Source organism: Acomys minous (assembly GCF_964271855.1).
Source record: "Acomys minous genome assembly, chromosome: 15".
NCBI lineage: Eukaryota > Metazoa > Chordata > Mammalia > Rodentia > Muridae > Acomys > Acomys minous.
The window spans coordinates 18,056,279-18,184,902 of record NC_140497.1 but is presented as its reverse complement, the minus strand read 5'-3'; the positions used below and the strand labels follow the sequence as shown (position 1 = coordinate 18,184,902).

Below are 128,624 nucleotides of genomic sequence, written 5' to 3'. Positions count from 1 at the left end.
GCATTATGGGGGACGGTTCGATGTGCTCTGGCTCGTACCGGACAACATAGAAGGGATCTGTGGCGCCTCCATCCTCCTACAGATCTACGTGGCCAATTGTGGGCCCATTGGGGTTGCTTCTTTTTTTTTTTTTTTTTTTTTAAGGACACTTGTTTTATCATGCTGTAGAAGTTTTGTCGTGATGCTCAAGCGAAGTCTCCATCAAATATTAGCAAACAGGCCACAGGCGAAGAGGACCAGCTCAGTCCTGATACGACTTGATGGGCTGAATTGGATGGGAAATGGGGTTCCCCTTTTCTGAGGAATAGGGGAGAAGGAGGCAGAATGGGACTGGGAGGTGAGGAGGGATGGGGCTATGACCAGGATGTAGAGTGAATTAATTAATTAACATTTTGTGAATTGCATTGTAAGAAAGAAGGGTAAAATTGATTTCAGGCAGGGCCCAGAGGAAACTCATCTGAGTGTCTTCATGCTCGACTGTTCTTTAATGCTTGAAAATACTTCATACTTTCTGACCCAGCTTCCTAGAAATTACCTAGCAGTTATCAAAGGACTCCATACTAAACAAGCTAGCAATACACCTTTAAAAAGGCATGTACCATGTTTGGGGGCGGGGGCAGGAAACAACAACATTTATTCAGAATAAGAGAAGAAAACACGGACTGAAAATACATCTGTAAAGGAGCATGAGATAAATTGCTAAATACATATTTAAGGTTAATTTTTAGAATGCTCAACCCGAGACCCATCCCATGGAAGAAAGCCAACCCCCGACACTATTGATGACACTCTGCTGTGCTTGAGAGGCTCCATCCAGCAGCACCTTGAAACAGATGCTGAGACTCACAGCCAAACATTGGGCGATGATTCATAGGGCATCTTGTGGAAAAGTGGGTGGAAGGAATAAAGGACCTGGAGGTGACAAGGGCTTCACAAGAAGACCAACAGAGCCAACTATCCAGGGCCCAGAGGGACCTGTTGGACACTGAAGCACCTGCCAAGGACCTAGCATGGGCTGGACCTCGGCCCCTACAAAGATATAGCCTATGGGCAGCTCAGGAGTCATGTGGGTCCCCTTACTAGGGGACCTGATGATCCTGCGTGGATGAGAAGGAGGGCTCCCCTTTTCCTAGGAATGGGGGAGTGGGAGGGAGGGTGGGACTGGGAGGAATGGGGCTACAACTAGGATGTAAATTGAATAGATAAATTAGTTTTTAAAAAAGAATATTCCTTGGTTACTATCCACCTTATTCATTGAGGCAGTCAAATCCAAAGTTCACTGACATGGCTGGTTTACTACCAACTTGTTTCAGGGATACCCTGTCTCAGCTTCCTAAGGCTGGAATTGCAGGCAAGCTGCCATACCCATCTGGCATTAACCTGTGTTCCAGGGACGCAAACCCCAGTCCCCCTGCCTGTAGTAAGTGCTTCAACTACTGCAGCACCTCCCTAGCTAATCAGTTTCACACAGACACAGACACACACACACACACACACACACACACACACACACACACACACACTTAAATAAAAATAATAAAAGTAACCCTTTAGAAATGTTTAAGCCTGCCCCAGGAGCAGGAATGTTGTTATCCCTCGAGATCTAAGGATCTAAGGACACTAAGCTCCTGTACTCTGTGAAACAGGTTGATGCAGAACTTTCCTTCACAAAATGACCAGATGACTGACTCCCATATGAGGAACCAAGGCTCTCTTGGGGGTCTTTGTTTGGGACACAGCATTGGAAGGATGAGCAGCCACACCTTCGTACACTGCCTTGCAGCAGGAGCATCAGTCCTTTTGGGACGAAGCAGAGAGATCTTTGTCTAACCCTTGTGACCGCTGAAGGCACTTTTAAAGCTGAAGAGTATTTTCATCTGCTAATCAGACCAACTATAACCTGTATTGGTTGCTTCTTTGACTGCTGTGATCGTATATTTGACAAGAATCTGCTTAATGAATGGAAGGTTTTTCTTTGCTTTTCATTGAGAGGTCATAGTTTATCATGGCAAGGAAGGAAGGCATGGCAGCCGGAGTGTGGGGCAGCTGGCCACATTGCCTCCATGAGCTCAGGAAGCAGAGAGGCCAGGAAGTGAAGCTGGATAAGAAACCTCAAGCCACACCCTTAGAACACCATTTCTTCCAGTTAGGCCATATTAATTGGAAACCATGTGTTCAAACACATGACCTGGTGGGCCATTTTATATTTAAATTCACAGTATGAAATGTCTTCATGGGGCTATTTCTAGGTGACCTGAGTCACTGTGTCATATTCTTCTGGATATCTTCAGCTACTTCAGGTTCATCTGAATCACACACACACACACACACACACACACACATCCTTACCACTTACAGCCCAGGGTGGAGGCCATCTTCAAGTGTTCTAGTGGATGTGTCTACCTCTGCACTGGACTGAGCTGGTTTTCTGAAGTAGACAGCCCTGGCCAGAGCCTTGATGAGCCACATCAGGTGCTCCCAGACGATTTTTCAAAGATAAGACCATAACCATGCGCCAAAGATATAATTCCAATTTTATTTTCACTCTTGTTTTATTGGCATACTGAACAGAAAGTATAGTGACGTGGGGACACATGCCAGGTGAAAGACAAATAGCCATCATCATAATTAAGTGAATTCATTTTAATATGCAACAGTACTGGCTTCAGAGATAGAACTTTGAGGCAATCGAAACCATGAGCATTGCATTGAAACACTATTCTCTGGGAAGCACAGTGGTCCGTATGCCTGTTTAGATACCATATTTCCAGGGTCCAAGGCATTGGGTATTACAAATTAGCTATGTACCATGGCCACAGGCTGTGCTACCCAGATTACTACTGAACACAGCGATGATATCAAACCGTCACCATCTGACTCATAAGTCGTGAGGTGCACTTCACGTTACCTTCTGTGGTATATTCCAGCCAATAATACGAAATCGGAAGTACAGTCAAGGTGGTTGTTGTCACGTTAGAAGACAGGAAATTCAAGGGGCAAAGGAACAAGTCAGATGGCATCTGAAGCAAGCAGACTGAGAAATGAAAAAGTGGGACATTCTCGGTGATAACGGAGTTATTCCTCCCAAGAAACCATTGCCAAGAAGGAGACTGAAACGGACTTAGAAGGCACAGCAATACAACCCTGCTCCAGGTCCTATTTTAGACAGACTAACTGCAAAGCTAAAGTATTTGTGAGGCAGAAAAAATCCAATTAAATGTTTTGTTAGATATGGCAATATTGCTTTAGAAATATTCTCATATAAGAACTCTGTCAAGGTACACACTGAAAATAATACACAGATCTAGAAATGTTGGGACAGAATGAACAAAAGCATACCACATGAATAACTCAACAAAACACTTCTGGTATCCAGAAGGTACCATGGAAGCTTCCAAAAGGGAGGCAACCAACAGTTCTACCCCCCTATGACACCCATGAACCACATCAATAACCAGTAAGGCATGATAACCCTAAAAGTGCAGTAGTGGCATGCATACCTTGGTGGTAACCAACAGCTCTCTAAAATTGGACTCAAAGCCCACTCAACAAGAAGAAAATAGTGCCTGGTGCTGAAAATGACACAGTGTTAGGGAAGTCACAATCACTGGAGAATCTACAAACACTAATTCACTAAGCCAACATAATCCCTAACAACTATATATAAACATCTATTTTTTAAGATGTATTTATTTATTATGCATACAATTTTCTGCCTGCACATACATCCACAAGCTGGAAGAGGACACCGGACCTCATTATAGATAGTTATAAGCCACCATGTGGTTGCTTGGAATTGAACTCAGGACCTTTGGAAAAACAGTCAGTGCTCTTAACCTCTGAGCCATCTCTCCAGCCCCTAAACATCTGTTCTTATGCCCACAGGTAAGTGTAGTCTTCACCCTCATTGAGGAAACAATGCAAATGTTGTAAAGCCCTCTTTGCAACAGAGACCACTACAGAAAACTACAATCAGTCAAAATGCAGAAACATGAAGCCCAGTCCAAACTGATAAATCTACAAAACACTTCCTCACCTAAAATTCAGGGTCTTTGCCAAAGAGGGGGCAAAAGATTGTAAGAGCCAGAGGATAAGGGAATTTGCTGTGAGGTTGTGTCTCCTAGTACATCAGAAACTACATCCATAGTCTTAACAACAAGGATGACTCTAACGAGCATGCCAACTGGAAAGGGAAACTCCTCCCTGCCACACAAAGAACCATGGGTAACTGAGGAAAGAAAACTGGGAATGGGAGATGTAGTCTTCCCCCACGAAGAGTACACCAAGTGCTGTTCAATGCTGAATGGTCAGCCCTGAAAACATACATGCAGGTAGCATCATAAAGACTGAACAGTTATATTTAGGAACATAAAGTACATTTTTAAAATCTATTCAGGCCAGGCATGGTGGTGCACGCTTTAAATCCCAGCACTCAGGAGGCAGAGGCAGGTGGATCGCTGTGAGTTCAAGGCTAGCCTGGTCTACAAAGCGAGTCCAGGACAGCTAAAGCTACACAGAGAAACCCTGTCTCAAAAAACGAAGAAATAAAATAAAATAAAAATAAATATCTATTCAGACAGTAACCATTAGTCAAAAAAAGAGGCTATACGTTTGAAAGCAAGTGGGGACAGGTATATATACAGGAGGGTTTGGAGAGAGGAAAGAGAAGAAAGAAATGTTGTAATTAAATTATAACCTTAAAAAAAAAACTTCTGGTTAGCAAAGTGACCACACTGTACACACCTGTAATCCCATTACTAAGGGAGGCAAATGAAGGCAGATCTCCGTGAGTTCAAGGCCAGCCTGGTCTACAAAGCAAGTCCAGGACAACCAAGGCTACATAAAGAAACCCTGTCTCAAAAAAAAAAAATCTGGCATCTGGTTTAATTAATGAAAATACATGAAATAAGCCTGGTCTACACACTTAGCCCTATTAGGCATGTTGGGGATGTAACGCAAGTCGTGCTGGCACAGGTAAGGAACCTACCACTCACTAAACAAAACAAGCATGCTCTAAACCACATAGTGCAGAATGAAACAAGAGAAACAGGGAGGGCTCTGGGATTGTGTTCTGTGCAGACCACCCCAGAAATGGGGGGGGGGGGGTGAGCTGAGACCCAAAGAATCAGATCCACTCGAGAAGCTGCCCAGCTGGAGAAGTCTTCCAACACCCGCTGATTGGGATCAACTAGCAAATTGTACCCACTTATTTTCCTTCCTATACAAGTGAAGTTAAAATTTCTTTACTTTACAAGAGGGAGGGGGGAGAGAGAGAGAGAGGACTGTGTGTGTGCGCACACATTTGCTAAGGCATTTATGGGGGTGGCATTGAAGGGCACCTAAATGGGAGCCAGTTCTCTCCTTCCACCACGTGGATTATGGATATTAAATTTGCATCTTCCACCTTGGGAGACGCTGCCTTTATGTGCTCAGCCCTCCCTCCAGCCCTAAGGTTTCCTTGCTCTAACATTCTCTTTTGGAGTACTTTCCCAGGATCATTACAATATGTAAATATTTACGCTTTTCTATTTTTGAAAGTATTAATGTCATCTTTCACTTTAGCGCCTAGTAAAAGTAAGCCACATGCACACACTGAGGCTTAATCGTTTCGGTATTTGATTAGGTCAGAAAATGTTTGTTGTGGTAAATGTTTCATGCTGGTATTTTTCTAATGTAAAACTACATTCAGATCTAAGCACTTTTTCTAATATTAATGCTGCCCTTTTCCTAGCGTACTAACAGGTTAAATGTGAAGGAGGAAGAATAGCTCTTTATCCTTTTATCCACAGTAGCATTCAGGAAGGCATAGCTAAGCCTTGATTTTCATCACAGTGTGTTCCTGGCAAAGTCTGCCCTGAGGTGGCCACAGAACAGGCTACCTCCCACCCACCTGCCCAAGGAACAAAGCTGCTGTTAAGGAGCCATGTGGTTCAACATTGGGAAGCCCCACAGCAAGCCTCAAAAGCCATAGAGTGCAGGACTGAGGAGACGTCAAAGGTCATGAATCCTCACCTCTATGTCCCCACAAGCTAAAAAGTCCTCTAGGACACACAGCTGCTGTAAGGTCCTCTGCTCACAGTGTTCACAAAGCTGGGACCAACAAACCGTGTGACTTATTTCACTATGCTTATTTATCTCTTTTATAAAAAAAAAAAATCCATCGTGTGGGCTGGATCGGCCAAGAGCCGGGCACACTATTGCCAGTGAGGTAGGGGAGCAGTGTAAGCTGTGCAAGGAGATCTGAAGAGCCTGACATGGAGATTCTCCTTCAACTGCCTATGGCTGAGCTCAGTGGGAACTCCAGGGCACGGTTTACACCATTCCCTTCGTGCACACACTTAAACATTGTTTAGAGAAGTATGAGCAGCCAGGCGGGGAGGGGGGAGGCGGGGGAGGGGGGACACTCATGGTGGCGCACGCCTTTAGTCCCAGCACTTGGGAGGCAGAGGCAGGTGGACCGCTGTGAGTTCGAGGCCAGCCTGGTCTACAAAAGCGAGTCCAGGATAGCCGGGACTGTTACACAGAGAAACCCTGTCTCAAAAAAAAAAAAAAGAAAGAAAGAAATCAAAGTATGAGCAAGGGCTGAATCCAGCAGAGGCAGTCAGGGGTTCGCCCAGGTTGTGGAGCCAGGGCCGGAAGCATGATACAGCAGCCTGAGACTACAGTGTCCCCTTGCTACTTCGGCTGCATCGTGTGACCACCAAAGTACCAACGAGGACTCCCACCATCCCTTACTCGCACACACGGACACACATGGCCAGAGAGGGACCAGCTTCAGAGGTGACCAGGGGCCGGGCCCACACCCGCAACACAAATTGGACTCAAAGGGATATTTCTAAAACATAAGTAAATTAGGGCGTGAAGTTGTGGTGGATACGGTGAGAAAGTAGACCTGGGTGAAGTTGGAGAATTAGAGGTAAATAGACTCAAAGCGCATCGTATGGAATTGTCAAAGAATTCAGAAAATATTATACAAAGAATTTTAAAGTATGAGAGAAGAGTCAACCAGATAACAACCCTGGAGAGCAGGTCCAGCGATGTCAGGACCTCTACCAGGAATTTCAAGAGGCAAAGAGACAAAAATGAAGAACAGAGATAGTAAAAGAAATGGAAGAAAGTCTGCAGAATTTGAAGACATTAGTCATCAAATGCAGAGAGAAGGAGATGGAGACAAAGGGGAGGGGAAGGGAAGGGTGGGGAGATGCCGCAGATAAAGATGGATGAGTGGCACTCCATGCTCAGACGTGACGTGACATATCTGAGTCTGAAGAGAAGAGAAGCTTAGGAGGTTTAGAAAGGAAAAAGCACAAACTAACAGGAAATAGAGGGCTCCACTCTTAGTGTATTTTGCAACGGCAATAATCTAAAAGTAAAACCTTAGGTCGGGGTTTTAAAAATCTCAGGGATAAACTACTTAGAAGAACCATGTCTACAATAAGACTGAACAGGCAAGGCTTCGTCACTGTGGATGAACAAACTCCTTTAACGAAACCCAGGGAGGACTCAGTAGGAACAGCAGCAAAGTCAATCTGATCCTAGAGGAGGCGTGGGGTCGGGTGAGGAAAAGAGAGACCCACAAGGAAAAGGAAAGCGAAGGCGGAAGACTCAGTGAAAACCAGTTCTATCTGTGGTGGCTTGAACAGGAATGGCTCGCAGTGGCTCCTGTAATTTAATAGTCATCAGGGAGTGGCATTACTTGAGAAGGATCCAAAGATGTTGCCTTGTTGGAGGAAGAGCATCACTGGGATGGCTTTTGAAGTTCCTACAGTCCAAGCCAGTCTCCGTGTCTTCTTCTTCCTGTTGCCTATAGATCCAGATGTGCTATCCAGATGTGCAACTCTAGGCTATCTCTCCAGTACCATGTCTCCCAATGTGTCACCGTGCTTCCCACTATGATGATAATGGACTAAGCCTCTGAAACGGTAAGCAAGACCCAGGTAAATGCTTTTTTTTTTTTTAAATAAGACTCGTCACAGCCATGGTGTCTTTTCAGAGCAATAGAACCCTGGCTAAGACACCATCCAAAGCCACAATCAAAAAATATTCACCACTTAGTTTCCTTAGAGAAGAAAGAAGAGAGAAATAGTAGATACAGTTCTGGTAACTAATGGGTACTTTTCTGTTGTAAGCTATTTTGGTGCAACATTACAGCAAGTTGCAAATCACCAGAGTTCCTACTTGCTCCATTAGAAAGAGTTTTGCAGTGCAGCGAACAAACTTCCAGTAACACCTGCCTTTGAGAACTGCCACAGACACTCAAGCCTCTTCAATGAACACCCTACTGGGGGGGGGGGGAAACATTCATTGACAAGTAGTATCTTGGACCTGTGCACTAATAGTGTGCTAGGCCAAGAGTTGCACCTGCGTAATTCCTGAAACTGCTGTCAAAAATGTGTTCACCCACACTGCTAGAGGAGCACCACATGGCCCCAGCATGCAGACCAGACCATCCACCAAGTGGAAGAGCAGATGGAGGAGTTTAGGGATAAGCAGATGGGGTGGGGGTGCAGAGGCCTGAGGGATGTGCAGATGCAGGAGTCCAGGGATGAACAGATGGAGGAGTTCGGGGCATCCTGCACTCAGGGTCTTCCCATCACGGAAGACTTAGATAACAGGACACGGTGCTACAAGTAGTGTATGCATCTGCATTCTGTGGACATGCTGGCAGCTGTCAGTCCTAAGATGGGACTTGTCTCTGTGTGTGTCTTCTAAATGGATCCAGCCAGTGGTTCCTAATGGAAACGATGTAGCCACATCTTCAAGGCTGGAATAAAAATCAGAATGGAGCCCAAAACTGAAGCTATCAGAAAGAGCCACAGGAAGATGCGGTCAAGAACTTGAGCCACAAATTTCCAGTCTTGCACTACCTGCAAAAAAAAAAAAAGGCATCTTTCATTGAAAAGGCTGAGCAGCTGTTCTGAAATCATTGAGGGTTCTAAAGAGAACAGGATTAGATTTAGGACACTGTTAAGTTTTCAAAAAGTATCTACACATCACTGATGGCATGGGCTTGGATTTTATCCAGTGAAGTTATGATACCCAAGAAAATAGATTGCAAGTTAGTGTCTAGAAACATTTAATAACAGTGAAGATATAAAACAGGAGCTATAGAATTATTTGTGTACTTCAAATATTGTTCATCAAATGCCAAAACAAAAACCCTGACTTTTATGCAATGCTTCCTGATATGCCTATGAAACCAATCACAAATTTACATCTTTAGAGCATTTGTAATTATGTGTCATGGGCTTTCCTCCTACTCCACAAGTGGACATGGCTCCTATAGATCCGGAAGACAGCATTGAGGAAGAGAGGAAATGACAGGTGGGACAGACATTATACTAAGGGCTCTATGGGGCCCCTAGTTAGGCAGGGACGTTGTGAGAGAGTGGGTACCAGGCCTGCAGCAGCAGGACCAGGGAGTAACAAGCCATGGGCTAGGGAACCCTGTGAGGCAAGCATGGGAGCTCACCTTCCAAGGGACACAGAGTCCAGTTTCTACGCATGGTCTCAAGCTTACAGCAGTTTCCCAGAAGCGCCAATGTATGACCATGAAAAAGAAAATACAGTTGGGCAGTGGTGGTACTTGGGAGGCAGAGGCAGGCAGATCTCTATGAGCTCTAGGCCAACATGGTCTCTACAGAAAGACTTCCAAGACAAACAGGGCAACACAAAGAAATCTTGTCAGAAGAAAGAAAGAAAAAAGAAGGGGGGCAGGCAGACAAAGAAGCAAACAAAGAAAAGATACCCAATAGAAACCATGTCAGCTCTTGCAAGAGGAGGGAGAAGAGGGAAATGAGTGGAGGATGGAGAGCATCTCCTGTATCCTAGGGATATACAATACCATCTTCCCAGGTATCTTCAGCAGTACTGAGCAACAGATCCCCCCTGAGCCTCATAGAGTGCCAGGGGAAACCAGGATACTATACAGGGACTTGCTAACCAGTAGTGCTGTAGACAAGGATTTTGTAAAGATGGAGCAGAGTAGAAGGCCCGCCCACTGACTGGAGGGACACAGCAGGCTGTTCTGAGGTTTCCAGGCTTAAAAGCAAAACTGTGGCATAAAATACACAGGCAAGATACAGGGAAATGTTAAAATGTCAACCCTGGGTAGTGGGATGATTAATGATTGTGATTCTCTTGTCTTTGCATTTTCCAAATTATCTGTGCCATTCATATTTTAAAACCCACTTAAATGTTGATATTAGTATTTATAAAAGACGTAAAGAAATAAAACAGAAACTCCTTCCCTAGTAGAAGAAGTACATCCATAAGAGTTGGTATTTTCCTAGGTTTATTTAAAACAAAATATTTAATTGTGTGAAAAATATGATAAACAGATGAGAAGATAAGTCAGGCTGAGCCTATGAAGATGAGATAAAACATAAAGCATATTTCAAAAACACTATCAGAAGCCTGTTGGTGAGCCTCGATCTAATTTTCAAGAATTTTAGCGTCAAATGACTGTTTCTTGTAGTTGTCATGAAGACAAAGGCTGTTCTCAGCCTGTGTACTGACACAGTCTGTCATTTATTCCTTGTCCTATTCTTCAAGTAGGTTCCAAAAAAAAATTCTGGCAAAGTAACACGTCATAGAGGATAAGGCTGGGTCTGTGCTCAGGAAGGTGGCACCCCTGAAACTTAGGCATTTCTGGTTTGGAGCCAGGTTCTCACTGTGTGAATTCTTGCTCTCAACCTGCTGGCATTCTTGGCCTCCTGGGTAGCTGGGATTCCAGGACCAAATCCTGCAGCTTCACTCTGGTTTTTCTGAAATACATACACTAAGCAGCCAGATCCTTCTACCTCAATGAAGCACCTGTTATAACTAAATTTTATATTATGATTCAAATTCTGAGTCTCTCTAGTCACTGAACACATTTCTAAACACTGCGTTTAAAAACATCATACCATGAAAAGGTGAAAATGACCGTAGACCAGGATAACCTGTTTAAAGATGTGACCAAATTCTTCACAGTGGAAGCGAGGCGCTGTGAGGAACAGTGCTCCATCAGCACCTGCTCGGTTTTTAGTCATTGTGCTTTTGTGAACTCATTCCTTAAAAGAAAAAAAAATCAATGCTAAAAGTTCTCTTGTTTGCTGAATTTGTGTTCCGTTACAGAGAGTCGCTGATAACGCTAAGGTGAGCAAGGTCTACGTTCTGTTGTATAGGACAACACTGTGGCTTTCCTGTGCTGACCCCAGTGACAGCGGCATCGCATCACAGCGCACTCACCTGGCTGATGAAGTGCTCCTTCTTCACGTGCCCGGAGATGTATCTGATGGACTCGGCGGCCTTTTCCAGGAAAGTGACCAGAACTTTTTCTCCATCACTGGTAGGAGTGTGTTTCTTTTTCCCAGGGGCTTTCCCCCTCGCTGAGGCTTGACTCTCCTTTCCATTAGGAAACGAGAAGCGGTCTGTGGGGTCCTTCATGCAAAGCCATCTGGGAAGTCTTTGCAGAAACAGCTTCTTCACCCAGGGGGCCATGGGATGGTACGTTGAAGAAGATCTGTGGTGAACATTAATTACAAAAACCGTAACGATAATTGATAGGGTAACAAAAATCATAATGAAGAGGAGGTACTCGCCAATCAGAGGGATGACTTTTGAAGAGGACGGAATTATTTCTTCAATTACTAAAAGAAACACTGTCAACGAGACCAAAACCGAGGTCGATAATGAAAGTTTTTCCCCTTCGTCGGAAGGTAAGTAGAACACCAGGACCGTGAGGAAAGACAGCCCCAGGCAAGGGATTATCAAAAAGAGGGTGTAAAATAACGGCAGGCGTCTCAGAACAAAGGAATAGGTAACAAATGGATAAGAATAGGACCCTTCCCTTCTGCTGCCCTTCATCCCCTTTGCGTTCAGTATCTCCCACTCTCCATTATCAAAAAAGTCTTTCCGGTCAACGTTGTCATTGATCAGGACGAGGTCAACCATGGTACCATCGTAAGTCCAGGATCCAAACTTCATCGAGCAGTTCTGCCTGTCGAACGGGAAGAATGTGACGTCCATGGTGCAGGAACTTTTGTAGCTGGCGGGAGGAGTCCAGCTGACGGTCCCGCTGGATTTCACAACGGCCTTGGTCATGAGGGAGCCTTCAAAACGCCCATCAGCACTGCCATGAAAGTAATTACACTTTAGTGGATGGCTGAGCACTAGGTGTTTGGAGGTTTTTCCTCGAAAGTCTACTATCTACGTCCTTTCCTTTCCTGCCATAGCGGCGAACCGTACAAAGAAAATCACTTTGATACATAAAGTTAATTATTCTGAGCAAATCGGACTTTGTGTATCCTGTGTTAATGTAACCAATGCAGAGTTCTTCTAAGATACTTACTTTTCAAAGAGAACTATGTCAGGGAGCCACAGCGATTCTGACGGAACCTTTATAGAGTTAATGCCACCATATTCTCCGGGATCCCAGCGTAACTTTTGATCCGTCCATTCCTGCATGAAATGAGTATTGCAGCAACTTCATTCTGAAAATCCAGCACTTCAAATTTCTTCAGTTTATCAGCCCATTATTTTGTGACTAAAGAGATTTGCACCCCTGCTAGGACCCGGCATCCTGTCTAGGATTCAGGGTGGCCTGTTACCACGAAGTAAGTGTTCAGCACCTGCAGGCCATTCCTGACAGCACTGACACTTTAATACAGTGGGAACGGGCAGAGACTTCACTTTTATGCTTTATCTAGGTTGATTTTTGCAAGTTCCTAATTAACATTTTTAAATTATGTCCCTAATATTCTGGGCCTCCGTATGTTTTTCTTCAAGCATTAGAAGGGTGAGGCTTCCTGGAGCTCAGTGAAGCCTTCTATGTCATTAAAAAAAAATCAGGAATCAGCAAATGGGTGACCTAATTAGATGGTAAAATATTAAAATATGTATGATGCCCTAAAAGGTGCAGATTACTTTCTCAATATGTTTATTACCATATGTTTGTGAGGCTCTCAACATTGGTCAAAGAAGCTTTGTCTCCAGTAGAAAGTGGTCAATAGAGGGACCCACGACCATTCAAAGTGCTCAGAATAAGTGACCAGGAGTGCTCGGTGGTACATAGAACATCGTTATCTGCCACCACACCCACGGCTCAGGGAACACCACAGAAGAGGGAACAGAAAAAGTGTAAGAGCCAGAGGTCAGGGTTGGAACAGTGTCTTCTGGACATGACAGTGCAAGGCACTCCTGAACTCACTGTGGCTGCAATTGCCTACACAGAATGTACACACAAGCTGAAGGCAGTCAGTATTCCTGTACAGATGGGGAAGGGCCAGCCAAGTATCCACTCTACCTGAGTAGCTATTGACGATTGATGGCTGCTAAGGGAGAGTCTGTTTTCTCTAGGGATATGATTCTTGCTAGGTCAACCTTGCTCCGGAGGATGGCCTCACACCCATGCCTAGAGAGGTACCACTAATCAGACTCAGCGGGTTATAGAAAACAAAGGGGTATAATAAAATGGCATACAACTGAGTGAGAGGATCCTGGAAAGGGCACAGGTATGAGGAAGAGGAACATAAATAAAATACAGTGTACACAAGTATGAAATTCTCAAAGAGCAAGTCCAAATATTTATAAAAAAAAAAAACAACTTTGCTTTAGATTTGATGTAGTGAGAGAGATGAATGCTTGCTTGGTTTGGTATAGAAAACTGTTGACCCAAACTGTCTTTTTTTTTTTTTTAACTACCAGTTATTTTTGGCAAAGCTGCTTACATGGATTTGTTCTGGGCACAAAGGGCACATGTCTAGTTATAGCAGGCATTCTCATCTATGCGCTGCTTAAATAAATACTGATTTATTATCTCTCTTAGAAAGTTCTAGAGTGGATGGAGGAGGGATCACTGAGGCATCACTTCGGGCTGGGGAGCCACCAGCAGTCGATGGATGCTGAAGGAAGGAGAGGAACTTTTCTTTGTGGTACAGCCAGGGGATGTTGCTTACGCCCCCAGGGGATGCCTCATACCTGGGCACAGTGGGCCGCACTAACTGGATATTTCTCCTTTTAAAGAGGACATGAAGTTGAAGGGAAGTGCACTGGGGAGGCTGGACAGAGTCCAAGTGAGACAAGGAGAGTGGATACAATCAATACTGCATCTTTGTGAAGTCTTCAAAGAATACTATTTTTTAAAAAACAAAATAAACATCAATCTCCTGATAAGTAGCAGGATCTCAGCATATGTGACATCTCTTCACTTAAAAGAAGACATGGCCTTTGGGAATACAGAATCTAAAATACTTATAATACCGTGTCACTGTGGGAAAGCACGCATAGATGACTAAGTACTCGAAAGCCAGGCTAACTAAAGCGTGTGGAATATTTTCTCAACATTCTCAGGCTTTGCTCTGCTTCCTTACCCATGTTCAGAAGAGCGCACACAACTCCCTCCTTATGGACTCCCTCGTCACCTTCTGAAAGACTCATGGAATCATCAGAGGGCCCGAGTCTCAGAAATGTTCACACACAGTGGCTTTTGTGTCCTCTTCACTTCACTTGCCACACCCCACCCCACCCCCATTCGCCACTGTGGAATCTGTTCACAAGAAAATCCCAGCTCTACTCGGCTCTGCATACAGGTAGTCCTGCAGTCAGTCCAGCATCCCCTGCTAAGGCCTTCTTGTCCCTCCTGTGCCACTGACTCTCTTGAAACTTTAGAACAGTTATTCAAGGCCCCTTTATAAGCCAAGCTTCACTGAGATGCAGGCACGTAAGAGTTAAATCTAGAACCTGGGGTGGGGACTCTGTTTTCTAAAGCCCAAGTTGCTGCTGTACGATTAAGGCTCGGTTATGCTCTTAATGTTGAGCCATGTGGACAGGTGACCTTAATCTGTTACATCCCATCAAAACATAATTTAGATTTAACTCTTTTGTAAGATATTTGGGGCTGCTCACAAATGTGCTTTCACAAATTACTAGCAGGAACAGCAGGAATTGAAGATTGCTTCGTCTGTGGGTCTGCATGAGGAGTCGCTTTCTTACAACTTAAAATTCCGCTTAATGTGCACAATCCTATACGCAGAGGATGAATTTGGCAGCAAAGGAATTTAAGCTATGTTTTAAACCATAAAGCCATGAAGTATTTTCTCTAAAAAAATAAAATAAAATAATTTTTGTCTAGGTTTAAATATTGCTGAAAGGGATTTGAAAATGTAAATTTATCTAAAATATTTTCTTGGTCAAATTTTAATATGCTGACATTATTAGAAACTAGTTCTCTATGCCTAAAGTAATGCGGCTTTGTTTTTTAAAAGATGCATATGTTTATTTATGTATATGTATTTAGTGTATGTCATGTGCATTTGCAGCTGCCAGTGAAGGCCAGAGAAGACCTGGCTAAGTTGGAGAGTAGCAAGCGCACTTAACCACTGAGCCATCCCTCCAACCCAGCAAATAAGGCTTTTTTAAGAAATACTGCTCTGTTGACCCTGCCGGTGGTAGCGCACGCCTTTAATCCCAGCACTCAGGAGGCAGAGGCAGGCAGATGTCTGTGTGTCCAAGGCCAGCCTGGTGGTCTACAGAGTGAGTCCAGGACAGCCAAGGCTACACAGAGAAACCCTGTCTCAAAAAACAAACAAACAACAACAACAAAATAGTGCATTTACATTGACTAAACTCGTATGTCTTGTGCTGAATTTGTGGTGCCTTCGACTACATCAGAAACTAACGTCTTTCAGAGCAACAATATTTTAGACTACGTCATTGCACTAAAAAAGTGAAGAGGGGTATGGGTGTGTCTGTGATGAAAAAGAATTAGTTTTGTGTACGGCTTGGGTTGAGGGATGAGAAAGGATATATCCTGTAAATTATCTTTAAAATAAAGCATTAAGGAAAGGCTTACACAATTAAATACACGTAAGCTTAATGCAAGCAAAGTGACCAGTGAGCCCCTCTTTTATATATATGAGGTATATAACATAAACTGGCTGGCAAAATTTGATAATTCTACTATTTCTAAGCAGCATGATTCAGATGGAAAACCAGCCATTTCAGCTGTCTATTAATTTAAATGTGATCTGCCTTTATTTGCCCAGACTCAATAAACATTTATCATATATACATATATGCATATATATATACATATATATACAACACAGTGCACTTGTACTTCAGAAAAGGGTTTTATTAGCACTTGTCACCTCTCTTTCTCTTTCTCTCTCTCTCCCTCCCTCTCTCTCTCTCTCTCTCTCTCTCTCTCTCTCTCTCTCTCTCTCTCACACACACACACACACACACAGAGTGTCCTATCAGACCAATGGGAACTGATTTTGCCCCAGTGATGGGGAACAGACCAAACTAAACCACCAGGGGCACGGGCAACAATATGCTCAGAGAAAATTGTTTACAGACACAGGGGAAAAGTTATCAGGTTCCGGATGACATGGCACTAAACATGGCGGTCCAAGCCTGTAATCCCCAGCCCTTGGGAAGCAGAAGGGTCATGAGCCACCTTGTCCGGATGGCAACAGCAAAGCCGGGTGGTGCTGCTTGTGTCCTGGACGAGGCTGTATGTAAAGCCTTGGCATCTTCAGATCGTAAATGTCAACAGATACTCTGTTTGCTAATATGGATTTCTCTAAAGACCCATAACATTTCTTGGACAAAGAATGGTAAAGAGTGAAATAATTTCAGAAGCAGTATTCTAAGGGAGCTGAGGCAAGCCCCAGGAGAGGATTTCTAAGTCAGAAAAAAAAATTGTTCTTGCTTTCTGTGGTCCAGCAGCAAGATCAATAATAGCAGGGGAATAGAGATTTGTGGGGGGAGGGGGTGGCTGATGGCACTTCCTTTGCTTAGGGATTTTATTGTGTCACCGTATATGCCACAATAACTGGCACTGAGGACAGCACTGGCCCCTGACACTATGAGCTCCCAGCCTGAGATTGATTCACCAAGCTGCCCATGGTGCTGGGGAAGAGACCACGTGGGCATTCTGAGGAGACAATGTCTAAAGCAGAAATTGGAAGGGTGAAGAGTCCCAGCATGGCCGGTACAGCAGGTTAGAGAGATGGTGGTGGAACTGTGCGTGGGAAGGAATAAAGGATGGATGAGTGGATGGAAATGCCTTTGGACCTTGAGCTGGATGGTGCGAATCTGAGGGGGTCATGACATCGTCCTTCCTGGTGTGGTTTTAGCAAGTCTGTGAGTAAGATATTTATGGCCCCTGGGGATGTGATTCCTCTCTGAAAGTTCAAGGAAGAAAGACAACCAATGCTGCAAAATAAATCAATAGAATAAAAATAGATCCAGCTCAAGGGGTTCCAGTGGTTGAGGGTGGGGGAGGGAACGGGACGGGGCAGGGGACACAGAGGGGAGCTGAGTGCGCCAGTCTTCGTCTTTATGAAGGTGTGAGGGGGCTGTGCAGTCATGGGAATTATCAGGAGGACTGCCAATGTGATTCACAAAATCCACTCCTATCTGGTTTGCAGGACTTCTGCTTGACCTTAACACCCACGTCAGACATTTGCTCTTCTTGGGAGCATTCCCTGAATTTCTCCCATCTCAGTGTCACCTTCATGGACCTAATATAAACTTAATAGTGATGTTCACCATCTTACAGTAACTATTCCTCGCATAACTAACTAATCCTCTGCCCTCTCCTTGAAGATTGGACTGTGTTGTTGTTGTGGTTGTTGTTGTTGTTGTTGTTGTTGTTGTTGTTGTTGTTGTTTTATTCCTCTGTTCTTCCAGGATCTCGCACAATGCCTGTCACTTAGCAGACTCACAGTAAATAGTGTTGAATCATTGTCACCACCTGCCTAGTGTCACCCCCACCCCATGCTGTCCCACCCCATGCTGTCCCACCCCTGAGAAACAGGGCTACAGGAAGATGCATGCCCACACACTAACGAGGTTGCTCTCCTGAGTTCACAGCTGAAGATAAAACAGACCCTTCACAGGCATCCCTAAGTCTTTCCCTGAGGAACCCAGCATGTGTACTAGAGTCTTTTCAGATGGCGATGCATCTAAATATAAAATAATGCCAGTTTCCCAGGGTGGCTGGCAGATACACCTTGAATTGATCCTTACCTGCTTGAGCCACACATTTGTTGTCATCAGCTGATTCTTTTCGTCCTAAGAAAGGGACCATTAAAAATGTTAAGCATTAAACAGTGTCTTCTGGACACAGCATGGTAACTGTACCTATTAACTGGAAGCGATTGCAACTGTGTACATAAAACCCATGCAGACCCAAGGCAGACCAAATCCCAGTGTGGAGATGGGCATTGGGCAAGAAATTCCAATCCTAGCTCTGGAGCTATTTGGCCATTCTTAGCTTGTGGAGAAATGGTTTTCTCTGAGCCAGTAGCTCTGGTTAAAGCATCCATGATGCACACATCCAATATTTAGGCAACATAAGTTGGTGTTGAAGGATTTGTTTGTAAGGGTAAAGTGTTGGGTGACCAGGGAGGGAGTACAAGTTGAGAACAGATGAGGGCATTATCAAAGCAACTTATATGAGACTCTCAAAGAACTAATAAAAAAATTAAATAGTTGACAGGGGGAACAGGGAGATGAAAAATGGAGGGTTTCAATATTTTGGATGTTTCTTAGGAAGACTCCTGAATCTTACTGCAGAAGTGTTCAAAACCCAAAAGATTCAGATATTCCATTGACTTAAGAACAAGTCAATGATACATGGCCCCACAGCGTGCTGTATACTTTGCTCAAATGAAACTACCTATTAAGACAAGCAGTAATTCATTGTGGAGATACTTTTATCAGGTAAACAACTCAGAAAGCTCTTGATGGTGCAAAGAAGGAAATTATAGCTGGGCTTAAGACAAACTCAAGTAAGTAATTAAGTTTTACTCCTTCTCAACTGTCTGATGGGGTTGAAGACCAGATAGTTTAGTCTTACAATTAACCTTAGTTGTTTAGGGGTTAAGATGTTTTTAGGTCTAGATAGATGTTTTAAGTTGACAGAGATGAGATATGATAGATATTGATTCTCACTCAGAATTTTAGAATCACCAAGATAGGAAAGATGATTTCTACAAAGTTGCCAAATACAATTAGCCAAAACACCATGAATGTAGCATTCATATAATCCCTGGTTGTTTCATGGTTCTTCTTGCTGTACGTAATAATATAAATGTATATGCCAAAAAAAATAAAGAAAAAAAGATAAACTCTGTATAAGTTTCCAGAAAGAATCCTGGGGCGTTTAGCCAGCCCAGAATGGAGAAGAGAGCCATAGGCTTGAGCCACACAGGAGACATAAACTAGAGCCTTGGGGAGCACAGTAGGATGAGCTCCTCCTGTATTTGGGCGATTTGAGGCTACAGGTTTCTCCACAAACATAAATCTAGCAGGAGTACAAGCCTGAGAAGAGAGTGAGCAGAGATTTAAAAGTGTGGGTGAGGTCAGGAAAAGTGAGGAGTCCCCTGGAGAGCATGTGGCTCTAACAGGGCACTGTCATCGCCACCTTGTCGTCTGCTACATCATCAGGTTGTGACCTCTTTTGTGGGGGCAAATGACCCTTCCACAAGGGTCATCTAGGACCATCAGAAAATACAGAGGTTTACATTACAATTTGTAACTGTAGCAAAGTTACAGTTATGAAGTAGTAACAAAAATAATGTATGTGTGGGGGTCACCACACCACACATGGGGAACTGTGTTAAGGGGTAAAGCATTGGGAAGGATGAGAGCCGTCTCCTAGGTGCAGGAGCCCTGATGGCCCAGTGCAGAGGTAGCAAGGAGCCTGGATATCCCCTGTCATGCTGGGTTTTATCCCCCCTTCTCCCCTGCTTCCTACTGGGGGGGGGGTAGTCAATCTATTCTAACTCCCCTCTCCACCCTCTGCCCAAGAGTCCCACAGAGTTGGCATGGGATGACCTCCCATTCCTGCCTCAGGACATTTCACTGCCTCCTAGGGACGTATTTCCTCTCACCATAGCCTATCTGTAAAAACGTCAGGGTCAAGAACAGGGAAAGACAAAGTCTGGAGTCACAACACTTAAGGACGGTGTGTGGTTTTGACTCACCACATCCACAAGCTGAGATATTTTCAAGCCAAAATACACTTTTATGGTGTCACTGGAATTCAGCACAGGGCGAACCCATTTCTGATAGTCTTGGAACAAGTGTCTGAGGAGCGCGTCTTCATGTTGGGCGATGGAGCTGAGTGCTGTAGAGGCTGTGAGAGTCACCCAGGAACCTGAATTAAGGGAACAGTAGAGACACTGGTTCAGCATCCTCACTTGGATCCCCCATCTGTTTACCACGGGCTGGCTCAACAGAGGCTCTGAAGCAAGGTGCTCTGCACCCCACTCTCCCCCTGCACCCTACTTCCCTGTACCACATTGGCAAAACCAGGATCTAGACTTTTCTAGAAACATCTCATCCCTGGGTACACACACAGGTCTCTGAAGTGTCACCTATAGCCTCTCATCTTACCCTTCACTTCAGGTCTCACAAAAAAATGCCACCTACTTAGAAATGTGTACTGCACACATGCTGGCTCCTTCATTGCACCTAGGATTTATCCTGTATCTTTTCAGTTGAATATATGTGTGAGTGTATATATGTGTGTGTGATTGTCACTGTGTGTCTTGTATATATAAGTTATCATTGTATGTATATTCTATATGCAGATTGTCCTTGTGTAAATATACATATGTATGTTCAATCATATTACATGTGTTTGTTATTGTATACATAAGTGCATATCACCTTTGTGTGTGTTTTATATGTACAGTTTTATTATGTGTCGCCTTTGTATGTGTGTTGTGTATGTATAGTTTTATAATGTGTATGTTGTTAGCATATTTACATGTTGTCATTATCCCCCCCGCCTCCCAAACTTCAGGTTGACAGGCACAGACAGCATCTATCCCCTGTAACAGCACTCCACATTTAGAACAGGGCCTGGCCCAGAACGGGCACTCATTTTTCACACATGGAATAAATGAAGCAGGGAAAAGGCTATATCTTCACTGAACACCCACTGTGTTTCTTTGTCTGTTTTCTTGTCTTCTTCCCAGTGATATCTCCTGCTAGAAGTCCTCTGGTCAGCTCCCAGGAAGAATTCTTACAAGCTCAAAAATATGTAAGTCCCTGAAATGATTCTGACTTAACATTGGGGCCTCGGTTAGAGTATTGACATAGAAACGCAGTCTAGTGAGTCTTCTTTGTATTCAAGTATGTGCTGGCTAACCTAAACCAATAAGGTCCCTAACTATTGTTCTCAGCTTCTCTGTGAATGTTCAGGATCTGTTAATAGCCTAGAACTAAATCTGCAGAATTTTCTTTATTCAAGAAGACCTCTGATTACACACACACACACACACACACACACACACTGGCCAACAATCACAGGCAAAATGCTTACTCCAAGTTTACTAAGCCAGACCAAGAGATTGTCCATTAGATGTAACATCCTTTTAGGTCCATGAGGTCTCCACAGGCAGTTCCCTAAAAGAGGAGCAATCCAAGGTGCCCGTGCAGCTGCTCTCAGGGTGGGATGAAACTGGCAAAGATGGGACGACTGTGCTTATCAGCATAGAAGTTTCTCAAAGGACTGAAAATGGAACTGCTATATGCCCCAACTCCATGCCTGCTGGGCATTCACCCAAAGAACTCCATCCTACTAAGGAGATACCATGTTCATGCCACCATCAACTGATGAATGCATAATGAAAATGCAGTACACTATGGAATGTTTCTCAGATATAAAGAACAGGGAATGTATTAAGTTCAAAGGAAGATGGATAAAACTGGATAAATCAGGCCCAGAAAGACAAATGCCACATCTTCTCGCCCCTCATGCATGGATTCTAGCTTCAAATTTTTAGATTAAGGTATTGACTTTGGACTTCCTACAAAGATCAGGAAAGTAGAAGGCCAATGATACAAGGGAAAAGAGGGGGTGGAACGTTTTAGGCAGGGGTGGGGACAAGGGAATAAAGAGGAAAGAGAAAGGGGGTAATGAGAAGACCAAGCAAAACTAAGAATGTATGAACAGCCTTATGGCTTTGTAAGCTCATTAAAAATATAATTGCTTTTTTAAGGAGTTTAAATAAAGGTTCTTGCTTGGATAGATAAAGCTGCTCCCAAAAGCCATGGGTTATTAAATGAAAATGTTAGTGCTAGGAGTCTCACACCTCCTCATGAGTTGTTGGTCAAGGAGGTCCCAGAAACCACCTGTGTCATTATTTCTTTAGTCAACTTAATATAAACTAATGTCATCTGAGAAAAAGAGACCTCAACTGAGAAAATGTCTCCAACATAATGGCCTCTAGGCCATGCTCTGAGGACATTTTTTAATATTAATGAGTGATATAGGAAGGTTTGGCCCACTGGAAGTGGTACTGCCTCTGAGCAGGTGGTCCTGGGTTGTATAAAAAGCAGGATGAGCAAGCCATGGAAAACAAGTGAGTAGGCAGCATTTGCCCAGGCTCTGTGCTTCAGTGCCGACCTCCAGGCTCCTGCCTTGCACTCCTGTGCATTCTCAGTTTTCTTAACCAATATATTTTATTACAACTTATTAACCGAGCATACGTCACTTATAACCCGACTAACCAAAACAATAGGAAACAAGGATTAAGGAACACAATAGCAAAACCGTAAGGATATCAGTTCCAAGGAATAATTCTCCTGGCATAATCAGAAGGATTTCTGCTGCTGGAACCTGGAGTAACCAGAACCCAGAACCTCAGCAGGAGCTGGAAACCTGAAGCTTTCCCTTGAGGGGTTCTCTCTAGGAGCGTCTCAAAGTGGAACAACTTTGCTATCCAAAGTTTCCAAAAGTCCCGCCTTCAGTTCTGGGCTCATTTATACATCCCCTCCCAGAGTCTGTTCACAGGATTTTTTCAGCTGGCAACAGTCAAGCTCCCGCATGAGGTGGTTGCTCTTCTAGTGGATTAGCCTCACCTGTTCTCTCACAAGACCGTTCCAATCCCACACTTGGGATCATAAAAAACAAGTGAAGTCTCTGCTTCATTCCTGCCCTGACTTCTCTTAGTGTTGCCTTATGGCCTTGTAAGATGAAATAAATCCTTTCTTCTATAAGACGCTCTCTACCGAGGTATGGTAAACACACTAGGTCAGCCCCAAAGCTGCAGAGACTATTGTCATCGGAATGTGTCACCCACCACGGTTACATGGTTATGGTGGTGGCATTGAATGAGATGTTCCCTATAGTTTCCGGTGTTCAAATACTTGGTTCCCAGTTGGTAGCAGTGTTTAGGGAGATTAGGAGGTGTGGTATAGGGCATAATAGTGTCACTGGGGCTGGACTTGAGAGTTCAAAGACCTCTGCCATCCCCTGTTTGCTCTCTGCTTCCTGGTTACAGTCTAAAACGTAATCTCTCAGCTGCCAATTGGTTGCCATGCCTATTGCCAGGCCTGCCGGCCTTGATGGCAGTGGACTCTAACCCCTCTGAAACAATAAGCCAACTAAGCCCTTCCTTGTTTAAGTTGCCGTGGGTGTTTGATCCCAGCATCAGGAAAGTGACTAATAGAGAAGTTCGTACCAGGAAGTAGCCTGTTGCTGTGGCAGACCGGACCATGCTTTTTGTTGTTGGTTGGTTGGTTGATTTGTTTGTTTGCTTGTTTGTTTGTTTGTTTTGAGAAATGAGGAAGACTTTGGGACTTTGTACTACAAATGCAGTTAAATGATGTAAGCAGAGTTTAATGAGCTATCCATAGGTCTTAGGATGGAACCTACCACTGTGTTTTGCTAAATGCATGTTAGCAAACTGCCTTCTGTGTGGTTATGTTCAAACTCATGTTTTACGGCTACTCCTCACCGTGATCAGAGACATTTCTTAGTGAAATGGCAGGAGTCAATGCAGAGAATCACGACTGGTTAAAAAAAAAAAAGTACTGAGAATAACTGACAAGTACTCCGCCCTAAATGGGACATCTACATCCTCCCTCATGAAGCCTCCAATAACATCAGGGAAGGTCAGACAGAAAGAATGAAAGAGCTGAAAGACGGAGAGAGGTGGCCTGAAATTCTGTCTTCTGAACATGACATAGGCTGTGGTCTCCTGAACTTCAAGCCGCTGTGGTTACCCACACAAAATCAGCCTTCCAGTGAGTGAGTGAGTGTGTGTGTGTGTGTGTGTGTGTGTGTGTGTATGTGTAACAACAATGAATAAAAGGCCGTGCATTTGACAGGTAGCTAAGGGAGATACATGGCCACAGAAGGAAGGAGAAAGAGGAGTGGTGGCATTATGTTTTAAATAAATTTTAAATTTTTAAATAAAAAAGACGGAGGGGGAAAGGATGCATCACACTTTTCCCTTGGGAAAAGATTTCCACTTTTAAAGTGTTCTTAAATGTTGTCTTAATTAATAATTCATAAATGTTAATATTGATGGTTAAAATACAGGGGGTGTGTTTTCTATCAACACATATGTGTTTGAAAAGCAGTGAAAAGGCTGTTTGGTAAGAATTTGACTTGTTTTTTCAAAATCTTTAATACAAGGAGAAAAAGAGACGATACGACATTAAATTTTATGTATTTTTTTTTTAAATACTGCCTTCCAGCATGCATGGCGAAGGGCTCATGATGCCCTGTCTTTAACTGAGTCAATGCCAGCAGAAGAACGGGAGTCCTTTTCCTCAATGCTGTAGCTGCTGAGAAGTTGCCCATGATCCAGTAATAACCCAACATCCGTGCAATGCAAGCAACAAACTCAGAGGGTTATTAAGAAAAACAAAACAAGAAAGTAAATGGAGGTCTTGTTGACAAGAACAGTTTGCAGAGGGAGTGGGAGGGGAACAAAAGAACATGATGTGTGGGAAAATATCACCAAAATACATCATATGTGTATGAACTTGTCAACAACAAATAAAAAGTATTTTTCAAAACAATGCCTAAAATGATGGGCTATAACTGAAGTTGTGCCTCGCCCTTTCTCTTCCACTCAAGAACGCATACATATAAATATAAAATGCATTAAAGTAAAAGCATTAAAGTGTGCAATAGCGGGAAGTACGGCCCTACACATGGGATATTCATTTAACATCTCACCTTTCTGGACCTCTAGTGCTTCGGCTGTTATTAACAATCAGAGAAGCATCTAAGAGCAGGGCAGCTGCCAAGGCATCAGTGGGTCAAGGGACCTAACCGCTTCCGGAAATGTCCGGGGAGGGAAGAGAGAGATTCCCTGGTTCATCCTGATGGAAAAGATGTTCACTTGGCTCCTTCTATCCCACCTCAAAGTTCAAAACAGCCTCATGCAGGTGGTTTCCCAGCATTCCACATCGCACTCGGACCCCTTTCCACCATCCACAGACTCTGGATCTCTGAGCTTCTGCTCAGGGTCTCTCTAGCCTGTTTTCCTACTGCACTGAAGTAAGCATTTAAAACCAGATGAGGAACAGATCTTCACCTCTCCCTTCTCCACTCCAAATCCAACCACCAGTCTCATCCCAAGTCTGTGGCAGACACCTGCTGTGGCCTTCCCTTCACCTCTGCCACCATCTCCAGCAGATCACACTGATCTATTCCTCCAGCCTTCCTCCTGACTCATGCCGTTGCCCCAGCGCCCACCTCCAGCAGGCATTCCCTGGCAACCTTGGAGGCCAGTTTCAGATCTTTGCTCTCCCTCCTCTCTTCCAGCCCCACCCCCAGTCTCATCCCCAGCTCCATAGCAGACTTCCTGTTCCAGCATTCTCTACCCCGATCCCAAAGAACAAAGCAGATCCTGGTGGAACGGCCTGCTTTCTGCCATCTTGGGAACCCCCCCCTGCACCCCCGTTCTATTCCATCCCCTTTTCTAAGTGCAGCGCTGAATATCTAGAAGCATGTTAAACCCTAAGTGGCTACACCTGGAAGAATCCTAGAAGAATTTCCCACCAGGCAACACAAAGCCACCTCCTAAGAAGCACAGAGCAGCAGAAACCATGGAACAAAACACCCACCCAACACACACAAAACCACATATCAGCACCTAGAATTTCAGTCATCCTAAACCCAGATACCTAGATGCCAGCTTAAAAACACAATCAATAACATCCAGGACAATGTGTCTCCACTAGAGACTATCTCACCTACCTACCCAGCACAGTAGTCACTGAGAAATGCAACACAAGACCAGGACCTTAAAATAACCTTTATGAATATAATAGGGATCCTTAAGGAGGAAATTAGTAAATCCTGTAAAGAAATCTATGAAAACACAAACAAGTAGTGGGAGACCATGAATAAAACAATTCAAGACCTGAAGGTAGAAAAAGAATCAAAAAAAAAAAAAATTACCCTAGAGAAATCTGGAATTGAAAAATTTAGAAACTACAACAGCCTCACCAAGAGAATATAAAAGATATAACAGAAAGCCTCATGCACTAAAGACAAGATAGAAAAAAATGCATACCTCAGGCAAAGAAAATGTTAAATGCTTTTTTTAAAAAACAGACAGAAAACAACCAGGAGATCTGAAACAATATGAAAAAAATCAAATTTAAGAATAATAGAAATAGAAGGAGGAGGAGAACTCCAGGTCAAAGGCACAAAATATATTTTCAACAATATCATGGAAGAAAATTTTCCTAACCTAAATAAGGAGATGCCTATCAAGGTACACAAGCAGACAGGACACCAAATAGCCTGGACCAGAAAAGAATGTCTTCTTGGCACATAATAAACAAACATACAGAACAAAGAAATAATACGAAAAGCTACAAGAAGGAAAGACCAACTAACATATAAAAGCAGACCTGTTAGAACTAAACTTGACTTCTAATAGGTGCTATTACCGGAAGTCGGATGCCAGCCCAGACTACTATACCCAGCAAAACTTTCAATCACAAAAGAAAAATGGAGAAAATAAAATATTCCTTGATAAAATCAAATTTAAGCAATTTCTATATACAAATCCAGTCCTACAAAAGGTCCTAGAATTAAAAATTCAACCTGCAGAATGCAATCACACCTAAGGAAACACAAGGAATAACTAATCTCAGACACACAAATAAAAAGCTGAAGAAACACACACACACACAAACACACCATCACCACAACAACAACATAATAAGGGAGTCAACAAACACTGTTCATCGGTAACTTTACACATGCATGTTCTTAATTCCCCAAGGAAATAACGTAGACTAGTAGAATGAATATGAAAACAAGATCCATCCTTCTGCTGCATTCAAGAAACACACCTGAACATCAAGGATATGCATTACCTCAAAGTGAAAGAATAAAAAAAGATATTCCAGCAGCTGGACCTAAGAAGCAAGGAGGTATAGACACTTTAATATCTGATAAAAAATAGACCTCAAATCAAAACTAAATACAAGAGACAGGGAAGGACACTACACACCCATTAAAGGAAAAAAATCCACAGAGATAATGTTTCTTGTACTGGAAGGTACTCCGCACGCTACCAGATGAGAAACATAAATATCAACCCACCTTACCAAACCTTCAATCTGCAATAGAGGCATGCCTGCAAGATATGCTAGTGCAACGGTGGTACAAAAGTTGTGAGGGTAACCAACGAATATCTGATTTAATTTGAATTAAGGCCCACTTCATGAGATAAAATCCATATCCAACATTGCTTGCATGAGAAAGAACATGAGATAGGTCAGGGGCCTAGGAAAAAACTAAGTACCACTGTTCTACTAAAGGAAAGTAGTAATAAAATGACTCCTATGACATTATGCTATGATCTAGGGATCAGTGCCTTGCTTACTTGTCATCAGATGGCTTTCTCCTGCAGGAGATGGGGGAAAAAATACAAAGACCAGCATCTAGACAATATAAAGAGTAAGAGACCTCAGAACACTCAACCCTAAATGGAGGTCTTCATCAAATTCCTCCCCTCAGGGCTCATGGAACCCTGTGGAAGAGAAGGCAAAAAAAAAAAAGTGTAAGAGCTGATGCAACATGGCTGGGACAAAAGACTGCCAGAGGCCCAGGCACCACTACAATGAGCAAGTATGTGGCAGACAAAGGTTTGTGCACTATGAAGAGAGGTGAAGCTGGAAACGCAAAGGTGGTGAGGAACAGCCTGCTATGAGTAGCTTGCACTGGTCCCTGAGATCATGGTGATGCCTTGGCCTGTGTTGCTGCCAAAGGCCAAGTCTGGGTCCACGACCCTGCAGCAGTGGGGGTCCGTGTCAATGTCCACAGCCCATGTTACCATCAAAGGCCATACGAATGTGCCTGGTCTAGGTTGCCATCCAAGGGCCTCAGTGAGCTTGCCCTGCCCCTTGCTGGCTCCAGTACTGAAGAGAGCAGACTCTATCCCTCCCTTAAGCAGTGCTGGAGACCTGGCCCTGGTGGTGGAGAACTGGCCTCAGTGGAATGAATACAGAAGAGTTGGTCCTGTCCCTTGCTGGCTGCTGCAGGCAGGAAAGTTGGTCCCCTAGGAAAATCAAGAGAGCTGGCCATGGTAGCAGGGGCACAAGAGAGCTCGCAGGCTGAACAGCTCAGCTATCAACCAGGTCCAGATTCAGGGCTTTGAATAGGGCCACCCCAACATCTACCCAACCTAGGAGCTGCTGGAGCACATGAAGGGGCTGGTCTGGCAGAACTAAAGTTTCAGGGTCTCTACAACACAGGGCAATAACAGGGTATTGGAGAAGAGTCCCCGGTGAGGATCCAGAGGCTTCGAACCAGACCAATGACTCATTGCAATGAACAGGTGTGTGTGTGTGTGTGTGTGTGTGTGTGTGTGTGTGTGTGTGTGTGTGTATGTGTAAGAGAGAGAGAGTTTCCGTGGCAAGAGGGTTGTTGTTGTTGTTGTTGTTGTTGTTGTTGTTGTTGTTGTTTTGGTTGGTTGGTTCATTGGTTTGATTTGGTTTGGTTTATTTTTTTTTTATACTTTTGGAATTTTTACTTTCTATTTTTTGTTTTCTTTTGGGGAAGAGGTTGCAAGGGCAGAGGGCATATATGGAGGGACAGGAAGAAGAATGAGGTTGGGGTGCACGGTTTGAAATTCACAAAGAATCAGTAAAAAAAAAAAATTTAAGTGTTTTTTTTTAATGTAAGAGCCAGAGGATAGCAAAGAAACAAGGCCCTCTCAACACAAAAGGGCAATGAATACATAGACTCTCCAGGACTGAGGAAGCATGCACAGGGCCCGCACAGGTCTGCATCAGATGAATCCTAGAGCTGAAAGGAGAAGTTTCCCCATCCCTAGACCAAAAACTCTCTCCAGTTACTAACCACTTGCAAATGAAAATTTAGTCTTTTCCAAGGCAGTCTCACTTAGGAAACAAACTATTCTTAAGAGTAGGCTACATGACCAGGACAAGATGGTCAACAGACTCTCTCTCTCTCTCTCTCTCTCTCTCTCTCTCTCTCTCTCTCTCTCTCTCTCTCTCTCTCTCTCTTGCTCTCTTGTGCTCTCTCATGCTCTCTCTCATGCTCTGACCATCGCTTTACGCTGCTGGCCCCATTGTTGAACTAAGCTCTCAGACTGTTCAACTGTCATTTCTGTCCGTTTAGCAGTGGGATTCCTTGCCGCATTTGCTGCTTGGCCTTCTGACTGCTGAGCTGCCACTGTCACTGCCAACTCCACGACTCTGCCATTGCTCTGCTGTCTGCTGAGTTTGTTTTCCTTCACCTTACCAGCTCAGCCCGCACTGCTAAAAGAAGGCCAGAAAAGACCATTTGAGAGAAACCTCTAATTGGGCCTAATGTTTTGATACCAGGGGAGGCAGCACAAGTGAGTGTCTCACAGCTCGTTCCCTAAGGAAACCTACCAGAAGGCTTACACAGTCTGAAAGGTGGTGTTTGGACCAGTCTTAGCCTTGTCACAATAGTTTCCTTGCTAGGCCAACAGGAGAAGTGATCCTCCTCTGGCCTAAATAGAAGTGGGTACAGGGTCACCTACAGTTTCTCCAAAGTTTGTCATAGTGAAAATCTTTATACAAAGTGTTTGAAATGTCACTGAATGAGACTGTGCCTTCAGGAACCAAGCTAGTCATCTGAAATGCTTGTATAGTTGATTTTTTCCCCCAAAGTTTCAATGGCATAAAGTAGTCTGTCTAGCTATTTGACTAACAGCAGTTTTGTTCAAAATATCTAGGGCAGCAAGAGAAATTCCTGCAACTACCAATTAAAGAGACAAATTGCCATATCTTTAAGCATCGTTTTTATGTTTTACTTATTTAAGTTGATCTTATTGTGTGTGTGTATGTGTGTGTGTGTGTGTGTGTGTGTGTGTGTTCCCTACTCACATGTATGTGCACTCTTTGCATGCCTTTACTCACAGAGGTTGAAAGAGGGTTTCCGATCCCCTGGAACTGCAGTTCCAGATGGCTGTGAGTCAGTGTGTGGGTGCTGCAGACCCATCTGGGGTCTTCTGCAAGAGTGGTGAGTGGTCTCAACCACTGAGCCATCTCTCCAGCCCAATCCTTCAGCATCTTTGCATATTTACAAGAAAGTTACCAGAAGCCAAGCTTACTGTAAGAAGTTAAAGAACATAGATGAATACCATTGGTGATTTAAAGTCCTTTAACTATGAAAAAACACCTGCCCAGAGCTCCAGCTTGAGGCTGGTCTCCCTCACCAATTTCACTGACACTACTTGGCTAAACTGCTGGGCCACAGGAAAGGGTCCTAGGAAGTCTCTCTATTCCAGATTATCGCAATTAGCACAAATCATTACCTTGTTATCTCAAATGATGGATTAAGTCACTCCAGGAATGTCAAAAACTACAGAATAATGTCTTGTATGCACCTGTACATATGCATATGTACACACACACACACACACACACACACACACACACACACACGAGAGAGAGAGAGAGAGAGAGAGAGAGAGAGAGAGAGAGACAGAGACAGAGACAGAGACAGAGACAGAGACAGAGACAGAGACAGAGACAGAGACAGAGACAGAGAGACTTTTAGCTCACACAATCTGTGAACCAGGTTTTGCTGAGGACAAGCAAGGAAGGCCCTTGGCTTTGAATTTTTAGCCCCCTCCAGAAAACTGTACCCCAAAAAATGTACAGATTTTTGGAAAGGAGATAAGTTGAATGTTGTGCAGTAAAATCTAAAATGGTGGCATCTGGCTCTTGCGTTTCACCTGGTTCCAAGAGAAATGTATGGCTTTGCTCTCCTAGGAAGGGGAACATATTCACACTGTCTTTCCAATCTTAAAAGGTGGGGCTCCTCAGGGAGGTCAAGGACACCTCAAGAAAACCTACAGGAACAACTACCTGGGCTCATAGGAGCTCACAGAGGCTGAACCACCAACCCACTGCACATATGCTATAGCTGTGTAGCTGGGTGCTCTTGTGGGACTCCTAACAGCAGGAGCGGGGTCTGACTCTGACTCTGTTGCCTGCCTTTAGGACCCTTTCCTCCTTCTGGGTTGCCTCCTCTCTCCTTAATAGGAGAGGAGCTGTCTAGTCTTTTTGCAACTTGGCATGCCATGGCTAAAATCTATAGGAGGTCTGACCTTTTCTGAAGAGAAATGCAGGAGGAATGGGTGGAGGAAATGGGGGAAGAGACTGGGAAGACAAGAGAGAGGGGAAACTGTGGCCTGGATAAAAAAAAATTAATTATTTTTTTTTAAATACGGGGCTCCCATAGCATATAAATGTGTACTGTTTAGAATGAGTAAATGTTTGTGTTGCTCAAAATCATGCTATGCAAGTCCCACCCCCAAGGTGGGTGTTTTGAAGATACAGCCTCTAAGGAGGAGGAAGGGGCTCAGTGAGGATCCAGGAGAAAATCTACCACCCAGGAGAGCAGCTCTCCTTGTCGAGCGTGAACTTCAGCCTCAGAACTGGAAGAAATGAACAGCTGTTGCTTAAGCCGCCAGCTTGTAGTATGTACTGCATTACGGCAGCGGGAACTGACTGGGACCAGTCTGTTTTGACCAAAGCAAAATTCACCAAAGCAAATAAAAAAAAATTTTTTTTAAAGCATAAATGCCTTAGTAACTGTAGCAGGAACAAAGAATAAGTCCAGACAAGTCGATGAGTTGTCCTTTTAAAATAAAATATTAATGATGACGGGCATATTTGGTTCTTTGAAACTGTAGCCTTGATAAATATTTGATGATGTGTGATGAATGGACAAATGAATCAGCAAAAGGCCACATTCTATACCAGGCAAGGCAGTGGCCCTGGCTCACTGCTCCTAGGACACAGAAAACTACATGTAACCAAGATTCCAGGAATAAATGGATTCTCTTTTGCAAACGGATTCATCCTTTAAGTTGATAGTAGAAGACCAACGTTCTAAGATGCGTTCCGTTGCTCACTGACAAGTCAAGAAGCTGTTCTGGGATGAGGGGTGAGCCTGGCTTGCATGGCATCTCTAGGAAGCCTGTATTCCCTATGCTCAGTGTCAGTGAAGGACAAAACAAAAGGGAAATGGTAGGGAAGCCAGAGCGTGCCGAAAAGACTCTCTGTGCTAATCCAAGCTCTTTACTAGCATTGCTATTTTTGATGTTTAGTGACACCACGCAGTTTCCAAGGTGCTTTACTGCTTGCTCTGGTCTAGATGTTCAGTGGCCACAAGACCCATGTGTTGGGTGGTACATATTGAGATGTACCAGAACCTCTAAGAAGTAGAGTGAGATGGGGAGATCTTTATAGTATCAAACGGTACATTTGAAGGGATTGTGGGATTCTAGAATCCTCTTTCTTTTGCTCTCTGACATCTGGTGTAAGCAGTTTTTCCCCCAGACACTACCCTCCTACTACAATCCGCTGCCTCACCACAATGCCTAAAGGAGACCAGTTGACCATAGACTAGAAAATCCAACTGCAAGATAAAATAAATCTTTTATGCTCACAAGTCACCTACTACATGTATTTTACTACAGGCTCAAAAAGCTAAACAACATCCTGTTGCCTAAGGCAGCCTAGCACTTGGAAGAGTATGACATTCTAAAACTAAGGTACAAGAAATATTCGTTAGATCTTAGAACACCCCCGTTCTGGTGTTTTGTTTTTCCTTTTTTTAATTTAATTTATTTAATGTGCATTGGTGTTTTGCCTGCATGTATGTCTGTGTGAGGGTGTCAGATCGTGTAGTTGTAGTTACAGACAGTTGTGAGCTGCCATGTGGGTGCTGGGAACTGAACCCGGGTTCTCTGGAAGAGCAGTCACTGCTCTTAACCTCTGAGCCATCTCTCCAGCGCCCCCACACACACACACCACGCCCGGTGTTCTCATAGTCTACCCAAAAGTTGCCTTCTGTAGCTGATGTCTGGCCTTCCTGCTTCATTACTTTGTCCATGGATTCTTCGGTGCTGGTAACACTCAGCAGTCATTCTCCTTAAAGGTAGACACGCACAGTCCTAAAGGAAGGGAGTGTCCTTGCTTCAAATTAAACCCTTATCCCCTCTTATCTACTTGCTTTGCAACCACCCAGTGAACATAGGCTGAGTGGGTGCAGCATGTGTAGCGAACACCTGCCCCCTCGGGTGCCTCAATCCCTGGTCTCCCAACCTTCTCCTGTTCCTGGTCTCTCTATCTAAGCTCTCTGGTTTTTGTATTTTTAATCTTGGCAAGATATTTTCTTTGTAGCCAGACAGGTAAAGTCTTGGGCTCAGGACCAGAGAGGAAGGAACAAACAGAGTCAGAGAACACATACTGAGAGGCAGAGATGGAGACCTTATGCCTGCTGCTGCTTGTCTCTATTAAAGGAACCTGGAGCTCGGGATGCGCTCCAGAGTGCTGTTCCTCTTGGCTCAGAATGTCCAGAGCCTTGCCAAACCCTCCCTCATTTAAACAAGTGTCCGGCAGAACAATATTGACCATCAGTGGGTACCAGACCCAGAGTTAGAAGCTTCATATCTGGTCCTGAATTCAATCTTCATCTTAGGCAAAGCATGTGGAGGATAAACATGGGATGGGTGACTATTGCAGCTCCTCTTGTGCCTGTACAATCTTAGCATCCGTGCAGAGGGTGCAACATGTGGCCCACTGACTGAGGCCTGTTTGGTTTAGTTTAGGAAATATATAAGAGAATGCTTCCTATGCCACAACATGGGCACGGCCCCCCACAGATGCCCAATGCCAGCCTCAGACAGAAATCTTCCTCTAGAACTGAGACTTTGGCTTTTGGGTACTTTTTATTTCTGACCAATTTTTCTGGCCTCAGACTTCCAGGGTTCCTGCTCTCTTACCATCCGCATACCAATTTTCCTTTTAGGAGAATCTGACAAACTCACTCATTCCAAGGAATAAATAAAATAATTGACAAGAAAACCAATGAAACTTCTCATGACTCTTTGTGAGTTTGCTAACGGTAGCATCTATGTTGAGCTCCAACTATGAGAGAAAACGAAATTTTTTTAAAAATTAATAGTTGAAAATTTTCAACAATTTTCAATGAGAGCTACTATGTTTTTTATATCTTTTGCTTTTTATTGTCTTTTCTTTCCATTATTATATAATTATTATGCACAGGAATGGTAGGCAGGTCTGCTGACATATGGCTCTGGTACTCAAGGTGAAGCCAAATAGTAAATATTTAATGGCTCCCTCTAAACATAAGAGCTTATTAGAATGACTTTGCTCTAGTCTCCCATGCAGCCACACATCCTGGAAGTATTCCCAGGGTTCACCACATGCTTAATGAATATTCACCGAATGAGTAAACACAGACATCATCCCCTAGGAAGAGTGCTGGGGAGGCAAATAAGCTAGAGTTCCTTCTCTTTGGGAACACACACAAGCACTCCCATGTGAGAGATGTCTCACAGGAATATGCAGTTGTTTTCATTTACTAAACACAAAAATATAAAAATTGAAAGGGTGTTCAGTGTCATCTGAATATAAAATTGTGTAAATATTTTACAATGAGTAGTAAGATTATAGAACATAAGGAAGGAGGGTCCATCCAAAAATCTGAGTAGATCCCACTGGCTTCTGAAGTCTCACAGCGAGACTGACTGTGCGTTATTAGATTATTACGATGATCTGTGAGAAACATACACTCACAGAACACATGCCCACACTCTTGCAGCCTCCACACTGGAGGAAAAGCACCAACTTCTCTTCCACTTCCAGTTTCCTGACAAAATTTACTGCACACAGAGGACTAGGCAGAGCTGAGCCTAGAGTTAGTGCTAATTATCTTTGCTACCCACTGAGGGGCATCCTTGCAAGGCGCATTGTAAGAACCAATTCTTTCATAGTAAAAGTAACATCCTAATAAATGAAGGCACAAAAAAATAAGTCAGACGTATGAGCACTAATCATATGATAAACACCCAAAGGTTGATGATCATTTTTGTGATCACAAGACTTCTTATGATATTCAAGACTTTTCAGAGAACACATCGGGTGCTGTTGGGAAATGGGCTTAGCGTTCTCTGCACCTCAAAGTTACCCTGCTCGCTTCTGAGGGTGAGCATAGTGGGAGGCAACTTCTGAATGTGTGCATGACAGTGATTGTACAAACCTCACAGCCTACAACTTTTAAGTCTGGGATCTAGTTCTAGATGGTCCACTCTCAATCTTGAAGCTGTAATAATCAAATGTGGCAACAACACTCCTGAGACGCAAGGACACACTGCTAATGGATTAATTCTACTCAAAGCCCTGTTCTTAGCTTCAGGGAAAAACTTGTTTTGTTTCTAAGTTTTGTAACAATGAAATGATTCCGAGTCCTAGAAAAGTGTCATGTAAGTGACCACTCCCCTAAACCTTCAGGGTGCCTTCCTCACAGCCCGCTCCTCCCTCTGTGCTTTTATTCTCACCTTCTTTTAATTCTCTTTTCTTATCAATAATCTTTTTTTCCATTGGTCACATAGCACACAGATATTCACGGACTTTTTTATTATACTATTAAAATAATAAAAATAAAATATGAAGCTTCCTAGTTTAGAAGTATTTATTAAATTATTAACAGGTCTGCAGAATATATTTACAAAATTGAATATGGACACATTTGTTAGTAAATATAAATTTCTACTGAGCATTTAGCAATGCTGAGAGTAACATTCAAAGCACTCGGTAACATTTCCCTCTTTATGTCTATCAGGTTCGTAATACGCAGTGATCCAAAAGAGCACCGTGCAGTAAATGAGCAAGCCTTAAACCGTACTCAGAGCTCGGACTTCTTTAGCCATCTGTTTGTAGAGCTCTCATTCTATAAACCATATTTTAAAGGTTATCCTGAAATAGATCAATGCTGCACTTTTACAGTAATAACGTGACCCACGGTGCTGTTCACGCCCACCCTTTGAACAACCTGACACCTGCAGTTTGCATTTAGCTTAAGGTGCTCTTACCTGAGAGAGTGACAGTGGGGACCAGAAGGACCAGAAGAAAGCCTGTCATGACGTCTGCTTCAGAGAGATGATTTCTTCCCTTTCACCCACAGAGCGTTTCCACCGGAAAGGAACAGTGTCGGAAAACAAAACACAAGCGGCTCAAAGTCTAGGTGGAACTCAAGGGGATCACCAGCTGCCTGAGATGAAAATAGTCACAGGTCACCTCCCTGTGGAGTGGCTTTCCTAAAGTGCACTTCACTGATGCCCAGTGAGCTGTCAGGTCTTGTGAGGCTAAAACCATCTCTGGGTCCTAACTCCTGGCTTATTAATTTGCCCGCCGACAGAGAGAGATGGGTTGAGAGAGGAGAATGAGTTTAAAATATCACTGTGGGATTTTCTTGTGTCTGGATCTGTGTAGTGAGCGTGCCGTGTTTCGTGGTCTCTCTCATGGAAGCACGTGAAACACTGCTCACTAGTCACTTTTCCGTTTGGACCAGGAGCTTACAAGTGATGAGGATGTCCAGCCACTTTCCGTGTCTGATGGGACTCATACATGTTAGACCTTGTTCCCTTGAGCCCGCTGGTCCCCCTCCTCCTGGCCGCAGGAGATAAGCTGGTGGGAGTATCCTCTCTCACACACTTACGAGGCTGCATATCATTAGTTCTATTCCACCTTCTTCATGGTCATCGAACTTTTCCTCCGTTCACACACGGGGCGCGCAAGGGTGGGGGGAGGGGAGCCAGGTATTCTAGCAGGTACAAATCTAATCAATAAGAAAGCATAAAGTTGGAGCTACATAGGGTAAGGTAGCCAGAAAAAGAAACTAATTACCTAAATGTGACAGATTATGGGGCAGCATTCGAGGCACCAAATGACTTTGACTTTACAGAGCTGTATTCCTTGATAATACCTCATTAATCTTCTACTAGTGTGTGTTAGTCAGCTTGCTGTCACCGTGTCAAATACCTAAGACCAATAACTAATAACAAATGATTGGATGGGGTTTACATGGATTTCTGTCCTGTGATCAGTGAGCCGGCTACTTTGGATACTTTGTATCCAGGCCATGCAGACAGAAGCACACAGGAGAGGATGCCCTGTTAGCAGCTTCCAGGTGCCAGATGATGCTCTGGGCGTCACAAAAAGAAAGGAGCCCTATCTAAGATCCAGGAGACTCAAGCTCTGGTCTCCTCAGGCTCCCTTTTGGTGTTCTGGCCTGACATCTACCCTACCTGTCTCTGAATTGTACCCCGAGCTCCCGTGGGAGGCCTGATATCTTTCCTCCTGGATCTCCATGGCCTGTCACACATTAATAGTTAAGATTAGGCCTTGAAGGAAGGCAGGAAAGGAAGGAGACATGCCATCTCACCATAAAATGGCCGTCACTCACCATGATGTACAGCAAGAATCCCTTTTCTTCCTGGAAAATTATATATAAGTATGCTTGTCATTCTATCATTGGACAGGAAATCCAATCTTAGCATTAAAAGATTCCCATCTTTTTCTGCAGGGTAGCAAAGGAGTTTGGCAAGCTTACAAGCTCCTGTAGCCTCCAGTCTGCCTTGACCCCAGTGAATAGGTCAGTGGCCATCAACATGGTCTCTCAGAACTGTCAGCAGCAGCCTCTGGTGCCATATCTCATGCCCAGGACTCTAAGAGCAGAACTCAGGAATAAAATCCTGCCTCGTTGAGGGCTACACACACACACACACACACACACACACACACACACACACACACACACACATACACACGTACACACCAAGTGCGCTAGAAATGGTCTTCTTGCTAGAAGAATCAGCTGGCCTCTGCTCTTAAGCCTTACGAAGCCCTCTTCTGCCTTCTGTTTTAGAGAACATCTCTTCTCCATCTACTGTAACACCTCAACAGTCTTTCCAGAGAGCATAGGCTAAATAGAGAGAAGTGGGCATCTGGCACTGAAAGATAAGTTGTCTGCTTCTGCTTTGAGGTCTCTGCAAACACAAATGCCTGACTCCCTTCCTCAGGCATGGATGGGAATTAAAATCAGACCGTGGACAAAGCACGGCTCATCTCTCAGAAAGTGCCCATCTCTGAGCCAGGTCTGTGTCCTCTTCTCCCTGCCCGGCAGCAGCAATGCACCTCAGCCAAGGCAGCTGCCTGGAAGATGCTGTGTGCAGCCAAACAAGCAGAAATAACCAGGAGTTTTCCATTGTCATTGGAGCAAGCTGCGGTCTGGGGCCAAACTCTGTAGATCCACACTGACCCACTGCTGTCTGCCTAGTCTTATTGGAACTTGATATGCTATGGCTGGTTGATATCTAGGGGAGGCTTGAGGAGAAATGGAGGAGGGGGGGGAAGTAAGGGGGAAGGAATGGAATGAGTGAGGGAGGGTAAACTGTGGCAGAGATTACATACATACATACATACACACATACATACATACACACACATACATACATACATATATACATACATACATATATACACCATAGAAATATAGACAATTCAAATTCATATTGTGGAGAGCCACAGATAGCAGCGCCCCTTGCTGCTTCCCCGGCACAATGCGCCTCTTTTGCGCATGCATAGTGCTCAAGCCCTTAGGCGCATGCGCAGTGAGCAAGCCCCTTATGCGCATGCCTGAAGGCATGGCATGAGGTGGCGTCATCTGAACAAGGCATAGCGTGAGGTGGCATGATCCGAGCACACCAACCAGGAGCGACAACGTGGCAGTCTCTGATAGGACCAGGCACACTATAAAGGTTCTGTGGGAGCTTTTCCCGGGGTCACTCCGGTAGTCCAGGATCCTGAATAAAACTGCTGCAAGAAGAGTTCCCGGTGTTGGTGTCTTTCCTGCTGGTCGGGGGCGGCATCGACACATATAGTTTCGATTTTGGCCCAAACCAGGCACAGTGGTACATGCCTTTAATCCCAGCACTCCAGGAGGCAGAGGCAGGTGGATCTCTGTGAGTTTGAGGCCAGTCTGTTCTCCAAAGTGAGTCCAGGACTGCCAAGGCTACACAGAGAACCCTGTCTCAAAAAACAAAGCAAAACAAAAAGACAAAAAAAAAAAAAAAAAGAGGTCCAAACTGGAGAGAGAGCCAAGAGTGCTTAGTCCGCCTGTGCTTTCTGTACACCTGAGTTCCAGCTCAAAGTAGGGATGGAGCCAGAACGACAGAACTTTCTCCTGGATGGGCTTGGGCTACTAAGAGGATGAAGGACAGATGACTCCTGACATAGTGTTTCCTGGGAGGAGCCACAACTGAAAAGGGTGTGTGCTTGTTTGGCTTGGGTTGGGTTGGGTTGGGTTGGGTTGGGTTGGGTTGGGTTTTTTGTAGGTTTGGCTTTGTTTTCAGACAGTCTCAACTATGTAGCCCTGGCTAGCCTGGAACCTGCTGGTGGCCTCACCAGGGTGGCCTCAAACTCACAGAGATTTGTCTGTGTCTGCCTCCTGAATGCTATGATTAAAAACATGTGCCATTACACCGGGTAAAAAAAAAAGACAATTGTCTTACAATCAAGTTTAGTTGGTTAGGGGATAAGATCTTTTTAGATCAAGATAGATAATTTAAGTTAATAGAGATGAAATATGATAGATACTAATTTTCATTCAGAAAATTGGACCCAACACAGTAGGAAAGATGGTTGCTTCAGGCTGACAATTGCAAATGGCCAAGTCACTGTGAATGTAACATTCACGTAACTCATGACTGTCTCGTGGTCTTCCTGCGGTGTGCAGTTTGTCTTACTCATGTGTAGTAATATAAATGTACATGTTAAAAAGAAACATAATAAAATACTTTTTTAAGAAAGACAACTGTTAGAAGCTGGGCTTACTCCCTAGGCCTGGCTACAAGCTCTGAGCTCTTAATGAGTGAGTTAACCGTGCCTGTGGAGTTAGGGAAAGTGAAGGTTGGGTGTGGGACTTGGGAGCCCTCTAGTGGATTGTGGATCACACTGCAGTTCCTCGTAGACATGCTCCTTGTAAAGGGACGTGTACTTTATATTAGTTTTCCTTGCATTTTAATAAAAGTAGTAAATTCTATCTATATCTCAAACTCTGCACCAGCAGGCAGTAGGTACCACTCAGAGGCTCCTTCTACAGGCAGCTCCCGAAGAAGAGATCTAGGGCAGCTACAGCCCACAGGCTAGAGACTCTCCCCGTGGACTTGCTAACGCTAGGAAGGCATCCAGCCAGGGTCCAAGGATTGTGTGAGCACCACTGAGTGACTCGCATCAATGCCCTTCGCATCAGTCACACACGGCAGTGTCTCTGTCCAGTCAGCTCAAAGCCTGTGAAAAACACACATCCCTGGTGGTGTGGGGAGGGTGTGCCTAATGAGTTGGACTCTAGAGGGAGGCTGTGGGTAATGGCGGTGGGTTTCCCTGGTGAGAGGGGTTGGCAGAGATAGTTACAGGCGACATGTTGCCAGAATTAGTAGGCTAGGCACGGCTGGCCATTCAGGTAACAATGGCAGGTTGCTGTGACTGGTAGGTGCTGTAGAAGTTTTGGGTTTCTTTAAAGATTGTTATGTTGTGTGAATGTTTTTGTTTTAATCCCAAGTGTGGGGACACAGGACTGCTTTAGTTGATCCACAGCTAACAACTTCCTGCAGCTCAGAGAGAGGTGTGGTCTTTGCCAGTGGCAAATAGCTCAGGGAGAGAGACAAGGATGCTTCCAGGACACTTCCTGGGCGCTTCAAGGAGAGGGACAGAGAAAGAAGACTGATGCTGCATTTCCTGTGTTTGCTGGACACCTGTTGGCTGAGACTGGTATTGCCTCCAAAGAACCCGGGGACCCTAACCGGCCGGAACTACGTCTAAAGAAGTCTATGTCCCCTGTCCCTTCCAATCTTCTTTCTCTCCTACCTGGGAGTCAGGGGTTGGAAGGGAGTTAGAGGCATTAAGGAACCTCAAATATAAAAATAGTTTTAAAAGGTGCTTACATGTAGGTAGGGCTGGTATGGATGGTTACAAATAATCATGCAGTCAGGTGCACTACTCAATATGGCAGACATATGTTGTGGTGGGGCTTGTAATTATGACTGGCAGGAGTGGTTATTGGTAAAGATGTTTGAAAGGGCACTGGAACAAGAGTCAGAAATCTTGACTTTCACCCTGATTAACTGTGTAATTTTGCACAAATCACTGTTGTGGCTTCTGATTTCCTACTCATCAGGATGGATTGGATGAATTGCCAACCCCAGCTGTACAGTTCACTTCCCAGTAAGGACATGGACGTTTATAACCATCCCTCAACACCAGTTCAAGAGTATCTGATGCCCGCTTCTTCCTCCACAGATGCTGCATACATGTGGTGTACACACACACACACACACACACACACACACCACAAAAAATAAAAAAAATAAATCTTAAGTAAAAGCCATAATGTATCATTTTCTTTTTATTCTGTCATGAATAACACTTCTAGAGGTGTCAGAATAATGGAGCTTAAAATTATTTTATATTTCTCAATTAACCTCATAACAGGCCGGGCATGGTGGCGCACGCCTTTAATCCCAGCAGTTGGGAGGCAGAGGCAGGTGGATCTCTGTGAGTTCTAGGCCAGCCTGGTCCACAAATTGAGTCCAGGACAGCCAGGACTACAAGAGAACCCCTATCTGGAAATGCCCCCCCCAAAAAAACTTAAATTCATAATGAAACATTAGGTAGATAAACAAATTTCCCATAAATTATTTACTGTTAGTAAAAATGTTGTTCTGATAAATTATATTATGTTGTATAATCTAAGGTGTTATTAGGAATGGGTAATAGCTTTTCTTATCTAGGGATCATGAGAACCTGCTGTAAGTTGTCATTTGAAATGGTTAAATATATTTTTATTACTTTCTATTGCATACAGGTTTGACTATAGTTAATGTCAGACTCTTACCATACACAAATAGATTTTCTATTTAAAAATGAAAAAAGAACCTGTTATAGTTATTGGACAGATTAGAAATTGTAAGGGTAGATTGATATTTTAACTTAGTAAACAAATGCATTCCGTGTCCCTAAATATTAACTAAATGTATTCATAGCCACTCACCTGAGTTGCATGTGACTTCATCCAGGTTGGTCTAATCATTGCCTATTGCTGCTGTTCACTGTTTTCAAATGCTTTGTAGCCTTTGAAAATTCTACCACTTAAGAAGTTAATTTGTCTGATACATATGCCGAGCTTCTTAGAAATGTATATCTGTTTCAGTATTGAACCTTCAATGCATCAGTATAAGAAAGTTAGCATTTTAAACTAAAGTGAACAGAGCTGAATTTCTGCATCAGAACCAAGACATTTATTGATTTAGTTAGTTGAGCATGTGGCTGGGAGATTGGATGTTTAAAACATCTGTGGTCCTTCCTGCTCATGCTAATCTGCAGCCACAGCCAAAGTCCACAGCGTCGTGGGCTCTAAGCTCCCTTTGGGCTGTGAATTCTCCACATTTGTGTCATACCAGGGTTCTCCTTGTGCCCAGGACTGTCCTCCCTGTCCAGGAATTCCTCATTCTTAGCCATGCTAGACATCGTTTGCACTGACATTAGTGCAGGAAGACAGAAACTCGGTGCTGGTACTCTGAAATGTGGACACATTGTAGGTTTTGTGTGAGATTCCATGAGGCTGCTCAGAAGCCATCTGGTATCCCCGACAGTGACCTCCACACACTTGCCAGCCTTTTACATACACGGTGAGGAATACCTCCCTCATCCTGGAGTCTCAAAGGCTGCGTAACACCACCATCTGCTCTTCACCCTGGTACCCTGAAAATGTATGACATCTGACACAAGGATCAAGTGAAAATGCAGTGCACACATTTTTAAATTCATCTACCTACTCGGGTATCTAGTTCATGTCTACGTATCAGTCCTTCAAAGTGTGTCCTACAACTGCTCTGGCACCAAGTCACATTCTCTCCACCTTCAGCATCTACCCTAAAAATCAAGGTATACCCTGTGAGCTGTCCCTTCTATTACCTAAGGTCATGAGTTTCAGGCTTTAGAGCAGTGGTTTTCAACCTTCCTAATGCTGCAACACTTTAACACAGTTCCTCGTGTTGTGGTGACTCCCAACCATAAATTTATTTTCATTGACACTTTATAAGCTATAATTTTGCTGCTATGAATCATAATGTAAACATTTTTGGAAAAAGGCTTGCCAAGGGTATCGTGGCCCACAGGTAGAGAACCAGTGCCTTAGAGCTACCAAGACAGCCTTCTGGGTGGTGTACCTGTCAACTTCCTCTTTCAGTAACAAATGCCTAACACTAATCAGGTGGTGGGTTGTTGGTTGGTTGGTTGGTTGGTTGGTTGGTTGGTTGGTTAGGGATTAGTGGGTTGGTTGGTTGGTTGGTTGGTTGGTTGGCTGGTTAGGGGGTTAGTGTATTTGTTGGTTAGTTGGTTGGTTGGTTGGTTGGTTGGTTGGGGGTTAGTGGGTCGGTTGGTTGGTTGGTTGGTTGGTTGGTTGGTTGGTTAGGGGGTTAGTGGGTTGGTTGGTTGGTTGGTTGGCTGGTTAGGGGGTTAGTGTATTGGTTGGTTGGTTGGTTGGTTGGTTGGTTGGTTGGCTGGTTAGGAGGTTAGTGTATTTGTTGGTTGGTTGGTTGGTTGTTTGGTTGGTTGGTTAGGGGGTTAGTGGGTTGTTTGGTTGGTTGGTTAGGGGGTTAGTGTGTTGGTTGGCTGGTTGGTTGGTTGGTTGGTTTTATAGTAGCAATATTATTCTGGTTTTTTACAGACACATCAAGAGGAGACCATGGATTTGCTGATTTATAAGATGAAGAAAATCTATGCAGTTCCATTTTAAATAACCACTGTGAGAAATTGATGGGGAAAGATGACAAGTGTACTTATAAAAAGGAATCTTCTGGGACACTGGTGAGATTTCTCTCATCTACCTCACACACTTGCACTTTCCATCCACCCTTTCCACTGTTACGTACCTGACATCCCCGTGCTCTCTTCACTTGCTCACATTTGCTGTCTGCCAGTACTCACCTTGCTATTGGCGTAAGGTAACCATAATGTAATTCAAATGCTGATTTCTGTATCCCCATATCTGGTTGCAAGCCTTGTTCTAAGAACCTCCTGTCTCAATGTTGTATAAACTCTGCTCCCCAATTGCTCCCTTTGTATGCCAATACAATAAAGCAGCTTAGAGCCAATCACTGAGTAGAGGAGAGAATAGGGCTGGACTTCCTGCCAGCCAGGGGAGGAGGAGTTAGAAGAGGAAATAGGGCATTCAGCCACAAGTGCAGGAGAGATGAAGATTCAACTGAAGCAAAGAAAGAACTAAAAAGCAAGTAAATTGAGGGTTTTGCCAAAGGTGAAGTCAGGATAACATAGAGGGTTAAGAACAGACTTAAACTGCTCTAGATTGCATTTTAAAGCTTTATAAACAAACATAAAAGAGTCTCAATTATTTGGGTGATAACTAGCTTAAGAGAGAAACTAAGAGAAACAAAGAGTTTAATGAAAAGAACCTTCAACACCTTACCCATGGTAAGCTCTTCTCATCTTGGACATGGTGGGCTAAGCACTCAGGATAAACTAAATTTTAAACCATACAAGTTCAGGTGAGTTTTTGGATGCCTCTAACAATGTGATCTTCTTTGTTCCGAATGTTAAAGCAAATGAATTCTGGTTCAGGGAGCAATCAAGGTCGGTAGTACAGGAATCCCAAGTAATTTGTTTTTTTGGTTTTTGGTTGTTTGGTTTTTTGTTGTTGTTGTTGTTTTTGTTTTCCTTCTCACACCTGGGGAAAATTCCCTGGGTACTTTTTCTTCCCTGAACAATCATGTTCAAATGCAGTTCTGACCAAGTTTTTCCTTTGTTCTTGAGTTGGTTTCCTCTAGTGTGCCTGCGCTTTGCCATTACTTGCCTTAATGAACAGAAGCTATGAGCAGCATAAACTAAGCCCTCGTTACTGCAGAGCCCACCCGACCCTTAGCAGGGTCTTATAGACAGTATGACTTTGAAATGGGAGTCTGCCCTCCAATCCACTCTGCCTGAGGCCCTGGTCCAGGCCCAACATGTGACAGTGTTCTGGGTCTCAAGGGTGATTTACCATGTCCTCACCCACAGACTTCCAGTAAACTTCGTTTTCCCAATGCACAGTGAGTTCACCAAATACTGTTAGGGTCCTATTTGGATATCCCTGTTGAAACACACACACACAGAAAGAGTTCACCGTGCTTTCTGAATCAGACAGAAGCAAATCTACACTCACCATGTGCCTACTTACCAGTCCATCCACCTTTTTAAGTGCCTACAGTGTGTATCTTTTCTTTTTGAAATAGGTGTTCTCTGACACATCAAGCCCAGTTTATCCTCTAAGGGCTACAGATAGAAATTAACCCAAATGAGGCATGGTCACAGATGTCTGTAATCCCAAGACTTGGAATGTTGAGGTAAGAGACTTATAGGCTCTGGGCCAGCTGAGAAATATAGAAAGAACCTGTGTGAGAAAAAAAAGCGCCAGTGTTCCATGGCACATGCCTATAATCCCGGCACTTGGGGAGGCAGAGGCAGGCAGCAGAGTCCAGGACAGCCAAGAATACACAGAGAAACCCTGTCTCAAAAAAGAAAAGAAAGAACGGAAAAAATAAAGGGGAAAAAAGAAAGTGTGGAGGGAGAGTAAAGAGAAGAGAAAAGAGTGGGAGAAAGGAAAAATAAATTAACCCTCCAGTGGCTTTATATTGGGACCAGGTGCTGCTGTTATATCACATGATCCTAAGTCCATTCAAACGCCTAAGTGCCTTGTACCAAAATACATGGTCAAATGGATTGAAACAGATAATTGTGAGCTTTGTCTGACCTTTAACCTTTTAGTGGTAGTAAACTTTCAAAGTTTTCCCAGTATTATTTTGCAATTCCTGCACTGGGATACATTAAAGCGGAAGAAAGTCGGAGCCAAGAGCCACTGCTGCTGTCCCTTCATCCTCACGTTCCCGGCCCCCTTACATCAATTTAAATCGCTCTTAAATAGTCACTGGGCACAGCGGGATTACCGTTGAGGTGATGCTGTATTTGACCCAGGAGACTGAGAAGCAGCCCTGGAGGGATTGCTGAAGACTTGTCTCTGTAATGGCCACTGAGGAGAACATCGAGAATAAATATCCTTTCTCTCACAGAGGAGCTAGAGGAGGACAGAACTGGCCTGGGGCTCTAACAAGCAGGCCTTGCAATGATGGGGAAACCCAGATGCAGAGACTCTGATCCCCCGCACACCTTTCTATCCCCATAGATACACAATGAGCTTTCAAATAACTGACATGTGAGGGGGCAAATTAGTCCTCAATTAGCATGTGCCTTCTACTGAAGCCATATAAATATTAATTAGCTCTTCATTAAAAGTTGAGTATCACAATCCACCTAATGCATGCTCTAGCTAGTTACTCCAGACAGATGTAGACTACAATAGCCCTTCCAGTCTTCAAGAACAACCTCAGAGGCAACCAACAAGACAGGAGGAAAGTCACCGTGTCTCAAGGAGATCAACCGAGCTGCTGTAGAGATGCACATATGACGTGTTACAAATAGGTCATCCTTCAGTGTGGTGCTTTGTCTGCACCAACACAGTCCCCTGTGGGCCAGACGAAGACATAAACTACATTTCTAGACCCTTTAACAATGTGAAGACAGTGGTTTAAGAATGGCTGATCTTTAGACTTCAGTGTTAAGAATCAGTTAATACATGTAAAAGTATCTTTTATTTTCCTGGCTCAATTGTTGTCTCCGGGGCTTACTGCCTCCTTCTGCTAACCTAGGCCTAGTCTGGAAGCTTCTAGCCTATGTACAATCTAACCTAGGCCTAGAATGTTCTCAGCCTCTGAGACTTACTGCTGAATAAGCTCACCCTTTCTTGTTCTGAGCTCTGTGCTGGGCTGCCTCAACTCAGCTGTTCTGTCAAACTTCTCTCCCAGCTGACTCATTCAATCTGGCTTCTCTCTTGGCCCAGAATTGCTTTGCTTGGCCTCAAACTAACTCAGCAGTCTTCTCTAATCTTCTGTCTTCTTCTCATTTTCTGGCTCATTCCATCTTCACCTGAGTTCTCGTTCTCTCTCTCTCTCTCTCTCTCTCTCTCTCTCTCTCTCTCTCTCTCTCTCTCTCTCTCTCAACCCATCTCTCTATTACTGTCCTGGTAAAACTATCTAAGTAGCTTCCCTTTCCTCTCTCTTCTCATGAGAGTTGGGCATACCCTAGTCTGTCAAATTTTCTCTGATTCATCATTTTTTTTTCTGCCACTCAATTAAACACCTTTCAAACATGGGTGCTTCCTTCTACAAACTAACCTCACCTTCATTTGGGATTAAAGGCATGTGCCACCACGCCTGGACCTAAGCTTTTCTTTTCCTGATACTTGCTCTATACCAGGCTGGACCTGAACTCACATCTGTTTGCCTCTGTCTCCAGGATTAAAGGCGTGTTTGTATTCCAAGCAAATCACACAGGCCTAGAAGATATTTGGATGTGATGCCTTGCCAGCCAGATCACGTGGACTTAGAAGGTCTTTGGATGTCACAGAGAATGGATGATACACAAAAGCAACAGGACGAGTAGGTGGCCCTGATGACATTTACAGGAGGCACTTACCTGGAGGGGGAGGAGGGGTCTTAGAGTCCAGTGAGGAGCCAAATGCTGGAAGACCAACCATCACTAAATACTCAGGCCACTGGTACTTCCTCTGTCCATGTGTTGCTGCAATCCTGCTGTGGTACATGTGCTTCGCCAGGGGCAACATGGCATCTTGTAGCCCAGCCACACCCACACCTTCCTATAGATCCCTGGATCAGAGAAAAAGATTCTTCTCTCCAACTTGAAAAATGTGAAAGAGGATTCTCGGGTATTTTTCTCAGTGGCCAGGGGCTGCGTTGTTAAGGTGGAAGCACCTTGAGACCTGGGCCCATCTCTGACTAAGGAAATAAGTGAGGTATTTTATTAGCTGGCAGGTTATTGCTCTTTCCAGTCGTTCAGATTGACAGTGGCTGGCATGGGTCTAAGATGTTCAGTGTTCCTGGCTGCAATGAAAGCCTTCTGCAGACAGCTGTTTCTTATGCACCGTCTCTTCTCATATACCCATTTCTATCTTTATAATGACCCGTTAGACTAAGGGTCTCTATGAACAATGTTTGGTTTGACAGATACCTACTATATGAACTACTTTGGCACCGATTTGAGATCCATCTTCCTGTGCACTGAAAAGACATTTCCATTAGCTTACAGGGATAGTACAAAACTCTTTTTTTTTTTTAAGGTTATCGTGGTATCTATAAGACAGGAAACGATAGGATAATGAGAATTTATGTAGACTGAGCATACAAGGCATCAAAATATGTGTTCAGGTTTGAATGCATTGATAAGGGTCAGTCACCAATGATGTGTCTATGTTGCAGAGCTCTTCCCCTTGATGTAATCTAACACCGAGTGAGCCCAGACTTGAGTCATTCTCTCTCCCCATAGCTCCTGTCACTTTTCTGTCTGTTGTTGTATAACTCTGAATCTACGCCTGCCTGAATGGTCCCTTAGGGACCTGTTTACCTCTCTATGTGTCTGTCTCTCTCCTCTCCCTCCCCCCCCCACCTTTTCCCCATGATCTCTCTCTCTCTCTCCATCCCTTGTTCGTGTGTCTATGTGTCTGTGTCCCTAACTAAGGCTTTTGCTTTCCTTTATTGAACAGCGCAGAAAGCATCCCATGGGAAAAGAATGAGAGATGCTGCACTAAAATCATCAACGGTTTTACACAGGATTAAGTCACTGGCTCCCAATGGCCTCACTGACCCAGACATCAGTCCTGCAAACACCATTGTTTATAAAGCAATATCTGTATGTCCTCTTCAGCATTTATGGTTGGTGTGCATTTTCTAAGATCGCTTTTGCCTATATTTGATGTTTCCAGCATAGCATACATACATGCTTGCATTACTCCGGATCAAGAGCAGAGGACGCGACTTAAGATTACAGCTATGCCATTAGCTTAGGTTGTAAAAGCTGATTTCACGGGGAAACTGAGGCAAGTGAAGTTGGTTGTTACATTGTTCTGCTTTGTTGCTTGTTTGTTGTTTTGGACAGGGTTTAAAGCTGTCCTAAAACTCACTTTATAGACCAGGCTGGCCTCTGACTCAAACTCACAGAGATTTGCATTTCTTTGCCTCCAGAGTGATGGGGTTAAAGGTATGTACCACCACCACCCAGCTGTTACATTGTTCTCTTAAAAGTAGATTAAACAAACAGACAGGTCACTTTATTATAAAACATTTTATAAAGTATATTTTTAAATCCGGCTATGAGGTCCAGCAAAAGTTCCCGCCTTTTAGAATATGAGATCTTGTCATGATATCGCATCAGCACAGGAATATGCTTAAAATGTCCACATTTGGGTACAGATTTAAAACACTTTTAGTTAAGACACTGCATCTCCATTGTGGTTCAGTGCTTGCAAAATGCAGCGCTATTTCTTCTCCCTGCACGCTTGATCTGTATTCAAGTATTAGGAGTGCCTAGGAAATTGCTGTAGCTGCTCAACTTTAAAACTGCCCAGAACTTGCTGGATTGAGGCCCTCCAAATGTTCTCCTGTGGAAGAATGCTACATCGATACTTAGATTGACTTAATCTAAAGTTGGCCCCAAAGAAGTATCATCAGAGGGCGAGGGCTCCCAAAGCGGAAGGCCCAGGCATCTATCCTGGCATGCCACCAGTGCACCAGCACAGCCTGCTAACAGTGGGGTTGCAGAGCTTCTCGCGCTGCTGCTGCTGATGATGATGATGATGATGATGATGATGATGATGATACTGATGCTGATGCTGATGCTGATAATGCTAGCCATGTTCTTCCTTCTCTGCCGTCAGGTTTCCATCCAATTAACCAATAATGTCATCATACTTGGCAAGAATCTTCTCTTGTCCTCATTGATGATCTTGCCTTGAAGTTTTGTCATCTTCAACTGTTGCTATCACCTGAAATGCATAGGCTCCTGGTGAACTCTTGGAATTTTGTCTCTCTAATTCTATCTTGAGCTTTGTATGGGTCAGCCACCTGGACCATTGAGTTCACTGTCCTCTCCTTGCCAAAATGACCTTTGTCACTGGTGAAAGTGATCTTGACACCATCACCATCAGTGTCAAAATGATTTGGATCTGAGGCACATCACAGGGGACAGGAGGTACGCCTGTGGGTTCTATCTTCCCGATCTTCTGTTCTTGACCTTGGCCCCGTCCCATTCACCAGCACATGCAGCAGGTTGTCAGAGATGATGATGATCTCTTTTAGCAATAGAAGAATTGTGTTTAATGAGGACAGTCATGACTCTACCAGAAGATTCAGTACCAAATGAAAGGGGAATGAATTCTAAGACCAAGAAATATTGAGCATTTTCAGGCTTGTCTGAAATTATCCAACAAGAGAAAAGACCTAAATACGTAAAATTAGAGTCCAAAAGGGAGATGGTACCACAGATGCCAATGAAATCCATGATCATAAGTACATTCTCCAACCTGTATTCTACCAAATTGGAAAAACTAGAAAATTCCTACATACTTATAACCTCCTATTGTTAAACTAAGAAGACATTAAAATTTTTAAAACAGATCCATTATCAGAAATGAGATTGGAGCAGCAATTTTAAAACTTTGTAACCAAAAAAATGATGAGATCCAAATGGATTTGCAAAATTTTACCAGACTTTAATAGAACGATAACCAATGCTTCTATTTACTATTCCATAAAGTATAAAGTATTTTTCAAAGCCAGCATTATACTCTTAGACACACACACACACACACCTATAGATAAATCTCCCTGGTGAACATAGATACAAAAAGTCAATAAAATACTTGTAATGTGAATTCAAGAACATGTCAAAAAGACCAGAAGGATTGTACAATCAAGTCAGTTTCATCCCAGAGATGCAGGGGTGGTTTAATGTACACAAATCAATAAATATAAAGGTACTTAAAAGAAGAAACTAAAGTCATATTTTAAAAATGAAAAGAGGGCTCACATATAGGCTCACACTCCTTTAGCAACCTGGCTTTTCACAATGACACAAATAATAACTCTTTGAAGACAGGATCTTCAACAAGTAATGCTGATCTAGCATGACAACTATCCATAGAAGAATGAAACTCGATCTTCATCTCTCACCATCCATAAAACTCAACTCCAAATAGACCAAGAACCTGAACAAAAGATCTGATACCCTGACTCGGATAGGAGAGGAAGTAGGGCAAACACCTGAACTCCCCAGCACAATAAAGGGCTTTCTGAAGGGAATGCAGATAGTACACGGAGAAAGACCAACAATAAACTAAATGAAACCTCATGAAGCTGAAAGGCAGAGGATAACACGGGATCCGTACAGCAAGAGACAGCATCATCCAAGTGAAGAGGCAGCTCAAAGAATAGAAAGAGCCTTTACCAGCCAGCTGTACATGTAACAGCGTCTCTATGTAAATATCTAGACTATGTAAAGAACTCCAAAAACTAATGTCAAGCAAACAACCAAATAAATAATAATGGGCAGTGGACCTAAAAGTTAAATTCCTAAGAGATGTAATACAAAGAGCTAAGAAACATTTACTTGTTAGTGTTAAACCACCTTAGCCATCAGTGGAATGCGCATTAAAACTTGAGAGTTCTTCTTACACCAGTCAGAATAGCTAAGAACAAAAGGGAGGGCTAAAACTTAGTAGATGCTGGTGGGAATGAAAATTGACACAGCCACTATGTAAACCAATATGGAGGCTTGTGTGTGTGTGTGTGTGTGTGTGTGTGTGTGTATACACTATATATATGTGTGTGTGTGTGTGTGTGTATATATATATATTTACACATAGTTATATATAGTTTTCATAGTCCTGGAAGGTGCCATACATGCTATAGGAGGAGAAAAGTAATGATCAGGCTTACCCATCTCTGAAGCCCACTAGCTCTATAATGACTGACCTGGAAAGGTCACACCCACAGATGCAGTCACGGCAAGGCCATCAGGACAGGAACTAAACACTTTCTCATTGGAATTAAGACCCACTTCACAAGACAAAACTCAGACCTGATACCATTATTGGGCCAAGGACCTGTAGCTAGACAAGCCATAGGCCTTTCAAGAACCAGCTACTACTATTCTGCTAAGTTCCTTTTTGTATGTTTTTAGGGACAGGGTTTCTCTGTGTAACATAGACCTGGCTGTCTCCTGGACTCATCCTGGCAATAGCCAAACTCTTTCTGATTGGAATTAAAACCCACTTCACAAGACAAAGCCATTCCGCAAGTCGAAGTATCCTGTTCCTTCCCAGAGGCTGAATAGCCTTTGTGCTAAAAGAAATGAGCACCTCAGGGCAAAGATGCCTGCTGCTGCTCAACCTCCTGGAGCGTGGTGTCCACGGGCAGGTGGTGTGGATCTGAGATGACTGGCAAGCAGCTGCTTTGTTTACCTTCCTCTGAAGACCACCTTGCCCTCAAAGGCTGGCCTGGCCTTCAACCCCACCTTCCCCTATCATAAGCTTTCCCATCTGCCCATATATACATAATGCAATATAGTGGAATCCATGGCACTTATGAGTAGATAGTACTTGACTAGGCTACTTACGCCCTCAGCTTGGTCTTCGGAGCACAGTGGTCTTTCAATCCCCCTTGGACACAAGAATGTTCCCGAGCAGCAAGAACGACTGGGGTCCCCTCAATGGCAGGGTCCCAGCCTTCCTCCCTGGCCTGCTTCTTATGCTTCTTAATATTTTCTCTTGAAGCACCATGTTTGAGGTTGTAAGGAGACAGCTGTACTTTCTCTCTGGTGTTGGCCATAGAGACTTCTCTGTCTTGATGAGATTGGGGCATCTCCAAGGCCTGCATCTTCCTCCTGTGTAGGAGCTGGGGCTTGGCCTCTACCCTCAGATTCTGGTCCAATGCACTTATATTTCCATGCAGGAAAGTATTTTTCCAGAAGAAATACTGTGACTCACTTGCCTTGAAGGCGTTCTTGTCTTCCAGTTTGCCTTGGCCTGATGGCACTGACTTGCTATGCTCCTCTCCGGCCTCCTGCTCTCCAGCTGATAAGGGGCTCACACTGTGCCCTGGATGTCTAGAATGGGGCTTGATCTTCTTGCTCTGCAAAAAGCTGTCTTCTTCTAGAGGAGCAACAGGTTTGCAGTACTTGTGTGGTTCTTGAGGCTGTTTGAGTCTTTCTATGCCTTCTCCTCCTCCCAAGTGATCCCCCCTCAGATCCTCCGGGCTCTCCTGTTGTTGCCATTTCTTGCTTGGGTTTTTGATGTTCTTACCCACCTCTGGGCCCAGGAACAGCCTAGTGTCCACTAAACTTGAGGCTTTTTCCATTTGCTTTCCGGCCTTGCTAAGCAATGCCATCATCCTCTTGTTCTCCTGGGCCTCCCCTGCTGTTGTTGCTTCAGGATCATTCTTCAGCAAGCCTGTGTGTCCAGCAAATGCCAGGCTGTGCTCTGATCTTTTGATACCATTGCCCTGAAAGATCTTTTGGGATACTACAGACAAACTTACTTTAGGGTCAGGGACACAGTCCTCTCTAACACTGCTTGCAATATGTGGAAGATGCTCTGTATTCTTCTTTCCATAAGAATAGTGAGGCTTCTCTGCCAGGCTGGGCTGCTGATCACCCAGGCCTCTTCTATTGGCTGGGACATCCTGGACTAATTTAGCCTGGGTTATGAAAGAAGCCCTGGTAGCGGGCATAGAGGATTGTCTGCACACTCGTTCATGGCTCTCGATGTATTGAAGTCTTCTACTTTTTAGTAAATGGTAGTCTACCCCTTGGGAATACATGTCCTCTTCCTGCCAGGGGTTTAGCCCTCCTAGGTCCTACCCTGAGGTCAATAAACCTCTCCTAGCTACAGTTTCTATAGCTACCTACATATCTATTTACCTATATATCTATTTATCTAGCTAGCTATCTCTAATACAATCAATACAAGTCACTACAATGCAATACAAGCCAATACAAGTCACTATTACTCCATACAATCTCTCCAACCTCTAGCATCCACACTGTACTGATGCCTCAGTGGGTTGAGGACTAGGGTGCCCTCTGTACATCACAGTCCTAAGTGTTGGGGCAGGTCCCACTAGCTGCCTGTCTCTTTGTGATGTAGCTGGCAGAGCTGGAGGGAAGATGGCTGTAACTCAGGCTGGGCCTTGTGCTGGTGAGTGGTCTGTGGCCTCTGTCACTCCAGATGTCAGGAACGCCAACATCCTTTTTTTTTTTTTTTTATCCACAAATGGAAGGACAAAGGCATGTTTTGAGTGGGTGGCAGGTGACCTATGAAAGACAGTCAGGAACTAGGAAGAGGGGTCTCTAGGGAGTTAGAGGGCCCATGAGCTGACTTCCTGGGACTTGCCATTCTGCTCCCTTGCCAAGGGATCAAACAAAACTCACTTTAGAGAATCAAAGGGACTGGCGGCTTCTAGAATCAAATACCAGTGACCATGTGGTGAAGGATTTTTGATCCCATTGCGAAACCCAAGATTGTGAACTATAAAAACCTGTTTCTTGTTTGGTGTAATTCAGCCATAACATACACCTTTAATCAAGAGCTTTCTGTACACAGGATTTAATAAAGTTAACCCTAGGTCAAGAGGCAGAGCAAGAAACCAGATGACTGGGATTAAAGACTAGGAGGGACTTTGAGTTCAAGGGTATTTAAGACATTGGGTAGGAGCTTTCAAATCTTGAGCTCTTGACTTCTTCAGCTCCTTGGCCTTTGGCTGTTGGTGCTTTTTGGGCTTTGAGCCAGCAAGACTTGGGCCTTGGGATGTTTGGCCTTTTCCTCCTGGGCAGTCAGCTGAGCTAGGGAGCCTTTTGGGCCTTTTAATCTGTGACGTGAGCTGAGTAGCAAAGTCAGTGGGTGCTTTCTCTGCCTCTCTGAACTAGCAGGATTTCACCCAGCCCCTGGCTTCTGAGTCTTTATTGGTAAAATAGAATGTTTGGAACTTTCATTTAAAACAACAACCATGGTCCAGACACCAATTTTGGTTTCTCCAAATATCATATTCCAATGGCATAGCCACTTCATGATGTTTTTATGGAAACAAAACAAAGATCAGGAGTCAAACACTTTTCAAACACATTGATACAAACAGCACTACCTGCAGCTACAGCAAAACACAGAAATCTCTGCTCTAGGCCACAGATGCTGTACCATACATGTGTTGTTGCACTGTGTGGGTGGTGTGGCCTGCCTTCTGGTACTCAGGTAACAGGGTGTCCAGAACTCCAAGAGTGGGAAGGTATCCCAGGCCTGGGGTGGGACAGTGTCCCAGGGGTATCCTAAGGCACGGGAGCCTAGAAACCTCACAGCTCTGAGAGGAGACTTCCTCTACAGAGATGATGCAGCTCTCTGGGAGGGGTTGCTCCTAAACGCTGACAAACTGAGGAGCCTTGGAGCCTCAGCTATGCTCCTTCTTCATTTCTTCTCCTCTCCTTCTCCTTCGTCATCTTCTCCTTCATTGTCTTCTCCTCCTCCTCCTCCTCCTTTTCCTTCTTCTTCTTCTTCTTCTTCTTCTTCCTCTTCTACTTCTTCTACTTCTTCTTCTTCTTCTTCTTTGTCTTCTTCCTCTTCTACTTCTTCTACTTCTTCTTCTTCTTCTTCTTCTTCTTCTTCTTCTTCTTCTTCTTCTTCTTCCTTCTTCCAATTGAAGAGTCACAGCAGGCAGTAAATATCTTAAAAGAGATTCATTGGAGGGATGAGTCCAGGAGTGGCTGCCTCTGCTCCAGGGAGGAGACAGCAGAGAACTGGGCAGACACAGCCTTTATATAGGGTTTCTTAGTGGGAAGAGATTTCTGGGGCAGGGATTTTCCAGAGTGTGGATTGGTGGATTTCAAGGCTGAGTTGGGGGTTGCCTCTGATCTGGCCAGCACTGCTGCAGCATCAGAATCCCTACAATATGTATCTGGGCCTTTCCCCTATCTCCTCCATGCCATGAAAGATGGCGTGCCAATTCATTTCTCTTGTATCATCAGTGCATCTACTATGGTAATGCTTGGGTGACTCACCCCTTGCTCCTAGTTTTAGGGTTAGAGGAAGCCAGTTGCCTGTTAAGTTAATACATTATAAAAATTCACTTGACAGTCACAAGAATGTTAGATTGTACAAAGAGCTGGGCAAGTAATAGCTAATAAGAAGCTAAAGATAGCCCCCCCAAAAAATAATATGTAATTATATTCTGGACCTGCAAAACTCCAACCTCTTTACAATCATTTTTGCTAAAGAGTTAATCAGCCTTGCAGAAGTTTCTGTGTAAGTTGCAGCTTCCTTCCATAGCGTTCATCCACACCCCAGACCCTACACTGGGTCAACGAAGACTGTACTGTGTGCATCATCGAAGGGCACACCCAGTATACCTGACCACACTATGCTAAAGTTGTCTTCCTGATAAAATTCCCAACTTCTTTAAGGATCTGATCACTATGAGGCAAACACACAAGCAAGGGATGACTCACTCAAGCATCACCATGCTAGATGCCCTGGTGCTACAGGAGAAATGAGTCCAGTCATGCCGGCTTTCATGGAGTAATTATATTCGTGGAGGGGATAGAGGAAAGAACTAGAAACACATATGCAAACTCAGTAAGAATAAAAAAGCCCCTGGTGAGAAATTATCTGACACTTAGAGAGGCAGATTCTTTGAGCGCAGCATTTGAGAGCTGCGGAGTTCATCACAGCAAGCCTGAGTGGTGAGAAGGAGAAGGTCACACCATAGCCAGGAAACAAAGGGGTGATGCCTCTTTCCCCATTTTCAATGTGTACTCATCACAATTCTCCAGAGGAACAAAACTGATAGACTGATATGTCTGGCAAAGGGTGTGTATTTGCTTGGCAGCAAAGTCCAGCAATGGCTTTCTGAACACTGGGGAGGCTGAGAGCCCAGTAGTTGCTCAATTCATGAAGCTGGGTTCCTCAGGAGCTTCAGTCTGGTCTACAGAATTCCTGGAAATCCACTGGTCTTCAGTCCACATTGAAGGACCAAGGATCTGGGTTCCAGTATCAACACGAAACAGTGACATGCTAAAGCACCAACAAAGTAGATTTACTCACCAACAAGAGGTGGAGGCAGTCAGGAAAAGGCAAAAACTTTTCCCCTCCAACCTCCTTTATAACCAGGCACCACTCACAGTGAGAGGTCTCCCCTATTCAGTCAACCCTTCCAGAAACTACCTAGAGCCCCCTTGCCCCATGAGCCTCGCTCTTGGTTGATTCCAGACCCAATCAACTTGACAACCAAGAGCACTCGTCCCAGCATCCTTTAGACTCAAGTCTAAGTCGACAGTTATCCCAGGAAGCTAAGGCTGAGTCCACACTGCCTCATGACTGTCAGAACCCTCATGAGCAGTGCATCTTGGGACACAGCTTTGACCTTTAGCTCGTTTCTGTTTAAAATCAGCCTGTTGGTTATGATGCTAAATAGGCTGGCCCTTCCTTCTCAGTAAATGATCTCCAGCCCACCACAGTCACATCAACCAGAAGCTTATGACAAAGACAGGAACCCTGTGCTCACTACAGCAGACCCAAGAAAACTTCCCAAGCAAGCCACACACATTCAAAGCAGAAACTAAATGGATGTGGGAATTCAATGTATGTGGACATCAGGGTCACCTGATTTTTATCCCAATCCTCCTTGTACTTTCATCAGAGGGTGGGTTGGGGGTTTTGTTGTGGTGGTGGTGGTGGTGGTTGTCGGGTTTTGTTTTCATCTTGGTTTTGGCTTTTTGAGACAGGGTTACTCTGTGTCACCTGCCTGGCTGTCCTGGAACTTGCTCTTTTGTCACAGGCTGCATGAATGCCTCTTATTCCAGCGCTTTGGCTTTAGTTCCATTTTAATCTTTTCTGATGAACTGTATATGTGTGGTGGTAGATACCCCATAAGACTCCTGAGCAGCGTGGCCCACAGCATCCAGATCAGATAAATACCCTAAAGAAAGGGGATACGGTTATTTTGGCATATAGGAATGAGGAAAGTGCTTGCCCTCAAACTCCCAGCACTCTGCCTGCCTCTGCTTCCTGATGCTGGGATCAACATTTTCACACGTTGGCATCTTTTCCCTTTAGGATAAAAGCTACTTAAGTATCATCTTGAGGACATTTCTAAAATTCAAATTCTTGTATCAGTCTTATATCCACAGAGTTTTGTCATGTGTGTGTCTGTTTCTCTCTCTCTCTCTCTCTCTCTCTCTCTCTCTCTCTCTCTCTCTCTCTCTCTCTCTGTGTGTGTGTGTGTGTGTGTGTGTGTGTGTGTGTGTTTGTGTGTGTCAGAGTATTGAAAATATTGGTCCTAGGCTGGTCTTGAAGTAGAGATCTCCTTCTTTGAGGCTCCTGAGAGGTAAACTCTTTTTTTTTTTCCTTACTCTTTTGTAAACTTTGTTGTTATTCGTCTTCAATACTTCCGCTTTCAAAAAGGATTGGGCCAGCTTATTATAGAAGTCACTAGTAGAAGCCAGGCAAGGTGGCAGATGCCTTTTATCCCAGCACAGCCTTCAACCCCATGGAGGCAGAGGCAGATGGATTGCTGAGAGTTGGAGGCCAGTATGGTCTACAAACTGAGTCCACCCTCTTTCAAAACAAACTAACAAACCAAAATGGAACTGGAAGAATTCACTCTTCAAAGCATTGAAAGGTGAATAAAAGCTAACAAGTGATTATAATAGAGACAAGGGAAGGGAAATAGTTAACAAAGAAGCTTGATGAGTTTCCCAATGGTCTAGACAGGGGCTTTTTCTTGGGTTCTTCTAACTCATCTTAGGGACAGTGCAGGTTATTTCCTGCAGATGATTACAACCAACTTAGTAACTGCACTAAAGCAACCTGTAAGAAATTATCACTAAAATAACATATCTCCTCTCTGAGAACAATATACTTTTATCAGATTAAGTCTTGGTCTTTGTCCCAAGTAAGAATTTTAACATTAGAGCAGCCACAGTATGATTTGCATTCTGTTTTTTTTTTTTCTATAATGGATAAAGATTCTTCAGGTTTCATGAATGACTGTATATGGTTTAGAGAGAGAGAAAAAAACTGCCCGTTCATATTACCATGTTTTCTTCTTAGCCATTTCCATTGGGCTCTGTCTCTTGTTTTTATCATTAAGTATCATTTCTAATTGACTTTTTTCGGATTTTACATGTAAGGGTTTACCTCATCCCCACGTCTCCCTCTGATTCCTCCCACTCCTTCTCAAATTCACAGCCTCTTGCTCGTTATTGTAATTGTTCCCTATGCATACATGGCTGACCAGGCAGTGCCACCCTGGCCCGATGGTCCTGAGTTGTATAACGAAGTAGGCTGAGCAAACCATGGGGAGCAAGCCAGTAAGCCACGTTCCTCTGTGGTCTCCATTTCAGTTTGTGCTTCCAGGTTCCTTTCTTGAGCTCCTGCCAAGACTGGCAGAGGCCAGGCAGCACTGCAAGGAACGGCCTATGAGCGCCTCACTGCAGGGACTTCACTGAGGCAAGGCCCTTGGACACCCTTTTCCTACTCAACAAGGACCTGTGGTGAATTTTGGTGGCCTTTATGCTTATTGCCTAGATGATGCATGTTACAAGTTCTCCTTGCTTTCACTATGCTGTTTATGCTCATAGTGATAAGAGTTTCACTGTGCTGGGATCACGCAGGCTGAAAGCCCTGGGGATGGTTCTGTGTTCTTCTCAACATCCTTTCGAGGCGTGAAGCCCTCCTCTCCTCTCTCTGTCTCTATCGATCCTCCAGATGTGACCATTAACCCTGGGTATCTTGTGACACGTAATCACATCCCTAGAGAAACAGCCCCAGTCACACCGCGTAAGGCCATGGCAGTTGTGGAGAGCAGTGGGTCCTGCTTCATAACTGTTCTGAGAAAGCTCTGTCTGGTCCAACAGAGACTTGGAAAATAGGGAAGTTGGGCTGGAGAGATGGCTCAGCCACTAAGAGCACTGTCTGCTCTTCCAGAGGTCCTGAGTTCAATTCTCAGCAACCACATCGTGGCTCACAACCATCTTCCATGAAATCTGGTGCCCTCTTCTGGTATGCAGATGTACATGCAAGCAGAGCACTGTATATGTAACAAATAAACCTTCATTTTAAAAAAAGAAGAAAATAGGGAAGTTATATCTGATCAGCAATGACTTTAGAAAATGGAGACACTGTGCCTGATCAACAAAGTTAAAATAATAGTTCTTAGAAAGATGGTATCAGAAGTTGATAGGTACACATAAGGAAAGGATACTTGGTACAATGGGCACATCTCTGTCTACAAATTAAAAAGTACCGTGACATAGGGATGCTATTTGATGAAAGGACTCACACTCGCCTGTCTCTCACCTTGCATAACTACGTAACCGCATTTGCTGCCAGCTGGGTACGTGCTCATGTCCACAGGCCACGCCTGGCTTGGCATTTATTTTTGGCTTTCTGAAATCGTGCTTTGTAGTGCAAAATATGATTGGGGTGGGGGGTGATTGGCCCAGTGGGAGGGGGAAGGAGGAAGGGAAACTACTAGGGGCCTTTTGTAATGAGAGGGCTTGGGTAGTGCTGATGCTATGATTTCTTTAATAACCAGTGATGTCACTGCACAGGCAAGCCAGGTTGTGGTTGCATAAATAAAGTCAACAGGTGGTCAGCATCTTCACTTTATGCTGAAGCCCCTTCCCTGTCTCGGGACCGAACCCTTGAAGCGGGAGCTGGTCTCCGACATAAGACTGCCCTTAAATAAGAGACTGTGATCTTGACATGGAAGCTGAAATCAACCCTTTCCGCCCAAGTTGCTTTTGGTCACAGTGTTTCATCACAGTAATAGAAACCCTAACTAAGACAGTACCCACACACACACAAAACGCACACAATTTGATGGTTTAAAACAACGTTTTTGGCCTAGGGAAAGGGAACAGGGTGAAAGCGGGAGGGAGGGAGGAAGGGGTGGATACAAGTGAGGGGGAAACCATTGAGATGTAATCTGAATAAATTAAATAATAAAAAAAAAAACTTTTTTTTGTTTGGGTATTAATGCTGCACTTTCTAAATGCTAGAAATGTCATGGGGGAATCAAGGGGTTCGGCTGGAAAGCCAGAAAGCGACATGAATGGGGATCTGGGTTTGTTCTTTAAAGGCTCACAAAGCGAGACTGGGCTGGACAAGCCCAGCAAGTGGGAAATCGCGGCAGCAAGTCAGGAATTCAAGGATAGCCTGAGCTATATGAAAGTCTGTTTCAAAGAAGGAGGAGGAGGAGGAGGAGGAGGAGGAGGAGGAGGAGGAGGAGAAGAAGAAGACAGGCAGACAGACAGACAGACAGACAGACAGACAGACAGACAGACGGCCACGATTATGTTCATGATTCTAGCGCAAATCTGAACCGTCTATAAGAAAAAAGTGTTGTTGTTGTTTTTGTTTTTGTTTTGTTGTTTTTGTTGTTGTTGTTGTTGTTTTTTACCATTGGTATCTCAATTGCTCTAGAACGCGCTCTTTCTTCTCTGATTTGAGCTTGAAGTGCCTAAGAAAATGTTTAAACACTCCGGTTAGGAAGAGCCATGCAAAAACTCTGTGCCTTGTTTCCATGGAAGGAATCAGCTGACTGGGGCTGGGAGAGGCAGGCCAATCAGAAGGCAGTTTGGCAACAGACTGAGTCCAGCTTGGTCCAATGAGGAAACAAGATCATGACAAGCTTGTCCTAAGCCCCAAGGGTGAGTAGCACGTCCACATTCTGAAGCCCCTCCCCCTCCTTTCGGCAGTGAGGGTCCAGCTGCATATTAACAGAGACTCTGCGGAATCCTTAGGTCTTTAATTATTATTATTATTATTAATTTATCCAGATTACAACTAAATTGTTATCTCATCACTTGTATCTTCCGGTCCCTCCCGTTTTCACCCTATTCCCCTCCCCTAGGTCTAAAACCGAGGGGAACCTCCTCCCCGCCCCCATATGATCATAGGCTATCAAGTTTCATCTTGGTAGCCTGCGTACTCTTTCTTTGAATGCCACCAGGCCTCCCCACCAAGGGGAGGTGGTCAAATATGGAGCACCAGAGTTCATGTCAGAGTCAGTCCCCGCTCTCCTCATAACTGTCCAGGAGATTGGGATAGATGTGAGGACATCCTACTGAGACTCTAGGTAAGAGAAATATAGAAGATGGGGAAATAGAAGGACCCAGAGGGTCCTAGAAACCTACAAGAAGAACATCTTGACGGGTGGATCGGGACCAAGGGGGCTCTGCTCAAACTATTGCACTAACCAAGGACAATACAAGTAGTAAACATCGAACCCCTACTCTGATCTATCTACCCAATGGACAGGACATTCCCCACAGTCCTTAAGTCTTTAACACATACAGCATCTTCACTTTTCACTGAATGGACTCCAAATGAAATAGCCTTATCTGAGAAAAGCCTGTGTTCCTTATATTAATAAACTCCTCCAGTAGGGGGCAGCACTAAGCCAAGTATCGCGATGAAATCAAAATCTGCTCTGGAGTTGGAGGAGCATAGGATACTTGAAAACACTGCTTTTGAAAAGCACTGCGGCCTCGAAATGTTGGGAAGGAATTTGCTTCCACCTCCACTATTCTGCCAACCACATTCCAGTCAACGTCCTGTACTGTGTATAATTGAAGGAGCCAGGCGTTTGTGGTGTCATGTATTTATTCTTTTTATTGGTTTTATTATATTATTGTCTTGAGCCAAGCATACATTTGAACTTCTGACCCACCTGTTTCCATCTCCAGCCATGCACCACCACACCCAATGCGATGCTGGGGACAGAACCTAGCGCCCCATGCAAGCTAGGCAAGCACTCTACCCGGCTAAGATTACACACACACACACACACACACACACACACACACACACACACACACGGGGTAGGGCGGATGATGAAAACTTGATCTCAGAAGTGATTCTCTCCTTCCCTCACACGCACTGACCTCCTGCAGACGGGTGAGAGCTGTCTTTGTTCCAGTTAATTATACAGAGATCTCTACTGCCTTGCCTGGGGCGCTGGCTCGTCCTAGATTTAACTGTCCTACAACAAAGGGGCTTGTGGCGGACATCTTTAATCGCCACACTCAGGAGGCAAGCAGATCTCTGTGAGCTCCAGGCCAGCCTGGTCTACAAAGTGAGTCCAAGACAGCCAAGATTACACAGAGAAACCCTGTCTCAAAAAAAACAACAAACAAACAAGGAGCCTGTGTCATCTAGGGGAGTGAGGAAATTTGGCTTTACTAAACTTTGGCCATATCTGCAGGAGGCCAGGTTTGACTTCCTAGAGAGAGTGCACAAAAGAACTCATACACAGCATTAACCCCCAATGGTACTCTGACCCCACCAAGGGCTTCACACACAATAGCCACTCGATATTCAGCAACCTCCAGTCCTTGCTACTCCTGGTTCAAACCCAATCCCAAGAGACCCACTAAACACCTGCGTGACTCTAGGTCCCTCCTAAACACCAGTCTCAACTTTGTTCTGAGAACCCACCAACTGCTTCCTGCTAACACTTCAGAGGCCGAACTGCCCAGGCTTCATCTTGACTCACAGTATGGCAGAAAGGGGCCTGAGCTTTGAAGTGAAACCGACAGGAACTGGGATCCTAATACTGATATCCATTAGCCTCGGCCACATATAACACAAGAATAAAAATGTTACCCACCAACTTCCCGAAGTTTCAGATGTACCCAGGTCATTCTGTTATGGCCTTTTCTGTTGTTCCAGCAAGTGAATCCATTGTTATCTGAATGTACACATGCTACCGCACATGCTAGCTCGCTTTTATGTCCACAGGCACACTAGCTTCCTTCCAGGTCCACCTTTGCTGGTTGGTGGTTTGGAGGCTAATGGCCCCCACAGGCTCATAGGTTTGAAAGCCTAGTCATCAGAGTGGCACTACTTGAGAAGGATTAAGAGGTGTGGCCTTATTGGAATAGGTGTGGTTTTGTTTGAGGGAGTCCTTGGGGTTTCAGACCCCACCTCCAGGTTCTCCCAGCATCCCTCAGTCCCTACCTATTACAAGGCATGGCTGGCATACCTCACTCTCTACGCTGAACTTTCCACCCCGGGGGTTGGGCTTTCTCTCAGCCAGAGGCTTTTCACTCTAAAACCAGGACACTTTGGTTCCCTCCTGCCACCCCCCAATATAGGCTCATTTTTTCTTCCTCTCCCCACTTCTCTGTCTCCCTGCCTGCATGGTGACTTCCCTGGCTCCCATTCCTTGGGACCGGTGAACCTGCCCAAGAGCTGCCCCCAATAAAACTGCCTTTATACTTTAATTTGGCAGAGAAAACCTATCAGGAGTATGTCACTGTGGGTGGACTTTGAGGATGTAAGTGCTCCCTCTCTCACTCACTCCCCCCACCCCTTGCCCCTTCCTCCCCCTGCAGCTCTGGGCTCCTGCTCCAGCACCATGCCTCCCATGCTGGCTGCCATAATAGACCAAGCTTCTGAAACTGGAAGCGAGCCCCAAGTAAATCCTTCCTCTATAGGAGTTGCCATGCTCATGTCTCCTCAGCGACAGTGACTAAGACACTATCATGTCCCTCTCCAGTCCCCATGTCCTTGTTCTACTTACCTGGTCACATTTCTGTGTGTGCATTTAAACATGCTTCCTCGGATGAGCTATTCCTTGGGTGTCTGTTTAGGTTCTCAGGGATGAACACACTGGATAGAAGCTGCAGTTACCTGCAGTCCACTTGCTGGACCTCACCCTGCCTGAGACACTGTTCAGGTGGCAAGACAGACTTGCTCCTTGGCCTTGTCTTTGCCCCTTTCCTCAGGTGCCTAAATGTCAACACTGAAAGGTACCAGGAGGAAGGTGATACTAGCTGGGATGTCTGGCAACCTGGGAGACAAGAGGGCCAGCAGCCCTTAGAAGAGTTACCAGTTGAGGTCTGTACACTGCACTCAGGCTAACTACATGCATGCCCCCAAGATCATTTTTGCCCTCCTTGCTATTCACTGTGCAACTGCTAAGTGTTCCCTCTGTGCATTCACACGTGTGCACATTTGTGTATGTGCACGTGGCACATGGAAGCCAGAGTGTCTAGTGTCACCCACAATCACTCTCACTTTTTTTTTTTAAAGACAGGATCAGTCACTGAACCTGGAGCATGCCAACTGATGTCAGCTGGCCAGCCAGCAAGCTCTTCTCTGCCACCCAGTCACTGAGATCAGTGTGCTGCGGATGGGGTATCATCACCCCAGCCTCAAACCCTCCCAAGACATCTTGCTTCTGGCACCTACATCAAATGCCAGCAAGACTCCCTTTTCCTACTCAGCCCGTTCTCTACTCACCGCCTGGTTGAGCCTCTTCACTCAAGAAGGTAAAGCCTCTATCACCTCCAATATTTACCCCAGCAAACTTGTTCCGAGATCCTTAACCTCAGCGCCCTCTTTAATTCACCAAACAGGTCCAGCCTCCAGGCACTGGATACTCACATGCAATGCTTGGTGACATCGCATCTCCATTAAGTTTCGCAAGCTGGCAACACACACACCACACCATAAAGCCTCTTTGTAGTTCCGGTTCGTGGTACCTATCTGCAGTTGCCAGCGAGTTCTTCAAACACAAACAGTGGTTTTAGTCAAACGGAGGGTGGGCACGCCAGACGGATGCGTTTCTTAAGAGGGCATCGACACCAACATTAAGATTCCAGCATGTAAGGATGTCCAGATGAACAAAGCAGGCTCATCTCCCCACAACTGTCCTTCCTGGAGAACAAGGGCTGGGTTGCAGAGCTTTGCCAACACGCAGCACCCAGCAACAATTAATGCTGGGGAGGCTGAAGGATACAGTTCTCGCTGAGGCAAGCTGCTAACTTCTATGCATTTTTATGGCTCCTGGTGTTCCAAGGGAGTGTACATGGACCCTGAGAAAATAGCAACTGCTCTGGAACGCACAGACTGGTGAGCGAGACTTCTGGTGAGATGTCAGGGCAATGAGATGCTTTTATTGGGAAGCTAACAGAGAGGGGGTACTGACTGGACCTCTCATTTAACCAAGATGAGGTTTGCCCTGTTGCCTTTGTTCCGGTAACAGCCCCTCAGTGGCCTCATAATTCCACACGTGGGAGGAGGCTATGCTGTTAAGTGTGCAGTCAACACAGCAAAGTGCTGTGTGTCCTTTCATATACCACCACATGGATCCCAGCTTCCTTTGGGAGGGGCTGCAAATCAGCTATAGAAAAGGCAAGCAAAAGATATGGCCATGGGCGCCTGCTGCTCCCCAAATGGCAAGCTAACAAACATGATGATCCTGAACCTATGAGGGAGGCACATCAGCCACTACTTCCTGGTCCAGGACACCCAGGCCTCAAAATATCCTGTAGTGAAAGACACCTGCCACACCCCTTCTTAGCCTAGGCATCAAGAGTAATAAAAAAAAATGGCTCTTCTTTAGCAATTGCTAAGGCACCTTCACATGCAGAAGTGCCTGCTGTGTTCATGTAGGATCACTGACATCCTATCCTTACTCATCTGGCTCCCTGAGACCGTATGACCTTTGTGACATTCCTATTCCCAGCTGCATCATTTCCCTCCAAGCCTTCCCCACATCCCACCCCTCATGGACCACTGATAACCCATCCTATACAATCTGCTTCATGCTACCTTTTTTAATGGGTACATGGCTACACTTAAGTAAAAATCCTGAAGGCAGAGATTACCTCTTCTGCGTCCACCCCGCCCCCATGGCAGCACACACAGAGACGATCAACAGAGACTAGCTGCATGTGGATCAAAGGCTCTACACTGGCCTGGGCTCAGGGGAAAGGTGACCACCTAGCTGGACAAAGGTAATGCTTACTACTAAAAACAGGAATTACAGAGCAGCAGAGCTCTGGCCCACTCCCATGGAGCTTATCTTCAGCCCGATTTCTCAGCTATAAAATGACAGTAAGGCTTGCTCTGCTTACCTGGTGTGATAATCACATGAGATGACGTAAAGGAAAGTACACTATAAGCACTGAGCAGGGAGTAACTGTGTTATCATTTCAAGTTGAAAACAGTTGAGACAGGGCCCAGCCTGGGGCCTAGGGTAAATGTGGCTTTTATTTCCTCTCAGGGCAAGAAGTGAAGGGTAGCTTTCCCAGATGCCCCAACCTATGGAAAGGGTAGGTGTGCTCCAGAGGTCGAGGCTACAATTGCCAGAAGACCGTTCTGACGGGTTCCTCTGTGTCCACTTCCTGGTGCTTGAGGCAGGGTGTGGGCGAGAGTCTGTCCCCTGGAGTAGCAGCTCAGCATCACCAGAGGCACAAGGAGGTATCTGCTGGTGTTCACAGAACTGAAGGCGGAGCAAGAGCCCTGAGTGAGGAGCAGTGGGATTGGGTGGCCGGCCCACACCCAATGTCTGCCTGGTATAAGGCCTGACTACTGTGGCTCTCCTTCCAAGGGCCTCAGGGGGTCCAGAGAGCATCACTCCGTCCTATGGCTGGTCCCTTAAATGTCCATCTCAAACTGGGACTCTTCACCTGTGGAGAGACAAGACCAGAGGGCCAGTAAGCAAGTGGCAAATGGGAACCCTCCAAACCTAGAGGCTAGGGAGGAAACTTCATCTTTCTTATGCTCGTAGGGCTAGTGGAGGCGGAGATGCTGCCAAAGAGAAAAGAGACAAGCTCACTGGGCTAGGAGAGCAGGCTTCTGCGCTAACGGAGGTGACAGTGCTGAACGTTCTGTAAATTCGAGTTTTAATATGTGGGCCAAGGATTGGAGCTTTGTTTCTTGTGTCCAGTAAGGAGAGTTAAAACTACGCATCCCATACACCACCTCCTCACACCCCACACCCTCTCCCTACTAATGCTAATACTATATGAGGCTACTAGGCCACTGTTTGGGGTGAGGGGTACCATGAGAAACTAGGACAGGGTAGATGTGCCAGCAAGGGTAAATGACAGCCTTCAGTTTAACAGTGACAATTTCAGGTGTAGCCTAACTTCATTGAACTGTCAGGTTTGGCGTGAGGTAAAAAAGTAAAGGTGGGGGCTAGAGAGATGGCTCAGAGGTTGAGCGCACTGGCTGCTCTTCCAAAGGTCCAGAGTTCAATTCCCAGTAACCACATGGTGGCTCACAACAATCTGGTGTCCTCCTCTGGTGTGCAGGCACACATGCAGGTAGAACATTGTATACATAATAAATCTTTAAAAAAAAAAAAGTAAAAGTGAGAGCCACTTGTCACATTGCTGTCTGCACCCAGTCATGTCTGCCTCCCTATTGCCACCCACCTCCATCCCAGTCCAAGCAGGATAAATATTGTCTGTCTTGGGCTGCTGGGTTCTCAGGGTAATTAGGAAGCCCATCCTACAGTGTCAGTGGGTGTGAGCAGATCTCTGGCTGAGCCCAGTACACTTGCCTTCAAAGTGAAGAGAGTCACAAAGGTGGTCCTCCCACGACGGAGGGTGGGTGGAAACGCTTGTGCAACACTGTCCCACAGAGGAGAGCTCAAACGCCCTGCCACAAGAGCACATTAAGACCGCACATGTGGCTGCCAGGGTGGCTGCTTTGATTAGGGGGATGAGGAATCAGGAAGGACCTAGCTATAAATGTCAAAGCTTCGGTGACAATAGGAGGCATTGTCCGCCTGTCTCCGTTAAAAGGCCAGTAACCTGCCTGAAGATACCTAGGTTTACTTTTTTTCTTTGTTGCAGACATGCAATTTCCTAGCGGGGAGGCACGCCATGTCTTTGATCAGTTGTCTCCTGCACCACGAATATCAAATAGGGCCACTGTGTTCCAAGAGCGGCCCGTGTGGTGGTCTTTTGCAAGCAACTGTACAGAGGTAGGCTGCCTGATGAAAGGCGCTGGGTAAAGCCACTGGCATTTTAGATTGGCTCTCCATTTATTTATTACCTGATGCATAAGATCAGCTGTCCTGAGGTCCTTGTAGCTTTTTGAGCTGGCACTAATGAGAGTTCTGCTTCCCACTGATGCGCCCCCCCCCCACCCTCTGGGCTCTCCACAGCTGCTTCTCAGAAGGTGGACAGTCACCATCACCCTCCCCCTGAAACACGGAATTCCCCAGAGAACACAGACACTGTTCTTCTCCGGTCAGGGCCTGGACAGGCCCAACCACTCACCAGCTGCCCGCTTATCTTCCAGGCTGCTATGCAGGTGGCTCTGGCTGGCTTGCATGGGAGGCTCATCACTGGTAGGGCTAGTGACCCCAGGAATGGTTGGCAGGTCCTTCGGGGGTGTTTTGGCCACAGGTGAGTTCCGACACTCCATCAGAAATTTCCGGTCATAGATGATCCTGGTTCCTGACGGGGGAGAGGGGTAATAAGGAAGTTTATGACGTTTCCTTGGAACGCTTTGCTGGTTGTGCTTCCCACTTCCTGGAAGTGTGGCCACAGCAGATGTAGCAGGTTCTTTTATACAATCTGGACCGAGGGTAAGTAAGTAAGGCCGACCGAGAGAGACCTGGCCAACCTGATCACAGCCCTCCTCCGCTGCTGACAAGCACAGCCCACAAGAAAGGAAGCCGTCTTGTCACCACACCACCCTATTCTATAGAGCCCCAGGTCGGTCATCCAGAGCAGAGAGACAGTGGGTCCCTCCCAGAAGCAGGAAGCTTTGTCCTGCCCTGTCTTTGCAGAAACAGGAAATGCTCTATCCACTCCAAAAAAGGTCTCAGGATGAGCTCTTCTCCAAACCTCCACTACATGTGCCTGAGGGGGTTCTTTTGATTTTTTGTTTGTTTGTTTGTTTTTTGTTTTTTGTTTTTCGAGACAGGGTTTCTCTGTATAGCCCTGGCTGTCCCAGAATTCTCTCTGTAGACCAGGCTGGCCTCAAACTCACAGAGATCCACCTGCCTCGGCCTCCCAACTGCTGGGATTAAAGGCAGGCGCCACCACAGCCCGGCTTTGCGTCACCCCTTTAAGGGTTGGGGTGAATGCCACTGCCATTCTACCCAACTCCCTAGCAAAGTGAGTCTCTCTCCCCAGGGCGAGGGCCAGTCTGGCAAAAGCAAACCTTACGACCCTCCACCCAAGAAGCCGCCCAAATACCACCATATAAGGCAGCATTTCCCAAGGGAGGGGAGCTGAATCATTGCAGGAGACCCATGAGGTGACACTGAGAGGAGGGGGGGGCAGGAAGGGGAGGCGACAGCTCTACCATGGCAGCACGGCATCGAGATCTATTTTTAACCCCTCAACAGCATTTACTAAATGCTTCCTCTTCAACAAATCTCAAGCATCAGGTTCCAAGCCTCCTCCGGTAGACAATGGCATCCAGCAGGAATGTAGAAACTGTCTCTGCCTTTCTATTTATAGTTCATCTCCTGCAGGCGACAAATAAGTCTGGTTTCTTAAAAGCAGGAGTGGTATCCAGGTTCTTTCTAATAGAGCACATACATCATAAATTAATGTATTACAGAATGTTATATATCACACTTAAGGAAAATAAATCAAGGGCTGGCTAGATGGTTCAGCTAGCAAAGGCTCTTACCTGCCACGCAAGCCTGGCGACCTGAGTTCAAAATCAGGGACCCACATGGTAGGAGAAAACCAATGGCTACAAGTTGTCTTCGGCCTCCATATGCATGATGTGGTATACACCCACCCACACCCAAGCCAAGCCCATATTCTCTCTCTCTCTCTCTCTCTCTCTCTCTCTCTCTCTCTCTCTCTCTCTCTCTCTGTGTGTGTGTGTGTGTGTGTGTGTGTGTATGTGTCTCTGTCTGCCTCTCTCTCTCTCTGTCTGCCTCTCTCTCTCTCTCTCTCTCTCTGTATCTCTGTCTCTGTCTCTCTCTCTGTTTCTCTCTCCCTCTCAACAAAAAAAATTTTTTTTTAATTTTTTTAACTCAATGAACTTTGGCCTGGCTTGGGATTAGGCAAGACCTTGAGAGAGCTCCTGACTGTCCAGGAGCATACTGCCCACCACCTAGTCCTGGTCTTTCAGTGAACAACTTCCCTGGCACTGATGATGGTTTGGTGCCACCTGGAGAGTGATCTGCAAATGCTTTCAGTTTTACATGCATAGGCGTATAGTAAGCCGAAATAAAAGAATAAAAAATAGCTGGTGAGAAGTAGACGGACAAACAGTACGAAGTCAGCCAAACAGTCAGCAGAAATCAGCCTTAAAGTAGCAGGCTGGCGTTGGATGTTCACGATGCCTCGCAGAAGCTGACTAGGGAAGTTGAGGCAGGAGACTGCGGTTCCAACTGAGCTAAATCTGCATAGCTGAGCTTCCAAAGCTGTCTCTGTCTCTCTCTCTCTCTCTCTCTCTCTCTCTCTCTCTCTCTCTCTCTCTCTCTCTCTCTCTCTCCCATTGCAGACACTTTCATATCGAGGGATAAACAGCAGTGACCTTGGCTGGCAGAGGTTCCCCTTCTAGCTGCTCTCAAGGGCATTCAGTCTTGGGCTGTTTTGCTGTTCTTGTCCCTCCTGTCACAGGGGGCAAGACCATCCAGACAAAGAGCCGTGAAGGACACTTGAGATAAACACATTTGGGTCTGAAACAGGAGAGGGCAACCCTGCTTCTACAGCCAGCTTTATCAGTCAGCTCAGACAGCACAGAACAGCTTACCAATACAATGTACACTGCAGATTACTTATAAAAACAAAATACCAACCAACTGAAGAACAAATATGCTCTGTGTCCTACAGTGTGAAACATTCAGCCAGGATGTCATTCTGCATAACAAAGCAGGTCGTCTCAGTAGGCAAGCTTGCTTTCCTCTTTAATAAACAGTCCAATTATATGTATGCCCAAAAAAAACCTGTCATTAATTTACGATTTTATCAGTAAATGTTTGATTTCATATACCTATTTCATATACCTACATACCTAGGGTTGTGTACAAACTCTCATGCTAGGAGAGGTCAAGCAAAAAAGGTTTAAGAGGTCCTGATTGCCAAGTATGGAGCCACTCCCAGCACTCAGGAGGCAGAAGGATCTCCGTAAGTTCGAGGCCAGTCTGATCTACATGGCAAGCGCCAGGACAGCTAGGGCTACCTAGAAAGACCCTGCGTCCAAAAAGTAGAAGAGAAGGTCCTGGCGCAGGACCCTGGAGAGGTGCACCTACGGGAGTGCCTGTGAGGACAGACCCACCCTCAACTTGGGCAGCACCACCTCAGTCTAGAAGGCAGCAAGACCCCAGCATTTATTTCCCTTCTCTCTGCTTCCGGTCCACCCTAAAGTAAAGACCCGCCTCTGCCCCATGTTCCTGCCGCCATGATGCTCTCTGTCCAAGGGCAATGAGTCAAGTGACTGTGGACTGCACTCAGAAGTCATGGGCCAAAATAAATATCCCTGTTGTAATTCTGTCAGGGATTTGGCCACAGGGATGAGAAAAGTATTTTTTTTTAAGTAAAATAAATAAATATACAACTAATGTAGAGGTGGAACACACACACACTGAACCACAGGTCAGTTGTGAAACTGGAACCCAGAGCCTACTGGGTGCTGGGGTGAGAGTTCAAAGTTCAATTTTGTTCTGCCTGTGGAGTAACTGTCTGCTACTGGCTGAGTCTTGAAACACAGCTGTGCCATTCACTGGCTCTACTCTGTGGACAGGTTACCATTTTCCCCGCCTGTGCCTCGAGGAGCTCTCAAAGACCTCAAAGTGCCACCTTCGTCATCTTCTGGTGTGCGTTAGATCAGTGGCAGGCCGGAGGAAATCCTGCACAGACACTAGCAATTACCCTGTCTTGTAAAGGTTGAAGGTGACAGGCTGCCACAAGCAGCTCAGTCTCACCCACAGCAGGACCCAATTCCAAAGCCAAAGTGGGGACACACCAGAAGGAAAGGAAACAACCAAGAAAGAAACTTAGGGGCAATATGGGGTGGGAATGGGCACCTTCCATCTCTCTGAGACACACAGAACATGGAAACCATCATGATATAGGTAGGCGTGGCTGGCAGCCTTTGGAGCTTTTAATTCCAGGAATGCGCAAAGAATAAAGCCTTTATTCCCAAGTCGTGGTTTAACACCGATGTCAGTTTTCTTGGACACACAAGCGAGGTGATATTCCCCAAGGATCTAGTTTTCTCACCTGTCACCTAGGAGTTACTCGGGCTTGCTGACACTATTTAAAGCACTGGCCATCAGTATCTATTTTTAGGATCTGATTAGTGGCAGGCCCTTAACGTGAAAATGACATGGGACTTGGAGGCAGAAGTCCTGGGCTCACAGTGGGAATCACTACCTTTAAAAAAAAAAAAAAACCTCAATTTCTGGCTCCCAGTTCTTTCTGTGCCACAAGAAGAAAATAAGAAAAAAAAAAAAAAGCTCACACCTCAGAGGAGTACCACAAAGACTAAATGACAAATGCCAGTGATCCTGGGAGTTAGAGTCATTGCTCCATGAGACAGCATCTGCCTTACAGGGCCCTGAGGGACCAAAACATAAATAAAAATAAGACATCCGTGGTGGTGCATGCCTCTCACACAAGCACTAGAGAGGCAGAGGCAATTGGATCTCTGTAAGTTCAAGGCCAGCCTAAGCCAGAACTATGAAGCAAGCAGAGTAAACTTACCAAGGAGAAGCCAGGCAATGAGGCACGGCACACCTATAATCCCAGCACTTGGGAGGTAAAGGCTGGAGGATCAGCAACGCAATGGCGCTCTTTCCTACACAGTAAGTTTTCAAGGCCACCTTGGGCTCAAAAAATTAAAAAATAAATAAATAAATAAAGCAAAGCAAGAGAAACAAATGATGAATCTCTCTCTCTCAGGGGTCAAGTATCTTATGATGCTACCACACACCGAATGTGGCACCTGGATGGCCGTCTTTCCATATGGCAGCTGTAGGGACAAGGAGCCACCTTTCTTCCTAAGAGGCTCTGATGAGGATGAGGCTTTTACAGAGACTTTTAGAACAAAATGGCTAAAATTATCCTAAGGCTCACCAAGCACCTTCCTCTTTCCCGACCTCTCCCCAAATGCTTCAAAATGCACTGGTGCATTACGTGGGTGCCACTAGTCATTACCAAAAGGGGGTGGGTGCCCTCTGGACGTCGTCTCCCAAAACAAACAGCAAGTGCTGCTCCAGTGGGAGTGGGCGGGAGCTGTCATGGACTCTGCCGTAGTCCTCCAAACTCATGCGCAGAAGCCTGACCCCAGCACCTCAGAAGATGGCATCTGGAAAGGTCTGTCATAGGGAGGGTCACTATGAGGCCTTTGGAGTGGATCTGATCTGGTGTCACTGGTAACCTTGGAAGAAGTGGAAATCTATACGCAGACCCTCAGGTGGAAGACCATAAACTGAGGAGAGAGAGGGCACCCATCTGCAAGCGACAAAGAGAGGCCTCAGAAGGAACTGAGGATCTCCAGCAAGAAAAAAAGTTCCATTGCTTAGGGCAGCTGGATGGCCGTCTTTCCATATGGCAGATGTGGCAAGCTCATATAGACAGCCTTTTTCGGGGCTAGAGTTTAAAACCCAGGGACTTGTACACAATTGTTCTTCCACTGGGTACAACTCCAGTCCAAACACACATCCTCTTAAGTAGGGCATCTGTTTTGCTCATCTGAGTGTTTTGTGACAGGGTCTCGTGTAGGCCAGCCCAAGCGCCAACTCAAATTTCTAGCTGATGCTGGCTGTCTTTAGTTCCTTCTCCTATTGCTGTAAGACTCCACAATCAAGACAACTTAGAAATAAAAGCATTTAATTTGAGGGTTTAGAGCCCATGACCATCATGGGGGGAAGCATGGCAGCAGGCGGGCAGGCATGGTGCCGGATGAAGCTGTAAGCCGAAAACTTTCATACTTATCTTTGGAACCCTCAATGCCCACGCCCTTGTGACACACCTCTTCCAACAAGGCCACACCTCCTAATCCTTTCCAAACAGCTCCACCAACTGGAGGCGGAGCGTTCAATATATGTACCTATGGGAGCTAATACATTCAAAACGCCGATGGGCCTTGAGCAGCTGATCCTCCTGTCTGCACCTCCAGAGTTCTGGTATCACAAGCATGTGCCACCACAGGCAGCTAAGAAGGCTGCTTTTTAACCTTCACATTGTACGTTGCCAAACCAAAGCTCTAAGCGGACTGTATGTCCTGTATTCTCATCCTTATTTTTGGACTGCCAGGCACACCTGACGCAAGCCAATTGCTAGTGCCCAGAAAACCCAGACTTTTCAAGTTTAAATGGGAGTGGTGGGTTGGATGATATGAGCCCTGCAAAGCAATTTTCCTATAGCCTGGTGTTCAGCGGAAGCAAGAAAAAATAAAAAACAAAAACAAACAAACAAACAAACAAAACTGGTTCATACACGTAAGAAGTAGTAGTAGCTCCCAGCACTCGGGAGGCAGAGGCAGGTGGATCACTGTGAGTTCGAGGCCAGCCTGGTCTACAAAGTGAGTCCAGGTCAGCCAAGGCTACACAGAGAAACCCTGTCTCGAAGAAAAGAGAAGAAGAAGAAGAAGAAGAAGAAGAAGAAGAAGAAGAAGAAGAAGAAGAAGAAGAAGAAGAAGCAGTAGGATGATCCGGAGATTCAGGTCATCCTCAAATTTGAGGCCCTCCTCACTGGGCTACAGGAGATCCTGTCTCAGAACAAAGAAGTCCGTCCCCTCTTCCTCCTGCCCCCACTTGAAGCTGGCCTGCCCCCAAGAACAAAGGAATACTTTGGAAAGGATGTGACAAGGCTCCCATGCTTACGCCCTAGGTCAGTATCTACCATGTTCATAAGTTCAAGTTAGACTAAATGATTCCACCCCTAAGAAGGCACTTAGGCAGGTGGTGGCCCCACATGTAGATAAGGCCACCTTGGACCTTGCAGCCCAAGGCAACCCAGCTCTAGCATGAGTCAACTCTTTAACACTTAGCGAAGAACAGACATGGGCAACAAACTGTTTAAGTTACTGAGTTTGGGGATGGCTTGTTAAAGGCTAGGCTACCTAGTACAGCCAATTCCTCCCTGGTGTCCCAGAGGAGACCCAGGCCCCAGGGAAGAGCCTAGACATCCTGAGGGAAATCCTTCTTCTCTCTAGGCTTCTTTTGGTCCCCTTCATCTTTTTTCTAGTACTAAAGATCAGGCCAGGACACCGCCACACATGCTAGGAGAGCACTGTGCCACCAAACCACACCGAGCACAACTTGTCACCTTCTGGGCACCGGACCTGGCATCAGATCCTGGGGACACAACGATTGCTTTGGAAGAACATCCTGTCTGACCCAAGAAACAAGCATGTCAACAGACTCGTGACTATCATTCACCACGGAGAACGACAGCTGACATAAGAAGCAGAGCAGAAACTATCAGATGTTTTTGTTTGTTTGCCTGAACATATGGGGACTCATATGCACAAACGGACATTAAGAAAGAAAAAGAGACTGTCACCCTAAGCAATCCTCATTTTCAATATTGCTACTCCATTCTAACTCATTTTCGTGAACATCAAATAAAGGCTCATTTGGGAAAATGTTTCAGTACTTTGTGTCAATAAGTGAAAATGAAAACAGCACCATCCTATCTGCCTTCCTTCACCAGAATCGGTAATGACTTTCGCCGTTACAGTGGAGGAGAATCAAACTCTCCTTGCAAATAATGAACACCTGCCACTTTGGGACTATATTGAAGAAAACAAAACAAATGAAATCTCTGAAGACCACGAAAATCTAGAGGCTCACCTCATTAGACTCTCATTTATGATGGAGAAGAGTTCTCTTTTGTACAAAGCATGTCCTGTGGTCCTGGGGCCAAACTACAAAGTCAAGTCACATGGCTAGGAGATGCATGTCCAGTTGCTTCATTCTAGAGATAAGCCTTTGGTTCTTAGAATTATGTCCCCAGTCAGCTTTACTGAATTGTTACCTACAACTGGCAGATAAAAATTCCATACATTTAAGCTGGATGGCGCGTGCCCATAATCCCAGCCCTCAGGAGGCTGAGGCAGGGGGAAATCAACAGGTTGGGGCCAGCCTGGGCTATACAATTGAGATCTTATGTAAAGAAGAAAGAAAAAGGAAGGAAGGAGGAGAGAGAGAGGAGAACGGGGAAGGGAGAAAAAAGGAGGCAGAAGTACCTGGTCAAAGTATACAAAACGGTGTTCCGGTATCACACTAGGAAACGTAAAACGAATCCTACCATTAAAGTAATTGGCATATGTCACGGATGTGCGTGTTTGTGTAAGCAAGGATAAGGCTTTGCGTAGATAAGGATATGGCTAAGGTTTCTCTTCCCTGATTTCTAGTAAACACTGCAGGGCTAATTATAGCCACTGATGAACGCATGCCTCGACTTTATCCCTCTCATAACTCAAAGTCTGTGCCCAACATCTAGTAGCCGTAACTCCCAACATGCCCATCCTCTCTTACACTCGACACTCGCCCTCTCCGCCTCCGTCTCTCCTCCCCCTCCCTCCTTTGTGATACTAGATATTGAAATTAGGGCCTCGTGCATAGCTGGCTGTCATGGAGTTCACTTCCAATCTGCTAAACTTTTTTATTTTTTTTTTTAATTTGGGGAGAGGTTCCTGAGGAAGCCATAAGAGAGCACCCCTCCGGCTAGAATCACCGTGGGCAGAGGTCCAGGGACAGCTGCAGGTGCTGAAGGGCAGTCCTTTCCTAGAGCAGCAAGCACTTTTCAACCCTGAGCCGGGCTCTTCAGCCCCAGGCCTGTATCCTTTTTCGGCGATATCTGCCTACCTAGCAGTCCCAACCCTCCCACTCCAGCCACCTTCCTAGCCAGGATGTAGCACATGCCTTAAACACCGAGAGGCTTCGAAGCGAGTTTGAAGTCTCCTCCACTTTCAGTAGTATGTTCTGGAACCTAATGTACAATGTTCTGAACCCTTTAAAAGGAAACTCAGGTGTGTGAGATGCAGACATGGGGACCGCTCTATCTCCTTACTGTCCCCGTGCCCAAGCTCTCTCTTTCTGCCTTGAATATCCTCAGCAGGAACTTCTCCCTTCCATGTGACCCCAGGACATCAAGACACTAGATCAGTGCTCAGCCCACCTCCCCCTCTTCCCAGAACTGGTGGCTAAACAATTAGCAGCCACTTCAAGGTTGGCTTCCTAGAGAGAGACTTTTTTTTTTTTAAGAATGGGTCTCAACAGTGTAGCTCTGGCTGACCTGGAACTCACTATTCAATACCAGGCTGCCTTCCAACTCACAGAACCCACCAGCCTCGGCTGAGTGCTGGGATTAAAGGCGTATACCACTACATTCACAAGTGCCCACTTTTGTCTACTTAACAAGACAGTGTCATTAACACCTGCCACCCTACCTGCTTGCGTGATTAACGTGAGCCAGGTACTACTTAGGTATGACCACCCAAACAACTTCTGTAGGTTTAGAGGTCAAACGTCCATCCTGGGCGTTGACTAGAAAATTCTGTTTATGGTACTACTGATGGTGATCTCAAAGACTCATAGGCTCAAACATTCACGTAGAACACTCCCTTCAGAAATGTCTTAGGTTAGCCGGGCAGTGGTGGTGCATGTCTTTAACCCCAGCACTCAGGAGGCGGAGGCAGGTGGGTCGCTGTGAGTTCGAGCCCAGCCTGGTCTACAGAGTTAGCAAAGTCCCAGGAATGGAGATGGTTCAGGTCACCTGCCATGTCCTTGCCTCAGAGACACAGCTGCTCCAAAGCCATCCTCAGCAGCAGGAGGGACTTACTGCAGTGTTTCTTCATGAAGCACTCACAGTCTTTTACAAGTCAGTCATAAGCCAAAGTGTGTAGAAAGCCTAAGTTCAAGAAATGCCAGCCTGGCGTATGCCCAGACGGAATCTACTTTGCCAGACTCCTAAATATCAAAGAAGGAAAACAACAACAACAAACAACCCACATATGCACGGGTTTTGTTTGTGTGTTGTTTTTCCCTTTCACCTGGAATTCATGAGTACTCAAAATGGAATGCGGCCCAATCACACATATGGTTATGCAAATATCTCAATCTAGCATCAAGTGCGCAGGCTACATGCTCCTACAGATCAGGAGGTCACTGCAAATCTCAAGGTGACTAACTGGACCTTTATCTCCCAGCCGGCCCCTGACATATGTAGGAAAATACAACGGTTAGATGGATTTGCAGAGAAGCGTAGGTCAGACCTGTTAGAAATACCCCCAAAGGGTACTCGCCAGGGAGACTATACGGAAGACAGAATGGCCAGATGTGGTGGTGAACACGGTTAGCCCCGGCACTCCCAGCACTCGGGAGGCAGAGACAGGTGGATCTCCGGGTAGCCCTGGCTCTCCTCTAACTCAGTCTGTAGACCTTTGGCTTCAAACTCCGTATTTAACTGGGGTTCTAGGTTACGAGAACAGTCTGTAACAAATGGTCCAAGCTTCTGCGCTTTTAGCAGAGATGACCTAGAATAGATGGCCTTTGGGACAAGATCCGACTCCTTAACGAAAGAACAGGCTTGCTGGTTTGGGAAAAAACAAGCAAGACTTTCCTTAAGCTATGGACTGTGTAAAAGAAAGAAAGAAAGAAAGAAAGAAACAAACAAACAAACAAACAAACAAACCTGGCATGGGCCAGCTGGTTTCTTTCAGTTAAGAAACAACCATGCTACACGGATGCGCCTTCCTCTTCAAAGAGAATGGGAACCCCAAGGTTTGCCAACTTCCACACTTCCCAGTCCAAGAGAAGGGGATCAGAGCTCCTTACAAACAGTACTGGCTACTGCCACTCAGCTAACCTGTCCACCCAGAAAATGAGGGGGGGGGGGGCGGCGCAAAAAAAGATTTCCCTGAAAGGCCTGCCTCCTCTGTGCCTATTTAAAAAACAAAAACAAAAACAAAAACAAAAACAGCCGGGCGTTGTGGCGCACGCCTTTAATCCCAGCACTCGGGAGGCAGAGGCAGGTGGATCGCTGTGAGTTCGAGGCCAGCCTGGTCTACAAAGGTAGTCCAGAACAGCCAAGACTACACAGAGAAACCCTGTCTCAAAAAAAAAACAACAACAAAAAAAAAACCACCCAGGTTCACCTAAAAAGACTCGACTGTCTGTAGAAGTCTGAGCATAACGCAAAGTTCTACGGGAAAAAAAAAAGGCAAAGGGTGCAACAGCGTGAACTAAAAAGAGGCCAGAAAGGGATGGAGAGCACCAGTAAAGGGAGGCTAGAAGGCTGCAGAGAACTTGTCCTTGGGCCGTTCCTAATGAACGCGAGAGCCGCCTAGGCTCAGCTTTCCTGCAGAGTCTAGAAACCCAGCATGACAATGCATAACAGGCACGTGCCCAAGCAGTGGAGCCTTGGTGCAGTGTTCTGTAAGACCGAGAGGCACAAACCAGACGCTCATCTCCAAGATCCCTCCATCTGTGCCTTGGTTCTGGATTCTGGCTCTGCCCCCCCCCCGGTGTAGGGACAGCTGCCTGAGAAAACAGGCATGTGGCCTGGCCGCGCCAGCAGTAGCCCAAGGGTCAGCACAGCGCCAGGATCTCTCCTGTTTTTGAGTTGTAAGAGGAGTCGTTGGGGGAGGAGACCAGGGAGGGGAGAAGCGCAAAGTGGGTGGGAGCAGAGCGAGGATTGGGAGGGAAGTAGTGAGCCGCGAGGATTTCATCACGCAAACGGGCGGGTAGGTTTCATCAGCGCCAATACTGGGGCTCAGGGGCAAGCTGGGAATGCCTGGTTCCCGGAGGCCGGCCCCCACCCGCGCCAACTCAGCTTCCTCTTCCTCATCCTCCGCCACTTGAGCGAATGCATCACTCGGCCCTCCCACCCCCAGCCCCCACCCCACCCCAGGCCCGAGGAACGTGTTGTTCTGCACTGCCCTGGCCGCGGCCCCTGCCGAGACCTCTCTTTCTCTCTAAATAGGCTTCAAGCCACAGGTGGCCAAGACGTGCTCCTGGGCTAGGGAGCACCCTCAGCGTCCAGCCTCCATTAATGAGCGAGTGTCCAACGCAAAACGAGGGTTGCCCCCTGAAGGCAAAAAGTGTGCAGGCATCATTTATTCCGAGGGAGATCGACTAAACTTAATCTCCAGGCCAGACTCTTTACCCTGATCGGTGGAGCCACCCAGACTTCCATCCTGTCCCACCCCAGAACTACCCTGACACCCACAGAGGCCACGCGTAAGCACATGGTGATCCTGGCAGAGCGCCTATCTATGTGCTTGGGACACCCTGCTGTTTCTCCCACGAAAAGGCTGTTTGCAGCACCGTCTCCAGACCACGCTCCACCACACCCAGAAGGCGGGCAACCCAGACGGTAACCCCTGCTGCCTTTCCGACGCCTCTTGTCCGTTCTACCCAGCTACTGAACCCCCTGAGCGCCGCCATCCCAGTCGCACGTGTGACTCCGGATCCCGAAGTATCTTCCAGACCCTAAAGCCGCCCGGGACCCCGGCCCGCGCCTACCTCCCGGGGTGGTGCTGAAGAGCGTGCCTCCGGGGGTGGTACTGTAGTCCCCGGGCGGGAGCTGCACACCGTCGCCGAGGGCTACGCGGCGAGTGGGGATGGCCCGGCTGGGAGTCTGGCTGCAGCTGCTGCCCCCCGACATGTCTCCTGCACGCCGCCCACGACCCTCCTGCAACCCCGCGGCACCTCGGCCCAGCCCTTCTCGTGCCCGGCCCGCCCCTTCCGCCTAGGCTCCACGCCCCCTGAGATTTGCGGTCCGCCTGTCCCCACCCAGCTCCAGCCCGCCGCCTGCAAGTGGTTCCCAGCTGCTGACCTAGGCAACTTCTGCCCTCTCCAGTGCAGGAACCCCAGTCTTGGCCCCTAGGGTTCCTGGGTCCCTCCCCGAGGCGCTGGGAAGAACCATGTAGAGGTGACTGTGGCAGCGTCTCAGCTCACTAGACCGACTGCTTTCTATAATTAGGATGTGACCCTCGATCCCCGATCCCCGATCCCCGATCCCCGATCCCCGATCCCCGATCCCCGATCCCCGGCGGGTCCTCAGAGAAGAAAGTTAAGGGTGTGCTGATCTTTCCCTCTTCTTTAAGTCTCTTCAGCTTGCACAGTGCCTTAGGAGTCAGAGCAGCGGCTGCACAATGCACATTCCTGGCCTTGAAAGGAGTGGCGGATGAGTAAGAGAGAACTAGCCAGGCAGCTAGAAACTGACTATAAATCTGATGTGGAACGAGCAGGATCGGAACTCCGTGAAGGGTGGACTGGAAAGAATCAGAGATAGTCAGAGAACCCAATCATCCCTGAGCTGGGGTCTACTCTAGCGCTTAGTCTAATAGTCACTAGGGAGGAAACAAGGACCGTCAGGGGATCTGTGTCAACCTTCATGTGGTAGAAAATGCCTATAACCTCGACACTGGGAAGGCAGAAACCCTATGAAAATCCCGTTACAGGATAGCCCAGGCTGCTTAGCGAGATCCCCATCTCAACGCAACAAAACACGCCAAGAGCAACCGCGATAAGTAACAGAAACGGAAGTTCAGGAAAGGACAGGGTTTTGTATGATCACAGAGCTGCTTAATATCTGAGGTGGAGGTAGGACCAGAACCCAGTCTTCACTGCTGTCCGGGCTAGTCTGTCTCTCACCACACTTGAGAGAACACAGCGGGCCACCTACCTCCCTTTGGGAGAAACATGCTGAAAGGAGTTTTGCTTTTGCCTTGTTTGGCTGCACTAGAGGACCTAGGTTTCCTGGAATTAAGATTTCAGGGAAGGACTTGCTTACAAAGCTCAACATTCAAGCCTGGTATGGTGGTGCTACACACTTCTTAGCCCAGCAGTTGGGAGGCTGAGGTTGGAGAATTCTAGCTTGTGCTACACAGCAAGAACCTATCTCAAACAAAAACAGAAAGTTTGAGCCAGGCATGATAGCTCATATAGTCCTGATACCAAAGAAACTGAGACAGGAGCATTACCAAAAAGTCGAGGGCAGCTATGATTATGGTGAGATTGAGGAAAAGCCTGGGCCAGACAATGTGAGATCCTGTCTTAAAAAGTGAAAGAGAGAAAGAAACGGGGGAGGGGGGAAACTTGGAATGCAGCACATTTGGTAGACAGTTTAACTAGTATATGCTAAATCCCAAACACCATGTAAAAACTGGATGTGGTGGCACTGTGTAAGCTTGTGATCCCAGTACTCAGGAAGTCAAGGTAGAAGGATCAGAAGCTCAAGACCATCCTCACCTATATAGCTATAGATAAGACTCTATCTCAATTTTTAAAAAGATATATTTATTTATGCAGTATTCTGCCTACATGTGCACCTGCACTCCAGAAGAAGGCATCAGATCACATTATAGATGGCTGTGAGCCACCATGTGGTTGCTGGAAATTGAACTCAGGACCTCTGGAAGAGCAGTCAGTGCTCTTAACCTCTGAGCCATCTCTCCAGTCCCTCTGTCTCAATTTTTAAGTGGAGTGAGTAAAGAACGGAGTCTAATGGCCACAAAGAAACTAAAACACTGGCGATAACTAAGCTTGGGACAGCTTGGCTGCTCATCGGAAGCCCTGTGCTTCCTGGCACAAAGATAGCTACTGTGATGGTTTGAATAAGAATGGTCCCCACAGGCTCATACATTTGAATGTTTGAGCATCCGGAGAGTGGCACTACTTGACAAGGATTAGGAGGCGTGGCCTCGATGGAGGAAACGCGTCACTGGGGGGTGGGCTTTGAGGTGGCAGAAGTCCCGAGCCAAGTCCAGCGGCTCTCTTCCTGCTGCCTGAAGAGCCTCGTATGGGAATCTCATCTACTTCTCCAGCACCACGCACCCGGCTCCCCACCATGATGATAACGGGCTAAACCTCCGAAACAGGAAGCCAGCCCCAATTCGGTGCTTTCTTTTAGAAGAGTTGCAGTGGTGATGGTGCGTCAGGTCACGGTGCCTCTTCACAGCAATAGAACACTGAGTAAGACCCTAAGACTCCTAAGGACAAGGCACTTGGGTAAATTCAGGGGGTGAAGATGATCGCCTAGACCCCTCATGATGGAAGGAGAAAACGGAATCCCACAAAATGACCTCTTCCCTCTACATGAGCATCATAGCATGTGTTTACATGCACCCATATGCACATACCAAAATAAATAAGTGTTAAAAAAATGTAACAGATACAAGAAACTTGGTATAGTGGCCAACATTTGTTCTCCCAGTCCTTGGAAAGCGTAAGCAGGAGTTTGAGGTCATCCTGGGCTATATAACACAATTCAAGTGCAACCTGGACCATATGACCTTGTCTGAGAGGTGGGGGGAGAAAGACCCCCCTCACAGACAAGGTCAAGCCAATACTTGTCTCATCAGATGTGGATGCGGAGATTTCTCACAAGAGCAAAGCAATCCTACGGCGCAGACAATACAGGACGGATTGTGACTCTGCCTACCTGAAGACAGTGTCAGACCTGCCAAATTGGGGTTGTAGTAACAGAAGACTTCAGATTCCAGGTTCAAGAGGAGACTGTGTCCTGTGTGCTTTGAAGTGCTGGTCGTCAGTTGCATTCCCACAACTCACCTTCTTTGGCTTGAATAGTTTGCCACAGCAGTTCCTAGAACTTGCTACATCCTTCGGTTTATTATGAAGAACATTACAAAGCCTTCAGTGAAGAACCAGACTGGAAGACGCACATAGCCAAGCATGAGAGAAACTGCCCTACCTTTCAGCTGTTGTGCAACATACCCCCTCCCCCCCCAACACATACCCTTCCCCTGCCCCCTACTCCAATTTGAAACATTCTCTGTTGGAGGGAGAGGGAGACACACATAACTCAGAAAATAAATTAAACTTACTGGGCCTTGGGAAGCTCAGGGAAGTTTCAAAAGAGTAAGAAGTTAAGTTATTAAGACAAAGGTGGCCCATCCCCCAAAGTTATCTGAGCAGTAAGCAGTTGCTTGGACCAGGGAAGTCTCTGGTGTTGCAGGGAATTCCCTGCAAGTTGGTTATTCAGGGAGCTCAAGGGATAGAACCTTCATGAGTCATCACCGTACTGGGCTGGGCTTTTTAGTGAGGCCCTGGCCTTGAATCATACATACTCTTCTAAGTAGCCTTAAGAAACCCATTGGTTTGTCATGCTTCATGCATATGAAATGATTTCCTTGGCCTGCCATTTGTGCATAGATGTCCACGTTTCCCTAGGATGTCACACAGCATCTGGGCATGCCACCCTCCAGGCAACCTGACGTGTTCAGCTACCAGGACTCTCCTTCTCCCCCCCCACCCCCCCCCTGTTCTGTCCTGGCGTGTTGTGGTGGCTTCTTTACATAGGTGTGCTTGATTACATGGTAGGGCACTGATGATCAAGTGCAGCTCTGGCCCCTGTCCCTTCCCTGCAAGTTGAACGTGGAAATGGAAGTGTCAACCTTCTGATCAGGCCTGGCTTTTTTTGGGGGGGGGGGGGGGAGTTGGTTTTGGCTTTGGTTTTGGTTTTGGTTTTGGCTTTGGTTTTGGTTTTGGTTTTGTCTTTATAGACAGGGCTTCTCTATGTAACAGCCCTGGATATCCTGGAACTTGCTTTGCAGACCAGGCTGACCTCCAACTCCAACAGAGATCTATCTGCCTGTCTCTGCTTCTTCCCAAGTGCTGGGATTAAAGACGTGGGCTGCTACCACCCAGACCATGCTTTGATCTTTGAGGTGACCCCATCATAAAGCTATCTAGGGACACCCCGTGACTGAGCCAATAGTGGGGTGGTGGGTTGTTTTTTTTTTTTTTTTGAGAATTTTATATATGCATATGCAAACCCACCTCTGGTCCCTCCCCTCCAAGTCTTCCCATGTCCCTTCAAGAGCACTTTCCCTCTCAAATTTCTCTATTGTTTTCTTAAACCTACAGAGTACTACCAGTGTGTGTATAGGTACAGACTATCCACTGAAAGATGTGTAGCCCACCAGAGCTCACATTCCTGGAGAAAACTGGCACTCCCTTCTCTGGAAGCCGTCAGTTGCTAACAGCTCCTCGCCTGGGGGGCAGGTATCCTAGGCCTTTCTTCATTCACACTGGGATTTTGGCTGGCTTGATCTCTCGAGTGTTGTGGTTACACACAGAGCTACTATGAGCTCCTGTGTGCTGTGGCCCTGTTGTGCCCAGGAAATCCTGTTTTCCTGTTTCCCAGGAAAGGCTGTTTCAGTCTTTCTATTTCTCTCTCTCTCTCTCTCTCTCTCTCTCAGCATTCTGCAATCTCTGTCAAACTGTTGTTGTTGTTGTTGAGACAAGTTCTCCCTGTGTAGCCTTGGCTGGGCTAGAACTCACTATGAAGACCACATTGGCCTTGAACTCATGGAGATCTGCTTGCCTCTGCCCCCAGAGTGCAGAGATTAAAAGCATGTGCCGCCACACCTGGACCACAATCTCTTTTTGTTTTCTGTATACTGACCAGTTGTATATCTCTGTGTCAATCACCACCTACTGCAAAGAGACGCTTGTCTAGTGAGGATTTAGCAAAGTCCTAATCTATGGAATAAAGATGCGTATGTAGGGGCAGTTTGGGTAGTAACGGTGGGTCTTCCCCTGGGGCCTATCACCTACTCAGCCATGGGTTCTGGGCCCAGTTAACCTAGACACAAGTTCTGTTTGTGAAATGGGCCTTAAGCCAATGGTGATCTTCCATACAGAAGACAAATTTATTACTCCCAGAGTTCAAGGCTTTAAGGAACTGTATGTCCAAAAATCGAACAAAGATAAATATGTATTTCATGATACCACAGAGCTGTTCGTAGGAGCATATGTTTAGACAAGCAGGACAAGGGGGTGAGGTGCCTATTTAACAAAGCCAGGTTAATATACCCAGGTTTTCCCAGCATCCCTCAGTCCTTATCTGTTGTTTGTTTGTTTGTTTTCCTTAGTTCTGGAGACTAGAATGCCACAGAAGACTGTGCCAGCTGATTTGGTTCCCTCTGAAGGCTCCCTTGCTGACTATTGGGTGGCTGCCTTCCTGCTGTGTCCTCCCTCAGCCGGCCAACAGAGAACGTATATGCTCTGGGGTCTCTTCATTGTCTTATAAAGACATCAGTCCCACTGTAGGGTGACCCGATGACCTTCTAAACCCAGTTGCTTTCCAAAGGTCACGCCTCTCAATATTATCACACTGGGGTGGAAGACGTGAACATGTGAATTGGGACATTCGGCTCTACACAGGAACCTGGGAGTGGTTGCTTCTCTGGGTAAGGACACTGGTCCTTTCGTAGGACCCTGGTTAGGCTCCAGTGTAACTGCCTTTGCCTTCCCTTCATCTGACTCACACTGAATCCCAGCACCCATCCTTCCGGCTTCAAATCGTCTAATAGATTTCCAAGCTGATGATAAAGTGTTAAGTCCATAAGTATCAGGACAGGAAGGTCCTAGGTTCAAATCCATTTTCTATTTCTGTGGACTTCACAAATCACTTTGGGGGGAAAAAGGGGGCAGGGGTGACTTGAGTTGCCTGTGTAAAACAGTAGCCTGCCTGGGGCCACAGTAGACTTAGAGGGACTCTAAAAAGCTGTGCAGAAAAGCCTGCCTTCCGGTTCCTAGGCCTGGACAGCTGCCCAAAGCCAAACATCTCCCTTATCTGAGGCAGAAAATAAGGCAAAAGGAGACATTTATTATGTGCGTTAGTATGCTGGAGGCCTTGTACTTTTCCAGAAGATAGTCTGGTCCCTAACTCCTGGGTCAGAGGTTAACACGTACACATGAGAACGCCTGTGAATAAATAAAAAGGGAAGAGAGGCCTGGGGATGTGGTGGGAAGGGGGTTGGCTGGAAATTGCTTTTCTGAAGCCACAGTGGAGCGTGGGAAGTGCAAGCGGAACCCAAGAGGCTGCTGTCAAAAGAGTGATGCCCTAGGGTTGTTTTGCGGCCCTGCAGCTACTGGGCCAGGGCGCCCTCTAGCGCCTTCCTGCTTGTCCTACACTTTGCTTTGTTTAACCCCTGCCTCATAAAGGCCTGCCCTGGCCTAAATCCTTCCCCTGCCACCTCCTGTTACAGGCATGCACCACCGCTCCAAGCCAAAAGAAATTTATTTTCAATAAAATCCATTCAGGGGCTGGAGAGATGGCTCCATCGGCGGTTAAGAGCACTTGATGTTCTCGGCAAGGACTCAGGTTCAGTTCCCAGGACCCAGACGGTGTCTCACCACTCTCCCGAACTCCACTTCCGGGGAATCCAACACTCTTCTCCGGCCTCCAAGGGCACCATGCACACACGTGGCTGCACAAGCATGTATGCCGGCAAAGTACCCATACACATAAAAAATAGAAATTAATGAAATAAATAGTAAAATTAAGTCATTTCGTAATTTCTTTGTTCTCCTCTGGCATAGTTCCGCATCCCAGCTCCCAGCAGCCCAACAGAGGTCGGTTGTCCAGCTAATCAGCCTCAAGGCTGCCTCTTCCATGGCAGATCTGGCTGCCAACACCATGCCCTCCTGGTTCATTGCTCTAAATTAGCAGCTCTACCTTTGCCGTCTGCCCTTTTCCGGTTTTCACTTTGGATTAGAAAGACCTTGAGGGAGTCTTCCTAGGAAGGCATGGTACAAGGTCGAACATCTAATTTCTAGAGACAAATGTCTTACAAACTGAACGCTACTTCTTTTTTGTTTGGTTGGTTGGTTTTGGTTTTTAAGGTTTATTTATTGGTATACAGTGCTCTGCCTGCATGTATACCTACACACAAGAAGAGGGCACCAGATCTCATTATAAATGGTGATGAGCCACCATGTGGTTGCTGGGAATTGAACTCAAGGCCTTTGGAAGAGCAGCCAGTGCTCTTAACCTCTGAGCCATCTCTCCACTACCGCGTTGCCAGCAAAGAAAGCTGGACCAGCAACATAAATGATAGGCTCCTCCCATCTCTGTTGCTGCAGAGCCTGTGACCTTGGACCCCACCCACAGACCTCAGAGTCGAACAGTTGAAGAGGAACCTGATAACTTCCGGGTCTATTGCAGTGAGAAGACTGTGGCTCAGCCACTGCCTCCATCAAGGGTTGGTGGACAAGGCAGTTGTGATTAAAATAAAATAGACACTCTCCCCCAAAGAGAAAACATGCAGCCCTGATGATTGCGGGGAAATTGTTCTATTTTGAAACAGAACAGGGTCTTACTCTGTAGGCCTGGCTGGCCCGAAACCCACCATGTGAACCAAACTGAACTCAGACTTGCAGTGGTCCTCCTCCTCTTCCTCCTCCTCTTCCTCCTCCTCTTCCTCCTCCCTCTATTCCCAAGTACTGGAACAAAGAAAAACAGACACCAATGTTGTACAACTCCTCCAGGGCACGGGAAGATCTTCCATGTCATTCTACAAGCCTAGTGTTATCATGATACGAAATAAGACAGAGAGGGCACTAAAAAGAAAACTATCAGCTGATCTCTCTCTTAAACTCAGATGCAAAACATCCATTTAAATATTCACTGACAAAGGTGTGGTGGCGCACACCTGTTATCCCAGCACTCAAGAAGGCAGAGGCAGGCAGATCTCTGTGAGTCTGCGGCCAGACTGGTCTACAAAGTGAGTCCGGGACAGCCAAGGCTACACAGAGAAACCTTGTCTCATAAAACAATAAACAAATAAAATAAATAAATAAATATTCACTGATTGGAAATCCCCTTGCGGAGAAGACTCAAGGCAAATTAGAAACAAGTGGCACTTTTTTAAGCTACTTGTTTTCCTGGTGTCTAGGAATCAAAGCAACTAGAAAACAGCTTCTCAGCAAAGAGGGCAACGGAGGAAATGCCCTGGGAGCTGGAGAAAGATGCGCTGAGCCCCCTTGGCCTGGCAGAGGGGAGGAGTAGCAGACCGCTACAGCAGACAGACACAGTGGAGGGAGAAGAAGTAGAGGAAAAAAGGCAGCCTGCACCTAGCTGATGTGAAGGTGCTCTGTTGAACTCTCAGTGTAAATGCCCGGCTCTGTAACAAGAGCCATGCTGAGAAGGCTGCTCCCCTCCCAAGCTTGCTGCTTTGGAAAAGAGGTCCCTATAGGTGGCATTCCTAGGAATTCACATAGGTTTCACCACACTGTCCTAGCTTGTGTCTGTGGTGCAAGTAGGGGGCCTGGCTGAGCATCGCTGAAACTCTCTAAATGGGATTCAAGTGAGAGAAACAGGAAGGTGAGGAGGGAGTGGGCCTTGCTATTCAGCTGGAAGCTCAGCTCTGCTGAGGAAGGGAGCGAGGTCAGCTGGGGGGCCATGCACATTCATGCTGGCATTGTATCAGGCTGATCTGTCCTGTCCTAAGTAAACTCCAGCGCAGAAAGCTTGGGCTAGTGCTCCCTTTCTTCTAAGTAGCAAAAAAAAAAAAAAGAAAGAAAAGAAAAGAAGTGTGTAAACCACTCCCCTGAGACTGCTGCAAGCAGCACACAAGAAAAGAAAGCAGTGACAATCTCCCAGTGGTTGGCCTTGTCACAGGGTCCCTAGCCCAGTAATACCTGGAAAGAAATATAGCTTGGTAGAGGTATGGAACAGAGGCCAGGTGTGTGTCAGAGATGTCCCTGCAGAGAGGCCCAGAGAGGACATTGCCTGAAGCTGTGACGGCAAGGGCGGGATTTCACTGGAGACCCTTGCATGTTGGAGATGGCAGAGTCGTGGAATACATGTGGAGAACTGCAGACTGGGAGTGGAACCAGCCTGGGAGAAAGAGAAGTGGGTTGCAGTCAACAAAGCTGAAAGGAAAGCTGAAGAGTACCTTGACTTCAGACATGAAGATGCAGAGTTCTGGGTTTGCCCGGCTGGTTTTGGCTTTGCTTTTGGTCCAGTATTTCCTTACTATGCACTTTTTTTCCCCCTTTTGAAATGGTAATGTATATTCTGTACCATTGTATGTTGGAAGTATATGAGCTGTACTTTTATTTTGATTTTTCATGGCATTACACTTAAGAGCATGCCATGAGTCTCTGAAGAGACTTTGAACTTTGGACTTTGTTGTTGTTTTGTTTTGTTTTGTTTTGTGACAGTGTTTCTCTGTGTAGCCTTGGCTGCCTTGGTCTTGCTTTGTAGACCAGGCTGACCTGGAACTCATAGAGCTCCACCTGCCTCTGCCTCTGCTTCTCTGAGTGCTGGGATTACAGGAGTGAGCCACCATGCCCGAACTTTGGCCTTTTAAACAGTGATGAGACTGTGATACACTAGGGATTTCTGAAGTTGGATTGGATCCATTTTTTTTTTCATTATGATATAGCTACAAGCATACGGAGAGTGCTTGTTTGAACCAGTATGGCCACATAGGCTGATATATTTGACTGCTTAGTCACTGGGGAGTAAAACTCTTTGAAAGGATTAGAAGGATTAGGAGGTGTGGCCTTGTTGGAGAAAGTGTGTCACTGGGGGTGGGCTTTGAAATGCCAAAAGCTCATGCCATCCCCTATAGATCAGGATGTAGCTCTCAGCCACTTCTCCAGCACCCCACTTGCCTACTGCCATCCTCTCCATCACAATGATAATGGGCTGAACCTCTGAAACAGTAAGCAAATCCCCAATTGAATTCTTTCTCTTATAGAACTTGCCTTGATCATGGTATCTCTTCACAACAATAGAATGCTAAACACACACACACACACACACACACACACACGCACACACACGCACACACACACACAATCAAGAAACAGAATAAGTGTCAAATTATATTGGGAATTAGCCAGCATTTTCATGTATTTGTAGCATCAGGGAACCTGTTCCCAATAACCAATACCACACGGGTAGGAACCTCCTCTCGTCTAAGGAATTTATTTAATATAATTATCAAGATATTTATAGTATGTCTTGGGGTAAACATCCCAGAATTTTAAATGGACATGATCTTTCATTTATTGAATGAGAATGTTTAAACATTCATTGTAGCAGAAATGGGTTTTTAATAACTACCATGTGTGGATGTTTTTTCATTTAGAACTCAATAGCTCCTTAAATGGTATACACATTGGGTAGGGGCTAGGAGAAACGGAAAGGTGGCTGAAATGAAAGCCAGATACCGGAGAGCGTCCTGTGGGGTACAGGCCTTTGTGAAGATGATGTGTTTCAGTTTCATATTAGGGATGTGGAGGAAATTGTGACAAGCTAATGTTAGAGAAGGCTCAGCTACATATTCAATCTGAGGCAAGTCCAGGCTACACTGTAAGACCCTGCCTTAAGGAGAAAGGAAAGATTACACTGGGAGAATTTCCTTCAGCAGCCTAGAAGTGGGATCCAGATTCTACAAGTGACTGAAGAGAACCCCTCCTGTGGAGTGAGAGTTATTTATCCCACTGGCTGTGCACGGGGTCCAACACACCTCCTGCTCCCTACGAGGCCAGGAAGGCCTTGCTCCCTCCACATCACCTTGAGATCCTTTCTCTGATGCCTTCTTGAGGCTGCTGCTGGCTTTGTAGCTATTTCCTCCTAATTCAAACAGTCAGGTGGAAAGAAAGACACTCCTAAGAAGCTGGAAACTGACCAAATTCAGGAGGCTCAAGAAGCATACAGAAAGAGAAAAAGCTTCTTAACCTCCACCCACTCCCAAGGTAAGACAAACAGTAACCATAACTGGAGGGGAAGGCATGCATGCGTGTGCTCATGCATGTGCTCGTGTGTGTGTGTGTGTGTGTGTGTGTGTGTGTGTGTGTGTGTGTGCGTATGTGTATGCATGCATGCTTGCATGTGTAGCTCTTTAAAAGTTGTGCAAGCAATTGTAAGTGGTCACGCCTATTGAGATGAACTGCCTTTGAGTCACCGTACACATGTAAGTGACCCCTCACCCATGCTCCTGTAAGTAACCCAAGAAACGATGGTTCACCAAGCAAACCATGGGTGGAATCGTTTTGTGTTTTTTCTTTTTTTGTGTGGTCTGTCTTTGGTGCCTTACTTGGGACTCATTCATGTCTCCCTAGGAAAAGTCATTAGACGCTGCATAAGTCTCCAGTGGCATCATTGCACTGGCACTGCTTTCTAATCTGGGAGTTGGTGTATGTGAGCAGAAAACAAAGCAAACCAAGCCAAACAAAGATTAGCCCTAAGTGATCAGTGATTGGGCAGGAAGCCCCCACAGAAATAGTGGCTGCCTTGACCCAGTGTGGCATGGGAGCTGAGTGGACCACCTCATCACAGGTCTTCCCTTTGTTTATGGTTCTCATGAATACTCACAATTGCTCTGCAAGGTCCCCAAGCTATCCCTCCACAGTACTCTCTCTCTCTCTCTCTCTCTCTCTCTCTCTCTCTCTCTCTCTCTCTCTCTCTCTCTCCCTCTCTCTCTCCCCCCCATCCCCCTACCCCCACCCCACCCCCTGTTCGTTGGACAGACTAGAAAAGGCTCCTGATAAACATTTAAGCAGTTGCTAACATTAGGCAGCTGACCTTTGCATCCCCCAACTGACCTCTCCCAGATGCCAGGCTTTGCTTTACCACAGACTTGTCATGCTTAGGCCTGAAAGCTGAAAAGACAGAGGTCCCTGGGGAAGATCTCTTCCAGTAAAGGAAGGGTTGGACACAGTGGTCTGCTAGCATTAAATATGGGAAAAGGGTGAGACAGGCAGTGGGACTGTTAGAGGAGGTGCTCACAACTCACTCACTCTCTCTCTCTCTCTCTCTCTCTCTCTCTCTCTCTCTCTCTCTCTCTCCTCTCTGTTTCTCCTCTCCTCTCCTCTTCTCTTCTCTCTCTTCCCTTCTCTCTCTCCCCTCTCCTCTCTCTCTCTCTTCTCTCTTTTTTTCTCTCTCTCTCCTGTTTCTCTTCTCTTCTCTTCTCTCTCTCTCTCTCTCAATCTCTCTCTCTCTCTCTCTCTCTCTCTCTCTCTCTCTCTCTCTCTCTCTCTCTCTCTCTCTCTCTCTCTCCCCTCCTCACCCCATACCACTGGGGAGTAGGAGGTGGGAAGGCTATACATGTGAGGGATTCTTGGAAGCAAGCCAAGAGGTGACAATTGCCCACTTAGGTTGCAACATTCCTAACTCACCCTCACCTGCACCCAGTGGCAGAAGGCAGATGTCTGCCAGCTCCTCGTGGAGTGGTCAGAACTGTGGGCCTCCTGGAGCTCCTGGTAAGTGAGGCCCATCTCATCCACCACATGAGAAACCAAGGACTTCCCAAGAAACTTCCAACGTCAGTCTGAGTTTTAGCCCCGGTGCTAGCTTTTAGTGGCTGTGACAAAATAAGAGAAACAAACCTGTGAGCCTGGAACGTTTACTTCCTTTTAGTGTTTCAGAGAACTGGGCCATGGTTGTGGGGCCCTATTGCTTTAGGCCTGCAGTGAGGCCTAGGTAGAAACATGTGCTAGGGGAGGCCTGTTCACTTCATGGTGACCATGAAGCTAAAAGACACATGAAGATGCTAAGGTCTCAGTATGCCCTGCAAGGGGTTATCCCCAGTGACTTGGCTTCTCCTAACTAGTCCCCACTTATTCAAGGTCCGAGAACATCCTGGTAGTGCCACAGGCTGGGGACCCATTTCTTAGCACCCTGGCTTTGTGGGGTATATTTCACTTCCAAACCACAGCAATCCCAGACAGCTTCCCCACTGGTCTACACAAACATCAAAGTGAACCTAAAAGGGCTAAACCCTGGGAAACCTGGTGGCTCAAATCTGTCTTAGGAGCAGTGAAGCCTTTCAGGAATATTGACAGCAAGTTCTATCATTACACCATTGAGATGCCCTTCATTCATCTTTTGACTTAGTACCTGTTCTTTTTCCCATTTCTCCTACTTTCTACTTATCCAGGCTGGGGGTTGGGGAGGGGGTGGGGGGTGAGGAAGGATGGCTCTTCTGTCCCACCCACATCTTGCTATTCTTACTGAAAGCTGTGGGGCTATAAATAAAATTTTCTCTTCTTTTTCACTTAGTTGCAACAAAATAATGCTGGGCATTTCACTTTCACTTTTTATCATGAACTATCTCCAACACAAACAGAAGCAGAGAGGGTAGCATTTCCCCTCCCATAACCCCCAGCTCACATAATGACCAATATGTGGACAACCTCATTCTGTCACTGTATTGTCTTAATGGGGATCCCAGTTATCTTACCATTCAATACGTAGATGGCATCTATCACTAAAAGATAAAGGTTGATCATTAAAAACGTAAACTCAAAGCATCACCCCTGATAAATCAGTCTAGGCCAGTGATGTATCTCAGTGGCATTGCACGAAAGAGCTTGGCTTTAGTGTCCAGCTGCACCCAAAAAAAAACATCAGTGATATTTTCTTCTCTTTATTTTATTATGTGTATGGGTGTTTTACTTTCGTGTGCTCCTATATACCATAAGTGTGCCTAGTGCAGGTAGAGCCCAGAGGATGGCACTAGCTCCTTTCTAAGCCACCATATGGATGCTGGGAATTGAACCTGGATCCTCTGAAAGAGCAGCCAGTGTTCTTAAGCACTGACATATCTCTCTAGCCATGTGCTAACTTTTTAGACCATCTAATATACGTCAGTGTACTTTAGTTGCCTCCTAATGTTTTTGCAGGCGTTTTCTCTATTTTACTGTTTGATAATTTCATGCATGCATATAATGTGCTTTGATTAAACCCACCCCCAATACGCTGCCCTAAAGTTTCTCTCTTGTCCCACCTCCTCCCCTACTTTTCCCTCTCAAGCTCAAGAGCTCTGTTTTTCTTTTTACTTGTTTGTTTTTGCTTTGTTTTGTTTTTAACGCAAGGTGCCATTATGTAACCTGGGCTCACCTGGAAATTACTAAGTAGATGAGGTTGGTTTTAAACAAGGCCTCTGCCCCTTGAGTTCTGGGATCAAAGGTGGGTGACGCTAAGTGTGTCTTGCTGGGTTTTTTAAGACCCACTGAGTCCACTTAATGGCGCCTGTATGTGCATGGGTTTAGAACTGTCTACAAGAGTATGAGCAGCTTCTTATGTCCCACATCCTGGAAGAAAATCTCTTCTCCCGCCATCAGGAGTCATCCACTGCCAATAGTTTTCCTTGGCTAGGGGTGGCTTCGTGACCCCCACCACACCCCATACTGGGATTTTGTCTGGCTTGGTGTTGTGCAAGTCTTCTGCATGCTATCAGAACCACTCTGAATACACTTATGTATGCAACTGTGTAGGGGTCGGGCTATATGGCCAATGTTCTTCCATCTTGTCAGAGCCTAGGTTCCTATTTCTCCAGCAGTCTGTCATTTACCAGAAACCAGCTGACCTTGTCGTGGTTCGGCAGTTAGACACCTGTTGTGGTTTATTGTAGGGGATGGTCATTCTAAGACCGCGCCCCCCCCACCCCACCCCCCACCCCGCCCAAGCTCATAGTAAGAGCTACTCCTTTCTGGCTATAAGCTAGCTTTTCCAGTAAGACTACTGGTAAGATCAGATTAAAGGCCAGCTACCTGCAAGCAGCAGTTCCGGGAACTTTTTCCTGACTAACGAGGTCTTTCACAGCTTACCTTTCTCTCTGGAATTTCTCTCTTCTGCAATTATAGCAGCTGTAAAGGTAGACACCTGCTGGAGCATTCCAGAGTTAGGTATCCATAGCAACCCTTGCTTACGCAAATACCCATGCCTCTGTGCCTATATAAACTCTGTGAAATTTTTCAATAAATGGGGTTTGATCAGAATGCAGACTTGCCCCCTTCTTCGTGTCTTGTGTTCTGTCCCTATACAGGAAAATTCTCCTCCCAAGCTTTAGTCGAACCCCGGCGGGCCGGGGCACAACTGCCCTGTTGTGTCCAGGAAACAGATTCCTTTTAGTCATCCACCACCTCCAGTGGTCCCTTCTTCTGTAATGAGGCCTGAGTTGGAGGATGAGAGCAGTGATCAAGACGTCCCATTTAGGGCTGGGCATTCTCCAATCTCTTATTCTCTCCATCTTGATGAGTTATTGGTCTATGCTTCCTCATCTATGGAAAAAGGAAACTTCTCTGATGAATGTTGAGGGCTGTACTAATCTATAAATATAAGCCATTAAAAGTTGATTTAGTGCCGGGCAGTGGTGGCACACGCCTTTAATCCCAGTACTCGGGAGGCAGAGGCAGGCAGATTGCTGTGAGTTCAAGGCCAGCCTGGTCTACAAAGTGAGTCCAGGACAGCCAAGGCTACACAGAGAAACTCTGTCTTGAAAAAGAAAAAAGTTGATTTAGTATTGTGTCTATCTAGTAAAATTATAGCAATAGGTTCCCTCCTAAGGCCTAGAGCCCCTGTGACCTGCAGGGTCTTGGCCCCAATAGCAGTGCCAGACTTGAGTTCGATCTTGCAGAGAAGGCCTTAAATCCAGTCAGAAAGTGCCTGGGATTTGTGGTAGCAAATCTTGGCTGTCAGTTTAACTACATCTGGAATGTACTGAAACACTGGCCTCTGGACGTTCATTCTTGCCAGGAATTTTCTTAATTGGCTTGTTTTAAGCTGTATCTTAGCCAGATGGTGGTGGCACATGCCTTTAATCCCAGCACTTGGAAGGTGGAAACAGGAGGATCTCTGTGAGTTCGAGGCCAGCCTGGTCTACAGAGTGAGTTCCAGGACAGCCAAGGCTACACAGAGAAACCCTATCTTGAAGAAAACAACAACAACAAAGCAGTGTTTTAGTTACTGTTACATTCATGACAGTGGCAACTTGTAAAAGGAAGCATTTAATTGAGGGCTTGCTTACAGTTTCCGAGGGCCTAGCCCATGAGCATCTCGGTGGGAAACAACGATGGCGGAGCAGTAGCTGAGAGCTTTACATCCTGATCCTCAGGAAGTAAAGAGAAAGAGAGAGACAGAGAAACTCTGTCTCATAAAACCAAACCAACCAAACAAAAAGAGTTGCTGTGGCCATGGCATCTCTTCCATAGCTATGAAAACCCTGACTAAAACAATTCCTTCACTTCTTTGGGTGTCCGGTGTAGACTGAAGCCCCACAGCTCTCCAGCAGTCCTCCAGGTCATCCACAGCAGATTGGAACGGCTCAGACATCCAGCCTCAAGGGATTGAGAAACTTCTGGATTCTTGACCTCTCCAATGTGAGACAGCTACAGTCAAACAACCCAGACCACATCCTGTAAGTCCGTCTAATAAGTCTCCTTTTAAAACACACACACACACACACACACACACACACACACACACACTACAGAATGAAGAATGAACATACATACATAATATTATACATGGTTTTAATAATATATATATATTCATATATATATACAGAATCATGCTATGGATTCTGTACCTTTAGAGACCACTGACTAGTACACTTATTCTCATAACCTCTGTGCCAGCATTGAAGCAATGGGCATATCTTAACCAGTCGCCATGGTAGTTTAGAAGGGTCATAGCTGGGAAAGATTCCAGCACTCAGCGTCTATGTGTTCTATGATTGATGTATATGATATCATCAGGAATAAGGTCTCACTGTCAAGTTCTGGTGGAGGACAACCAAGAGTAATTGCAGTAGTTAATATTGAAAAGTCACTATTTAATGTAAGTGTATTATGTATATTATATGTATATAATGTACCGTATATTATAAGGTAACCCACTCCAGGCACTGGGCTTTTTATTTATTTGTCTTTCTTTCTTTTCTTTCTTTTTTTTTGGGGGGGAGGGGCAGGGGTTTTCAAGACAGGGTTTCTCTGTGTAGCCTTGGCTGTCCTGGACTCACTTTGTAGGCCAGGCTGGCCTTGAACTCACAGAGATCCTCCAGCCTCTTCCTCCCAGAGTGCTGGATATTTATTTTCAATAATTTATTTATTACTTTTCTTTATGTATGTCTGTGTGAGGATGTCAGATCGCCCGGAACTGAAGTTCCCATCATGTGGGAATTGAACCTGGGTCCTCTGGAAGAGCAGCCAGTGCACTTAACCTCTAAGCCATCTCTCCAGCCCTTGGGATATTTATTTATTTATTTGCCAGTCTATGGTCTCTATGAGGGACACTGTGCCCACATTATAGGGAAACTCAATTTAAACTCGTGTGTGTGTGTGTGTGTGTGTGTGTGTGTGTGTGTGTGTGTGTGTGTTGTGTTGTGTGTGTATAATTTTTTTTGGAGGGGGAAGCTTTCTACACAGCAAGTTTCCATCTATGCTCTTTAGTGTTAGCTGTTCCTCCCCCATACTCACTCCTCTACCCTGCCCTCCCATTGCCCCCCCTCCCCCCACGTCACTTAATCCTTCTTGTCCCATTATTTTTCATTCCTCCTTTATACCATTTGCACTAAAGATTCTTTAATTGTGGCAGACATGAGTTCATCTTAGCCAGTGTGTTTTATTTTTATTTCTTACGTATTTAAATTTTTTACTTTAAGTAATTTTGGGGACAGAGTCTCACTATGTAACCCAGGCTACTCAGGAACTCATGGCCCCTCCTACCTCATCCTCCCAAGACAGCACTACAGGCATCTACAGCCAAGACTGGGTGTTTCAACAAGTTTTAAATGTACAACTCAGGGGCATTAATTACAAACACAATATTGTGCAATCCTTGTTACTATTTATTTTTAAATGTTTTTTTCATGACCCCAAATAGAAATTCTGCTCCCACTAGAGTTAGGCAATACTTCCCTCTTCTCCCTCCCTTCAGCCTCTGGTTAACTCTTGCCCACTTTCTGCAAGTTTGCCTGCTCTAAACTCTTCCTCTAAGTGTGTGCGCGCACAGCGCTTGTCTATTCGTGTCTGGCTTGTTTTGCCTAGCTTAATGTTTTCAAGATCCATCCATATTGGAGCAACGTGTCAGAGCCTCATTCATTTTGAGCTGGAAACCCTTTCGTACACACTCACTAAGCTCTGTGCTCTTCTGCAATCAACATGGTGTATAGGTTTCTACTTGGATCTGTCCCTCTTTCCACTTCTCTTGATTGCACAGCTAAAAGAGTTGTTGCGAGGTCAATCTTCAACATTTTTGTGAAACAAAGTGTTTTCTACAGCTGCTGCACCATTTTACAGCCCTGGCAGCAATTGTAGGAGGGTCCTCAACTCTCAGCAGCCTTTTTCTTTCTTCCTTCCTTCCATCCTTTCCTTCCTTCCTTCTTTCTTTCTTTTCATTAATTTATTTATGTTCCAGCCCCCTCCCTCCTTACCTCACATTCCCACCTTCACACACACCCTCCTGCCACCCCCGCCCCTTTCCTCACAGAAGGGGAATCCCACCACCACGGGTACCAACCCACCCTGGCACATCAGATTACAGCAGGACTAAGCACATCCTCTCCCACTGAGGCCAGACAAGGCAGCCTAGCTAGAGGAAATGAATCCAAAGGCAGGCAAGAGAATCGGAGACAGCCACCCACTCTAATTGTTAGGGGACACACATGAAGAACCAGCTGCACATCTGCTACATATGTGTAGGGGGTCTGTGTGCAGACCATGCATGCCCTTTGGTTGGTGGTTCAGTCTCTGTGAGCCTCCATGGGCCCAGGTTAGTTGACTCTGTAGGTCTTCCTGTGGTGTCCTTGACCCCTCCAGATCCCTCAATCCTTCCCCCAGCTCTTCCTCAAGACTACCCAGCTCTGCCTATTGTTTGGCTGTGTGTCTCTGCATCTGTTTTCATCAGCTACTGGATGAAGCCTCTCCAAAGACAGTTATGCTGGGCTCCTATCTGCAAGCACAGCATAGTCATTAATAGTGACAGGGGTTGGCTCTCTCCCATGGGGTGGGTCTCAAGTTGGGCCACTCATTGGTTGGCCATTCCCTCAATCTCTGCTTCATCTTTATCAATGACCTTTTTCTTTCTTTTCTTCTCTTTTCTTTTTCTTTTTTTTTTTTTTTAAACAGGATTTCTCTGTATAACAGCCCTGGATGTCTTAGACTAGGTTTATAGACCAGGCTGGCCATGAACTCACATAGATCCACCTGTCTTTGCCTCCCAGCGCATACTGGGATTAAAGGCATGTGGCCTTTTTCAATAGTTGTTCTTTCATTTTTAATTTTAGTCATGTTAGTAAGCATAAAGTCATGCCTTAGTCTGATTTTGATTCCCCTTTCCCTGATAACTAGTGATATTGACGGTGTCTTCATATGTGGGTTGGTAATTTACACACCTTCTTTGGATAAGTACCTATTCATGTCCTTGTCCCTTTGATGATTCTATGACCCTTTCTATGTCCATTATTTCAAGGACTTATCTTATACTAGTGATTTTAAAAAAAAACATTCCAATGAATGCAAGTGTGCCGTGATGCAATTTAAAAGTCCAATTTTTGAGTTCTAAAGCTCAGTGTAGTAGAAAGGAACCAAACCCAAAAGTCGTAGTGTGGGAGGTCAGTATATCCCAAAGGTCTATGACTGGTCAGTAGCTCCTCCAAGCTTCAACACACAAACGCAGGGTGCTGTGCAAGACTGGTTGCTGTGATGACTAATGTTACGGGTCACTATGATGTAACTGGCTAAGGAATGGCAAAGTGTGGCGGGCGGGATGAGAATGGCTCCCATAGGCTCACACGCTTAAGTATTTCATCCCCCAATTGGTGGGACTGTTTGGGAAAGGTTATGTGGTGTGGCCTTGTTGAAAGAGGTGTGTCGCTTGGTGGACTTTGAGGTTTCAATAGCCCAAGCCATTTCTAATTACTGTGCTCTCTATTTCTCCCTCCTTCCTCCCACCTCACTCCCTCCTTCCCTCCCTCCCTCCCTCCCTCCCTCCTTCCCTCCCTCCCTCATGCTTGTAGATCACATGTAAGCTCTCAGCTACTGTCCCAGCACCATGCCTTTCATGCCCACCTTCCTGCTGCCGTGTTCACCACCATGATCGTCAATGACTTTAACCCTCTGGAACCATGAACCCCCAAGTTACATACTCTCTTTTAGAAGTTGTCTTGGTCACGATGATTTGTCACAGCAATAGAAAAGTAACTAAGACACCAGATAGCTGGGAAAACATTATATATGAATATGGAGGCATCTTATCGGTAAACTAGATGAAGGAAGTCTGCCCTCATCAATCTCGTGGTGTGTGCATCGTGTATCCTCAATTGCTTTTCATCTTATATATCAAGTCAGGGTCTCTCACTTGAATCCAGAGCTCAACAATTTCACTAATCTAGTTAGCCAGCTTGCTCTACGCATCTCTGTCTCCACCTCCCTGGACCTGGGATGACAGGAGAGCTGTGGTACCCACCCAGTGTTTGCATGGGTGCTAAGGATCCAGATTCTGGTCCCCACGTTTGCACAACAAGCACTTTATCCATCTGAACCAGCCCCAGCCCCTAGACCATTACTTTTCTTAGATGAGAAGCGAGTGCCAAAATACAATGAGCTTTATGTCTGCATTTGAGTGGAAAGAAGACTGCATGGATGGAGGTAAGGCCTGGGTCACTGGAAGTGCTCCGTGTGGGCGGGTGCCCTTCCCAAGGTGCTGGTGTTCCACAAGGCAGCTTACAGAATCTGCAGCAGCCTGCACCCTTACACACCTTTGTCAACGCCACTCTCTCTTTTCTATTCTAAATACAATGTGATTATCTCTTTCCTGGGCCCTTTCAACTCATATCACTTATTAACCTTTATCGGCCAGTCTCCCCTTTGTTGCATTTATTGAATGGGGGACTTCTCCCTCGTTGGAACCCTGCTGCCATGGATGCTCACTCTCTCTTCTCTCCTTACATTGTAGGAACTAGCCTCCTCCTAGAGTCCAGTCCCTCTTAGCAGCTCAAGCACCTACCCTGATGTCCAGCACACAATTGTTTCCCATCTGCTCAGACTGGTGAATACGCAAAATGGCACAATATGGAGGCTTTCTTTCTTGGCCTTACTTTGGGGGCAGGTGTATGGGGCACAGGGTTTCTCTGTGTAGCCCTGGCTGTCCTGGAACTTGCTCTGTAGACCTGGCTGGTCTCGAACTCAGAGATCCTCTTGCCTCTGCCTCCACACTCTGGGATTAAAGCTATATGCCATCACCATCCAACTCAACCATCCAAGTTGAGCCAGTGGGGGAGGGGGGAGGCAGAGAGAAGAGAAGAGAAGAGTTGAGTTTGCTTGAGGAGTTCCCCCAGAATGAATGGCAATATAACAGAGCCAGCCAGTGATTTGTTTCCTCTGAGCAAGCATTGCTGGTGCTGGGTTTAATTTAGGCTCGGCTCTTCATGCTTTAAAAGGACTTTCCCACGACAGACTCAAGACCTGAAGTCCTGCGCAGTCAGCACCACTACTGAGAGATAAGTGGTGAGAGCTGCAGCCAACTGTGCCGGCCCCTGACCTCCTCCTGCTTCTACGTCAGGGTTGGAGATGTTTGCAGCCCTGAACTTTAGCGTTTCGTTCCCAGCTCAGCAGATAAGGCATGGCCATGTGGAGTGCAGTCTCTGGCCTTTTGTGGGCTCACACCTGTGATTGTATGGGCCTGGTTTGGGTGTACATGGCTATGATTGTATTATGACAACAATGAGTCTGTAAGAGCACACATTTGAGTTTTTCATTGAGTGTGCACAATGGTCACTGAGTGTGTATGCCTCTGGGCACAGTTTTATAAGGGGAGTATTTGAATTGGGCACAGGTGTGTCCATCTTTAATATGTGCTTGAATACAGGGGGCATTCTCATGGATGCTTCTGTCTCACTGGGTACCTCTGCTGAATGTATGACCACCCAAAGAAAAAGCCCTGTTTGGTTCCCTAGAACAATGGTTCCCCCTTGTCCCCAAACCCTAATTTTGCTACCACATGAAACAGATTCCAGCAGCTTGTTAGCTCTTTTCTTCTTCTTCTTCTTCTTCTTCTTCTTCTTCTTCTTCTTCTTCTTCTTCTTCTTCTTCTTCTTCCTGAGAGAAGGTGAGGGTAGCCTATCCAGACCTAGCTAGGATTTTCCCCCTTCTTAATAAATAGCATTTCATCTTGATACTGCGAGGTATCAGTGGGGCTCTGGGAGCCACAAGACCCCTTTGCCTTCAGTGCCGATGACATCATTTGGAAATTGTAATAGGTCTAGCTAGCAAGGAAAAGAGAAGATGACTGAAGAATGAGCGATGCCTCCCACTGCCCCACATCTCAGGACAGGGTTGACATTCTTGGCCTGGCTTGCATTCTCTTCCTTTGTAGCTCCCTGCTGTCCACCCAGGACCACCCATTTGGTCCAGCACATAGGCTGCTACTATAAGCAAGGACACCCTTGATGCTCTGGGAAGTCTAGTCCTCTCAGAATTTTGTTTTGGTTTGTTTTTCTTTTGGTGTGTTTGGTTTGGTTTGGTTTGGTTTTGGTTTTCAAGACATTTCCTTCTCTCTGTCCTTGTGTGTTTGGTTTGATTCTGTTTGTTCTGTCTTGGGGTGCTGGTGGCTTGAGCCCAGACTTTTCAAGCCCTAGGCTAACTGCCCATCCCTGTGCTACAACCCCACTTGACTACCAGAGCAACCAAACTCCAGGGAGCGGAAGCTAGTGTTGACAACTTCCTTTAAGTATCCCGCCTTCTGCCTCCATCTCCCTAATTCTCCACACATTCCCAAATCACTGTCCATAGAGGAAGAAGAGAAAGCCTCTTGGCTCAGACGTGAGAGAACTAACTGGCTCTCCTTCCCAGCTTTCCGTCACCCCATTCCGTCACCCGCACAGGTCCCCTCTGTAAATCTGAACAGCGCTGTTTATAAAAGGAACACACTTCCCCCACTGCCTTCTGCCGCTAATAGCTTGCAGCACAGCCCGTGAAGCGATGTTTCACAGAGCCAGTGGGGACAGGCTTGAGTGGAAGAAAGGTGGTATGTGACCCTTGTTAGTGCCATCTCCCCTTTTCCTTGAAGTCCATGGTTGGGAAGGCGGAGGTTAAATGGACTGTCATCCTAGAACTGGGAAAGTTTATCTGTCTGTGGAAAGGTGTGTCATGGTATGGCAGAGCTCTTCAAATACGTCCCCTTGATGACTTCTAGACATCTTTCCCTTCTCCGTCAAAGGGCAAAGCCATCCTTCCCAAAAGTGACTACCAAGACAAGCGGGCCTCCTTTGGAAGAACAAAGTAAAACTCCCAACCCGCTCTATGCAGCTCCGGGATCTCCTACCCAGAGGCAGGGGCTGGGTCCAGTCACCTCATTATCAGGATGCTAATAAGACTACAAGTGGGTGCCTGGGAAACCGGAGGTCTAGGTGGCAGTGCCCGGATCAGAAAGGTCTTCCTGTAAGGATTCGGGCTATATGACCCAAGGGAATCCCCCTTCCTTCCACTTTCTATTTCCGGAAGAGAAGGGCGCTCCCTCCCAACTAGAAAACAGGATGCCCTCTCTCCTCTTGAGGGGGGTGAAAAGTGGCATTTTCTCCCTACCCAGGGCTTCTTTGAAAACAGGAAGCATGTCTCTCTCCCTCTGCCCCAGCATCTCCTGCTGGCAATCTGGATGTCCGGTGTCATTGTTAAGACTTTTTGTTCCCAGGAAGACTCACCCTGCCTTAATGGGAGGAGGCACCTTTATTATTTTGCTCTCTGCCCCTCCAACCTCAGCCCACTATCTAACACAGGCTCTGTGGAGAAGAAGGGAGGGAAGGAGGGAGGGACGGAGATACAGTCTAATAGGAGAGGTATAGCCAGGCAGCTTCCTTCTGTGATTACAGCCCTTGTCCTCATCACAGGTTTGACCCTTTGAGCCTTTCCTCTGTGGAAGAGGGAGACACTGGCCACCAGGCTCAAAGAGTATGGTTGATCTGCCTCTCTTCTGCTCTCTCCTCTTCCCACAAGCCAAGTCATAGCTGGACCCGTGTTGAAACATTTCTCTGTAGGAGGCAGGCACCCCTCTTTGCACTCTTTTCCCACAGTGCTTTGCTTCTCTCCTGCCTTGGAGGAGACATTGCTTATTGGGCAGAGACCTGTCTGGGCTTTATTATGGTTGTAACTTTCCCAGAGGAGCTTCTCTGATCGTCATTGGGTTTGTCTTCCCACTCAGGAACTGAAGGACCTGCTCGTTTTTATTTTATTATTTATATGTATATTACATGTACATGTGTTTATGTGTATATATGTATACATATATACATGCACATATATAATGTATATGCGTATCTATGCATGGAGGCCAGACCTGGGTGTTGGGTCTGGAGTTGAAATTACTTGAAGCCATGAACTAACTGGTGTGGGTGCTGGGAACTGAACTCAGGCCCTTTGGAAGAGGAGCAAGAACCTTTAACCACTGAGCTACCTCACCAGCCCCAGAAGGCCAACTCTTGGTCCCTTCTTCCACTGATGAGCAGGACCTACAAAAAAAGGACCAGCGCTGAGGTGTAGCTTAGCACTAGGCTTCCGACTTAGCATGCTCACGAGTCCCTGGGTTCCATCCCCAGCATGCAAAATTAAATCAAATTAAAAATAAAACCTATGACACTAGTAGAAAATCCTGGCAACCCATTTCCCCTCTCGTAGAAAGCCCATGTCCCAGCCCAGCCCTTGGACATGTCCATTTGTTTCCTAAGATGGAAAGCCTTTCCTCTGCCTCTCCTTCACGTGGACGTGTGTAGAGTCAGCTTTGCCGTGTGCTGCGGGACACAAAATGTCTTCTGTTAGGCCATCTTTGCAGCTTTGGTTCATCGCCCTGACTCCAGGGAGACAGTGGTCCATTGTTGTCCGCTATTGGTCAGAGTGGAAGGTGTTGCTGGCACAGTCTGGCTGGGAATGAGGACAAAGACATGCTGGCACAAGAGCCGGCGCCTCCTCGTCCTGTGTACCTGCTAGGAATCAGCCTTTGCATGCGACTGTGAACACGCCTGGCTTTCCTGCCAGGCCTCAGTATATATAACTCTATGAGGTGTTGGTATTGAGTTTGATCTTTAATACCTGTTTTAGAGGCAGATATGATAACGTGTAATCTCAGATACCGATGAGACCTCATCAGGAAGATTATAATCTCAAACCCTGCCTACGCTACAAACCTTGGCCACTTAGTGAGACCTGTAAAACTAAAGAGTAAACTGAGAGCTGAGGATAGCCCACTGGTAGAAGGCTAACCCAGCATGTGTAAGTCCCCAGCACTCTTTAAAAAAAAAAAGAGGAGAAGGGAAAACTATTTAAAGAACTGTCATTTTTTCCCTTTTTAATTCTTAGTCTCAAGTATCCCAGACTGGCATGGCACATGGTGTGTTACCAAGACTATTCTAAGCTTCTGACCTCCCGCCTTCAGCTCCAGGTTGCTAGGAGCACAGGTGTATGCTGCCATGTCTGGTTTCTGTAATGTTAGCGGAAACCCAGGCCTCTGTGAATGCTGTATCTCCAGCCCCCGAGCTGTTCTTCGTAAGCCACTTCAGTCCCAAGCCCCTGGACTACCTGATACAGAAGGAGAGAGAGCAGACACAAAAGCACTGTTCAGAAGCCACACGCGTGCTTGTCAAAACCCTACAAGCGCATAAGATACAGAGGAGCGAGACACCTACGGGCAGGAGCAGATGTCCACTCAGTCTTGTCCGCTTCCAAGAACTTCTTTGTTTACTTTTGCTTTTGAGGCAGAGGCTCACTATGTAATCCAGGCTAGCCTACAACTTAGGATCTTCTTGCTTTACCTTCCCAAGCGCAAGAATCACAAGCCACCGCTCCCATGTACTCCCAGGAACCCGGAAGCAGAATGGGGACACTATGACTGGCTGGCAGCAGCCACTTCTCTGTGGCTGGGAGCCCATCTGAGGGTTAACGGATATGCTTGGTGGAGTGAGACCTTGGGTTCACTCCCCAGCATCCAAAAAAATAAAAAAATGTACATATGTACTATACACACCTACCTCTAACATGTGTGGTCTTAGGTAAGGTACAAGGCCATAGTCACACAAGCCTCCCAGGTGTCTCCCTGTTGTGCCATGTAAACAAACACATGTACAAGCGCCCAGCCTCGATGTCCATCGGGGTCACAGCTTCTGCTCACTCTCGGGGACAAAACTTCCTGCCATCAGAAGGTCTGCCCATCAAGTGGCTACTGCCTCCACTCACCACAGATTGCTGTTCTTCCAGACATAGAATCCACCCACATCCTTGGAGCCTCTAACAGGCAGCCAGCCACCTGGGGGTCCACCCTCAGCATCTTAGGGTTCCACACTCACTGTTTCCAAGGGCATAAAGCAAAGGTCATGGGGGACTGGGCCTGAGCAAGGCTGACTCTGGGCAATGTATGTGTCTACTCAGAGTTGGATGACCTCTGCAGAACAGGCAACGCTAATTCCCCAGGGCCCAGTCATTAGGATGGCTTCCCAGAGCATCAGGCCATGGGCTTGCAACCCCCAGCTGGCCACCAAAAATGATAGTGAGGGTGGAAACAGGCATATTGTCTGGGGAGAGAAATGTAGCAATGGCTTCCAAGATTACAAATATGTATGCCTCATTTATATATAACAATTCTGTTCATAGAGGAAAAATACACTTACACAGGTATGAAAGGACTGGGGTGCTAACTACACACTGCAACATCATCTATTAATAAAGACAGGAAGAGCCGGTCAGTGGTGGCGTACGCCTTTAATACCAGCACTCGGGAAACAGAGGCAGGTGGATTCCTGTGAGTTCAAGGCCAGCCTGGTCTACAAAGCAAGTCCAGGACAGCCAAGGCTAACACAGAGAAACCCTGTCTCCAAAAACCAAAAATAAAGACAGGACGTAACTGGGTGTGGTGGCAAAACAAGGTTGGCCTCGAACTCACAGAGATCCACCTGCCTCTGCCTCCTTGAATGCTGGCACACTTTCTATATTTTGGTGGTTGAATAATGTGAATACAATATCTGTTTAAAACTTAAAAATACAATTATAAAATAATCTCAAAAACCAAAATGGCAAAATAATGGGAGCAGCCTAAGGCATGAGATGGGGAGAAAATGCTGAAGAAGAGGAGTAGAAAGAGGAAGAGGAAGAGGAAGAGGAGGAGGAAGTGGCAGCAGCAGTGGCGGCAGCAGCATACTTATACATGGCAATGCTGGCTCACAGGCCTTTGAGAACGGGGGTCTGGTACATCTACTCTCACAATACTTGGTTTGTCTAGTAACACAATGGTTATTAGACTAATAGTTTGCCACATACAAGGATGCTTTTATGAGTGGGGACTCTTGGCCTTTTTCAAGAACATACACATTTTTTGCACATTTTCTTCAAATAGTAAGCTCGGCTATTCACTAAAGCAGTGATAGGTATGTCTTGGGACAGTTTTTTCCTCTCTTTCCCCAACCTGCTCTTATGTCCTGGGGGGAAAAAAACTTGTCAAACGGCATGTATTTGCTTTAGAGATTGCTTGTGGGGAATCTTATGACACCCCTTTGTGATAACTGGCAGCCCTCTGAGGTGTTGCAAAACAGGACTTGGGTGCAATCGCCCTGATGATCAGGGAGAAGCCACAGCCAAATGTAGCCTGCACCACCCTGGCATGCCTGGAAAGGGGCAGGGGCAGCCGAGGGGGAGAAAGGAAGGCCTCATGGCTTACTTCACAGAACAAGGAAAGCGTTTACTTGAGAGCCCCTGACAGCCCTGCTCATGGGTGAGTGAGCCGCTGGGTCTCTGGGAGCCCAGCTGCTCCTTTTTCCTCAAGGATAATTTTAGGTTCTCTCTTCCCCTTCCAACCTTTCTGACTCCCAGCCCCTGGTTCAGCCTCCCAGAGGGATTGCCTGGACCAGTGACTATACAGTGTGCTTTTGAAATAGAGAGCTGTTCAAAAGAACATGCCAGGGGGCCACCCTGGAGGCATTTTCCACTCTACTTTTGTTCTCTTTTGTCCCATTGTTTTAGGGGGGAGGAAATGAGGCGGCTCAAGGGCCAGTCTTGACAGGCGGCCTCAACTCTGGGACTGCGGGGCAGGCTTTAGTCCTGGGAATCACCGAACTCAGGTCCTTCTGCTTGCAAGGCAAGCACATCACTGATTTAGCCATCTCCCTAATCCCAGAGGCTCATTTCTAAATGTTTCATTCCCCACACCCAATTTGGAAGGAACTGTTTACTGGGACTGGATGGCCCTGGATGAGGAGAGAGAGGTCGGAGGCACCCATCTTTGGGTAAGTACTGTATAAGAAACTTCAGAGGCCCTAAAATTCCAAGCTCATCCTTCTACGCACTCCAGAAATGCAGCGTGAGGGCCTAGAGAGATGGCTTAGTAGGTAAGAGTATTTGCTTTGCAAGCGTGAGGAACTGAGTTCAAATCCCTAGCACCCAAGTGAAGAGTTGAGCATGGCTGCACATGCCCATAATAATAACCACAGCCCATAATAACCAAAGCAGAGGCAGGTATATCTCAAATGCTCCAGATTTCCCCCGTCCTAGCCAAGACAAGTGCTTTCCAGCTAAGTGAGAAACCTTGTCTCAAGGTAATAAGGTAGAAAATAATAGAGGGAGACACCTGATGCGCCCACACATTCACAAGCCACCAGCAAACTCCTCAATTCTGGTTTCTTACATATAAAATCTCAAAAAAGTTGATGGTGACCACAAAAAAATGATAATAACTTTATGGAGAATGTTAAGTTTCTCTACCTAGTAATGCTGCAACCCTTTAAGACGGCTCCTCGTGTTGTGTTGACCCTCAACCATAAAATTATTTTTGTTGCCACTTCATAACTGTAATTTTGCAACTGTTCTAAATTGTAATGTGAATCTCTGATATGCTATCACTGTGGGGGTTGCAAGCCACAGGTTGAGAACCACTGTGCTAAACAAACTTTAGCTTCAAACCTGGACCACCTCCTTTCCCTCCCTCTCCCGCCCCCTCTCTCTCCCTCCTCCCTCTTTTCTTTCCTTACTTACTTTTCTCTCTTTTTCTTTCTTTTTTCTTTTTTTTTTTTTTTTCTTTTTTCTTTTTTTTTTGAGACAGGGTTTCTCTGTGTAGCCTTGGCTGTCGTGGACTCACTTTGTAAACCAGGCTGGCCTCGAACTCACAGCGATCCGCCTGTTTCTTCCTCCCAAGTGGTAGGATTAAAGGCGAGTGCCACAATTCCCCTCCCCCCGCCCCCACGGCTTCTCTCTCTTTCAATGCTGGGCCTCAGACATGCTAAGTACACACTCTACCACTGAGATATTCCCCAGCCCCCATTCACCACTTTTTCTTTCTTTTGTTTTTCAAGACAGGGTTTCTCTTTGTAGCCTTGACTGTCCTGGACTCGATTTGTAGACCAGGCTGGCCTCGAACTCACAGGGATCCACCTGCCTCTGCCTCCTGAGTGCTGGGATTAAAGGCTTGCACCAGCACTCCAGACCACATTCTCCATTTTTTTTAAAAAAAAAGATATTTATTTATTTATTTATTGTTTTGCTTGCATGTGCACCTGCACACCAGAAGAGGGCACCAGATCTCACTATAGACTGTTGTGAACCACCATGTGGTTGCTAGGAATTGAACTCAGGACCTTTGGAAGAACAGGCAGTGCCCTTAACTTCTGAGCTATCTCTCCAGCCCCCCCCACTCTCCATTTTTTAATGTATTTTTTTATTACTTCAGAATTTGAAGGTTTTGTTGTTGTTGTTGTTTTCTAGAACTCTTCTAGGAGAAGTGTGTATGGATGGGGCAGTGCAGGAGAAAGATAGAGATCAGAAGCCCTTAGCAGCCCAAGCTACGTGATGCCATGCCAAATGAGGGTGACTCCTGAAACTGATGTCCCCAGTAACTGAAAAGAAGAAGAAGAACAAAACAAACAAACCAAAAAAGGACAGGATATCTTAAGGAGGGCATCCAAGTAGAAGAGGGGCCATGTTGGATATGTTGTTGTTGTTGTTATTGTTGTTGTTTGTCTCAGGAGGGTCACCTTCCTTCTTGGGTAAAGGGTAGGGTGGGAGGTCCTCCCTTTCTTTGTAGGCTTGCTACAGGCTCTGCCAGGAAGGAGCTGCAGAGCTCCAGGAAACCGGTGCTAAGGGAGTGCCATGGCAGGACGTCCCTCTCCACCGTCCAATTCCCACCAGAGGCCTCTCCCATGACTATTGGACGCTGTGCCTTTAAAAGCAGCCACTCCTCCTAGCATCTAGGGTGTGGGGGTGAGATGGAGGGAAGCTGACAGACTTACCCCAGCAACCAAGGAAGATGGCCCAGGTTGGAGAAGTCGCTCCCACGTCCTACTGTCCCCTTCCCTGAGCCAGGGGGTCTGGGGGAACCTTCCTACCCCAAAGCGCGACACGAGATGGCTCCGTGGCCTCACAAGAACGGCTCTCTGGCTTTGTGGTCAGATGTTCCCACATTGGACCCCAGTGCAGGCAACACGAGTGGGTTGCCAGGGGTGCCATGGGCAGCGGCATTGGCTGGGGCGTTGCTGGCGCTGGCCACAGTGGGAGGCAACCTGCTGGTAATCGTAGCCATTGCCCGCACGCCGAGACTCCAGATCATAACCAACGTGTTCGTGACTTCGCTGGCCACAGCTGACTTGGTAGTGGGACTTCTCGTAATGCCACCAGGAGCCACATTAGCGCTGACTGGCCATTGGCCCTTAGGCGCAACTGGTTGCGAGCTGTGGACGTCAGTGGACGTGCTCTGTGTAACCGCTAGCATCGAGACCCTGTGCGCCCTGGCTGTGGACCGCTACCTGGCTGTCACCAACCCTCTGCGTTATAGCACTCTGGTTACCAAGCGCCGCGCCCGGGTGGCGGTAGTCCTGGTGTGGATCGTGTCTGCTGCCGTGTCATTTGCGCCCATCATGAGCCAGTGGTGGCGTGAAGGAGCGGACGCCGAGGCACAGGAATGCCACTCCAATCCGAGCTGCTGCTCCTTTGCCTCCAACATGCCCTACGCGCTGCTCTCCTCTTCTGTCTCCTTCTACCTTCCGCTCCTTGTGATGCTCTTCGTCTACGCGCGAGTGTTCGTCGTGGCTAGGCGCCAACGGCGTTTGCTGCGCCGGGAGCTGGGCCGCTTCCCGCCTGAGGAGTCTCCACAGTCTCCGTCGCGCTCTCCGTCCCCTGTCACAGGCGGGACACTCGCGGCTGCCGACGGAGAGCCCTCCTGTAGCCGACGGCCGGCGCGCCTCCTGCCGCTCCGGGAACACCGCGCCCTGCGCACCTTAGGTCTCATTATGGGCATCTTCTGTCTATGCTGGCTGCCCTTCTTTCTGGCTAACGTGCTGCGCGCTCTCACGGGGCCGTCTATAGTTCCTAACGGAGTTTTCATCGCCCTGAACTGGCTGGGCTATGCCAACTCCGCTTTCAACCCGCTCATCTACTGCCGCAGCCCGGACTTTCGGGACGCCTTCCGCCGTCTTCTGTGCAGCTGCGGTGGCCGCGGGCGGGAGGAGCCACGCGCTGTCACCTTCCCAAGTAGCCCAGCCACCGCCGAGTCCAGGCAGAGCCCGCCGCTCAACAGGTAGAGGACACAGGCAGGGGACCGACCGGCAGAGGGAGAGTTCCGGGTAGGGAAGTTTTCTATCTCTACTTTTGAGTTCGGGCGTTGGGGAAGGATGGGTGTAGACAAGGCCTTAGCCTTGAGAGAACAGAAAGAAAGTAGGAACTAAAATGGGATCTAGGGTCCTTTCTTTTCTTGGGTCCGATCCCTAGGACCAGGTGAGCCCCACCTGCTCTGCCAGAAGGTTTCTGACGTCGCTGGTTGCCTCCAGTTTGGGTTTTCTAGTCCCATTCCTCCGATGCCCAGGTGCTAGTCATTTCAACACCTGGCCGGGACATCCATAGGCAGTAACGGACTTCCCAACCTCTCTCCTCTGCCTCAGTTCCGTTTTCTCTCGAAGGTTTGGTGGTTATGAAGGTGAGCATGAAGGACCCACGTGAAGGACTGTCAAGAGCCCGCAAGGAACCCGTGAGTTGGATTTTGAGCGGCATCCTCTCTCAGGGACAGGATTGGAGCAGTAGACTGGGGTTTGGGGAGGGGGGGCGGCGCCTATATTTTGGAAACTAAATATGCTTTTCGGGGATTCCCGGGTCATTCCTCCTTTCCTCCAGTGCTTGGCCCCACCCCCTTCCCCCTTGACTGGTTACCCACAAGAAACATTGTCTCCATTTTGCGGGACTTTTTTTTTTAGCCAGAAAGGTAAAAACCGACTCCTCTAATGCAGAATTTTTGTAAAGCCCCTGATTTCTGCAGAGTTGAGTTCCCCAATCCGCAACTCTCCAGAGACTACTGACTAGATCAAGATTACAAAATGGGTTGCCCCATCCTTTCCCTTTCTAAGGGAAGGTGTCTAAGACCCTCCTTGAACGTCACTACTACCTCACCAGCTGGGATGTCAGGCCACCTGTGCTGGACTGCCCAGGGAGCAGCCCTATGGCCTTGGAGGGGTCCCCATTACCCTGCTGTGTATATGCTGTGTGGTTAGGGCAAAGAAAGCGCCCCTACTACCTCCCTGCCTACCGCATGGACAGCTTGTGATTCTCCAGGCTCTGTGACTCTGGTTAGTTTTCCGGCAGGAAGCCAGGAAAAAACAACGAAGTTTGAGGGTTTGTTCCAGGCTCCTCACTATGGCTCTCTAGGCCATCTCTCACGTCAGGCACAAAACAGCTCTGATCTACCTCACAGTCCAGACTTCAAAGTGTTGGGGGAGTTCCGGTGTCCATAAGAAGGTGAACCCTTGAAATGGGTCCCCTTATTCATTTAAAATCTAATAAATATTGTGGAATGTGGTTTGTCCCTTGCTTTTTTTTCCCCCCTCTCGGTTTGTTTTCTTTTCATAATCCACTTGCTACCTTCCCTGCTCAGAGCTGCCTTCTGACAGAGGCAGAAAATTTGGGTAATCCTTGCTCCTTTCTTTGTTAATCCTCATCAGACAAAATCAAACTCTGTCTGGGTAAATGAGACTGTCAGGTCTTTGGTTCTCCTTCCTCTCTGCTCTTTCTGAAACTTCTGGGATCCACTTGCAAGGAGGAGCGTAGCCATGCATTTTTCATCTGACTCTGTCCAGGGTTAAGAATCTCTCATACCACACACTAGTGTGGATTGATAAGGTCTCTTTGACATCAGCAAATACTTTGGTTCTGTGCTTTGTGTGCCTGTGTGTCTAGAGGTATGGGGTACTGGTTTGGGATGTCTTATGTTATATTAATAGATGTGTACATATAACACGCACACATACACACACACACACACACACACACACACACACACACGTTTCTGTGCCTTCTATCTTCCCACTTCCTTTTTGGGTTGCAGAAATCCTGCTGTTTTCTAGAAGCTAAGCCAGAGTCACAGCTGTCTGTTGATACTATTTTTCCCCTCAATTCAGCTTTTACAATTCTTATCTGACACGTTTCTCATCAGGGGAAAATATTCTAAGGAAGTGACTCTAATAGTGTGCAAGCTCTTCTTTAACTCCACAAGCAAAGCCCATGGTTTCCAGGAAATGTCTAGCATGCCTGTGGCATTGCCTGCAGTGCGTCAACTGTGTTTGAGGGTCCAAGAGATACCAAGCCTCACACTGCCCACAGGACAAGCGACATTCATTTCCACATATGGCTGTTCCCTGTGAACTGGACCTAGTCTATGCAGCTCCCTTTTCTCCTGAAGCTCGGGTTTTATTTCTCGGGATGTTTGCATACCAAAGATGACTTTCTCCTTTTTTTTTTTTTTAACACAATGCATTGTTTGATCTCTGGTGTCTGAAGGTAGAAGGTTTCTTGGCAGAGAGTCTGTTTTTGAACGATAGCCCTTAGCAAGGAAGGAAATCTTGATTGAGCTTGGGGATCAGGGGGTGTCTTCTCCCCGCCTCTGGATATCTTCCCAACATCTCTGAGGAAAGTTGCCCAGGCAAGGGAGAGGATGATTTTTGGAGGAGGGACCTTTGGTTTATAGGATTGTCCCTGAAGGGTATCCAGGAGATCATACTGCTTGGGCCTTGCTGGACACATACCCATGTGCCAACTGTCAGCTTCCTTTGGAGTGTTTAGACTTGATTTGGACTGTGGATTCCATCTGCAGATTGTCACCGGCGGATTTGACAGCGGGAGAGACAGCCTTCCTAGTGTCTTGTCCAGCCAGGTGTCAAGCTGAAGGAGATTTACATCCTCGAACGAGAGGCAAACTGCTTTTGCCAGCACCAAGCCTGAGCCCTTGAGCTGGCGAAGACAAACCACCAAGCTATGAAGCTAAACATGTGAAGACTTCCAGACCACTGAGAACTAGAGAGTTCTAGAAGCCCTGTCCTCCAAGAGCTGGGAGTAAGAGATGACAGAGTGGGGCAGAAATGACAGAGAAAAGCTGGTTGATTTGGACAGGTGACCTCATGGTGAAACTGCAAAGAAGGATGCTGGGAATAAACTTTTCTCGAACTTTCTGTGGTAGACTCTTCTAGCTGGCAATGGGTAAGTGTAGGCTGTGGCCTCATAGGCAGTTACTAGACAAATCCCATGCTGACTTCATTGCTCAATGAATGTAAAGACAGATCCTCACCCTCACCTACCCACCCTAGTGCCTCCATCCTCTCTCAACCCCTCCCGACCAAAGGGATGGAATTGTCTTTTTTTGTTTGTTTGTTTGTTTTGTTTTTTGGTTTGGATTTTCAAGACAGGGTCTCTCTGTCTTGTAGACACTCACTTTGTCTACTCATTTTGTAGACCAGGCTGGCCTCGAATTCACAGCGATCCACCTGCCTCTGCCTCCAGAGTGCTGGGATTAGAGGCGTGGCGGGGGGGGGGGGTTGTTTGTTTGGTTTGGTTTGGTTTGTTCTGAGGGTCTAGCTCTGTAGCCCACCAGACTGTTCTGGAACCCATCTTTTTCCTATCTCAACCACCTTAGTCCAGGGACTAGAGGTGTGCACCACCATGCCCTGTTAGGATAGCATCCCAAGCCTTTTATTAAACCTTAGCCTTGGTGCAACACGAGAAATGTTAGGCGCCACCTGGTGGCAATATGCGATACAACAATAGTGAAGTGTTGGACTGACTAGTTAACGGTTTTCACAGCTGAACAATTCCATATAAATAACTTAGGCCAACTAGGTGACACACACCTGTAATCTCAGTACTTCAAAGGGACTTAAATTCTAGGCCAGTCTTGGTTGCACAGCAAGATATCATCTCAAAAAGAAATAATGTAGCTCAACCCTTTGATAAGGGATAAAGAAGCTGAGTTCTAGTACTGGGGCTGTGCTCTTTTACTAGAGTGCTTTCCTAGCTTGCATGACATCCCAGGTTTGACTCCCAGCACCACAAAAAAATGTAAATGGTGCTGCACATCTGTAATTCCAGGACTGTAGAGGTGGAGGCAGAGGACCAGGAGAACAGAGGAAAAAGAAACACTAGACACCCAAACGTATGTGGTACAAACTGAAGGTCTTAAAGCCAAGGAGAACTTTATTTTTTCTGTCTCTTTCACATGCTGTCTGTCTGTCTGTCTGTCTGTCTGTCTGTCTGTCTGTCTCTGTCTCACTTGCTGTCATTCTTTGGGCCAACCCTAGTATTCTATTTAAAGTGAAGTTCAGTTTTTTTCATTACAGATTACATCATGATTTTTCTTATCTTTTACAATCAATAGAGCATTCAAAAATCAATAAAGCAAGAGAATAGTCTAACAAGGAAATACAAACAGCTCTGTATAACCTACAATAAAGTATACAGTAAAAATATCAATCAATTTCCAAGCAATGGTCAGCATAACCTGATTATCGTTTCTTAAACAACACTCAGGAAAGCTTAATCATAAATTTGCTGGGCTAACGCCATTGTATTTACAAGAGTGTCATAGCAACATAGCTTGAGCTAAATGTTCTCTAATAAAGTAAAAATTTGACTTACTCCCAGTCCCAAACCAACAGGTGTGCTATCTAAGCCTAAGCTAACTGCCAAGGGGTCCTTTATTGTGAAGTGTCAAGCCAGGCAGTGGTGGTGCACGCCTTTAATCCCAGCACTCGGGAGGCAGAGGCAGGCGGATCGCAGTGAGTTTGAGCCAGCCTGGTCTACAAAGCAAGTCCAGGACAGCCAAGGCTAATTAACACACAGAGACTCTGTCTCAAAAAACCAAAAAAATAACAAATAAATAAAAATTGAATTAAATTAAATTAAATTTAAAAAAGAATATTGTGAAGTGTTTGTAAAGCATGACATTCCAAGTCCACCTTCTATTGCTCTCAAAGTGATTCTGAAGAAATGTTTCTACAGGTAACAGTATCTAGCCAGGTACTGTTATGTCAAGGTCTTAACTTTCTTTTATGCAGTTTCTGCTTAGGTGCTCACAGTCAGAGCAAAACAAAAAACAAAACAAAACAAAACTCTATCATTGTCTCAAGCCTTTGGCCAGATGCCTTCTTTCAACATTCTCTGTGGGAAAAAGTTTTCCCTGTGTGAATTTCATTAGGACTGAGAAATAAAGAGAAAAGACAGTTTTAGGAGAAAAGGCAGAGTTTTAGACAAAATTACACCTGGACCATGCCTCAACAGCTGTTCTGGATGTCTGAAGATCACACTGGACAGTCGGAGGTCTCTGGAACTTTGTCAAGCAAAGCCTCTACGATTTGTCCTCATGTCTGTGACAGGCTGCTCTTCCAAAGCTCCTGAGTTCAATTCCCAGCAACCACATGGTGGCTCACAACCATTTATGATGAGATCTGTGCCTCTTCTGGTGTACAGGCCAAATATTGTACACATAATAAGTAAATAAATCTTTTTAAAAAGAGGTTTAGACTTTGAACAAAACAAGTGGATTATATTAACATATAAGATATTGTTTATGAGCTAGAGGGGATGGGGACACCAGGAAAACAAGAGCCTCTCAATCAACTGACCAAGGCCCATATGAACTCCAAGAGACTGAAGCAGCAAGCACAGGGCCTGCAAGGGTCCGTACCAGATCCTCTGTGTACATATTGTAGCTTTCAGCTTAGTATTTTTATGGGACTCCTGAGTGTGTGTACAAGTAGGTCTCTGATTCTTTTGTCTGTTCTTGGGGCTCGTTTCCTTCTGTTGGGTTGCCTTCTCTAGCCTCGATGTGGTTTTTGTTTTATCTTATTATATTTTATTTTGTCCTGTTTGGTTGTTTTCCCTTAGAAGCCTTTTCTTTTCTGATGAGAGACAGAAAAGAAAGTGGATCCAGAGGGAAGAGGAGGTGAGGAGGAACTGAAAGGAGTATAGGGAAGACAAACCACAATCAGGATTTACTGTATGAAAAAAGAACCTACTTTAAATAAAAGGAAAAAATTAAAAGAGGTATAGAAGTTGAAAAAATAAGTGGGTTCCGTTGGCATATAAGGTATTGTTTAAATTAAGTAAATATTTTCAATACCATGGCTGTCTACCGACACCCTTCCCCCCAAGCTTGGCCTGATGCCCAGTATTTTTATGGAGGACATCTGACAGTTTCATCCATCAGCCACTGCCTTAGCTCAGGCTTTGCTTACCTCTTAACTCAACCCAGTCTCCACTTGCCCTTCTTGCTGAATTCTGGTTCCTCTCCAGTGCTACCACAAGCCCCAGGAGAAGCAGCAGAGAAACCGTGGGAGAACCCAACATGTGATGGCTGCTAGTAGGCAAAGGGTGGTGCCTATAGGGCCTTCAGGAGGATGGACCCTCGTCAGCCATGCTCATGATACAGTTGCCAACATAACTGCCAGTGCCTGCAGCAATGAGAAAATACTGAACTCAGATGACATCCTGAGGAACATATCAACGAGAGGGACAGGAGTGAATGACCATGACAGTGTCCTTCCCAAGCTCATGCAAGAGCAATGCGCAAGGACGTGCCACACACAACTAGAGAAAAACAGGGACCAACAGCCCTGAGCACAGCCCTATTAGAACAGCTTGTTCTACATAACATACCCATATTTGTATTCTGCCTGGCCAGAGGTGGTACTTAGGGCTCTGTGGGGGTTTGAATGAGAATGGATTCCCATAGGCTCTTAAGTTTGAGTGCCACCTCTAGTTGGTGAAACTGTTTGAGGAGGATGAAGAGGTGTGGCATCGTTAGAGGAAATGTTTCACTGGAGGCGGGCTTTGAGGTTTCGGGAGCTCTTGTCACTCAGTTAGCTCTCTCCATCTGCCATGGGCTGGTGGATCAAGACGTGAGCTCTCAGCTGTTCCTGCCGCTATCACGGACTCTAACCCTCTGAAGCCATAAGCCCAGTTAAGTGCTTGCTTTTATAAGTTGCCTTGGTCATGGTGTTTTGTCATAGCAATGGAAAAGAAGATGGACTCCGAGGGCGCCATCTGCAATGACTAGCTAACCAAGTTCTACATGGAGTCTCTGACACAAGCCAGCTTCCTCTCTGTGAATAAGAACCGGGCATGGTGGCGCTCCCCTTTAATCCCAGCACTCAAGGAGGCAAAGGCAGGTGGATCTCTATGAATTCAAGGCCAGCCTGGTCTACAAATCGAGTCTAGGACCACCACGCCCAGCCCTCAAGAAGGTATTTTTAAATCGCCTTGACTTACAACTTCCTTTTTTCTGTTACTATAAAACTTCATGAACCATTTCTACGTGGGGCTGTGGAACCTGGGCTGTTGTAGTGTGAAGCCCGCACCACTGAGGTACCGAGTCAAGGGCCAGGGACTGCGGATTTAACTCATACACACACACACACACACACACACACACACACACACACACACACACACAATAACACAGCGGGTCCTTCGTGCTAAGAGAGCAGCAGTTGCTGCAGCAGCCATGGCAGCGGTTTATTCTTCTCCCTTCCAGAGTTCCAAAGGGCCTTCTTATAGGCAGTAAAACAGGAATCCTCCTCCCAGGTGAGATCCCTCAAGAGGTGATTGCACACAGGAGGGCAAGTCTCGAGGAAGGGAGGGGCGCGCGTTCTCAGAGCAGTAAACACGACTAGCTAACCAAGATAAACACAGACATGGAAGCTGCTAGAAACAGGACATGAAACAGCAAGACAGGCAGGCAGCCCAGTCGGGCCTGGCTCGTACAATCTAGTTTCATGTTTTCCAGGCCTTGGTCACTCATATTTGGCTACAGAATAAATGATCTATCTTCAATTCCCTCTCAGGTAATATCCCATTTGTGCTGATCTACATTCTGCTAGGTGGCTGGTTACCTCTGTTCACATCCCATGCATCTGTCCTTTTCACACCTTGCCAGTGCCTCTCCCACCTCTGGCTCGTATCCCAGAATCCTCTCTGCCTGCCAGGTGTCCCGCCTTCTATTTCCTGCCTCAGCTATAGGCCATTAGTTTTTCTTTGATAGGCATGCTTCCATACAGAGAGATTCCTTCTACCATCAGTGGTAGAACACTCGCGTAGGCTGTGTAGAACCCTGAGTTCAGACTTCAGCACACACAGATCATTTTCAGGAGTTGAGGGTGGGTGATGTAGTCAATACTTGCTGAGTTCTTTCCCACTATCCCTCCGAGACTGTCTTTTGGGAAATCCTTAGCTGGGCAGTTTGGAAGGGACCAACAGACACTGCCCTCAGCACTAGGTTGCTGATTTAAACTGACAGAGTGTCCCAGAAGCACCAAGGGAGTTCGTCGGCTTCAGAGAAGGGAACTTCCTTCATCCCAAAGGGAAAAAAAAAACAGCAGACACTCTTTCCTCTTCGGAATAGTAAGGATGTGTTGCCTGGAAAGCAGCAGCATTGTGTGTGTGTGTGTGTGTGTGTGTGTGTGTGTGTGCGCGCGCGCGCGTGCGCGCATGCGCGCGCCAAATTTGCTGTCTCAAGTGTGACAGCTCACACCTTAATCCTACAGTTGGGAAGTAGAGGAAGGATTCCCACAAACTCAAGCCTGAGCTACTTGGTGAGTTTCAGGCTATTCTGGGATACAGAACAGCACCATGTCCACCCCCATAGATACATGCATGAAAGAGTTTTTAGTACACACAATGGAGTTGTATTCGGCCACAAAGAAAAACCAAATTCTGTCCTCTTCAGGGACAGAGTTTCTAAACTCTGAAAGACAAACGTTGCCATGCTCTCTTCCACATATGTAGTCTGGGTTGTAGGTTAAAATGTCTCAAAGGCAGGCTGGAGAGATGGCTTGGTGGTTAGGAGCACCAGTTACTCATCCAAAGGATCCTAGCTTGGTTTCCAGCACTTACACAGAAGCTCATAGCTATCTTTAACCCCAATTTTGGGCATCCGAGTCTCTGTTCTAGCCTTCTCATGCACCAAGCATGCATGTGAGGCACAGGCCAGTTATGATCAATGTTCATGTATGAAAAGTCATAATGTAACCCACTACTTTGTACAACTAACATACGGTAATAAAATGCTATGGTAGTCGTTTGCTATGTGTATTCTACTGTTGAGGGCCTTTCGAGGCAGGGTCTCGCTGCTCACAAGGCCCACCAGCCTCAGCTTTCCAAGTGCTGGAATCACTGTCACCCTGCCTGATCCTACTGTAAAAGCCAAGTTCCCCACTCTTTAATTTTAAACTTGGGGCCCAGAGAGAAGAGAGGTGCTGGTAGTTGTCTGGGAAGGCGAGAGTTCTCACAGTGCAGCCCTGGCTTCTCGGGTGTTCCCGTTCCTCTCCAAACACAGTCATGGCCACCTGAGCCTCACCCAGAGCTCTGAGGTCCACTGTTTCCAGGCACTATGGCCAAACTCTGAAGCAATCTGAGGAAGTAGCTTTTCTTCTGCCATTTCCTTCTTCTTTCTCCATTTATGCTTGAGGATCTCATGGTCTTGGGGTAGGGGAGAGGGGACTTAGCGAAAAGTTTTTGGGAAAAGTGCAAAGTCCTCGGAGTAACTTCTGGGGCCCTGAAGATCAGTTAAATGGAACTGCTAGCTCCAGCCCCCTACAATTTCAGCTCTGAAAATACCCTATTAGAAACATCATAGAGTTTTGGGTGACTGTTCAAGCAAATTATCTTTTTTTTTTCCATTTTGGAAACTGCTAACCTGCACTTCCTGTTTACTCAGGTAATTAATTTTATTCCTTCTTAAGTCTATGATGGGGTTGAGGACCAGACAGTTTAGTTTTACAACTAAGTTTAGTTATTTAGAGGTTAAGATGTTTTTAGGTCTAGATAGATGTTTTAAGTTGATAGGGATGAGATATGATAGATATTGATTTACATTCAGAATTTTAGACTCACCAAGATAGGAAAGATGTTTTCTTCAAGGTTGCCAAATACAAGTAGCCAAAACACTATGAATGTAACATTTATATAATTCCTGATTGTTTCGTGGTTCTTCTTGCTATACTAGTTTATTTATATATGTGTAATAATATAAATGTATATGTAAAAAATAATTTTAAGTGGAGAAAGAAAGGAAGAAAGAAAGAAAGAAAGAAAGAAAGAAAGACTGTCTTGCACCCGCCCTAGAACTGATGCATCTTCTTGTCTGCTCTCTGGCGCTCCCTTGTGTCTTGTTCCTAAACAGCTACCAAGAGACAGTCTTGTCTTTTGAACGCGGTTTTAAAGTTCAAAAAAGGTTTTTGCAGACGCTGTGCACGACCACCACAGCTCTCAAGACACCACTCTAAGCCTGGAATCGGTTCCCGCCTACAGCATGGCACTATTTGTAGTACAGATGCTGCACAGCCACAAATTTTCCCTTCTCCCACGTCATCCTCCCTCTCTCCTGGGGCTTCTTTCTCAGAGTTCAAGCCTCAGGAGGGCGGAAGGGGTCGCTCAGAGAGGACGGTGTGATGGATTGAGGAAGGTGGACTTTTCTAGCGTCCCTAAGACCTCAGCCAGGTATGGCAGCCCCGCGCCGCCTCTGCCTAGGTCTACCCAAGTCACCTGTGCCCCCAGCGGCGGCAGGCGCGAGTAAACCGCTGAGAACTGCAAAGCTCACAGCTGCTCCAGTCCGTAGGCGGCCCTAGCCAGGTGTGGTGCCCCGGCTGCAGTGGGGCGGACCCGCTGCAAGCAAGCGGTGCAAATGCTTGTGGCTCCACAGCCGAGTTCTCTAACAAGGGGACTCAGCCTGAGCTGGCTGTGGCTCAGCAGAGGTTTGCGGAGGGAGTGGAATGCGTGCCTCTCTCTCTGTGGTCTTTGTGTAACAGTAAGCAGGGACGGGGAAGGGAGGGAGGTTGGGGGCGAGCTGGAGAGATAGCTCAACAGTTAAAGGCCTGGCTCCTCTTCCAGAGGTCCTAGGTTCGATTCCCAGAATTCAATGGCAGCTCTCAAGTATTTACCTCCTCTTCTGGCTGCCCCCAGCACCAGGCACGAAAGTCACACAGATACATACGGGTAAAAACGTCCATGAACAACAATAACAACAACAAAATGAAAACAAAACCGCACAAAATCAGGTGTAGTGACGCAAGCCCTTTGTCCACAGCACTGGGGAGCCAGAGGCAGTAAACTCTCAAGAGTTTGGAGCCAACCTGGTGTACTTAGCCGCAGCGAGTTCTAAGCCAGCCTGGCCACATCCTGAGACTCGCTTTGTAGACCAGGATGGCCTCGAATCCATAGAGATCCGCCCGCCTTTGCCATCTGGAGTGCTGGGATTACAGGCATGCGCCACCACGCCAGGCTTGAGACCGGGGATTTCATCAAGACTTAGGGGACTGAAGAGTTCGTTGGTCAGGGTCCGAAAGAGTTTGTTCAAGGTTTATTCCAACAGTGGGGCCAGGCCACTTCACTTGTGATTCCTCCCAGATGAAGCCCAAATATTGGAGAACATAATTCCTCACATGGCTTTGGAAAATCCTATGTCCTGTGCAGGACCTGTTCATGTATCTTGAACTCTCTGACAGATAAGACAGCTCTTCATTGTAAATGGGGGTTCTTTCCAAATGTGTGGGCTCCTCTGCCAGCAGTGCACTTGTTTTTCTTTACAACTCTCATAACTCAACATTCTTCAGCATTTAGGTGAGGTGTTGTTGTTGTTATTGTTGTTGTTTGTTTTGTTGTTGTTGTTGTTGTTGTTGTTGTTGTTTTTATTCCATACAGGGTTTCTCTGGGTAGCCATGGCTGTCCTGGACTCTCTTTGTAGACTAGGTCTACAGCAATCACCTGCCTCTGCCTCCCTCAGTGCTAGGATTAAAGGCAGGGAGTTGGAAACCTACGTGCATAACTCAACATTTAAAAGGCAGAGCTGGGGACCTGGAGAAATGGCTCAGTAGTTAAGAACACGGGCTGCTCTTCCAGAGGACCCTGGTTCAAATCCCAATACTCACATGGCAGCCCATCACCTTCTGTAACTCCAGTTCCAGGGAACCTAATGCCCTCTTCTGGTCCCAATGGGTACTGCACACATGTAGAGCACTGACATACATGCAAGTGAGACATCAATATACATACAACTAAAAATAAAAAAAATTAAGGTGAAGGTGGAGCTGGCCGTGGTTGTAAACCCTAAGGCTCCTTTCCTTAAGGCTTGCTGTAATCCCTATCCAAAAACTGAAGCAGGAGAATGAAAGTTTAAGGCCAGCCTAGCTAACTTGTCCCTGGCTAACTTGAGGCCCCTGTCTCAAAATAGAATAAAAAGTGCAGTGCTAGAGATATAACTCATAAATTAACGGCTTTCCTGGGTCTGGTGCTGTGAGAAGAAAAGCAAACAAACACAAACGGTGGGGAAAAAAAATATTTCCTTCTTGCTTTTTCCATCAAACATCCATTTCTACTTTCCAGAGGCCCCTTAAGTATCCTTGAAGAGAATCTATACATACACACTCATGCGAATATATCTTTTCTACCCCTATGTATCCTTCAAGAAAATCCATACCTATATACGTATGCAAATATGTCTTCTCTTACCTCATGAATCCTTCAAGAGAATCCATACATATACATGTATGCAAACATATCTTTTCTCTCCCATCCCGAAATCTCTCCCTACTTTTCTCTGAATTCAGTATTTTCCTGCTTTTAACTTAATGTGTCTTTGTGGGTTTTTTTTTTCCCTACCTTGGTCCATTTAGGTCTATCTATAACAGCTAGCACAGGATTCCAGTACATAGCTATTTCCTATTCATATACCATGTCTCTGTCACTGGCATTTAGTTTTATGTTGGTGTTGCCAATAAAGATCTCCAAAACGTGTATCTTTATATTCATGCTCTGTGTTTGGGTTCTCCCCAGAGCTAGCTGGGGAGAAAAGCTAAAGCTGCCATGACTGCACGGCCAAAGGAACCACAGAAAACACAGCCAGTAAAAACTGCATCTGGAGTTGGACTCGCCCTGGGAACAGTTTCTTTCCCTCTCAGTCACCCCCTCAAGCTCATTTGAGATTTTTTTTTTTTAATATTTAATTTTATGTATATAAGTGTTTCGTCTGCTTCTCTGTATGTGCACTCTCGTGCATGCATAGTGCCCACCGAAGTCAAAATAAGATGTCAAATGGCCTAAAACTGGAGTTATGGGTGATTGTAGACCACCGCCTGAGTCCTCGGAATCAAACCTGGGTCCTCTGTAAGAGCGGCACGTGCTCTTAACTGCTGAGCCATTTCTCTAGTCCCATTACTTGCAGATTGTGTTGGTGAACCTCTTAAGAGTCTCACAGCTAAAATGTTAAGTGAACAGTATTATGCAGCATACATGTGTGCTGCTATTAAAGGCATACCCCACCTCCACCTGGCTGGGAGTTTGTTTTCTGTTGCTGTGATAAAGAATGGGACCAAGGTTGGTGGGATGGTACACGCCTTTAATCCCAGCAGTGAAAAGCAAATTCAATTTTCCCCACTTGCATCGCAGTATAGTTTGACCTCTTACCCGAACTCCTTTGCAAATGGAAGCAGAGCGTGTATCCCTGGGTTGGCACTGCTGGACACCTGTGCTGTGGGATGTTTGCTTCTGTTGGGGGAGCCCTACCCAGCTCACTGGCTGCCAGCCTCCTCCTGCTTTTCTAGAAACTGACTTGTTATTTCAGTTGGATGGCTTGGGGCTATAGAAGGCAGAGAATTAGGAAGGAAAGTGCCTGGGACTCCCATGTCCTTTTTCATTCTTCCCTGATGTCTATTTTCCCAGGGGACTCTCCTCCAGTACCATGGAATGTTCCTGTGACCCCCCCACCCCCGTCCCTAAACATGGGCACCATGGAGACTGGGAGTCCTGAGGTTCTGTTGCTCTGACAACCCATTGCCCATTAGTCTCTGCCAAGGTTCTGGGAGAAAGAGGCCTGCTCAACTATGTCCAGTCTTTCTGTGTTCAGGGATGTCCCCCAAGCCCAGAAGCTGGAAGGCAGCTTGCTGAAGATCTACAGGCAAGACGAATACCCTGGCAAGTTGTTCTTGGCCTACCGAGGTAGGAGCCAAGTCATTTTCTATGTGGGGCAGTGGCCCCAGTGGAGGGCTGAAGAATAAATAGCCCATCCCAGTGCACTGGGAAAGGTTTCAGTTTATTAGCAGAACTTCCCCAAGCAGAAAAGAACAGTGAAGGTCCCAAGTCATCCCATGCCGGGTGCCCTTTGCTGGGGACTTCTTGGAATAAGGGAGGAGCCAAAGTGTTCTTCCTGCCCTCACTTTTTATCTACTACTGCATCATCTCTTGCTCCTCCCAGTTCTCTCTGGGGTTTTGTGGGTTTGGTTGTTGTTGTTGTTGTTGTTGTTGTTGTTGTTGTTGTTGTTGTTTTTACCATCCCCTGTGAACCTGGCTGGCCTTGAACTCATAATTTAGCTGAAAATGGTCTTGAGCAGGTTCTGGTCTTGTCTCCACCTCCCAAGTACTGGAAGTGCCATCCTGCCTTGCTTCTCTCTCATTCTTTTGTTGTTTGTTTTGTTTTCTTAAGGTTTTTTTTTTAATTGTATGTGTGTGTATGAGAGAAAATGTGTGTGTGTGTGTGCATCTGTGCAAGTGTGCAAGGAGATACTCAGAGGCATTGGAGACCCCACTCACCCACCCACTGAGAGCTGGATTGACAGGTGGTTATGGACTGCTTCTGACATGAGTGCTGAGGACTGAACTTGAGTCCTCTTTCCGAGCAGTGTGTGCTCCTCCTAACCACTGAGCTGCCACTGCCCTTGCTCTTGAATCAAGAAATTAAGCCTTCTGAGGGGAATGTAGCTCGAGGGGTAGAGTGCTTCCACAGCACTCCTGAAGCCCTGCCCGCAGTCCCCAGCAAGTCAACGAGGTATGGCATATGCTGTAATCCGAGCACCTGAGGGGTGGATGATGTTCAAGGTCATCCTCAGCTCCTTGGCAAGTTCAAAGCCAGCCTGAGATGCTTGATACTAGAGGGGGGAGGGGCAAGAAAAGAGACAGAGATAGATGGAGACAGACACACAGAAAGAGAGAGACCAAGAGAGCCCTCCTAATATGGAATCAGGCCTTGCCACCATGAAAGCCACAGTGGACTTTAACTTCATCCAGGCCTAATTCACTTTGTATGTAAATTGCAACCTTTAAGATGAAAACAAGACAACCATTTGTTTTGTTGGTGGTTTTGTTTTTGTTTTTGTTTTTGTTTTTGTTTTTTTGTTTTTTTGTTTTTTTGGTTTTTTTTGGTTTTTCAAGACAGGGTTTCTCTGTGTAGCCTTGGCTGTCCTAGACTCGCTTTGTAGTCCAGGCTGGTCTCGAACTCACAGCGATCCGCCTGCCTCTGCCTCCCGAGTGCTGGGATTAAAGGTGGTTTTGTTTTTGAGACCATATCTTGCTTATAGCTCAGGATGACCTGAAACTCACCTGGGGCAATGCTTGCCTAAAAAATGATCCTCCTGCCTCCACCTCCTCAGTACTGGGGTGACAAGCACGAGCTACCATATCTGATTTAGCTGTGGGTTTTGGTGGTGGTGGTAGTGGTGGTAGTGGTGGTGGTGGTGGTAGTGGTGGTAGTGGTGGTGGTGTTTTGTTTTGAAACACAATCACTAACAGCATAGTTTTATGAAAAGAAGGAAAACAAGAGGGGATGGAGGGAAAAAAAGTAAGCTTTCATGGGCTACTTTCCAAAGCTCCAATGAACACAGGCAAGATTTGTGGTTTGCTAGCTGCTGCGGAGCCATGGAGCTGGCAGCCTCCGAGATCCTGAGGTCAGGTGTCCAGAGCTCCCTTTGAAGTTTCTCCACAGTCTGCATGAGCGATAACGGCCAGCCCTGGGTTTCTCTTGTGGTGCACAAGACCCGCCAGCAGATTGCACAGGACCCCTCTCTGAACTATGAGTATTTGCCCTTGTTGGGTATGGAATCATTCATCCAAGCCTCTTTGGAGCTTCTCTTTGGAAAGCACAGCCCAGCTATTGCAGAGAAAAGGGTAAGCCACAAAGAGGAGATGCGGGGCTGCTTGACCTTAATCCACAAGGGACTA

At 46.1% G+C, this 128,624-nt stretch overlaps 5 protein-coding genes and 1 long non-coding RNA gene across 14 annotated transcripts in view; 4 read left to right on the top strand and 2 right to left on the bottom strand.

Moving 5' to 3' along the window:
* Positions 1-82, top strand: part of CHRNA6 (cholinergic receptor nicotinic alpha 6 subunit) — an 11,940-nt gene extending 11,858 nt beyond the window's left edge. For both annotated transcript variants that reach the window (XM_084760462.1, XM_084760463.1), the window contains exon 6: positions 1-82. This exon is cut by the window's left edge and continues 1,673 nt beyond it. The gene's annotated coding sequence lies outside the window, so the exon portion shown is untranslated.
* Positions 83-7,537: 7,455 nt separating this feature from the next.
* On the bottom strand, positions 7,538-36,344 carry CHRNB3 (cholinergic receptor nicotinic beta 3 subunit). The gene is made up of 6 exons (XM_084759323.1): positions 36,171-36,344; positions 19,983-20,155; positions 18,022-18,066; positions 12,335-12,444; positions 11,233-12,115; positions 7,538-8,867 (listed from the first exon to the last, which is right to left on the bottom strand). The coding sequence occupies exons 1-6, from the start codon at positions 36,217-36,219 to the stop codon at positions 8,733-8,735; spliced, it is 1,395 nt and encodes a 464-aa protein (XP_084615449.1). The 5' UTR covers positions 36,220-36,344; the 3' UTR covers positions 7,538-8,732.
* LOC311584737 lies at positions 29,299-61,876 on the top strand. The gene is made up of 5 exons (XR_014774989.1): positions 29,299-29,630; positions 43,865-44,004; positions 45,426-45,536; positions 47,542-47,684; positions 61,675-61,876. It is a non-coding gene; the product is annotated as an uncharacterized lncRNA (long non-coding RNA).
* A 5,253-nt stretch (positions 61,877-67,129) lies between these two features.
* Positions 67,130-81,559, bottom strand: EIF4EBP1 (eukaryotic translation initiation factor 4E binding protein 1). Its single transcript, XM_084759329.1, has 3 exons — positions 81,342-81,559; positions 69,169-69,348; positions 67,130-67,566 (listed from the first exon to the last, which is right to left on the bottom strand). The coding sequence occupies exons 1-3, from the start codon at positions 81,481-81,483 to the stop codon at positions 67,535-67,537; spliced, it is 354 nt and encodes a 117-aa protein (XP_084615455.1). The 5' UTR covers positions 81,484-81,559; the 3' UTR covers positions 67,130-67,534.
* A 30,038-nt stretch (positions 81,560-111,597) lies between these two features.
* ADRB3 (adrenoceptor beta 3) lies at positions 111,598-114,161 on the top strand. 3 transcript variants are annotated; one of them, XM_084759253.1, is made up of 2 exons: positions 111,598-112,905; positions 113,285-114,161. In XM_084759253.1, exons 1-2 carry the CDS (start codon positions 111,737-111,739, stop codon positions 113,322-113,324), a joined length of 1,209 nt encoding a protein of 402 aa, XP_084615379.1. In that variant the 5' UTR covers positions 111,598-111,736; the 3' UTR covers positions 113,325-114,161. The 3 variants fall into 3 exon arrangements, with proteins under 3 accessions (XP_084615379.1, XP_084615378.1, XP_084615380.1); XM_084759252.1 differs by having other exon boundaries at positions 113,267-114,161; XM_084759254.1 differs by having other exon boundaries at positions 111,598-112,951.
* A 12,295-nt stretch (positions 114,162-126,456) lies between these two features.
* GOT1L1 (glutamic-oxaloacetic transaminase 1 like 1) overlaps positions 126,457-128,624 on the top strand; it is a 7,430-nt gene continuing 5,262 nt past the window's right edge. Inside the window, exons 1-2 of one of the 6 annotated variants that reach the window (XM_084758253.1) lie at positions 126,457-126,629; positions 128,389-128,570. In XM_084758253.1, coding sequence (XP_084614379.1) covers positions 126,515-126,629; positions 128,389-128,570 — 297 coding nt within the window. In that variant the 5' untranslated portion in view covers positions 126,457-126,514. Of the gene's footprint in view, positions 126,630-128,272; positions 128,571-128,624 lie in introns of all 6 variants that reach the window. The other 5 variants (XM_084758254.1, XM_084758250.1, XM_084758255.1 and 2 more) reach the window with 5 other exon arrangements.

Coding starts and splice junctions, on each gene's coding strand:
- CHRNB3 (XM_084759323.1), bottom strand. CDS start 36,219: ATGACAGGCTTTCTTCTGGTCCTTCTGGTCCCCACTGTCACTCTCTCA. Junction 12,445..18,021: donor CAAATGTGTGGCTCAAGCAG/GTAAGGATCAAT, acceptor CATTTCATGCAG/GAATGGACGGATCAAAAGTT. Junction 12,116..12,334: donor GACATAGTTCTCTTTGAAAA/GTAAGTATCTTA, acceptor CTTTCATGGCAG/TGCTGATGGGCGTTTTGAAG.
- EIF4EBP1 (XM_084759329.1), bottom strand. CDS start 81,483: ATGTCGGGGGGCAGCAGCTGCAGCCAGACTCCCAGCCGGGCCATCCCC. Junction 69,349..81,341: donor CTTCAGCACCACCCCGGGAG/GTAGGCGCGGGC, acceptor CTCCCCCGTCAG/GAACCAGGATCATCTATGAC. Junction 67,567..69,168: donor GGAAGATAAGCGGGCAGCTG/GTGAGTGGTTGG, acceptor GTCTCTCCACAG/GTGAAGAGTCCCAGTTTGAG.
- ADRB3 (XM_084759252.1), top strand. CDS start 111,737: ATGGCTCCGTGGCCTCACAAGAACGGCTCTCTGGCTTTGTGGTCAGAT. Junction 112,906..113,266: donor CAGAGCCCGCCGCTCAACAG/GTAGAGGACACA, acceptor CCTCTGCCTCAG/TTCCGTTTTCTCTCGAAGGT.